At 46.4% G+C, this 119,649-nt stretch overlaps 1 long non-coding RNA gene and 2 pseudogenes across 1 annotated transcript; 1 reads left to right on the plus strand and 2 right to left on the minus strand.

Moving 5' to 3' along the window:
- Nucleotides 1-22,580: 22,580 nt before the first annotated feature.
- LOC144104777 (uncharacterized) lies at nt 22,581-107,762 on the minus strand. Its single transcript, XR_013308631.1, has 5 exons — nt 107,639-107,762; nt 105,431-105,495; nt 27,160-27,257; nt 24,685-24,824; nt 22,581-22,633 (listed from the first exon to the last, which is right to left on the minus strand). It is a non-coding gene; the product is annotated as an uncharacterized LOC144104777 (long non-coding RNA).
- Nucleotides 91,831-93,608, minus strand: LOC144116520 (uncharacterized; annotated as a pseudogene).
- Nucleotides 94,740-96,543, plus strand: LOC144116521 (uncharacterized; annotated as a pseudogene).
- Nucleotides 107,763-119,649: the final 11,887 nt, after the last annotated feature.

Here is a 119,649-nt window from a genome sequence, read left to right on the forward strand (position 1 = left end):
TGACCCTGTTATCAGGCTCTACAGTAATTCCATGGACTGTGACACGTCATGCGTTCCTATACTGCATAAAATGTAATATATTTTTGTCTTTATTATTTCTTTAATATCTCTGTCTCTCCTTCATACATATTTGTGAATGTTTCTATGTTTTGTTTTGGGCTTTCTTTATTCACTTCTTGTGTTCTGATGAGCTGACTGCCACCGCTGCTCTGTCAAGTGTACACCAGGATGCAGGACCGGTCAAGCCTCCAGGAGGCTTTTTGCCTGCCATCCTCGACATTATATCTGTATGGTGTAATGTTGGAATAAATATTTGAAAATGAAATGTTGATTGTGTTGATCTTAACTACAGGAGCCCAGCTCAATCCCCGCACATCTGTCAGAAGACTTGAGCTTCCAAGATGATGCTGGTGAAAGAACATCTGGTGTGGATAGGTCATGAATGGAAAAGAGTGATTTTATTAAACGAATCAATGTTCTTGCAATGCGGGAATGATGAGTTTGTTTAACAGGTCGCCCCAAATACAATTTGTGCGGGCCTCGTTGTCAGCTTCCAACGCTAAATCACAGAGGCGGTTATGTAATGGCACGAGGCTGTTTTTCCGCTCCCGGAGTTTGTCTCGTCGACTCAATTGAAGGTAACATGAGGGAATAGGTTCATCAGGGTATCATTGAAAAGGTTACGCTTCCGTAGGTGCGCATAAATCAGGGATTTGAATATTTGTTTCAACATAATTGCGATCCTAAGCGCCTCTTTACGCTTCTGACAGTTTGGGTGAAGAAGAAGGCTGTGGACTTTAAGAAAGGTCCAAGCTCGCCTACTGAGATTGTTTTAATTATATATATTTCGATAAGCGTCCCGCATCGCCCGAGTGCCGAAAAAAATTCAAGAAGTTCATGCAAGAGTGGGGACCCGGGGCTATGCCTTCACTGACATTTTTCTGGGCTCCATGTTTCGGTGGACTGAAGCAGTGATCGCCGAAGAGGGCTTTCGTGCGAAGCACTGACGGATTAGGTTATTGTGAAAAGGCATTCTTGAAATTGTTTCCCCATTTTGTGATAAAAAAACACATAATCGCTCATACCTTCAGGCTGCGAAGATATCATTTCTTCAATAAATTTGATGTAGGAATAAATTGTCGCTAAATATAATGAAAAAAGAATTGATTGAAAATATGTAAAGAGTCTGACACGGTCGTCTCGCCGGCCTCGCGAGCAAATTTTAGTGCGGTAAAAAGAAACATAAAAAAACATTGAAATATATATTTTTGATCACTAGCGTATACCAAACAGTATACAGAGATGATGGGTTAGCAGGGACTGAAAACAGAGAAGTACTGTACGCAGTCAACTAAATCTCTTAGTTGCACACTGCAACGCGAAATCATTTATCGTACCATACTCAGCACACACGCACACACTGATTCGCGATATTGATCGAATTACGCAAAACAAGTAAACAAGTTTGTTTCTCCTCACACCATATAACCGTACGAGATAAAAGAGAAAGCGGCAAACGGAGGCTCGAGACATCCTGGGCTAATCAGCATGCGTCGACGGCTATATCAAGAAGAAAACATGCCTCGTCAACCAGAATACTTGCAACGTGAAAACCTAAAGCCTGATTTCGAAGTGCGTAATGATATTGACTACCTTGGCGTAGCGCTGTCGGCATGAATCCTCGGCGGTGTGTTCTTAGAGCCCATGAAGGACATTTCGGCAACAAAGTGCAGATAGCTGCTTCGGAACCGTGCGCACACGTGTAACTTACATATGAGTACGGTTAGAACAGACGTGAGGCATGAGGCCATGTTACAACGGCATAGCAAAGAATCTTAACGTTCCGGGCGCTGCGCAGGCAAATGCGAAAAGTAAAACATGGCAAGAATCGTCCAAGAGCAGACCGCAGCTCCTTCACTGTTTGCTCTGCTACATGGTGCATGCTAGGAGCAGAGGTTGACTGCGTCGCACGCAAGTGGCCTTGGAGAAAAAAAATTCAGGGGGCACTTTGTTGACCTAAAGAGTGGAGAGGCGAGAGCCTTTAGCGCGGTGTTCCTGCTTGCGTCACTGATGTGTGGTTAAGATGTTACTTAAGTAGACAATTGTTTGTGAATCTTAAATTCTGGAGACACGGGAAGGTATCTGGGAGGCATCCATCTTATTCGACGCCTTTCTGCAAACACTCTGAAGCATCCTAGACAATGAGAACTACATATCCGTTGGCTCGAAGTAGCGTAGTCGTTAGCACGCGTAGTCGTTAGAAACGCGTGATAATACGCTATCAATCGCGCTTGCTTGCCTGGACGTCTCGTTGCACACGTGAAACACGGTGGTATGGCGACGTCCTGGCCATCGTCAGAGGGCCACAAATTCAGGCAGCGTGGACCAGGCGACGCGAAACGAAGTCGCAAGGCGGGGCTGGACAAAAGACATGAGCAGGCGTTCCTGTTTTTTCTGCGCATGCGCACGGGACGCATGACTCAAACCCAGAGCCTAACATTAGATGGCGCTGGCTTGCTCCACAGAGCACCGTCGGCGTGCTCTAGACAGGGCTGCTTACCACTGTAACATGTAACAACACTTGTTCTTCAAGTGCTTGACATGACCCGTTATATTCCTTTTTTTAACGTGCGGCAACATAGTTCTTGGTCCTTACTATTTTCCGCACTAATTATGCTCAGACAATATCCTACAAATTAACGATGCTCATTTATGCCCTCGAAGACAAAAATGTTATGCTCGAAAACAGCTGCGGAAAATCCCTAATTTCAGTACTTTATTTTCTTGAACGCCAAGGAGCCCGCGTGCTATCAATGCACGTTAAAGATCCCCAGTCGGCCGAAAATATTCCGGGGCCCTCAACTTCGGCGCCTCTTTCTGCCTTTATTCTTTCACTCCATCCTTTATCACTTCCCTTATGACGCGGTTCAGGTGTCTGCCGATATGTGAGACAGATACTGCGCCATATCCTTTCCTTAACAGCAATTATCAGTATCATTATTTTCTTGAGTCTAATCAACCGTGGTTTCAAGATATGCATTGCAAGCTTACTGCCCTCTACCAATACAATTTTTCGTGCGTGCCTTGGTCTTGTGCTTTCGAGCTGCGCTTACTGCCGGAACTGTGAGCACAATGGGCCTCCAAGCTGCATATCGCAGCTCTTTCCGTTGTGTCACCTCTCAAGGATGTATGCTGCGAGGGGAATGAAGGATATTAAACTTTCAAGTTGACGTTGTCGACGGTAAGCAATTGCGCTCACTCACTGCAGTCTACTGATAAGACGACGACTGAGAAGCGCGAGTTTGGGCGAGTTGATAATAGACAAAGGGATAGGCACGGACGTGGGTACGATCGCCGCCAGCGCGTAGGTGAGACGGCGTTCATGTAACCCGTGGGCGCGTATTGCAAGCCATGGTCTGCTCGTAAGATGCAACAGCGGCGCGCGTTGCCATGCAAGAAAAGATACTGCTGCGAGCAAAGAATGAATGGGAACCGAGTAAAGTGGTTGAAGTAAACGCCCGTCTTTATTGTGAAATCTTGCAGAACACCTGTAAGGCATTGTCAAAAAGTGCACGCTAGGAATGTGTAATGCATTCTACAGGCCCTATACTAGGTAGGCGCTAACAAAAGACGGCGGCGAAGTAGATCATCACAGCGTGGGCCTGAAAGCCAGGAAAGCCGCTATAGGACGCAACAATAGACGACCGTGGAAACTGCGCGGCAGCCTGTGAAGATGTGGTAGCGGGATTCATGGAGAACGCCGCATCGGGTGTGGAGCTGTAAGACCGATGCTCCACCCTTCAGTAGTTGTGCTAACCGGGTCTGTCGAAGAAGTAACCGAGACTGTAGCTGCATTCGCCGGCGGAATGGATTACAAAACAGGTGTCGAGGGCTGAGCGCTTGAAACCGCTGAGGTAGTGACGACGGTACCAGCCCTGATTAAGACTACTCCGGTGGGAGGCAGAGAAATAGATACCGGAAGGTCGGTACTTGCAGATGTAGGTGCAGACTGTGGAACAGATTGATTGAAGAATCCAGTCGTGGCGCTGGTGGTATCGAAATCAACAGCCTTGTTGGTACCGTCCGCCGTCGTGAAAAGGGTGGCAGACCTGATGGAGCCTGCTTCAGGGGGATGAGCAGTAGGCCTATCTACGTTAGCGGCAGACGTTGGTCTAGAGAATCTAGTGTGTAGCATGAAAACACCTGTGACGGGGCTTGCAATGGTTTCAACACTGGTGACGCTGGCGTCCGTCCTACCTTCAGGAAAAGCGGGATTGTGTGCAGAAGAGGCAGGCAAGGCAGTAGATGTTTCCAAGCGCGGGACCGCGGCACCGAGGGTAGCAGCCGGTGCGCCTACAGTACTAATCAACACCTGGACAGGCATTAAAACTGCAGTAGTTTGGCTGGAATGAGTAGCTGAAACAGTGGTTGGAGTTTGGTTTGCTTTGGTGACCGCACGACGTGGAGCCATGGTGGTGGTGACCGTGTTAGAGGTCGTGCGAGACCTGGGGTGCATTGGTTGGCGGTCGTGCTTCTGAAGAGTCTTGTGCACAATCTTTGCAAGGGAGATTTCGGGATGCTTATGGTGGTGCAAGTTTTGACCGTGCGTTGAGTGAAGAGGGTTGAGCCAGATGGAAGCGTTGTGCAGGAAGGCGACAACGGGGTTGACTACCTTGCCTACAACGGTCCCAAGTGACACAGTGATGTTTCCCAAGATGTGGGGCACGAAAGAGCCTGGCTGGGACGGACCTGGAGTGGGATCATGAGCAGCAGAAAAGTTGACGACGCTGAAAACCGTGACAGGCACCATGGTTACGTTGGCTGCAACGGGCACAACCGCCACAGAGGAAACCGACGGCTGGTGGTGGTTATGTTGATGTTCGTGGCCATGATTGGCTTGGTGTTGCTGGCCTGGTACGACATGTTCCTGGTGATGGCCATGTCTGTGAACTTCGTGATCATGGCCACGATGCGGGTTGTGGGATTGTAGAACGTGGCCGTGGTGCCCTTGGGTCTGGAAGTTGGTGCGGCTTGCATGGACTGCTCCATGGCTATCGTCATCATGGCTGTCCGCAAAGCCAAACGTTCGGGCAGTGAGGTTCTGCGTTTGTACCACAAATATGCAGATGCCCAGCAACAATAACGACAGGAGCTCCATGGTAAAAGGGCGCGTAATCCTGCAAAAGTAAGACGTAATGAAACAATATTACTTCGTTGCACAAACTTAACAAGAATAAGAAGGGTTAAACGGGAACGGAAAGCATAAGAACATACTACTTACCTTGCTGTTGGCGCTCGCCTTCAAAGAGTGGAGCTTTGCTGCTCTTGGACAGGTCGTTTTACAATGCGGCAAGGGCTGCTCGCTGATCCTCTATTGGTTGATCATAAAGACAATGTAAGAATAAATTGAAGCGCAACGGCGCATTTTCTAGTTAATATAAAAAGGGGCACTAAAATCAAAGGCATAGAAAGAGTATTATCAGCGACGCTTGAAATGCGAACACTTGAACACATGGGTTTTCCTACTATCAGCGCTACTCGGCGAAGCGTGCTCACTCGTCGATGAATGTTAGGATATCAGCGATACCAGCCGATATCCGAATTCCTCTCTTTTTACGCCGGTTGGAAAACCAGACGCCCGTTACTGCGCTGTCGCCGCTGGCTTGCTCGCTTCCGGTTTCGGCTGCTGCTCCGGCAGCCAGCAGCCAGCGAGCGTTCGTCTTCTCGTGAGTGTTGCCGCTGCACTCTAAAAAAAAGAGGTGTAAAAAGGAGTAAGAAAGGGGTAATTTCGAATTTTACTCCTTCTCGGCAGGCATGGAATAACTTTGCACCGTTGAAATACCTGCTGCGGGACGTTTAGTCTGTTTCGTAAAAGTTACACCTTTTTTATCCTTTTTTTGTCAGTCTTGAGAACTGGGTTTAGTTTTTATGGTAAATATGGCGGAAAAAATGCTTCCTGGGATTTCTCCTAGAGGGCACTTTGGGTTTATTGATTGAAATGTTGGAGTCGAAAGCAATACTGAGGCATTGTTTGCACTTGCGCAGTATCTCCATGCCAGCGGGTTCTTTTTACTGAAAAGCGCAGTTTTCTTTTTTCTTAAGAAGTAAACTTTGAAGCACGGCAGTTCTAGATGATCAAAAAGACATCTTTTATCTATGTTGAAGTTAGAGCAAGATGTCTTATAAGAAGAAAAAGCTTTGTATAGAAGCTTTGCTGTTTTTTATCCTCCGAGAGTTGCTGATCATAACTTACCACTCTAGGTGTAATTTTCCGTTTAGCCAACAAAACTGAAAACAATGGCAATGACGAATCTTTTTTTATGGTCCAATGCTCAAAGAGGCAGCCAGAAGATATACATATGTATGTGGTGAGGTGAGGATTGATTTCCGCACCTTCGTTTTTTAAACTTGCATGGATCAAGGTTTTTGCAATTCTTCATTTCTCAAATACGAGGTAGGCACATTGTTTTACTTATAGCTTTAAGATGGTGCCGTGACCAACGTTGTTTGTAAAGCACGTCGGATGAGGGCAGTTGCATGAACGCGTCCTTGAAACAAGCTGTTCTTAAGCGGTGAGCACCCTCAGCGATGTAAAGCTGGACTGTCGTGGTAGTACGCGCGACGCGTTTATACTCCGAAGTAACGCGCGCGCGCGGCACGGCGACGTCACGTTAGCCATAGCGAGACCTTCTACACTCCAACGGCGCTTGACCGCCGACGCGTTTGGCGGGTTCGGCGCACCTCGACCACACCAGCGGCAACTTGGAGTGTGTTTCGATTTCGCTCCGAGCGCGTCAGCCTCCGCCGGACCGACCAGACCGGTTCCGCCTCTCGTCGAGGCGGCATTTTCCCGTTTTCCAAAAATGTTGGGTACCGTCTGGAGTTCAGGTTTGCACAGATTAAGGTGAATACCCCTCTCCATTTCTGAAAAGATTACAATGGAGGGCGACTGACTCATCTCTCTTCAGTCTACCACGGTTCTGGGTAGAGCAGGAAGTGAAACCCAGTCTGTGAACGAGGGTGTTTGTCGGAAAGCAGCTTCTTTTAAGTCAGTTTTTCTGGAATTTTGAAAGTTGAAACCGAAAACTCTCCTTCATGTGAATAGAGCCTTTTAATTTGCTGTGAAAACACAGGGAAGGTGAGTCAATCGCCTTCCATTTTATTCTTTTTATAGAAGAAGAGAGAGTGACGCCCCTTAATCTCAGTGAACCTGAAGCCCCACAGGTTACCACCAACTATCGAGATCGAGTGTAAAGGGTGGTTCACATGCAAGTGATTCGACGAATAAAGCGAACAGCGGCGCGGCGCTGCGAAGCGTTTCGCGAGCTTTCGGTTCACATTCGTCGCTGCTGCGTGATTCCCACCGCTACAGCGGCTATAATTCGAGCCACTGCACAACCACTGCGAAAACCAATGTTGCTAGCAAAAGATATGCGCTTGCAACTGGTTGTGGTGGCCTGCAAACAAAACAAAAAATAGTATATCAGCACAATTTTGTCGTTTATTTTCATAGTTAATTTGCATAAATATAAATCTTCCGTTTTATGCATTCAACACCACTTTCATCCCCAGACATCTGGACCATGCGCCTCGAAAAACCGGTCGCGCCATCTCGCGACAGCCGGCGGCGCGGCGGCGCATAACTCAATGGCGACGAAAAATAAAAATTGACATTTCGTCGCGCATAACAGTTAGAAATTAGCTCTCTCCCCTAGATGTTAAATGCCTCTTAAAGTTTCATTTAGTCGAGTTTCATCGATGTAGCTTACATATTGCGTTTGCCATGAGTAATGATCTATGACAGCATGGAGCCTATGGCGAGGTCCTGAAAAATACCCCACTTGACTTCAATTTATCGCTCACACAGCGCTATTTTAAAATATATCGACAAGCTCTAGCAGGTTCACGTAGGGTAATGTCCTACCTTTAAGGAAGTATAAGGTATTTTACATTTCAATGGCGTAAAAGTCTTCCTGCGCTATTTCACTATTGATCATGCATCATCAGCTTTTTCATGAAACGTGTGGCGCCCTCTCTCGGTGCGTTGGAAAGGCACACGTCCCTGCTCGCGGCCGGGCTCGAGTAGCGGAGGCGGCCAAAGCCAAACGTTCGGGCAGTGAGGTTCTGCGTTTGTACCACAAATATGCAGATGCCCAGCAACAATAACGACAGAAGCTCCATGGTAAAAGGGCGCGTAATCCTGCAAAAGTAAGACGTAATGAAACAATATTACTTCGTTGCACAAACTTAACAAGAATAAGAAGGGAGAAACGGGAACGGAAAGCATAAGAACATACTACTTACCTTGCTGTTGGCGCTCGCCTTCCAAGAGTGGAGCTTTGCTGCTCTTGGACAGGTCGTTTTACAATGCGGCAAGGGCTGCTCGCTGATCCTCTATTGGTTGATCATAAAGACAATGTAAGAATAAATTGAAGCGCAACGGCGCATTTTCTAGTTAATATAAAAAGGGGCACTAAAATCAAAGGCATAGAAAGAGTATTATCAGCGACGCTTGAAATGCGAACACTTGAACACTTGGGTTTTCCTACTATCAGCGCTACTCGACGAAGCGTGCTCACTCGTCGATGAATGTTAGGATATCAGCGATACCAGCCGATATCCGAATTCCTCTCTTTTTACGCCGGTTGGAAAACCAGACGCCCGTTACTGCGCTGTCGCCGCTGGCTTGCTCGCTTCCGGTTTCGGCTGCTGCTCCGGCAGCCAGCAGCCAGCGAGCGTTCGTCTTCTCGTGAGTGTTGCCGCTGCACTCTAAAAAAAAGAGGTGTAAAAAGGAGTAAGAAAGGGGTAATTTCGAATTTTACTCCTTCTCGGCAGGCATGGAATAACTTTGCACCGTTGAAATACCTGCTGCGGGACGTTTAGTCTGTTTCGTGAAAGTTACACCTTTTTTATCCTTTTTTTGTCAGTCTTGAGAACTGTGTTTAGTTTTTATGGTAAATATGGCGGAAAAAATGCTTCCTGGGATTTCTCCTAGAGGGCACTTTGGGTTTATTGATTGAAATGTTGGAGTCGAAAGCAATACTGAGGCACTGTTTGCACTTGCGCAGTATCTCCATGCCAGCGGGTTCTTTTTACTGAAAAGCGCAGTTTTCTTTTTTCTTAAGAAGTAAACTTTGAAGCACGGCAGTTCTAGATGATCAAAAAGACATCTTTTATCTATGTTGAAGTTAGAGCAAGATGTCTTATAAGAAGAAAAAGCTTTGTATAGAAGCTTTGCTGTTTTTTATCCTCCGAGAGTTGCTGATCATAACTTATCACTCTAGGTGTAATTTTCCGTTTAGCCAACAAAACTGAAAACAATGGCAATGACGAATCTTTTTTTATGGTCCAATGCTCAAAGAGGCAGCCAGAAGATATACATATGTATGTGGTGAGGTGAGGATTGATTTCCGCACCTTCGTTTTTTAAACTTGCATGGATCAAGGTTTTTGCAATTCTTCATTTCTCAAATACGAGGTAGGCACATTGTTTTACTTATAGCTTTAAGATGGTGCCGTGACCAACGTTGTTTGTAAAGCACGTCGGATGAGGGCAGTTGCATGAACGCGTCCTTGAAACAAGCTGTTCTTAAGCGGTGAGCACCCTCAGCGATGTAAAGCTGGACTGTCGTGGTAGTACGCGCGACGCGTTTATACTCCGAAGTAACGCGCGCGCGCGGCACGGCGACGTCACGTTAGCCATAGCGAGACCCTCTACACTCCAACGGCGCTTGACCGCCGACGCGTTTGGCGGGTTCGGCGCACCTCGACCACACCAGCGGCAACTTGGAGTGTGTTTCGATTTCGCTCCGAGCGCGTCAGCCTCCGCCGGACCGACCAGACCGGTTCCGCCTCTCGTCGAGGCGGCATTTTCCCGTTTTCCAAAAATGATGGGTACCGTCTGGAGTTCAGGTTTGCACAGATTAAGGTGAATACCCCTCTCCATTTCTGAAAAGATTACAATGGAGGGCGACTGACTCATCTCTCTTCAGTCTACCACGGTTCTGGGTAGAGCAGGAAGTGAAACCCAGTCTGTGAACGAGGGTGTTTGTCGGAAAGCAGCTTCTTTTAGGTCAGTTTTTCTGGAATTTTGAAAGTTGAAACCGAAAACTCTCCTTCATGTGAATAGAGCCTTTTAATTTGCTGTGAAAACACAGGGAAGGTGAGTCAATCGCCTTCCATTTTATTCTTTTTATAGAAGAAGAGAGAGTGACGCCCCTTAATCTCAGTGAACCTGAAGCCCCACAGGTTACCACCAACTATCGAGATCGAGTGTAAAGGGTGGTTCACATGCAAGTGATTCGACGAATAAAGCGAACAGCGGCGCGGCGCTGCGAAGCGTTTCGCGAGCTTTCGGTTCACATTCGTCGCTGCTGCGTGATTCCCACCGCTACAGCGGCTATAATTCGAGCCACTGCACAACCACTGCGAAAACCAATGTTGCTAGCAAAAGATATGCGCTTGCAACTGGTTGTGGTGGCCTGCAAACAAAACAAAAAATAGTATATCAGCACAATTTTGTCGTTTATTTTCATAGTTAATTTGCATAAATATAAATCTTCCGTTTTATGCATTCAACACCACTTTCATCCCCAGACATCTGGACCATGCGCCTCGAAAAACCGGTCGCGCCATCTCGCGACAGCCGGCGGCGCGGCGGCGCATAACTCAATGGCGACGAAAAATAAAAATTGACATTTCGTCGCGCATAACAGTTAGAAATTAGCTCTCTCCCCTAGATGTTAAATGCCTCTTAAAGTTTCATTTAGTCGAGTTTCATCGATGTAGCTTACATATTGCGTTTGCCATGAGTAATGATCTATGACAGCATGGAGCCTATGGCGAGGTCCTGAAAAATACCCCACTTGACTTCAATTTATCGCTCACTACAGCGCTATTTTAAAATATATCGACAAGCTCTAGCAGGTTCACGTAGGGTAATGCCCTACCTTTAAGGAAGTATAAGGTATTTTACATTTCAATGGCGTAAAAGTCTTCCTGCGCTATTTCACTATTGATCATGCATCATCAGCTTTTTCATGAAACGTGTGGCGCCCTCTCTCGGTGCGTTGGAAAGGCACACGTCCCTGCTCGCGGCCGGGCTCGAGTAGCTGAGGCGGCTCGATTCCGGCCGTGCCCTGCTACAGTGTCCCTGCTTTGGTAGGTTGCTTTGGGAGGTTGAGCCTGCCGTACGAATGCGCAGTTTTATCAAATGTGCCCCCATCGGAGGGAGGCTATGGCCATGGGCTGCTACATAAAATGCTACAAGAAAGCGTGTGCCTTCTATGAGGTATATAGAGGAAATTATAAGAAGACTCTTTTGCTTGACAGGTACATTTTTCATTAAGCGCGTACAGTGACCACACCGGCATAGGTGATAGTGGAATTGCGTACGCAATAACAGTGCAAAACAATAAAGCTTCTAGGTACTTTCGTTCAAGCAGTGAAATTTGTAATTCCCGGACGCTCATACTTAGAGCTCACTCACCGTTACTTGTATATGGTTCTTGCACTGTGCATTCAAAATTGTAAAATCGTGTCCTAATGTCTACATTTCAACACTCATGTTATTAGCCTCAATAGCAGAAAGCTCTTCCAATCTTTTGCCGATGTGGTGCAAGTGCAGCAAGGATGCGTTGAAGTGAATGTTGCATGTGTTGCACATAAGAGGCGGCAAACCTGATGCTGCGTTTTATGCCAGTAGGTTATTTGTCCAATGTAACAATTAGTAGTGTGGTAGTTCACATTTTTGTCTAGGTTGGTAAAGTGCTTCTCACGATTCGATCGTTCGCCGTCGAGAAGGGGTTTACCATTGCTGTAATCGATGCTAGTTTCGGCAATTCTGTCAAAGATGTACGTGAAGGATGAACCGCTAACGAAGATTTCATAGAGTGGCATGCTGGGAACTATTCTTAAGAGTGTGCCATCAGTTCGGCAAGCCAGTAACTACGCCGTTACCCAGAGCAGCAATCAAGAGTCAAACTCTAGGTAAATGTTCTTGATTATAATTTAATTCTGCTAAGAAATGAACAGAAGTTATTGTCGGATAACACGACGTTTAAAAGATTACTGGTTTTCTCCAGTACGGTGACTCGGCGCTCCAACCAACCCGTTTGTGCAATGCGCCGTTAGCGCGATTCATTAGCGACAGGACGCTACATGCTCGCGGCCCTGAATATGGAGTGAATTTACCGTGTTGCGAATATGTGCAACAATACCCATAAGCACTTTCGCATGAGTGGCGCGAACATATTTTTTTTTTTGCATAAGTTCCAACCTACCCTCGTTTTTTTTTCTGCCGCTCTCCTATCTACTTTTCGCTGTCCTCTCTCTTTGCTTTTAATTCCACCGGTTGCAGTTCCAGTGCTTGAGGGATTAGATAGCAATCGCTGGGCCGGCAACATTTTTAGCTTCCTTTTTGTATTCTCGTCAGTTGTTGTTGCCTCTGAAGCTGTTGGCAAACTACTACTTCTTGGATGTGTGACTCCCGGGGAGTTAGCGCGGCTTTTTAAGCGCACAAACCGTGGGAGTCAGAAGAGGGAGCCGTTTCCACAGAACGATCCAGCGACTTTTAAATGTGCCATGCATCTCCATGTTCCTGGTGCTGGCTCCCTTCCCCTGTCGAGCGGACGGAGAGAATTTCAAGCCGTGGAGAGAAGGGGTTGGGGGGCGATGAAAGAACAACTTAAACCGCGAAGAAAAGTTCGGGGAACCTGAAATAGCTTCAAGCCATGAAGAAAAGAGCCACCGATAGCCCGGCGATCCTTCCATTGTTATAAACCGGACCCCCTTTCCAACGCGTACACGAGCGCCGGCGCGCTGATGCCGACATCTAGCACGGACGCCTCACATAGGCTTGCTGGCGTCTCCTGCAGTGCGCATTCGCAGACCGGTTTCGGCTTACGCTAAGAGCGCGGACGCTGAGCGCGTACGCCCAGGAAGGGCCATTCGAGTTGGCGCCTCTAGGCCTTTTTTGGGGTGGGATGACTGTCTTTGATGTGGCACAGGAGGCCTCCGATAATGATGTCCGGCTTGTGTGTAGTTTGCATCCCTTCCTTTCTGAGAACACTGGCCAAGGTTTCGCAGACACCCTTTACGTACTAACTGCATACGCGTTTTTGCCACCAGCGTGTCCTTAGCATAAGCATATCGAGTTGTTTTCGTTGCATCCTTTTCAGTTTTAGATGATGCATCGAGTGAAGAATCTTGGGTATCCATTGCCTAGAAATGTTTTCTTTTGCTGATGATGAGTTTTAATGGCGCACTGGCAACCTCGCACCAAGCGCAATGGGTTGAAGTGTTTTCTTCAACACAATGTTAGGTGGAAGACCATTTTCCGAGCACTTCAACTCAAAGAAACCAAGCGCCAGGCTTCGAGAAAACTTCTACCCATTGGAAATCAGTGGGTACACGGCGACACTGCGGAACGAATCACACACCGTCCTCGAGCCGCATGCTCAAAGCGATGTGTCATTGCTGTTGTCGCTGATTTTAAAACAAATATGCAAGAATTGGGAATCGTCTTAACCAAAACTTGCTTGAATTCTACCCTACCCTTTTAGGGCACAATTTTCAGCACTGTTCCTCCCAAAAAGGCTGCGGGAACAAGACGCACAACACGCAGCATCAAACGGATGAAGAACGTGGAGAGGCGGTAACGGAAAGGGCCAAGGATGATTTGAGCAGGTGCATAGGTACGGAGAAATTCTTTTTCAAGAGCTACACGGGCAGCCGGTAGCAGGGTGGTAAGAGGGAGGAAGAAAAGGACAGTGGGGAGGGGTCTCCTGCTGTGCCTTTGCCCGCCTTTCTTGTTTTTTCTGTTTTTACTTTTCCTCGAATCGTGGAGCGCAGTCCATGGTTGCTTTTTGGAGGCGCTATGTTTCTGTTCCCTATGGTGCGAAGCACGAGCTGCACGACATAGTCGGCGCCTCTGCGAAAACGGCCCGGAAAGGTCATGGACGCACTCTTGCCTCCAGGCTGTCACAAAAAAAAAACTTACAACCGCTAATGTGTCAGTCCTGGCAAAGGGTTTCTCCACACGCAGACAAAAATCTCCCAAAAAAGACATCGTGATTTCTGCAGAAGATTTTTTACTGCCTTCCGCCAAACTAAGGAATTCCACCAGCCTTGTTAAAAGCACAGCGCATGGCACAGGTAGACAGTGCCACCAAAATCAATTTCGGACGAGTTAGCGTGGTTACGCCAGTTGCAACTAGGAGTGCTAGCGCTTCGGTTTTCAGTGCTGTTTCAGTGTTCGGTTCCGTTGCGCATAGATGCAGCTGATGAAGACGACGATATCCAAAATACAGCGCAAGAGACTGGTATTTTATGACGCAGAATGTTCGGCTGCGGCGGTGTGGCAGTCGACGGCGGCAAAAAAGCGCTCCGCTGCCGCCGACGCCGGCGAATCGCCCGGAAAAACGCTCCATGCGGGCCACGCTTAACGCAGTAACCAGCAAAACGTATGCGTTCTCGCCGCCTCGGGTTCGAAACTCACTCGCGGCCGTAAAACATTTTCGATTATTTTATTTCAGGTCAAGTAAATTTCAGACATACAAAGAGGCCACGTCGAAATCCAAAATTGAAGCCTCAGTGCTGCAATGAAAAATGCGACCCCGTTAGCCCGCTGTTCTACCAGCTTGTGGAGGCAACGGTTGGTACCAATGCGGCCACTCGATGGAACCGCATCACCGAGTGGCCGTGGCTCTCATCTGCTCACTCACTGAAAAAGGCAGCGCGTTGGAAATGTTTTCCTTAAGCCCCAACTCGATGGGCACATCCTAGGCGTACGGCAGAGCGCCTGCGCGCCCAGCCCCGCGCCGCGACGAGCGTCGAAAAAAGGCATCTACCTCCATGCTCTTTAGTGCTGGCGCGTTCCCCCACGAGCCGACTGAAATAATTTCAAGCGTGAAGAAAGGGGATTTGGGGGGAGCTGAAAGGACCACTTAAACAGCGAAGGAAAGTTCTGGAAACCGAAGCTAACCCGCACAGGAGGCTTCTACTTGAGTCGTCCCTATTGAAAAATCTCGTATATATGTGTTAAATGTGTCTCATATATACGCAAATATTGGATATGTGTCCACATATATGGTCGTATGAATACGTGCTCGTATGGCATACGCGTTCTCTCCGCGTATGGCGAAACACATATATACGGGTGATACGTGCCTCATATATACGCTATTGGATACGTGTCACTCCGGTCCCTCGTATATACGAGGGCCACATAACCTTCGTACAGATACGAGGGCCTCGACATGGGGATACAATGGCCTTGCAACACGTACTCTGGCGTACAGTTAATAGCTCTGAATATGTAGGCTACCTGAATGAACTTGCAACCCTTCAGTGCAGCAAATGCTGCATCCCAGCACTAAATACCAGGCTGCAGTCAATGAAATAATTTTTCTTGCTGCCTTTATTTTATCATTTTTATCTGACTACAGCCATTGACTACAGGGGCAGGTGCAGGCGATGATTACTTGATGTCCCTCAGCATGTCCGCCAGGTAGCAATTCAACTGCTCTGCGCATTTTCTCATCCTCGGCAGCTTGTGCAGCTTTGATGTATGCATCAAATGCCTCTGAAAGAGTATAATCATGACAAAATTGAAGACATGCAGGTGCTGTAAAATAAAGGTATTTAAATCATGCACACTTAAATAAACAAATGCCTTTGTCAGTCAGGAAATGTACCTAAATAAAAGAGGCTTACTGCCCACAGCTGCTAGTTTTTCTGAGCTCATCCGAGGCTTCTGCATGCCACCAGCCTTAAGCGATTGCCGGCATACTGAGCCGGTGATGCTCCTTCCCTGAATGCTCTTTCCCCTAAGGCTCTTCGGGGAAGGAGCATCGCCAGGAAGGAGCGTCACTTTTGTGGGGAACCCCACAAAAGTTTTGTGGCGTCTTTGCAAAACAGGAAGTCTCGACCTTGGGAAAGAAGCCAGCGCCACCGCTCTGCACTGACAATTTCCGCGCCCGAGGTGGATCTGCAATAAAACAGCTGCACATATGCTTTGTATAAAGCCCTATAACAGATTGGGGAGAGAAGTATTTGCCACATTAAAACTGCTAAAATCCTATTCCTCAGGACTCCTATATGTAACATTAAGAAAATGGCAGTTTTCCTTGCAAACGCTACTAATGATAAAACATGACACATCGCTATCTTCTTCGGAGTGAGCAGCACGATGGGCCACCAGGTCACGTTTATGTGCAATCATATAAGCTGCCTTTGACAACATAGATGAGCCTTTTTATCTTTACTTCAGGCTCCACTGCACCCTGGCAACAGTAATGCTGCCAAATATTCGGAAACAGAACGAACAGATGAAAGATTATGAATATTTAAAACACAGCAATTAAATCTTAGCACAAGAGGCTATGCTAATTAGAACATGAAAGGTGAAAGGTTGTGGTCATGGCTTAGTGATCTAAGAGTTCATTAAGCAAAGCTGCCCTGAGCTGTCACAGGTTCAAATTGTGCCTGGGGCTCCTGCGCAGGCAATTTTTTTCCGCTCCACGCCATTTGGATGGAAAATTCCACGTGTCCGAGAGGTGTGCACTGATCCTCAGCCCTATACGTTTCCACAGTTTCTAGATTGTTTGCCTGCAGTTACCAAGAACGAGAGCTAAAAGGATTTCAAGCTTACAAACTAGTTCTAAATATGAGAAGCCATCGTACCTGGCCATTGACCTCAGCAAGAACACCTTGATTCCATGGTGCAGCAGGACCCATGCTAGTGGAAGCCTGGAAAGTGTGCAAAGTGTTCGCATTTGCAACAAGAGTAATGTACAGCGTCGGTGAAGTCTTAAGGCCAAAGGCTTTTCGCTTCAGCCGCATAACAGAGCCATTACAGCAATATTAAAGACCAAGTGACCTTGAAGTGCTAGCAGGTTTCTTCTTGCGATACAGAAGCTTCCTGCTTGACTACAGTTTTGAATGATCCGCTACATGAATTATTCTAGGAACATTGATTTCACTGCAGCTGAATGCTGTAGCCTTAACACTTTTGACCTAGACTGTACATGGTACATTAAAGGGACAGTGAGGAGAACTCAATCAAATTTCTTTTGTAAGCAAAATCTGATAGTTCAGCATTTCATGGCTTTGTTGCCGCTTGTCCGAGAGCGAAAGATGCATTTATTTCAAAGAAATTTGCATTCGAAGTTGAAAAAGTTTTTCCCGCCACTCCGATTCAAACTCGGGAACTCTAATGACATCACGGCGCACTCTTATGACGTTACAGGACGCAGTGACAAGAAACATGACGTAAACGCAGACTCCGTGAATTCTCGCGCCTAGCGGTGCGGTCTAGCAGCAGCCAAAATGAAAGCTACCGCCGCCACACGTTGAAGGCATCTATCGGGGGTCGCTACCATTGCTTCGTTTATGTTTGCACCAGCATCTTGCCAGCGTTACGATGGATCCCGTTCCCGAGCCCGATAACAAAGTTCTCGCAAAAACTCCGGCCTGCATTTCAGCGACCTCTGCCCCACAAAACGTGCGATGCCTTTGAGGGAGCACGGTTAGTTAGGCGCTGGCGGGTCGTTCCCCCTTCCGCCATGAGCAGCCGTTGCAAATTAAATATCATAACCCCAGTGCGGGGAGTCACGAGGGGCCAGGACAAGGTCAGTGCGTCGCTCCCATCGGAGGCTGGCCGGGGCTTTGGGGTCAACAGATTGTGATTCCTTGAACGGCGCGATTGCATGGTGCAGAAGACGGCGTCCAGGTCTCCCACGGTTGCAAGGGCGAGGTTATTTATTTATTTTTTTGCCACAAAAACGGATGGGTACTCAAGGGCGCTCGCATTTAAAGTAGGCGGCTTGAAAGTAAGGCCGACGCTTCAACGGCTTCTCCGCATTTCCGGAGGTACAGGGTCCACTGGATCGGGTTCTCTCGCCCACTTGCATGTACCTTCGGATGTGTACTGTGAATGGATTAAATTAGCCGAGTTCGAAAAGAACAGCACCGCTTAACGACCGAAGCTATTGAATGATGTCACAACGCGCACCTCGCCGCGGAACCGTATCAGTCCGGTCTGGCTGGCACAGCTGGCGCACTCGGCGCGAAATAGAGACATGCTCTAAGTCTCCGCCAATGTGGTCAGAGTGCGCCTAAGCTGCCGAACGCGTCACCGGTCAAGCGCAGTTGGAGTATAGAGGGTCTTGCTTTGGCCGACGTGACGTTGGTGTGCAGTGCGCGCGCATGCGTTACGCCAGGCTATAAACGCGCATTAAAGGGACACTGAGAAGAAATTGAGGTTGCCTTGTATCGATAGAATACAAGCTCCTGATCACAAAAACGCAACTCTTACAGAAAACAAAGCTCTTGTAAGGTAGAAAATAGCAAGGACCAAAACACAGGTATCGCCGCCACAGGGCAATCTCGCAAGTACAAGCGTGATGACGTCATAGGACAAGAGACGCCACCTTGGAGGAATGTTCCTTTTTACATGGAAGCTGCTAAATCTCTGAGGCTGACAAAAGAAGGTTGCGCGGTTCAATATTGAAGTAAGTTTTGTTTTAAAACCGATAGCGCACTTTTATCACACCAGGAACCCAGACAAAAGACAACCTGAATGTTGGAAACAAAGAAAACCATTGCTTGGGGGCGCCACAGGCAGCCACGAGAGTTTCGATTTGTTATGGCGCTTCGCGTCTATGAGCTTTGCGTGCCCCGAGGTTTTCTTTTTGACGCACCTCTATTTACAAGTGCCGAACAGCAGAGGAACTCCAAGTGCCGCTTCAATAATAATAATAATAATAATTGGTTTTTGGGGAAAGGAAATGGCGCAGTATCTGTCTCATATATCGTTGGACACCTGAACCGCGCCGTAAGGGAAGGGATAAGGGAGGGAGTGAAAGAAGAAAGGAAGAAAATAGGTGCCGTAGTGGATGGCTCCGGAATAATTTCGACCACCTGGGGATATTTAACGTGCACTGACATCGCACAGCAAACGGGCGCCTTAGCGTTTTTCCTCCACAAAAACGCAGCCGCCGCGGTCGGGTTCGAACCCGGGAACTCCGGATCAGTAGTCGAGCGCCCTAACCACTGAGCCACCGCGGCGGGTCAAAGCCTAGTTAACCTTTGAAGGAGCCTGTTAAGGCTGGTCAAATAATCGCCACGGTCGATGAAAAACTATCATGGCACAATGGTCGGTGATCGTACAAGGCAGTTCGCAGTATAAAGAGCACTTGTGTCTTCACATGCTCGCCCGGCGAAACATTCTTGACTGTGCCAGTCAACTTCAAACTACTTAACGGAAATCATTTATTAGGGACGGGAGACAAGGTACAAGGCAGTTAAATAAAAATTGATTTCCTAGCTGTGTTAGGCCAGGATATACGTAGCGAAAGCGCGGAGACTTCTGCATCGGAAGAGTGCAATCACTAGATGCGCCTTTATTCATGGTTAATTCTTGAGCCGTCGTGGCGGAGTGGTTGAGTCTCCGCCTAAAACTACAAAGGCCCTTGTTCGATTCTGAGCTTCGCACAGGTTTTTTTTTTTTTCAGTGAGTGGGCGGGGGTTTCAGTGGCTACCATAGGTGCCACCACTGAATACGTTGGTTAGCTGTTAAGCGCAGGCTCTGTTAAGGTGTGTTTACACTCCGGAGTAATGCGCGCGCGCGCTGCATGGCGACGTCACATCGGCCAAACCGAGACCCTCTATGCTCCAACTGTGCTTGACAGCCAACGCGTTCGGCAGTTTCGGCGCACTCTGACCGCACTGGCGGAGACTTTAAGCATGTCTCTATTTTGCGGAGGGTGCGCCAGCCACCACCGGCCCGGCCAGACTGATTCAGCTCTGCGGCGAGGTACGTGTTGTGACGTCATTCAATAGCTTCGGCAGTTGGACGCAGCTGTTGTTTTCGAGCTCTCGGCTAATTTAATCCATTCACAGTACACATCTGAAGGTACATGCAAGTGGGCGAGAGAGCCCGATCCAGTAGACCCCGTACCGCCGGAAACGCGCGGAAGCCGATGAAGCGTGGGCTTTACTTTCAAGCCGCCAACTTTAAACGCAAGCGCCCTTGAGTATCCATCCGTTTTTTTGGCAAAAAATAAAATAAATAACCTGGCCCTTGCAACCGTGGGATACCTTGATGCCGCCTGCTGCACCGTGCAACCGCGCCGTTCAAGGAATCGCAATCCGTTCGCCCCTAAGCCTCGGCCAGCCTCCAATGGGCGCGACTCACCGACCTTGTCCTGGCCCCTTGTTACTCCCCGCACTGGGGTTATGATATGATTTGCAACGGCTGCTCATGGCGGAAGGGGGAAACAATCTGCCGGCACCTAACCTAACCGTGCTCCCACAAAAGCATCGCACGCTCTGTGGGGCTGAGGTCGCTGAAATGCAGGCCGGAGTTTTTGCGAGAACTTCGTCGTCAGGTTCGGGAACGGGATCGATCATAACGCAGACAAGACGCCGGTGCAAACGTAAACGAAGCGACAGTACCGACCCCCGATAGATGCCTTCAACGTGCGGCGCAGTAGCTTTCATTTCGGCTGCTAGACCACACTGCTAGCCGCGAGAAATCACGTCTGCGCGTACGTCACGTTTCACGTCACTGCGTCCTGTAGCGTCATAAGAGTGCGCCGTGATGTCATAAAGTTCCCGAGTTTGAATCGGAGTGGCGAGAAAAACTTTTTCAACTTTGAATCCAAATTTCTTTGAAATAAATGCATCTTTCACTCCCGGACAGGCGGCAACAATGCCTTGAAATGCCGAACTATCAGATTTTGCTAACAAAAATAATTTGATAGAGTTCTCCTAATTGCCCGTTTAACAGAGCCTGCGCTTATTCGGTATTCGGTAGCGGCATCTATGCGCGCCACTGAAACCCCCCACCCACTCACTGAATAAAAAAAAACCTGTGCCGAGGCTCGGAATCGAACCAGGGCCATTGTAGTTTGAGGCGGACTCTACCACTCCGCCACGACGGTTCAAGATTTAACCATGAATAAAGGCGCATCTAGTGAGTGCAATCTTCCGCTGCAGAAGTCTCCGCGCTTTCGCTACGTATATCCTGGCCTAACACAGCTAGGCCATCAATTTTTTTAACTGCCTTGTACCTTGTCTCCCGTCCCTAATAAATGATTTCCATTAAGTAGTCTGAAGTTGACTGGCACAGCCGGGAATGTTTCGCCAAGCTAGCGTACGACGACACAAGTGCTCTTTGTACTGCTAACTGCCTTGTATGATCACCGACCATCGTGCCATCATGGTTTTTCATCGACCGCGGCAATCATCTGACCAGCCTTAACAGGCTCCTTCAAAGGTTAACTAGCACTTGAAGCGGCACGGAGTTCCTCTGCTGTTCGGCACTTGTAAATCGAGACGCGTTAAAAACAAAACCATGAGGCACACAAAGCTCATAGACGCGAAGCGCCATAACAAGTCGAAACTTTCCTGGGCGCCTGTGGAGCCGCCAAGCATCGGCTTTTTTTGCTTCCATCATTCAGGTTGTCTTTTGTCTGTCTTCCTTGTGTGATAAAAGTGCACTATCGGTTTTAAGACAAAACTTACTTCAATATTGAACCGCGCAACCTTCTTTTGTCAGCCTCAGATTCGCAGCTTCATGTGGGAAGGAAAATTCCTACAACGTGGCGTCTCTTGTCCAATGACGTTATCACGCTTGTACTTGCGAGATTGCCCTGTGGCGGCGATACCTGTATTTTGGTTCTTGCTATTTTCTACTTTACAAGAGCTTTGTTTTTCAGTAAGAGTTGCGTTTTTGTGATCAGGAGCTTATATTCTATCGATACAAGCCAACTTCAATTTCTCCTCAGTGTTCCTTTAATTGGCATCTCCAGGAGATTTTAAAGCACTTTGAGTTTACTATCACATTACACTTCTTGAACCTTGTCTCAGTTGCAAGGAATAATTCTGCAAAATAATGAAATGTCAACAACTAGAACACAAACAAAAACTGCATTTCGACCACAAAGCCATCGCTAAGCAATATTGCTCCGAGCTGCCACAGGTTAAAATTGTGCCTAGGGCTGCTCTGCAGGCCATTTTTTTTCGGCTTCATATTATTCGGACAGAAAATTTCCCATTTCCGAGAGGTGTGCAGTGATGCTCATCCCCATGTTTCCGGTTTCTAGATTGTTTGCCTGCATTTATCAAGGATGAGAGCTAAAAGCATTTCAAGCTTACAAAATCATTCTTGTAAGATCGACAATTGGGCTTTGATGCCCCAGCGCCCCGTGCTGAAGAAGGAGCAAAACACAGGCGGAAGACGAGGCTGACAAAGTTCAGTTTGGCACACAGAAAACGCTTGGCTACCGAGGTGCGCTGTACTAGCAAAGATTGTGGCCGTCGACACTTCTTGTTAGCACTGCGCACCCAGCCCCTCTACAAGTGTAAAGACGCAAATCAAACAAGAAGTGTGGACGGCCACAATCTTTGTTAGCACGGCGCACCCCGGTAGCCAAGCGTTCCTGAGCACCAAACTGAACTATGTCAGCCTCGTCTTCCGTCTGTGTTTTGCTCCTTTATCAGCACTGGCCGATGGGGCATCAAAGCCCACTTGTCTTACATTCTAAATATGCGACACCTTCATACCTGGGTGCTGACCTCGGCAAGATATCCGGGTTCTGTGGTGCAGCAGGATCCATGCTAGTGGAAGACTGCAAAGTATGAAAAGTGTTCATATTTGCTACAAAAGACTAATGTACATATTCTGTTTACTATCACAATACACTTCTTGAGTCTGGTCAGAGTCCCGAGAAATAATTTTTCCAAATAAGGAGCAAAGAAATAATGAAATACCATTAACTAGGACACAAAAAAACTTGATTTCAATCAACAGATCAAAATATGATGTTAAAGGGTTTTACTGGTAATACTGGTGACTCACATTCTGTAATGCACCAACTAGCTTTAAAGGAGTATAAACACCCATCTTTTGGGTGTGTGTTTTTGCTTTCTAATGAGGCATCAGGCATTATTATACATGGATTACCTTGTGGTATTCTCCTATTCTCAAGTCTAGCAAGAGAACAGCAGTTCACAATTGGTATCGAGGTAAGGGAAAATGTAAAGGAATACATTTATTTAAGGCAGGTATGAATAGTGACAACTGATCCGGATCATGAGGGAATAACTAGGAGGATAAGATTGCGATGGAACGCATATGGCAGGGTCTCTCAGGTCATGAATGGCAGTTTACCAATATCCCTCAAGAGAAATGTGTACAACAGCTGCATCTTACCAGTACCCACCTATGGGGCAGAAACGTGGAGGCTAACAAAAAGGGTTCAGCTTAAGCTGAGGACAACGCAGTGAGCCACGGAAAGAAAAATGATAGGCGTAACGTTAAAGCAGTATAACACCTACCGTTTGGGTGCGTGCTTTCTTGCTTGTAATGATGCATAAGGCATTATTATACATGGAGTAGCAGCTAGTAATCTCTTACGACCGCTTAATAATAGCATTTATTTTTCGTCCAGTTTCGGCTTCAACACTTAAACAAGGACAGTGACGTCAATGTGTGCTTACACGTCACGAGACATGAAAAAAACAGCAATATAATCACTGCTTGCACATTTGTTGTCATTCCAGCAATTGAGGAAGGCTGATTTCAACACTGCAGTAAATTATAACAATGAAGCAGCGATTCTATGGACATTTTTCCATGGCTCACGTGAAGGAAAAGCCCTCTTTGACGTCAGAGCCATTGTTCGGCTGTTCCAAAACTGAAACAGCATGCCAGAAAAAAACAATTATAAATTATTTAGTGGTCGTAGGCAAACATCACATGGTGATTCATGCCTAGTAGTGTCTTCTGCATCATTGAAGAAAAGAAAACATGCCACGAAAATTAGGTGTCTATACTCCTTTAAGAGATCGGAAGCAGGAAGAGTGGTTGAGGGAACACACGCGGGTTAATGACATCCTAGCCAAAATCAAGAGGAAGAAATTGGCTTGAGCGGGGAATGTAATGCGAAGGTGAGATAGCTGTTGGTCCCTAAGGGATTCCAAGAGAAAGAAAACATAGCAGGGGGCGGCAGAAGGTTAGGTGGGCGTATGAAATTGAGAAGTTTGCAGGCATAAGGTGGGCGCAGCTGGCAAGACATGGGTAATTGGAGAGACATGGGAGAGGCCTTCACCCTGCATTGGGTGTAATCAGGCTGATGATGAAGATTCTCCCATGACTACTAAATAATTTATAATCGAATTTCTTTCTCGCGCTGTTTCAGTTTCAAGAGCTGAATGGGGACTATGACGTCAAAGTGAACTTATAGGTCATGCGAGGCATGAAAAACTGCAATATAATCGGTGCTGCTACATTTGTCATTCCGACTATTGAGGAAGGCTGGCTTCAACACTGTAGTGAATTAAAACGATCAAGCAGCAATTATATCGCATTTTTTCCATGCTTCACGTTACATATAACCTCTCTGATGTCACAGTCTTCACTCGGCTGTTGAAACCGAGACAGCATGGCAGAAAAAGTCGATTATAAATTATTTATAGGTCCCAGGCAAACACCACATGATGATCCATTCATAGCAGTGTCTTCTGAATCATTATAGGGAAGAAAACATGCCACCAAAATAAGGTGTCTATACATCTTTAAATCTTTAAATTATCATTGGGCTTTTTCAAATTGCCGTGCTCGGAGAGCCTGTTCGCTGCCAGAAAATTCACTCCTGACAGGAAGGTGCATCATGCTCACATGAACTAGTCGCCGCCAGAACCAGCCTGCTGGCAATCATGGCGCCAAGGCCGTCCATGGATCACGGAAGGCGAGTGCCCTCTGCTGCTTTGCTTGCTGTTGCGTCTCATTGCTCGCATGCGTACGGTAGAAATCTGATCCTTGGGAGCGAAAGAAAGGACGTTAGTTATTCAGGGCAGCCGCGGACTCTTGCACTCAGATGCATACATCGGCGGCAACAACGCAAGTATATGTCTTTCAGTGCGTTGTGTGCAGTCGTGAAGTCTGCATGTAAGCTTCGAGATATCCTCAAAAGCATATGTGACGGGCAGTCGCACTCTAAAGACTTGCATTTGACACCACATAGGAGGGCTAATTGGACAGTGTTAATTGGAAAGACATGAGTGATGCTTTTGCCCAGTAGGTGTAGTGAGGCTGATGATGAGGAGGAGGGAAAAACTGCGGATGCACTGCTCAAACAACATGCTGTAGTCTCAGATTATTGCATATTTGTTAACCACACACTAATTACTTGGGCGCCAATGATCGACCCTGCCTATACTGACTCTGCTGTGGTAGTTGCAATTTGTGAACTAATTCCTGTGGGCTGTAAGCAGAAAACAATCAGGATATGTTCCACTCAACTGTAGTCTGCCGCCCTCCAGCTGTTAATATTGCTGCCAGCAAGTAATGCACGCATTATTTTGACAAGCGTGCATATCAGCTGGTTGAACATTTTTCTGAAGTGCGTGCACTGTACAAATTTAGCTGCACGTCGTGTCTGTATGCTATCGCTTTTACTGCAGAGCTAGCACTAGAATGAAAGGCATTACAATCTGGCCTTGCATGTCGGCCCCCCACTGTGTGTGCAGGCATGATGATCCACACTGGGAAATTTTTCTTTTTGATGAGTCAAATGCAAGGTGAAGTATGCATACGGTATTTCTCAGGTATTTTAAGCACTTGTGGCAGAAGACCCGAGCACCAAGCTTTATGGCAACAACCGAATCGGCACACGCAAGGTTATGCTTCATCTTCAGCTGTGAAATGAAAATGACCTCCGTAGAGAATAAAAATTTTGAACAACAAATTTGGCAGAGCACACATGCACGCCAGCCGGCAGCCACTACTTAAAGTGCCCCGACCACCCTCTGGCTGAAAATGTCCTCTACCAAGGTTGTTGTGAGGCACCGTCCCCGGAACACACAACCGCAAACAATCTTTAACAAAAGACATTATATTAGAGTTACATATATGGCAAACTAGCTACTTTTCCATGCTCCTCTCCTTCCATTCCCTCTCAGAGGTTTTTTTCCCTTCCGCTTGGACCACTAGCTTTAGTCCTCCATCCCTGCTTGTTCTGTGTGGCTGCCCTTCCGTTTACAAGAGTAGACAGCACCCCTTTTGTTTGAAAGTCAAATGGGGAGCTTTTGGTGGCGTCCGCGTTGGGCCTATTATGAACGAAATGCACACCAGCCGAAGAGGATTAAGGTGCAGATCCCATCGACAGGGATGACCATGGTGGCGCAGGAACAGCAGCGGCAATTTCGACAGCGTCATCAGGTGGCCGACGACTGCACAAAATGAAAGGATGACTAGCTGGGAAGGAGCCTGTTCTTCCCACGCTCGGCTCGATTCAAATGACCTTCCCCCTTTGACTGGTTCCCTGCAAGAAGCGACCGACGATGAACAGATGACGGGAAGAGGGGAACGGTGCCTTCCAGTAATTAATCGTGTCTCGACAAGAGCCGCCCCGACCGGAGAGAGCCCACCGCAGTTGTAGCCCACAGCGCAGCACCGGTGTTTTCGATAGACACGTGAATAATAATTATCACCCCTCGTGAATAATAATTATCAGAGGCCCTATCCGTGTCTCACGTGGCCCGATTCGCTTTGGTGTGCCGCATAACCGAATAATAGCAGGGCTTATAAATTTCCAGCAATACATAATTTTAACCAGTATCATGGCACTGAGAAAACAGGCCACCGAGTTGCAAGCCGAAGCTAAGACAACGTGCTGCAATGAGAGAAGTGCGCTGTCCCGCAACGCCGTATCGGTGGGCTCGATACAAAGCTCTCTGTTGTTGAAGGCAGCCTGGCTGCTCCCCCAAACAATAAATATTTTAGACAACAATTCGAAGAGGCAATACGAAAAATGAAACTTTGACCTGACATGAAGCACACAATATATGAGAGAACAAAAAACAGAACGATGCCTCCATTCCACATGCGGTTCTCTAGTGTCCTACGCAATCTTTTACAATGGTAGCATTTAAGCAATATCTCTATACTACAATTCAAAGATCTGCTACAAAGCTCTCTGTTGCTGACGGGAGCCTGGCTGCTTCCCGCAACCATAAATATTTTAGACACACACAAACAGAGACGCCTGCCTGGCTCTGAAGTATGCTGCTATGTAATGTACATATTGCGACTCGTAAGCGTGCGAGTGGCAGTAGCAGAGGCATCCGCAGTAAAACTTCGCCCAGTACATACATATATCTGTGCAACTGTTGTTGCTGGCTCAGACTTTTCAAGGTCCATTGCAGTGATTTTTCTCTTGGACACCCTCTGGATAAGCTCCGCTTTTGTTACTGGAACACAAGAAATGAGAGATAAAATAATGAAAGCGACAGCAAACACAGGGCAAGCTACGGAAACGGATCAGTTAGTGTGTCGCGTTCCTTGCTTTCCAAAAATCATATGATGCGAAAAATTAGCAGATCTGAACACAGCCGATTTCCCGCTGCCTCATGCAATTACTTGAATTCATGAAAAAAATCACGATATATTATTTCGCTCAGAGGGACGCTTACGTCGAGACCTGCTACAACGCGACCACGCAGTTTTTCCCTTCTTTGGGAAGGATGCGCTGGGCTGCTGTGTGCTCGGATCGCAAGCACAGAGGCAGTGGTATCGTAAGCGTTCTGCAAGTGCTCGCAACAGTAAAAAAGCATGTGCATCGACTTTATGTAAAACGCCACGAAGCTTTGCTAAAAGCGTTAGGCTTGACTGTACACGCATCACACGTTTGGCACTTCTGAAATCTGACCAAGTAGCGAAGTAACTGCAAAACTCACCTCCAATCTCCATTACTTGGGCGGAATAGAATGCCTTCTCATCTTTTCCGCCACGCCAGTAGACGTCCTTTTTTTTGCCAGGTCGCTAACGCCAGTCGGTGAGGCATCATGGATAGGTGTAGCGCAAAGGAAACAAGGACGACATAGAGACGTGTACGATAGCTTTTGCGCCGTCGGTCGAAGTATTTCACGTACGCATAGCTCGCCGCAGCTGACGAACCCATAGTGGAAGTGTCACATGTGGCTGCAAAACACACAATCTAATAACTGTAACAACCACACACACCGACACGAGTGACGACGCAAACGTTGGACGCAAACGACCGCAGACTTGGATTGGCTTGGCGACGCGCACCGCACAGGGCACTGCATACGATGATGATGATGACCTCTTCTTTACAAACCAGAATAATAAATACGTTTTATTCGTTCAATTTCGTATGTTTGTTTCCTGCGGCAGAACTTGCGTCTCCGACCGTGATCTCTATACCGCTCCATGTCGCAGCCTCCTCGTGCAGCGCATCCGGCCATCCAGTTGACTGCTGATTGACCGCATGTAGTAGCAGACGACGCGGCGCTCTACACACCATGAAATACTTATAGTTGAAAAGTTACAAATACTACTTTGAAGGGGAAATAGTTATGAGTTCCGTGTCAAGCTGTGCCACAGAGCGTTGGTCCAACATAAGCAGAACCAACTGCAGAACGAACTAGCCCCTCAAATCGGTCTTGCACCTGTGACTGCCCATGGAGTGTGAATAGGGTAGCTTAGTGTAACTCTGTGGGCTCTATCATGTATGAGCTTTATGGTACCGCTGTAACCTAAATGTTTGAAGTGTTCTGCGATTTTTGATCGCCACTGCATTAAACAAAGTAGTCGCTATGTGACAAATCGCTTTCGGTTTCGGTTTCAAAGCTGGAAGCTATAGTGGCGCGCGGTGCCTGATTGTGCTTTGCGCTTTTTACTTAGTGCTTTAAGCAGAAAGTTTTGTGTGGCTTACAACAAACAGGAAGCACCTATAAAGTCTGGGCCTAGCCGTCAGACGACGCTAGAACATTTTCAGTTTCGGTTTCGAAATATAAAATCTCCTGTTGCGCGGCTCTTGATCATAAATAACGCTGGGCCCTTCCCTGTTCTCTGCGCTGTAAACAGCAACTTCTGTGTTATCTACGATAAAATAAACACTTCTTTTAGAACTCCCCCAAATGCAGCAAGTGCTTGAAAAGTCTGTAATTGCTGCAAAAAAGTATTTTCTGACACGGTGCGTGGTTGATATCATAAGTACTATATTGCCACTGACCTGAAATCAGCGACTTAGGACCAGCAGAGGGGGAATATAGATTGCTGAATAGGTAAATTGATGCACTGAAAGAATTTATGTTAAGAAATCAGACGTGTGCAAGGTACGAGGAGGAAGAGGCTCTCAAAAATAAACTGCTAGTGTGCGCTAGAACACGGAACTGGGTAGCACAACCGCGCCCTCGATCGAGGTGCTTCGATCGAGGTGATCGAGGAACTCTATAATTATAGTTTCGCAGTGTTCTCTGGCACACCGCTGTCGCGTCCGGGTCGTGATGGCAGCGGGTGAAGGTTTGGGCTATGCTCGAGACAATTAATAATAGCCAGGGACTCCGGAACTCTTTTTTTTTTAGTGGGAGGGCAGGACTTCGAGCTTATTTTGTTATTTATTTATTTAATGCTCATTTACATAATAAATTGTATATATATATATATATATATATATATATATATATATATATATATATATATATATATATATATATTTCAATGTTCAAAGCTTGATGCAAAGTATCACGTTGCGGTGACGACACTCCAGCTGTCAGGAAGACAACAAAAAGGCTTCCAAAATTAACTGTTTAAGGGGCTGACTCACGCCCGCTAAGAACTGAATTACTCGGCGGCTGCAATAGGCTTAATTATGCGTGCTCGGCGGTCATCAACCTGAATGCCATGCAGTTCTTGGTCGTGCTGAATTTAAAGCTGGCAAGGAACCTTCGAGATAAAGAACCAAAAGCAGCAAGAATCTGGAAAAATGTGGAATCATTTGCACGTGGCCATGATCAACGGCATAAGTCTGGTCGCACCTCGCATTCCAAAACAAAATGATAAAGCCGCGTGCCGGAGGTTGTGAGCGCGAACGAACAAACGGTGCAAAGATTTATGGCAATATAAAATTAATTGAAATGAGGAGCTTATAGGTGGGAAGCTGTACGCACGAGGAGTGATCAATTCCATTAAAAAAGCCTGTGTATAGTTTGTTTAAATTCTGCTAATCATGATCATGTACACGATCAGGTCGATATATAGTCGACCGAATTCTGTAGGGACATGACCGGTTAAGGTTACTCATATACCAAATGCTTTACAACTGGCTACTAAGCCAAGGAGCTCATGCAGCCCCACTGTGCTTTGAATTTAGAGTCCTAGAACTAATATGTGTTTCAATTTTCAGAAATCTGATCCAAGTAGGAGCAAATGGAGATTGGGGGGCACATCCCCCCTGAAAAATGTGGGGGGGGAGGCGACCTTCCCCATTTCCACCCCCCTGTTCCGTGCTTCTTGAGTATAGCCCCACCTGAACTCGGGTAGGCAGCCCTATAGGTACGTGATCGGCCCACTGGAGTGGGTATATCTCGCATATTTTATATCTGATATTGGTCGCAAAGCCGATGTCTATTGGGAAACAAGTTTGAAACGTCCGAGGTGTCCTGAGAGATGTTCGATCCGACGAAGCATTCGGTCAGGCAAGATCTTTGAAGGCAGTTCGCAGCGTATACCGGATTGTTTTTTTCCGAATATATAGCTTTCGTCGAACTATAGCAACTTTTTGGAATTCTTTTATTGACATATCTCAAATAAACCTTCCATTTCTGCAAGAAAAAAAAACACATGGGTAAGCAGCCCTATAGATACGTGATCGGCCCGCTGGAGTGGGTATATCTCACATATTGTATAACTGATATTGGTCGCACAGCCGATGTCTATTGGTAAACAAGTTTGAAACGTCCGAGGTGTCCTGAGAGATGTTCGATCCGACGAAGCATTCGGTCAGGCAAGATCTTTGAAGGCAGTTCGCAGTGTATACCGAATTGTTTTTTTTCGAATATATAGCTTTCGTCGAACTATAGGAACTTTTTGGAATTCTTTTATTCACATATCTCAAATAAAACCTTCATTTCTGCAAGAAAAAAAAACACACACGGGTAGGCGGCCCTAGTAAATAGAATGGTTAACAGAATAACAGAATGGTTAGAAAGGGCCAATGCAACATATTTTTACTAAGAACAGAAATTATGTGGACATGTCCTTAGTGTTCCTTTGAGAAGCAGTATTTTCATTTGTGTGTTGTGTAAACTATAGTTGAATACAACTCAAGAATGAAGTGGCAAATGCTTCTCTATAATTCCCTTCGTAAGTTGTTTGCATGGAAGGTACGACAACCTGAGCCAATCAGGATGGTGCACACTATATAATTCGGTTGCTGCATGCCTACCACACCCGTTGCCTTGTGACAGGTAGCTCCATTTCTGTGAATGAAGGTGTACTAGTGTTTCGGCTGTTTATTTCTTCAGCAGGTGACACTTCATGTCTTTTTATTTTTATGTTTGTTTTCAGATGGGCGACATGTTCACACAGTGAAGAGGGCATATATGGCCCACTTTTCTTTTTGTCATTACCTGTCCATATTCAGTTCTTTAGTTGTCACGTCACAGTTGTTTGGATGGACATTTATTCACTCCATTGTGGTCTATGCCCAAGGAAGTTGAGTCAAATCCAGGCGAGAGCAGCCACATGTTGATATAGGTGAAGTGGAAAACACGCCTCTTTGCTGTGCTTTGTCAACGCATATGCAGTTGAAGTTAATCTGGAGCCCTCTACCATGGCGTCTACAATAGCTCATTAGAGACACTGTCATTCTCATTATTGCTAATCTCATTGTGGCAGTGCTCGATGTGCTCGGCTTGTATACGCAGACGTTTAATGGATCACATTGGCCTGTTAACGGGCTTACATCTCATCGTCATCATCAAAAATCTCATGCACTGCTGGTTGTGTCCTCCTCCTCCATGCTCATTACAATGCCTGGTCCTTTGAGAGGCATCTGCCACTTCATTCTTAAGTTGTATTTGAGTATAGTAAATATGGAGAAATGTAACTAATATTGTATGTCACTTGCTGCTGTGTTGTTCGTGTGGTCTGTGTACAAAACTCTTACTCTTGTTCCATGATATAGTATATATGCAGTGTTTTTGTGTATTATGTAGGTTTGTTTCATTAAACAGATGGTATTGGTGGATTCTGTTTATACGAGGGGAGATCAGTATATTTTTACCTCCTGATCTGTAACACATTTATCACCTCGTGAAAGGGAAAGACGTTACAATGTTCCCACTTTTCATATTTTCATTTTGCACATGGCACCACTGATATTGAAGTAGTCACAAGGAAAATGTTAGTATACATCAGTGTACGGTTATAACAGTTTTTTGAAACCAAATTTTGGATGGCAGAAGGTGTTCTTCCTATCATTATCCACCATCGAATGAGTCCAATTTATGGTAATGGGTATGTTATGCTTCCAGTCAGAAGGTGGGTACAAACTGTAGGTACATGCAAGATCCAGCTGTGTTGAGTGTGAAAGACGAGGAGTGCAGTGGATGCCCACTGTCTGCATCTCGCATCTGAGCTCGTGGCACATGTGCATGAATTTATTTGTGATGATTGTCACATTAAGCAGACGGTTATTGTGGGCATTCTTGAACTTGAGGGTGCTGAAGGACCGTGCACTTTTTCTTAAAGTTTGTCCTAAAAAAATCCATCATTTATTGTGACAATGCTTGGCATGACAAGTTAGGTGGCAATACCGCCGTGTTGAATAAGCTGCAGTTTCGGGATGTTCTGCATCATTCACCAATAGTTCTGACCTGGTGCCTTGTAGCTACTGGCTATACCGTAGCTGAAGAAACATTTGAAGATCTTTAGTGTCCAGTTGGGGCCATCAGCCTCATTCTTCTCTGAGAGCATGTAAACAAGAATAATGCATCGATTATGCAAGGGCATCAGTGTAAGTGGAGGACGATATCAAACAATGAATTACACCTGTGAAAAAAGACATCTGAAGCTTCGTTTATAATAATATCTTTCACTTTCAGTAATTAGCATGTTATAGACAAGGAGGCAAATTATTCAACACACCTCTCAAGCTTGGGATATATGTATGGGAAATTTTTGCATCTGTATAGTCACTTTCTTAATATTGGAAGCTACTTGAGTCATTAATCCCATGGACCAATGTTTTGTGGCCTCATTATCTATTATGTTTTAGATGGTGTCCTTGGCTTAATTTTACTTTTCCTGAGGGTGTTATAAACTTTTTTTTGAATGTGTGCACTTCAGCTGAGATGTAGCTTTGAAACAGGACAGTATTGGAATGCCATATGCTTGTCAATTCATGTGCTAAGCTGATACAGCGTAAAATGGTACTATACTTGGGATTTAACATCCCACCACGTTAGAGGGATCTAATTTGATCACCTGTGTTCTTTAATTATGAGCTCAAGTGCACCGCGTGAAAGACAAGATGAAATGTTATCCATTTAATTTCATACGTCGAGCCTTATAAAAGACATATATTGTTACGTGACGGCAAGCATGGTGAAGAGTACTACATAACAGATGGCGATGGAATGATTTATTGGCAGTGGGCCTAGCGCGAGAGCTCCGTGCCGCGCCACTGCCCACTTTGTCGTCTTCGAGTCCGTGACACTACCCGGGGCTGCCGAGCGATCGTCCCGATCGCGCGAACTGAAAGACCGGCAGTGAAGACGATACGCAGTGGACGATTAGCATGGCAGGACGGATGAACACAGAAGAGAAGAAGATGCAGGGTTTGCCGTCACGATGAAAGAGATGAACAGATGATGATCAGATGAGCGCTGGTCCAAGAAGCTTCCGGGCCGTAGCTAGCTAGGTCACCTTGAGCCGACGGCCGAGGCCCATGAACACACCGAACGGCATGGGCAGGGGCTGTGTTCAAATATGTTGGCGACTTCTAGGGTCGGTGGGGTCATAGGTTCGAGTAGCGGCGGCGTCGTCAAGTTGTCGTGTCTTCTGGCCGGGGCAGGGGGCGGGGCTGGGGTGAACGACATGGTCGGTTCTGGTCTGGCGGGCTGGGGCACAACCGGGCGGTGCGGGCAGGAACACACGACCGACGACCACGGCACACGCAGGACACCGAAGCTCCAGGACTAGGATGGGGATGAACTCCGCACCTCACTCCAAATGTTACGCGACGGCAAGCAGGTGAAGACAGTACTACATAACAGATGGCGATGGAATGATTTAATGGCGGTGGGCCTAGCGCGAGCGCTCCGTGCACGCCACTGCCAACTTTGTCGTCTTCGGGTTCGTGACAATATCAGCTCACTGAGACACGCAGTTCACCCATATGAGTGATACGAGAGCTGCATTTGCCTCAAATGAGTGATACGAAAGACACATCGGCCCTTTCGGGTGATACGAAATCCATATTTCGGCTCAAACAACTGATACGATAGACACGTATCAGCCCATAGAGGCATACGAGGGACACATATGCCCATACGAGGGATACGAAGGACACATATGCCCATACGAGGCATACGAAGGACACATATCAGCCCATACGAGGGATACGAAGGACAGATATAAACCCATACGAGGGATAATAGGGACACATATCAGCCCATCCGAAACACATATTGGACACATATCAACTCGTATGACCACATACTAGACACATATCATCTCGTATGACTACAAACTAGACACATATAAATTCATACGAGACACATATGCATCCATATAAGATTTTTCGATAGGGGTGGCACATCCAACAGACAGGGAAGAATGTTAATCGCTCTCTGGGGACACTTCCCGCTTCTTACATCCATGGTTTGCAGCCACTAACCCGGATGTCTTCAACACGAGGGCTTAAAAAGCCGAGGTTCGAACCATCCGAGGGTTTGTCGACAGCCCGGCGCCGACATGCGGCGATTTCCCTGTTAATCCCCGTCAGCAGGAAGCGTGCATGGCGAGGCAAGCGGTCGTAGACCGGCGAACGCAAAGACCGAGCCAGAGGAAAGGAGCCAAGACGTTTTCCCGAAACCGCCCGCCCCCCTTCGCCCGTCTAAGGAAACCACCGCAGTGATAGCGTAGCATAGCGCATGGTCAGCGCGGACCCGGCAAGCAGACGCCGCGTCTAAGCCGCGACGGCGTCGAAGTCAGAGGATGGGGCATACCAACGGGTCCCGAGAAGCGGGCCTGCTTAACGAAACGCTGAAGCGTGTTCAGAGGCAGCAACGACAGGCTGGCGCCTCTTTCCAGATTTTGCGGGGACGCCTGTCAACAGTCGTCCCGAAGACGAGTAGTCTACTACTCGCAGCGGTAGCGATCGGTTGAATATCGCTAATTGGCGTAAAGCTGGGAGCCGCATGGAAATGTTTTGATGTATTTTCATATGTTTCTCTTTTTACTTTTTAAGGGAGAGAGTTTGAGTAATACTGTGGAAGAATGGGGCGTGGCACGTAAACCTGTTGGCCCAAGCATTTCGAGGGTTCATTCCCGGAATTACATTTTCTTATAGCAATTTAGATGTGCTGTGTATTTCAGGGAGAGGGTTTTAACCTTGCCGAAATTGGAGGGCGTGCCATGAAGTTTGTAAACCAATGATGGGTTAGTCTGCTGTTGATTGGGCGATGCAAGAGGTGGGCCGGGTTCCTAGGTCTTTAAAACCAGGGTCCGGAGCCATGGGAGATCGTTCTGAGCTAGATTTAGATCCCTTGCATCTTCGGCGGTGCCAATGAAGGAAGATTTTCCCTTATCCAGTTCCATGTAACCGCCATTGCCCCCCATACACCTTTCCCTCGTCTCCCGCATCCTTTCAGCTCCTCAGGACCTGGCTGTCTCGCTACTGTCTGTCATCAGCTGCATCTGGTTAGCCAGTTCCCTGCGTCCATTGACTTTCTTCTGCTGAAGTTTTGATGTACCACCTGGTCGAGAGAGTCATTGCCAAAACGGTAAGTAACAACCTTCCCAAGCCATTTCTTTAAGCACCTCGGTCCATGTTACGTTTTGTGTTTGTTTGCATGTCCTGATTACACAATTCAGGGCGGTCTGTAGAGCTTGTTGGTAACTTTTTTTAAATTCCGACAGCATGACAAGCGTAGAGCTTACATGCGTGTGCAATCACTGTGGATTTGGTTTGTGTGGAAGGATTGTCACGGAAATTCAGTGTGGGGTCATCGTTTCGATTAAAGAAGATAAGAGGCTTAGGCAGAATTCGACACAACCACTAGGTTGCGAACCAAACGCGCTCGAGGCCACAAGCACGCTTTGGTGTTTTGGGGAAAGGAAATGGCGCAGTATCTGTCTCGCATATCGGCGGACACCTGAACCGCGCCGTAAGGGAAGAGATAAAGGGGGGAGTGAAAGAAGAAAGGAAGAAAGAGGTGCCGTAGTGGAGGGCTCCGGAATAATTTCGACCACCTGGGGATCTTTAACGTGCGCTGACATCGCACAGCACACAGGCGCCTTAGCGTTTTTCCTCCATAAATACGCAGCCACCGCGGTCGGGTTCGAACCCGGGAACTCCGGCTCAGTAGTCGAGCGCCCTAACCACTGAGCCACCGCGGCGGGTAATGATCTGGAAACAAGAACAAACAAAGGACGCGTCTTCGTTTGGAGCTATCCACGAGGGCCACGATTAAACATTAATTCTTTCGCATTCCATGATTTCACAAGCAGTCTTCAGTGTCCTCAAAATTTCTTCGTTTTTTTTCTGACATATAACTGCGAATTTGTAAAGGTAATACTTGTACATAGTTCCTGACCACTCTCCCTCCTATAGTTTTTCGGCTATAGTTATTTCATTTCTCTAATCTGCCTGATATCCCTTTATTTGCGCTGCCCCAGCTCAGGTGCTCGCAGCAGGAAAAATCTTTCCCTTCTTTTCTTTTTATTATTTGGATAAAATCACCGCTACTACTACTACATAGAATTGCCGCCCATCACAGTTAGCATTCAACATTGCACATGCGACACGTGACACGCCGCCGCGGTGGCTGAGTGGTTATGGCGCTCGGCTGCTGGCCCGAAAGATGCGGGTTCGATTCCGGCCTCGGCGGTCGAATATTGATGCAGGTGAAATTCGAGAGCCCCGTGTACTATGCGTTGTCGATGCATGTTAAAGAACCCCAGGTGGTCGAAATTTCCCAAGCCCTTCACTACGGCGTCTCTCATAGCCTGAGTCGGTTTGGGGCGTTAAACCCTCATAAAACAACGACCATAAAAAATGTACACAACGACCGGTCGTTCATGTTTATAGCATGCAAACAGCTTAAGGTCCTTGCTTACATGGTGCTAATTGCGGTTTACGTAGTGCTCTCATATTTTATTAGGTAAAATTACAACATTTGGCCAGAAAAAAGCAGTACAGGGAGACGTCGGAGCAAATGTATTATTATTCCAAAGGATATGCAAGGCACTGCAGATAATTCAGCGAAGCTTAAAGAGATAACATGCAAAGGTCCGAATAATTCAGAAATACAGCAGGCGCCTTCTGCTGGACATAATATTTCTGAAGTACGTAATTAACAAGTAGCGCTATCTCTCTTGTTATTCATAACTTTAGCTCAACATTTTCAACATAAATGTAGACCAAGTGAGGACTTTATTTACTAATGTACGCATGCCAGTGTTACCGGATACGTTGTCATTCACAAGTAGACATGATGCAAAGCATGCAAGGCGAGCGAATTAAAGAGGAATCGCTCGTGGGCGATGTAAAACGGTATAGCATACCAACTGACAGAGGAGTGAAGCGGCAAGATTTGACACATAAAAAAAAACCTGCTGCTGGTTCGCTTTCCCATCTCGAGGAATAAAAATAAGCGCACAACAATATGTTTGGATAGAACAGATGACAACCTAAACCTTGCAAGTGCAGAATATTTGCAGCGCGCGCATTTGTTTCTTCAAGCTTTCCTTAGCATTAGCTGAGCGACTCTGAATACCAGGTGTTACCTGGAAGACGTTTCAAAAATATGCGTTTTGGCTTTAAAATATGGCTTTTACGGCACAGTATTACCAGTGTGAATTGTTTCCGGTGAATCGTTTTAACCATTCAGCTGGTTAACTAGATTTTAATAATTAACTTTTAACAATTGCAGTTAGGCGCTTAGTCGTAATTTTAGATTTGTAGCCGGTAGTTAGTAATAGCCATATAAGTTTTTAGAATTTCCAAAACATGGTTACCTTTGGCCATATGGATCGACAAAATTTGGCTGTTTCGACTAGTTACGCGCACTGGAAAGGTTTCTTTGCTTGCATGCTTTCGAAAGCGCATGTATTTTGGCGCTAACTGGTTCTTGAAAATTGGCTTTTGAGGAGAGGAAATGACACAGTAACTGTCCCGCCTATCTCGGCGGGCACCCGAATTGCACCGTAAGGAAAGAGATGAAGGAGGGAGTTAAAGAAGAAAGGAACAAATAGGTGCCGTTGTGGAGGGCTCCAGAATAATTTCGACCAACTAGGGATCTTCAAAGTGCAGTGATATTGCACAGCGCATGGGTGCCTTTAGCGTTTCGCCTCCATAGAAGCGCAGCCGCTGCGGTTGAGTGCCAACCCGGGTACTCCGGCTCAGCAGATGAGCACCTTAACCACTGAGCCATCGCATGATGTAGCCAAATTTTGTCGAGCCACTGCGATGAGGGTAATCGCGTTTTCGAAATTCTAAAAACTGATACGGATATTAGTAACCTACCTCTAACTGCAACTAGGCACCTAACTAATAGTTAGAAGTTAATATCAGAATTAGTAAACCAGCTTCCTCCCGGTTTACTGCCTGTTAACTACTGGGTAACTACCGGTTAGCTGCAGTTTGCGGGCACTGGTATACTATGCCGCAAAATCCATATTTTAAAAGCGAAAGCTTTTCCTGCTTTCGTCGGAGCGATTTCGCCGTCACCTCACGTTTGATCTTGAACGTCCTTGCTTAGCCGCTGCCATAGCAACCCAGCAAGTGACTTCGCCGCGCCGCCAAGCCTAGTCTTCGCCGTCTCTGCGCAGGGGCTCCACAGCCGTGCAGCGGCTGCTGCCTGACCACGTTATCTAGCCGAGTACCAGCTGGATAAAAAAATATTAGCTGTTGCTCAACTACTGCTGAACCTTGTTAGAGAGCGAGAGCTGTGATGTATCGTGCAAGCAGACGCGGCTTAGCGTCTGTAGCGTTGAGTGCGTTCCGCACACTGGATGAGCAGTGCGCCCAACCTGCCACCCTGGCAGGTGGCATTTGAAATAATGGCTGATCGCGTGAGGTTGGTCAGGCTGCGGCCTATTGCTGCAGTGCCGCGTGTCTGCCACAACGTTGTCAGCGCTAATGCATGCAGCCCACATCTTTCTCTCACCACCATAACGTACCTCAAAGCGCTATTGAGGCGCCCACTTACACAAGTGGCCAGTTATATGCGCCCTTCCTTTCCACAAAATCACCAAGAAAGTTGTCAACGCCAACACCAATGAACACAATGAACGCCGATGACTTTCGCTTTGTTAGCTGAGCTAATCCGAGAAAGGTTAATTTTGATGATGACTTAGTCTTCTCTGTAACACCTGGTATGTGTTACTGCTGTTATCTGTACAAGAGAGCCCAGAAAAATTCAAACCTTTTTCTTTTGCATTTGTTTATTGATGTTGGAAAAAATGTTGTTTGCTTGCATATAAATAAGCTGCGAGGAATATAAACCTAAGAGGTGTCTTGATGACGTTTTCTTTAGGTTTTTAGGTTTTCATTGACTAAAATGTGTTAGAGAAATTGTTAAAATTGCACAGTAGGATGCCCCAAAGCGCGGCAGTCAGGGAGACTTCCTATAACAAAATGTCTCCGCAATTGGAATACCGCCAGTTTTCACTCGGACTCACAAAAGGGACGACGAAAGGCGCGAGTGGACTACCTGCGCCGCACACACCGACAGGCACGAAATGCTGTATACATCGACGCAGCCATGTACCCCAATTCCACGAACGCGGTGGCGGTAGTTTTGGACACCAAATTCAAGGAAATCGCCAGCGCCTCTCTACGCAACTGCTCTCCCACAGTAGCAGAAACGGCCGCAATCGGTCTCGCCATCCAGCACGGCGATACCACGCGAAACGGACTAAAAATTGTTACAGACTCCCAGTCGGCGTGTCGGCTCTTCCTCACTGGCAGACTTCCACACTCCCTCGCTCCCATTCTGACTACCCCACATGTTAAAAATTCCACATGCAAGCACCAAATCACTTGGGCTCCTGGGCACGAGGGGCTCGAGGGAAACGAGGCCGCGGACAGTCTAGCTCGAGATACACCAACCGAGCGACTAACCTCCCCGACGTCACCCCTCTTCCCTCTATGTACGGCGAACGCCTCCTCCTTCTCCGAACGCAAAGGCAAGTCTATCCCCCACCACACTCGAAGCTAACGGCGGCAGAGGCGAGGGGCTGGCGACAACTACAGACGAACACCTTCCCAAACCTACACAAATACCATATCATGTTTCCCGATAGATACGACGGAATCTGCCCCTGGTGTGGCGGAATTCCAACAACATACCATGTAACATGGGGCTGCTCATGTAGCAAGCCCCCCGAACTAGACAAACATCAATCCGAGGAACAGTGGGAGTCTGCCCTGCTCAGCTCCGATTTGGTGACCCAGCGTAGCCTGATATCCCAAGCAAGAGCAACTGCGGTGGACATTGGGGTCCTGAAATAAGGACTCCACCCAAAATCTGTTTTTTCCCGCCTCTTTATCCTACCTTTCTATGAATAAATGTTTTCTACTACTACTACTACTACCGCCAGTTTTGAACACTCGACTTCCAAACTTAGTGATGATGCCAGAGACAAAGCATTTTTCATAAATATATTTTTTCGCGCTAAGCGGGCAGCCTGAGTCCAGTAAGGTAGATAACGCGGTCAAGATATTGAGCAAACCCTTCAATCCCCAGTAACTTAAGTCCTCTAAGGCACTCATTTCGTCACAAATGGATATGTTAACATTTGCATAAATTACCATTCAAGTTCATTGGCTCTTCATTTCGTAGTGACATATCTTTCCTTTGTCTTTTCTTTGGTTCCCTTGTGCTTCGTTTTGTCGTTCCTCGGCGTGTGTGAGTTTTCTTGCGCTAAATGTTTCACCATGCCATCTTTTTTTTAAAGAGCAAGGGATACCTTATAAAATGGAAAGGATATTCCAAGTGGCATTGCTCCGTTGAACCAAGAAAAAATCTGAACGGCGCCTGTCTCCGGGAATTTAAGCACCCAAGCAAGGCATCGCCACAACGACTGGAAGCTGCTGCTGAGGAATTAATTTACGCTGTGCAAAAGAAACTTTCCAACAGCCGTCGATCCAGCGGGCTTGTCAAGGTGAACATAGACCTGGACATCTTTAGATGGGTTTTCAGTAGGAAAGGAAGGCCGCTCGAAAGGGGTTGGATTGTTTGCAATGAGTCAGACTTTTCAAAGCTGAATCTTCCCTTTGGGTGGCATACTCGAGAAACGAAACTTGGCAGTGTAGTGGCAATTGAGTTCCCAGTGCGTGTGAAGGCTGCTGTGACACGACAGAAAGCTTGCAAGCTCTTTCCAAACGGCTATCCTGTGGAAAGTCTGCAAATGTTTCTTGTGTCGAAGGTTGTTGCATGCAGAACCTAACCCACAGAAACAGTGAGCCTTCCGCCTTTCACATATATGTTGCTAGCAAACGTTTTGGAACTTTGTTTTTTTTTTCGATATAGTATTGATTCTTGCATTTCAATTTGTGTTGTTTAGAATTTCTTAAAAATGAGTTCGGGAGCTTTGCGCTTAGAGATTTCTGAATGTGCAATTTCATTTACATTGACAAATAAGACAGTTCTGGAAATCTTTAGCAACAAAACGGTTTTGGAGAAATCTTATTTTGAGACAATAACATTTTATTCCACTTGGCATGTCCATCCCAGAGAGTTTAAAGGTTGCAGTAGAGACAAGATTTAGAAGCCTCTGCTCCTCGGTAGATAATCAGTACAGAAAAATTAATGGCCGAGCAAAAGAGGGGTTCCTTAAAAAAGAGCGCCATGTAAAAATTCCCTTCGATAAGGAAAGTTCTGTTCAAAATTCAAATAACAGTATCAAGGACATCATTATTCAAGCTTTACAAGAAGAAGTGAAGTGAATGGAGGGTGTATCAGAACGGTCTCTTTCTGAACTGCGTAAGTCCATTCAGGATTTTGAGGCAAAATGCCTTCAGCTGCAAAAAGAAAACAAAAGCCTGTCATCACAGGCAAAAAACTGCCGCTTGCTCAACAACTGCGGAAAAAGGGTCGGGGAAGGTTCGAAAAGCACCGATAGAAGAAAGCTGCATTCTGTAGGCAGCGTGATAGTTCAAGGGCTAGAAGAAATTTTGGAAAGCTATGGCTTGGACTTATGCCAGTTGGTTGTAGAAGACCTTCGAGGGCTACTGCACAAAATTACTTTTTCTGACATTGACGGAATCTCCGTGGAGCGAGGAATCAAAAAAGAATACCGCAGTAATGGTAAAACTGACTATCAGGATCTTTCTTCCCCCGAGAAGAAAAGCGTCCGTGCAATCACCGCGCTCTTAGACAACCACTTTGTAAGCAATGTTTTTTGGGAAAAAATGTCTTCAGCTGTCACTTATTTACCCTCGCTCCGTGTCATCAATTCATACAGGCAAAAACTAGACGAAAGCACTGCTGTGTTTAAAACCCTAGGAGAAGCAGCTGGCGCTCAGGTGTCTTTCGTGCACGAACTTGAAACTGCCGTTGTGGAGTACGCAGTGAATAGAGGTATGACAGGAGAACAGCTCAGGTCGCAGCCAATTTTGGTCAAAATAGAAGGAGATGGCAGTGTAGTCAGCACACGAACAAGCTGGACAACTCTATCTTTTCTCCTGATTGACAGCAGCCGGAGGCTGCAGAGCCATACCTTACGTCGCCTGCTCGCAGTCGTCGAAGTCTCTGAAAACTATTTTCAGATTAGAGAAAGTTTGAAGGATTTGATAGACGAAGTTAACAGTGTTGTGAGAAGGGGCAGTGTCAGCTTGGAAGGACAGGAAGTTCCCGTCATAGTCTGTCTGGGCTCAGATCTAAAATTCTTGCTCATGGTTCAAGGATTGCAGTCAGCGTCTTCTAGGCACCCATGTCCTATCTGTCGTATTAATTTAAAGGAACGAAACAGAGCTGGGGCAAACACAGAGGAGTGTAATAAGCCGCCTCTTCTGCGCACTCTAAAAAACATGAGGGAGGACGGCATTGTTGAAGAATTCGGAATGAAAGTCGTTCCCCTATTCAACATTTAACCTGCATTTGTGGTTCCAGACATTTTACACATGCGCATTAGAGTCGTTAATCGCCTGTTTGATGGATTGATTGTCGAAGCAATGGACAAAGACAACCGCGATAAAGTTACGAACTTAAACACCAAGAGCACTCACGTGGAAGCAATTGTGCAGGCAATTAATAGCTGTAGTGTAAAATTTGAACTGTGGCAGGACGAAAGAAAAGGAAAAAAATTTCACCTGTATTCAAGGAGACTCCTGCGAGCGCCTGCTCGAAATGCTGCCAGAGAGGCTCACTGGAAAACTCAGCCCGGAAACAGAAAAAAAAAATCATCTCACTTTGGAAAATGCTTAGTCGCATTTTTGATCATTTTGAACGTAACACGACCGGCGAAAGCATCGAACAAGAAATAGCCAAATTCCATAAAACGTACTTAGAACTTGGAGAACGAGGGCATAAGGGGTTACGGGGCTGAAAGAATGACGCCATATATGCATATTCTTGTCTGTCATGCCTCAAATAAGCATAAAGAATTCAAGTGTTTGGGGTGGTTTTCGAGCGAAGGCATTAAGAAAAAGAGTGATATTCTGAAGCATTTGCATCATGCAAGATCCAATAAATGGAATGCGGCAGCCGATGCGCTGAAGCTGGCAAAACGAATTGAGAATAGCGCGCACGTAACAACAAGTCGAGCGTACAAAAAACACGATCGTTCATACTGGGTTGAGGGTATGATTGAAGAGAGTCGCACAAATAGGGCTCGAAGCGCTCCTGAAATGGAGCGCGAGGATACACCTCCCGCTTGCATCGAGGATATGGACGCGGTTGAACTGCGGACCGAATTGGAAGCTGCTGGCATTTCAACGAAAGTAAAATCAGTTCCCAAACTGCGTGAAATGCTTCGCAAAGAAAGAGAAAAACGTTGTTTTCAGCAGTCGACTTGACTTCTATTAGCAAAAATTGCCTGCAATTAGCAATTGCCTGCTCGGGATGTTCCACAAGTCTGTATGCCTCAGTTTTTAATCATTTCTTACTTTTTTTAATGAAATATACATCAAAAATTTTTGTAGTGCAGTATGTGCACACTTGCAGCTTGAACGGTTTACTATGTCTCTTCACTCAATGTTAAAACTCGCATTATCGCTGGTACGACTAAACGAGAGTGAAATGCTTTGTTTGTGCTTGTGGCGACTTATATGTGCAGTAAATGTTCTTCGTTCTTCGCCATATTTGTGGTAATCTTCCTTGATGTGCAATATTTACACGCTGTATCTGTATTCATGTATGATATGTTTATATTTTTTGTATCGCGCCACGCTGTGTTGTTTTGTGTTTTTTGGGTTTCATCAAGATTAGGCCAATTGTGCAGTGCACGCTTAAAATGCCTTCGCAGTGCACGCTTAAAATGCCTTCGCAGTGCACCTCTGGCTGCCTATGTTCCCTGCGAAACGGCGCGGGTCATGTGGCTGACCTCATTGTAGCGCGAATGTTGCACCTCTCCTTTCCTCACAACCAGCCTAGTGATGTGTGGCGGTTGCAAGTGGTACACGTCTATGTAGAAAGTGTAAAGTTTTGCCATACTTAATATTTACTACCGACACTTTCTCAAGCTGGTTCTGTGCATAAGTGCATTGTGTATTTCTAGCAAACTGTCGAAGTGTATTGTTTAGACTTTTTCTGCGCCATGATGTGATGCGATAATAAATGTATTCTGTCATGTCAAGTAAACTGCCGCTTTGATTTTTTGTACGAGTTTTTGTAGCGATTATTACGGCAGCATTTCGAGCCTTCAACGTGGCGGCGCCGTGGTGGTGGCGGCACCGCCACCCTGTGGCTGCGTTGACACCCTGTAGATGCGCCGCCACCCTGTCACGTGGTTGGTCACGTGGTGCGGCTGATCACGTTGTTGGTCACGTGTTTAGTCACGTGACCAAGTTCCACTCGGGCAGCTGTAGCTATCGCGTCACTCCAGGTTTAACCAAAGCTAAACCACCGTTAATTTTTTTTTTGCAACTTGCACAAAAGGACAGGAACAAAGAATTGAGCAAAACACTCAAAAGGTTAGGAAATTCGGTAGGCTGAAGAAGGTAAAGTGAATGTACGCGTTGCTACATTTAATTTTCGCTATTTTCAACTTCACTCCTGAACCTAATATGGCCTCCTTTTGGAGATTCTCATTTGCGATGGCATGTTCTATCTGCGGCCGCCTCAGCATTCACAGTTGACGGCGAGGGGACCGAATTCCCGGGGGTATTCAGCGTCGGTCGTAATCGAGTCACGTCACCATGCTGGTGAGTAACGTCATGTAGATCCGGGCGTCCGGGTACGTTAGTAAATTTCAGCTTTAACATAAGTGATGTGTCTCCACTTGGATCCCAATTTAGATCAGTTACGAAAAACAACAGAAGGAACGAAGAGGACCGGGTGGGACGCATTGCTGCCGTTATATGATCTCTAATCGTCTTTGAAACATTTGTCAGGCAGTGCTTTCAAATACATGAAAAGGTATGTTTGGCGCATCACAGCTCCAGCTGCCGCTGAGCGAGTTCTTACAACGTGAAAAAGCAATGCTTGCTTTCCGATCCCTCATAGTTATGTCACACCCAAAAATAATTGTGGAATCTCCTTCATCACGCTTTTCCATAAGCCGTATAATATTTCCATGCGTTTTGGTTTATGGTTTATCGTCCCAAAGCGACTCAGGCTATGAGGAACGCCGTAGTGAAAGACTCCGGAAATTTCGACCAGCTGAGGTTCTTTAACATGCACTGAAATCGAACAGTACACGGACCACTAGCATTTCGCCTACATCAAAATCCAAGCGCTCGATCACGATCGCAAAGTACAACATTGATGACTTGACTACAAAACTCCTCATTGCGGCAGCACTATGAGCAGTACTTTTGAACAAAGAAAAGAAATCGCGCTGAAATTAAGAAATTTGGGGAACAGTTAGCTCCGCCTTGTTGGTATGATGCTATAGCCTTAACAGGTCTTTTCTGCGGCTTGGTGTCCTCTGCATATTTTGTATTCGAAATTTCAGGCTATTTCGCATGGTCTCATGACGTAACATTTAGCCCGGCGAGCAATGAGCACTCGACCGTATAACCAGCCAACAGCCACCCGCTAGTGCACCTCCCATCTCGGACATGTGACGGCGCTTGGTCATGTCACCAGGTATCGTAATCTAGTATCTTAACCCCGCTCAGCCACAGCGTTTAATGCCGGGATGCATGAGGCGTTTTTACGGCGTAAGGCCGGCGATTTTCACCCGATGGTGAGCGCCGCCACCAATGTGGACCTACCAGATAATTTTCGCACGTCGTCCGACGACGGTTGATGAGGCGGCGGCTGAAGCGAGCGAATAGGTGCGCAGAAACCCCGCTCTTTTCCGATATGACTGCTTGCGCACGTCGCCGTCGACGAGGCCGCCATGGCCGACGAGCACGTGGCGACTTGGGGGGCGGGCATGGAAACGTGACTGTCTTGAAGATAAACGATTCATCAAGCATAGCATGTCTTTTTTTTATGGGGACATGAATTACTGTCGTATGAAAATGGGCGCGCGCGTTTCCTCAAGGCCGGTGGAAGAAAACCACGCGCGCAAAAAGGCTGTGTTGTCTCGAGCGTGTGGTTCTCGATATCTGGACATGTTCATGCGGAGTAATGTGATGAAAAAAAAAATCCGAGGGATCTGGTTGCATGTTACATTCTCGAATTTCCTGTTTACATTATCCCTACGTCATAAGACAGGCCGGTGATCAGCCATGGAACTTAAAAGCTTCACATCCTGAGCCGGCCCTCGCCCTCCTAACCAAGCCAAACTTGCGACAAGCCAAGTGGGAGCTCCGCGTTTTTGCGCCACTGCATGCAATGGACTCTACCGTGGCGCGCGCTCGCACACCCACACACTCAGCCCAACACACACACACACACATGCAGAAAAAGGCAGTGAACTAGGGCGCCAGAAAGTCACGTGCATGCAGGTACAATTCCTATACAAGCGCATCCCGAAAATGGTTACACGTTTAAATGGTATTATTCAAAAATTTCTACGCTGAGCAACCTGTCACCATACTTGTGTATAAATGCAGGAAACACGTGTTGTGTGCAAGCAGCCTAGGTAAAATGATCAGCGCCGTTCGTAAGTAGAAGGCAGCATATTTTCATTTTTGCGAAAGCATAGCAGCTCATAAGGAGGAAAATCAGGCGTTGTCCTCCCCAGAGGTTTGGAAAAACCACGTGACCTAATCAGAAAAAGAAAAATTAAGTTTCGTAAATAAAATACTTTCCGAAGTGGGTTCCGCACCCACGAAGGGAATCCGCCGCATTGGCTCAGTGGATAGGGCGCGATGTCAGTGCACGCTAAACATCCCCAGGTGGTCTAAATTATTCCAGAACCCTCCACTACGGCACCTTTTTCTTCTTTTTTTTTCACTCCCTCCATTTTCCCTTTACGGCGCGGTTCAGGTGTCAGCCGATATGAAAGACAGATACTGCGCCATTTCCTTTCTCAAAAAACCAATTTTCAATTTTTACTTTCAAGGTTAATTTCTAAAATTGGTTTTGAGGAAAGTAAATGGCGCAGTAACTGTCTCACATATATCGGTGGACGCTCGAACCACGCCGTGAGAGGACTGACCTCTGGCCCACTTGAAGGTCAAAACCGTAAGCACCGCGAAATCGTTACGAGGTAGCATAGTGAAGCTTTCGCATCAAAAGTGAAGGAAAATAGTGTTGCCGGCCGTGGCAATTGCTATCTAATATCTTAACCACCCGAGCTGCAGCCTGCGGAGGAGAAAGGGAAATGATATCGAGGAGAAATATAAAGGGGAGCGATAGCAAGGAAGCACAGGATCGAGTATTCGGGTGTGGCTCAATCCCCGGTCCGGTTTCGAAGGGGGATGCCATTCACATACCTGGCTTAATATCTCATATGGGCCTTTGAGGCTTGGGTGTTACATATATTTTTGAAAGTATGGCGGAGTGCTTGGCGTAACGCACTCTGGCACAGGTCAGCCCGGTATTGCACTGCCTCCGGGATTGGCCCGTGGCCTACGGGCTATTGCGCGCGCTTTTCTTCCGTCTCTTTACTCCCATCTTTCACCTCCTACTATCAGCACGCAGGCAGCTGGGCGTGGCTCCGGATTGAGCCAGTAAACAAGCCCATGCTTTTCCTTTCGTCCTTCTGTCGACAACTCAACTCAACTCGAAAAAAGGAAGCACAGGGGCTCGAGCTGGGTTTGGGTATCGTCGCCTTCATCAACTTCCATTCTGGCGGCGTGAACTGATCAGCATGGCTGGCCATTGCATTAGAGCAGCACGCCATCGCCGCAGCCGAACACCACGCTGCAAGCTTTTCAGTAGACTTAATTGTTGTCCGTAATTTTTCTCCCCGTTGCGAAAAAACTTGACAATTATGGTGAGTCAGGTTATAACTGCAACCTCTTTCGAAAAAATAAAAACACTGACGTGTAAACAAATGCGCAACACAAGGTTCTTACTGATGCTTATACGGCCGCTAGTTCTGTTCTGTCACCAGTCATCAGATTTTCTGCACAGCAAAACACCATTTACCATGAAGACACAGACCGTCCCACGGGGAGAAGTTGGGTGCAGCGCTAAAAAAATTCTATTCCACGCATTATGCTCTGGACTCACTGAGTGATAACTGAGCCTTGGCACAATTCTGGAACGTTTAGTCATATCTTGTGTGATGTGCATATATACCGCCAGCAGTTTTTGACAAATGGCCCCTCAAAGTCGGACAAAGACGGGGCGTGTACACCGCTTCAACCCCAACCCGATATCTTTCTTTTCTTGCACCGCAGTAAAGGAACAGACTAGGGGAGCCGCACAGTCAGCCCGTTTCGAACACGCTGGGTGGAAAAAAAAAACAGAAACGCGAAGGGTGCCCCCCTCCCGAGGAGCTTGGCTTGAGGGGAGGACACACAAAGCGGACAATGGGCGAAGCTTACTAGCGTCTCTCTCTCAAACCGGGAGGAAGAATGTAAGAGAAGGAGGAGGAGCTCAACTTCATGCGGCCCGTGGTGGCGGCGTTGTGAACTAGGAGCGGATGAACCAGAATCCTGGCCATGATATAATTTCTTTTTTGAACAAAATTTTGTACGTGCGGCGTACAAACAAAACTCTGGTTTATGCGCATGCTTTCTTGCACGATGCCTCTACTGGTCACGTGGCAACGCCGAGCCGTCATTGGTTGAGATGCAGTGCTGCCGCGTCACCGCCGCGAAAATTTCCAACTTTCCCGAACCTCGCCGCTCCAGCCGCTGGAGATTCCATCGCCGCTTGAGAGCGGGTGTATGCGCCGCGGCGGCGGGATTCGCGAGCTGTTCGCTTACTTGTGAAAAGGGCAGTTGGCGAACGGTACTCTGTTGCACCGTTGTACCTGTTTCGACCTGCTCCTCGCGTTCGCAGCCATGCTTTGCATACAAAAGAAGAGAGGGGGAGTATTTATTGTGGATAAGCTAGAGACCAGTGCTGGTACAGGAGGCGAACTTGTCGCCCTATAGTCAGTGGAAATTTTGGATTAACTTTAAGTTTTGGCTACTCATTCTGTCCTTTCAACAACTCCCCTCTCATACAGACAAAAAGCATCTTCCCTCTTCCTTTTCGAACACGAAGGCGGAAATGGGAACCCCGGATTTCGTTTGAAAAATATGTGCCATATTGCAGAATTGCAGAGGGTGCTACTATATATTCTGCAAGTTGTCAATGAACCGCTTGCGGATACCAGTAAGTCGTCTTTTCCGGAAAGCTTGTTATCCAACTAAAAGGTGTCGAACCGAAACGACACGCTAACATTCTTCTTGAGAAGGAAAACTCCGGATTGTCGCGCGCTGTCTGCAGAAGAGGCTAGGCAGGGAGAGGAAAATGCCTTCGTTGCCGTTCGGTGTTGTGTGGGTTGTTCATTGTTCGGGCTACAGGTGCAGAGGAGTGAATGGAAGAAGTCAGAACGCCGGAAGTTAAAGCGCAGGCGCGATGAATTGTAGCGCCAGTTACAAAAAGCAGCCCAGCCAGCAATATGGCGGTACGGGAAAACGTGTATAGCAAGAAGGAAAAGAGAAAGAAGGGGTTTAGGAGGAGAGAAAACTCATGAGTGAGGAGTGCACATTTCCTTGCCTCTGAAAAACACCGCAACTATTGCTGACATGCTGACTTGGAATCCCCTTGGAATGCAGCCCTTTTGAAATGTGCTGCTTTTATGGAAGCTCCTCTCCTGATCTTTTCACATCGTACTTCTCTCTGGGGGGTAACAGACGAGTTGGTACCTGCTTAGTGGCTTTGTCCTGTGTCTCGCTGCATGTTTCATTAGCTTCCAGTTCCTACATTCGTTGTATTCTTCACAATACAGTTTTCACCAACGTCCTAGGAGCCGCCACCTCTGGGGCTAGATACGGCGGTGAAAGGCAATATTTTTCCGTAATCCGCTTATCGCCAACGTTTTTCCGCGTACGCAGCGGAAGGTAGCCTGTGCGACCAAAAATGACTCCCGTGACGTCATGGCTTCTTAGAAAAACAAAATGAGGCACTTTTTTCGCATGTAATTGACTGCTTTCCGTCTTGGTAACATCTGTAGTCTTGTAACGTATATTTCTACTAATATTGAAGCATATTTTCTTAATTTTCATAATCTCGTCCAAGCTGATGTCAGTGGAAACCAATTTACAAGGAACTACATCTCGAGAGCGTCCCCAAAACATTGAGTAGCTGTTCAAGCGTATCAAAACGTAGTTCAACAGATCTGGCCCTCGTTGCAGAAACTGCTTTATCTTAATAAAAGTGGTGAATACGAATTAAAAGTAGATCGACGCGACGCAATTCTTTTCGTTGCTGTCCATCGCGTTTGGGAGATGCCATCAGAGCGATGGACTCAGATAAGAGCAGGAGTTCAATCGTGGCATTGAGTAGCCTCCGGTTTGCTGAGGACATAACTCAGGGCCTAGGGAAGAATGGATCATGATGTAACGCCAGTATAAGCACTGAGCACAGAAGGTTCGGCGCAAAACTAGATGAGATTAAAGTTACTATAAACTGGCCGGGAACTGTAGAATAGTTGTCACGGAATACACGGCCGCAGGTCCGGACCACAGGCGTGAAATCGCTAGGAGAACATTAATGAAGGAGCTGGAGTGCACTGACAGGCAATCTAAGGTTATGTCGAGACCTGCAAACAAATCTTCCCACACATCGATCAAAAACTTCGAAGTTAACAAAAAGGCTACAAATTAAAATGTGGAAAACAAAGATGTTCGTTTGAGTGTTTTAAATGACGCGGCAATCTGGACACCTTTACCACACATACAGTATCCGCTATGCATACTTTCAGGTTGTGCACAATGGCGTGCAGCTGGTTAGAACAGCCACGCATTTTTTTTAGCACTGCTGCGTCAAACCTTCACTCTGAGAACGCTTTGTGATTCGCACGCGTAATATTGGCGCACTCTTTTGAAGCAAGGCAGCCGGAATCGAGACTGGCTCCCTAGGCACTATTATATCACGTTCAAACACGGACGGACCGTTTCCAGTAATGGCAGTGTTTTTACGTGCAAGTCCGCGGGTGCGTTTTTTAACTGCGTAAGATTTCGGGCGGATGTCTTTGTATTTAAAACAGCTATTTAAACACCAGTTTTAGAATCCCCACATGCATTCTTCCAGCTGAAGCACAAGTCATCAAATAGCATTGAATAAATTTTAACGCAGCAGCACCTCTCCCAACTTCGGCACCCGCAACCAGCTTCCAGGCGCCCTCTGCAATATTCTGGGTGATAACTAGTTTCACATAAAAATAATTCGGAAACCTTTTTTAGCAACGATGAGCCAGATCGCCACGTAGTACTATTTTAAAATATATATTTCAGGGTACTTAAAATGATGAAGTCTTTTCTGCACGTATTTTTATTAAGCAGGTACATAGCATAATGTCCGAAAATGGCAGTATTTAGGCCATTTCCCTGACGCTGCTATTTTTATTGACCGGAGCACAATTTGAACATCGTAGGTAATGGTGCAAAGTTGAAGCTGTTAATAGCGCAGATTGGGTGTTTTCTCGTGGTGGAGCGTTAAAAGCCTGTTCCGATCGTGGCTTGCGGCACCAGTATATTCCGGAAGTATACCTTGGTCATCGTTTCATCGAATCCAATATATATCATAGAATTCGAATATCGAACCGAACTTCATTTATTGAAATGATCGCAACTACACCAAATAAATCTATTTTCTACTTTTGTTACAAAACACAGAACGGTGGCAGATAGCCTAGGTCATGTTAGATTCTTCAAGCTTATCGCAGGGTAATATGCGAAATAAACTGAAAAACTAACTTAAGTTAGATTCGAGCTAGTTAGAAAGGATAGAATCTAGCTAGCTTCCACGCAGTTTCACTCGCCCACGTGATCAGTGCATATAAGCGTTGCGTTATTTGCTTTAGAACCTCGGGCCCCCTATGGTACCGCAATTGTACTGCAGTTGTTGTAATTGTGTTTTACCTGTGTTTCTCGTTTTCTGGTCCATGTTCCTTTTGTGGATGTACAGTCGGGGGCAAAAGTCTGGAGACCACATGTTCCTCAAACGAAGCCAATAGCTCTGCTATTAGCCGGCGGATGGAGACCACACTTGTGGAGGTGAATGTCAAAATGTTTTTCTTTCATCTCCACAAAATAAGTGCGGTCTCCAGCCGCTGGTTAATCATAGAACTATCGGCTTCGTTTCAGGAACACGTGGTCTCCAGACTTTTGTCCCCGACTGTATGTTCTGTACATATGTGTTTCGAGGGCGTGCGGGGGGGGGGGGGGTGTATGCATGCGTTTTGCAATAAGAATGAAATTGTCGCTGAAATTTTCTTTCACTCTGATTCCTAATATGACATCAAGCCGGCGCCTTCCTAGAAGTAGGACCGAGCCCCAGCGTCGCTCAATTGTTCAAAGACAACGTAAGTAGCGCACCGTTGCACAGAGCCAAAGTTGAAGGAAAGAAAGGTAGGAGTCGGAGGAAGAGTGATTAATTAATTGAGGAGGTAAGCCCATCGCAGCGGGGAAACACTAGGACCGACATGGTCCGCTTTAAGCAGCGAAATGAAGAGAATGACGGAGACTGCGATTTTCAGAAGAAAACGGAAATACAAAATGAGGGCTAGAAGCTCTAGGAACCAGTTATGGGAGCCCTCCTGTTCGTGATTATTTTGTTGAGCTCATTAAAAAAAATATTTTGGGCTATTTTCGTGATAAATGTCATTTTCACATTTGGCTGCATTTCGGCTACTTTTTCTCTCTCTTTGGCGTTTAGTGTCGGGCCCATTTGACAGGTCTGCTTGAGGCGCGTCCACATGCTTAGCCGCGTGCGCCTCGGGCTGAAAATTCTCTCGGGACTACGCCATCGCCTGTGTCGCAAAACAAACGCGGTCTCCCTATTCTTGCCCTGTTGGTGTTTGCGCAGCGGAAGTGCATCCTTTTCTTTCGGAGCAACCTCGGTGCCAGTATGTGGGTTTGAAGGGGGCATGCAAGCAAGTGTTTCTTTTTTACTTTTTCAGGCACACACACAGCACACACACACTGACCCTTAACCCCCCCCCCAAAAAAAAAAACAAAACAAGACCGGAGCTGTTGAGCCCCTTCCAAACACGTAAGCGTGGTTTAGCCAGCCACGTGGTTTGAGTAAAGCTGCGTTTACCTGAAAAATACTATTCAGCCTAAACATGTGAAGAAAACAAGTCGTGCCTCGTAAATACGACCCCCGTTAATATGGACGACTCGAATTACGGACAATTTAAAGAAGCTAGCCGTCACGGCAAAAAAAAAAAAATGTCATGACATCTGACGCGAAGGCAGCCACGGGCCTGTGCTCAGTTGCTGGCGGAATTTCCTAAATCACACACACAAAAAAGGAGGCATATTTGGCGCCATTCCTTTCTGCCCCTGTACAGACTGCGGGGAGGGAGCGCCGACGGGCCGATGCGGCCTTGAAAACAACCCGGCAAGCCGACCCGGAAAGCGTTTCCTTCTTCTCTATTTTTCTTTGGCCGCGTGGCCGCGGACAGCTGCGGGTACTGCTAGAAAAAAATGGAAGAAAATAAAAATTTTCCTCATCACGTGACCGAAGAAGCTGGATTTTGGCGACATTGGAAGCCGAAGCCGAAGACAATCTTTGCCGGCGGCATGGCCGTCATGGCCGCGGTACGTTAGGATGTTGGGAGCAATTTTCCTTCATGTCAGGCACAATTCGGCGTTTGCATGGACGTTTGTATGCTGCCTGTAGCTACTTCGAGTCCTATCGTGTCTTTTTCCACTGTTCCTTCTGTGGCGAACGTGTTCAGTTCAAGATTCTTGCTACGAACACGGATTTGGGTTGCAACGACTTGGCGTGTGCGACTTCGTGAGGCCACCAGCGAGGGCGGATCGAGCACGTGAGAAGAGTGGAGAGTTGCTTCCACCTTGACTTTGCGTCGCTACATGTAAGTCATCAAGCAGTGCATGCACAAGCGTAGAAATTTGGGCTTGTTGACGTGAGTATGCTTCAAAAAAACAGCGCTTGAGATGGACAACACGAGCGCCTCCGTCTTTCTCGTCTCGTTCAGGAAGGCGAAAATTTGGGCGAGTTGGTAAGTATTCACCATTTTTGCTCACAGCTCAACAAGAACCGGACAAGAGGCTAAAGATAAACACAAACAAGCGCTGACGATCAACTGTTTGTTTTTTTATTGAACGAAATGCGTATAAAGCCGCCGTGGTGGCTGAGTGGTTATGGCGTTCGGCTGCTGGCCCGAAAGACGCGGGTTCGATCTCGGCCGCGCCGGTCGAATTATGGTGGAGGCGAAATTCTAGAGGCCCGTGTACTGTGCGATGTCAGTGCACGTTAAAGAAACCCAGGTTGTCGAAATTTCCGGAGGCCTTCACTACGGCGTCTCTCATAGCCTGAGTCGCTTGGGGACGTTAAACCCCATAAACCAAGCCATGTAATGCGTATTTATACAGACAATGAAAGACTTATCAAGACAACAAAAGTTATCTGGAACGCACGTGGGAGGTCCGATAACTCAATTCCCTCTCGAATAAAGTATATATATATATATATATATATATATATATATATATATATATATATATATATATATATTTAGGAGAAGTGGGCACTTCTACAAAGACACTTTTATTTATCAACGTTTCGACCGCGGTGCGTTCTTCTTCAGGACTGATATATATATATATATATATATATATATATATATATATATATATATATATATATATATATATATATATATATATATATATACGTCTTTTGTTCAATAAAAACCAGTGAATACTGGGTGCTTGTTTGTGTTTGTCTTTCGTCTCGTGCCCCGTTCTTCTTGCGCTGTGAGCAAGAATGGTGAATATTTCTCGTCCCGCCTTTACCGCAGTTATCAAGACGAAACTGGGTGATTTCACGCGAGATCAAACTTCTTAAATATTTGATATTTTAAGTTTTCTTGATTCAGTAGGCCAACAGTGAATTTCGTTTTGTGAAAGTGCTAATATTTCAGAAGGAAAAATTCTAAACGACGCCGTGGCAGAGGCAGCGTTTTCAAGCACAGGTCATTTTCGCAAAGTTGCCATGACGTAAGAATCTAGATGTGAAAGCCATGATGGATATATTTCTCGTGCTAAATGTACAGGTGAGAAGGAGTATGTCAGGCTTATTTCCGAAATTTTGAGGAAGTTGTTTGCTGGAAAAAAATTCGAAAACGAGACGTCTCAAAACGATACTATTTTTAAGATTGTTTTTCTCCGCAAATATTAAGCACGCTTCCTTCAAATTTGCACAATAGATAAGCATTGAGGTGCTAAAAGGGTGTACCGACTATCATTTTTATATTATATAGGGAAGTGCAAGAAATATTGCCCTAAATTTGGCATTTCTGAAAATAGCAGTGTTTTTCAAAAATGTCTTCAACAAAAACCACATCTCCAATTTTTCGTAAAACTCTGGAAACAAGTCTCGAGGAGGAGGTGCAAAAAATTTATTAAAGAACATGTTGCATTATTTTGTTTCCAACAATGTTATCCAAGCTCAAACATGTAGTTTTTTTAGCGTCAAAAGGAACGCCTAAATAAGGGGAAGGAAGGTGCAAACATGCCCTCCGCTGCTCTAAATTTTTTCCAGATCCCAACACCGAAACCTTTTTCATCAAGAGAGAGCATACCTAATAATTTTTGGGGACAGACACCGATCTGTGATGTAAGAAGGATTGGGTAGTGCCGTTATGGCCGGGTGCAGGTAACAACTTGGAGTGCGGCCCATAGGAATGCATCTAAAGAAAACTTTTTTATGTAATTATTTTGCTACACACTGCACTTATGAAGCTGTGTGTGTCCCCCGGGCCCTCGCTGTGTCGTTTGACTGCAGGCATACTGTAGCTAATTTTTTTTTCTAATTCGCGTTTGATTTAAAAAATATTTTGGTTTCTTTTTAGCCGCTGTTAATTTATTTGGACTGGTTATGCTGGTATATCCTAGATTTGTGATAGCTATGCTGCAGTAGGCATTCTTTCAACTTATGTAGAACTTTCTGTAAGGTTTTGCTTTTTACAGAGCCTCAAAATGCCTATGGTAAAACCTATAGTACAGAATGTGGATTTGTAGATAACCTCTGACAATCACATATTGGGATGTTTTTTTAAAAAACATTGACTTTGATATGATGCTGTTAACTTCCACGTTCATTTCTACTATGTAGTTGGCTTTTTTTAATCAAAGGTAGCCTTATAGGTGCACTGTGCAGTCAGAAAATTACATTGAGAACTTTTGTTTACCTGCACTCAGCGATAGCGGTGCTACTGAATTTTGTTTATGTTACTGATGGGTGTTAATCCACAAAAAGTATTAGGTACGCTCTCTCTGCGTGGAAGAGGTCTGTCTTGGGATATGGGGAAAATTTAGAGCTGCGAAGAGCGTTTGCTGCTTCTGCCCCCTCATTTAGGCGCTCTGGGTGATGCTCAAAAAACTTTTTTAGAGCCTCAATGGTTATTAATTGTGCAAATTTGAAGGATATGTGTTATATATTTGTGGAGAAAAAATGAAAATAGCGTCGTTTCAGACTTGTGTAGTTTTCGAAATTTTTTTCAGTTAGCGACAACTTCCTCAAAATGGCAGAAATAAGCCGACATATTCCTTCTCACCTGTACATTTAGCACGAATATTATACACATCATGCTTTCATACCTAGATACCAACGTCATGGCAAATTAGCGAAATTGAGCTCTGGTTGAAAATTCTGTCTCTGCCTTGATATCGTTTATAATTTTTTTCTCCTAAATATTAGCATCTTCACAAAACAAAATTCACTGTTGGCCTACTGAATAATATGTGCATAATAAGTAAAATAACTGATAAAATTGAAAACGAAATATTTAGGCTGTTTGATCTCTCATGAAATCACCCAGCTGTCAGAAGCGATAAGATATGCGTCTAAAGATATAAATATGTGACCCTTACAGCGCAGTGATTAAGCATCGACCATACTCGCTGCCATAACCTGGAACCGAGAAAGCGTGAGTACTGCCTCTCATGCTTATTTGGCATCATGTACACTTGTAATCAGCCAGGTTTTTTGTGAAGTTAAAAGTTTGTTCTTTGTTTTGTATGTTTAGTTTTTCTTGTGGGAACATTTTTCTTTTTTTATAACCTTATGGTTTATGCTTCATGATGCTTGACGTTCCAAAGTGACTCAGGCTATGTCGGACGCCGTAGTGAAGGGCTCCGGAAATTTCGACCACCTGGTGTTCTTTAACGTGCACTGACATCACGCAGCACTCAGTGCAGATATATTTTTAGAAGTCTATAAAATTAAATTCTGAACATTCTGCATCATAAAATTTATGCCTGATGATGCAGGCAGTCTGGCTTTCTTAATGTGGGGCATCAGGTCATTACATCACCTTTTCTGCTAAAGCAGTGCTAGCATCCCTCTTCCCCGCACGGCAATTATTTGTTTTGTGTGATGCCTCAGCATGTAACAAAAACATTGATTAGAGTAAAAGCATCTAAATAATCATTTAGGGGTAAATCCAACTGCTTTTGCATAATTGTGGAATCAGATGTCTGATTGTACCATAATTTTTCACGTGCAGTTCAATTTAAATGCAGTGCTCTACACATGGTACGCCCAAGAAATCAAGGAAATAAAGAAATGCCCTGAAATCTGGTTTATTAAAAGTGCACTAAGCAGTGTTTAACACTGGCAAAATTTAAGCTGTGCACTTTCAGGACTTTCGGTGCTAGCATGGCTTACGCTCTTCGTAAAAAAATGCAAGTGTGCTGTGGAATAAAATGCTGCAACCCCAGCTGCAACTTGCTCACAGTGTTCCTGTTATCCAGGCTCTATCTTCTACTCTCTTTTATTGTGGCCTAGGATATTGCCTATCCGTGCTCTGTGATGCCTAGTGGGCGGAGCCGCCTTGCTGCAGTATGCAAGCAGTAAAGCTTCTGGTGGCTTTCCAGAGCTTAACGGGCTGCCGGAAAGACAGGCACGCCCTCCCGGTCGAGCCACTGTAATATATTCTAGTTCACTATAATGATGTCATTGTAGCAGTTAGAATGCTGCCTGTGAAATAAAATGCTGTGGCTTCCTAGACGGTACTTCTGCGCAGTAAATTTATATGAGCAGGCCTGTGTACATTAAATTGTGTTACATATTTGCGGGGATAACAAGATGGTATGCATATGCAGGTCCTGTCCCACGCCCTTTTTTCGTGGTCGTCCGTGGATATACCTTCACTGGATAAAGCATCCAAGCATGCGCCTGTCAAGTTCAACCTCAGCTCGACTGCTGCTGACGATGCCTCGATGACAAGCTGCTGCGTACTACCTGCGCATCTGCCCCTCAGTTTGGCTTCAACCACACTGTTGATCTGGCAACACGGACGCACTAGCAGCACTATCTCCGAGGGGCGGCGATTTATTCGCCAGTTTCAAGTCGGCCAGTTGGGTCGCGGCATCTCATCGGCCATGCACTTACCACTGTTTTTCGTTCAGGTTAGTTACCGGTTTCTCGCTGCATGCTTTTGTAGTTCCAATCGATGTATTATTGCGGTGTCGTGCCCCGACGATTTGCTTTGTGTCATGAAAAAGTGTGCTGCTAAGTTGAAGTATGGTCATGGTCTGTTATGTCAAATTTTACTGTTAATATGCGGTGATGTTGAGAGCAACCCGTGCCCGGTATTTATACACGCAAGATGAATTCGGATAATGAAGCCATTTATTGCATTTACGCTGGAATAGAACGACTAGGACTTTGTCAGTCGCTGTTCCTTCAGGAACTGCAAATGCCTAAACAGCAGCAAGACGCTACAAGTGCGTCCTTAAAATGTTTACTGGGCAGGATCGCTACACTAGACAACGACATGCATTCCTCACAGATGGCCGCAAAGGCTGGTGATTCAAACGCATCATCATGTGTGGACACGTTGACCAGGGACGTTGTCCATCTGAAGATGGACAACGTCCCTGTTTTGAAGATGTGTCCAATAGGTACCACAGAAATAATTAGCTTATTCTAGGTCGAAATGATTCCGCAACTGAGAGTTGGTCTGAATCTGAAAAAAGTGTGCGCGAATTCTTCTCGTGTCATCTTAAACAAAATGTTCCACCTGAAAGCATAGACAATGCTCATCGAATAGGTCGCTTTGCTGATGGGAAGCACTGAACGATTGTAGTTGAATTTTGTAGTTTTAAAGTCAAAGACAATATCTTATCATGCGGCCCTAAGCTAAAGAACACTAAGTTTTCCATACGCGAAGACTTCACGCCCGCAATCAGAAAGGCACCCTTCAGGCTTTCACAATACGCACGTGACCTGGCTTTTCCTTCCAAGTTGCCATTTGTTGACCCCCTTAGCAACAAAAAATGTTTTGTCTATTATTTTGAACGTGACCGAGTCGTTGAGCTTCGAGAATGACAAAAAGGGAGGCTCGTGCCCACCTTTCAGTCCGTGCCCTTGGTGTCATCAAATTTTGAATTGATAACTCTCGTCGTGAATTGAATAAAACTGATGAATTTGCTACTCTTGTTTCCTTTGTAAAACCTCATGTTATAATTGGCACTGAATCATGGCTGGATAATTCTGTTCTCAGCTATGAAGTATTTCCCACCGGTTATGACGCGTACCGTAGCGATCGACACTTGCATGGTGGAGGGGTCTTTTTACTTGTTGACCAGTGTTTTAGCTCACCATTTATAACAGCGCCCCTAGTTGGTTGCGAGTCAGTATGGTGCAACCTTCGCGTAAACAATGGAAAGAATTTGGCTATCGGCTCAGTCTACCGTCCTCCTTCCGCTAGCAACCCTGTCGCTTTCATATCGCTGTCTGAATTTCTACTAAGCTTAAAAAATGACTTTCTTTTTGGGATGGACTTTAACATACCTGATTTGAAATGGGTAGACTACAAACCTTTTCTTACGAACTATTCTTCATTGTCTTGATCCTTTTTTGAATTAATTACTACTAATGACCCATATCAGTACGTCACTGAGCCAACACGGAAAACTGAGCACTTACTTATCTTAGTGTTAGATTTACTCTTCTGCTACTGGCCTTCAGTAGTGCGTGACAATGTGATCATACCAGGAATAAGCGACCACAGTTGTGTTGTCGCTAATGTTCGGCATTTTCCTTATTTAATTCCAAGAGTTCGATCTCGAAAGGTTTTCTTTTTAATAAGGGCGACTATACATCAATGGTGAACAAACTTGCCTTTTTCCTTCGTGAATTTATTAATCTTAGCCAGAATTTATATTTTAGTTCTCTTTGGGAAGTTTTCAAGAATAAGCTGGAATGCCTAATTGATCAGTATATCTCATCCAAAAGTCTTTCTGGGAACCGCCGCCGCGACAAACCGTGGATCACACGGCAGACCAGACGGCTTATCAGGAAGAAACATCGCCTTCTAGAATCATACAAAAAAGCGGTGCCCTGTAGTATTGCAGTCGATTCGTGCTCTTGGCAGTACACTAAAAACTGAAGTAAAAGCTCTAAGGATAGCTTTTTAAATGACTTGGGATCAAAACTGCGCAATAGTCGCATAGAATTGTGGACAATTTTGAAGCACAACGGACGTGAACCAGTTGGAATCCCTAATTTAGACCTCGATGGTGAAGTTATTACTAATGATGGTGATAAGGCATGCTGATTTAATGCTTTTTCTCAATCTACTTTTGTGCCAAGGTACATCGGAGGACTTCCGTTAATTCTGAATCTGTCAATGAAATTATGTCTGAATTGGTTTTTACTCACCAAGGCGTGTTAAAATTGCTTTGTGATATCAATTCATCTTCTACTGGTGGTATTGATGGTGTTCCTAACTTTTTTTATAGTCATGCGCGAAAAAAATTTCTCGTTACTTAGTGATCTTGTTGCAAGCATCTCTTAATTCGGCGTCTCTGCCAAATGACAGGGAAAAATGCTAATGTGGTACCAGTGCATAAAAGTGGTTCAAAAAGCTCTGTTGTTAATTCTCGACCGATTTCTTTAACCAGTTTTTGCTGTAAAACGTTGGAGCACATAATATATAGTGCAGTCATAAAACACCTTGACTCTCATGAGTATTCTACAAAAATTCAGCATTGATTTAGGTCAGGTTTTTCCTGTAATACTCAGTTGCTTGAGTTTCGTAGTCATCTGTTTTCTTCCTATGACCTTGGCTCTCAAATAGATTGCGTATTTCTAGATTTTAAGAAAGCGTTTGACTCTGTACATCATTTATTATTATTTCATAAGTTAAGTTGTCTTGGTCTCCACCCCACTGTCATCGATTGGCTTCATTCGTATCTTCAGGGCCGCATGCAATGTGTTTTGATTAATGGGTCGCACTAAGATTATGTAAATGTTTCCTCAGGTCTACCACAGGGGTCTGTTCTTTTACTCCTTCTTTTTCTGATTTATATCAATGATATTGTCTTGGATCTTACCTGCAACGCTCGGATGTATACTGACGACTGTGTCATTTACCATGTTGTGGAAAGATCCTCTGATGCGTTAAAACTTCAGCAAAACTTAGATTCCATTTAGAGCTGGTGCTCAAAATGGCAAATGTCTTTGAATGCTAAAAATGCCAATTAATTTCCCTCACTCGAAAGTGTTCCCCTTTACAAACAAGTTACTCATTACATAATGTTCGCTTGCAAAAAGTTCTTGAATATAAGTATCTCGGTGTTTATTTTACATCTAACCTAACGCGGACAAGGCATGTTGAGTATATCATATCAAAGGCCTGCAGAATGCTAAATTTCGTAAAACGAAATTTCAGTAAAGCACCGTCTAATGACAAAGAACTCCTGTATTTCACGTACACACGACGAATTCTTGAATATGCTTGCCCTGCATGGGACCCCCAGATTTCTTATGTGACATGCTTGAGCGCATCCAGAATAATGCTGTGAGATTTAATTCCAATAATTACAGCTTTACAACTAGTGTCACGTCTCTTAATAAACACCTTGGTTGGTGACCTTTAGCTAACCGTAGGAAACGTTTGAGGTTGCAAATCATGCATGGCATCTATTTTGGAAGGTGGATCATTGACAAAGACTGGTACCTGCTTCAACCTCACTTTTCTTTCTAGACAACTTGATCATTAGTGGAAGTTTTGAGAGATTAAATGTAAGACAGATATTTACAAAGCCTCGTACTTTCCACAGACGATCAATGAGTCGAACAGGCTGCCGGCCGGCGTCACTGAGTGCTGCACGGAAGGTCAATTCCGCGCATTCTTATCTAATGTGTGACGTGGCGCGCAGTTCTTTTGCGCGTTTTTCATTTCATTCGCGTTTTTTGAGCGCGGTTGTTCTCCTTCAGTGCATGCTTTTCCTCATATAATATTACTTGCATTTTTTCTATTTGTATTTTTGTAGTTGTATTTGTATTGTATTTTTGTTATCCTCTGTACTTTCGGCCGAACAAGCAGAAGTCATTGTGTCCCCCCCTGCAATAATGCATCCGGGAGCTGCAGGTATCTGTAATAAATAAATAAAGTAATAAATTTTTCAGAGGATGGCCTATATTATTATGCTCATATTTAATGCAGGTTGTCAGCAGCTGGTTTTGCTACTTCCCCTACAAGCAGTGCCACTGCCACGACTTGTCCAGGCCCTGTCACTTTTTGCACTTGGAAAAATTGAGAAAGCTGGGATTTCTTCAGTGACTGCATCATTTGGAACTTTCTTACAGATTTATGAACTTATAAGATGTCATTAACACATTCAACACTGCTTTCAAAACGAGCAATGTTCAGATGTTTGTATGTGAAGACTTGTGCTTGCCGATTTATTGTAGAAGATGCCTTTGTGAAATGCTCATTGGACTACACAACCAAGCAGTCCTGCTTCCCTTTGGTCAGAGTGACTGAAAAACTATTGTAACTGTTGTCGCTGTGTCAGAAGAATAAGCATTAGAGCATGGTCTTGCGTTACCAGCATGTAACAGCTGATGGAAAGTTTGCAGTAGCAGTACCAGGTACTTATTTCCTGTATTTTTTTCGGTATTGTAATGTACTCCCATAATATTGTGGTCTGATGAAGGATATGAACTGATAGCAGTGTGAGCTAATATTCTACACGTACATAGAGACTAAAAATTGTTTGCGTTCTGTCATTCACTGTTTATGAATATTGGATTCTGCTGCTTTTTATGCCTTTGTGATTGTAAATATGTTCACTTAAGCATTATAGAGACACTTACAATGGACTGAGTCCCTCATAGCCTGAGCCGCTTTTGAATGTTAAACCCCTCATAAACCTTACAATGGATTAGAATTTACCTGTATCACTATGTAATTCTAAGGACAATGAGTCCAACCTCAAGAAAAGTGATGCTTTCGTAAGCTAGCGATGACAAATCAACAAAATACAAGTGTTATCATGGCCCACCGGTTTAGCAACTGCGCGTGTCTACAGTTAATTTTTGGCGGGAATAGAAGAGGCTTTGCAACACCGCCATTCACTTGAGAACGGTGGCAACCATTCTTTGGGTGTGTATGTCAGGAGTTTGAATCGAGTATTTGGATCACGAGTTTGAATCGAGCATTAGGAACTATTAAAATAACAATTACCTCAGTCCTAAATTAGTTCTGGCTGCTGTACAAACGTTAATGTGCCAAGAAAAAGCCAAAGTGTACCAGGAACACTAATTAGATTATAATTAGCATCACTGGGTAGAAGTGAGATTTATGAATCCGTCACTCCACTCCAAATGCCCCACCTATTGCGCTCGTCTATCTCCATTTTGTTGAACAAAGTTCTTTAAAACTGGCCCCAGCGTGCGTTATATAAGCTAAAATATTTTTGCCAGAAAAAAACTTTGTGAGGTGATCTCAGTTTGAACATTTTGGAAAGGCGTGAAACCAGGCAGTGCTCAAGAATGATCAAAAATCTAAATTTTTAGAAAACACTGCACAAATTTTTTAAGGACATCTGCACATATTCTGGCTTCCGATATGATTCAGATCATGAATTTTTGGACGATAGAAGTACTTTTAAGTTTAAATACAATTAAAGTTTACTATTTTTACATTTAAAAATAATATCAACGTCTCAGAATGGCCTTCTTGCCTACCTAGATTTCTATTACCAATAAAAATGTTACAGCTGATGAAACTTAATACGTCAAAGTGAATTAAAATACTGAAGTTGCAGAAAAGCGTGTTTTGGAACATAAGTAAACACTTTTTTATTTCACCCTGAGGTGGTCCAAGTGATACTACAGACGATGACGGGTTTAGTAGAACAATTTATTGGCTTTCATTTCTGAAGATTTAACTGAAGTGATTTTTGTTCAAAGTGAGAGAGATTTTTAAACTCGAGCTCTCGTGCTGCAAGTTGCGTCGTCTCTTAACGCTTCATCGAGTAACACAGCACCTGTCATGGCACATTTATGGCCACCTAACCACTACAGTTTACCCTCACTCATTGTAGTGCATGTTAGGGCTGTAGCGAAGGCAGGTATCGCATGACATTCGACGGGTGGTATGCAATAAACGAGTTCGTTTTTGCTTTTGAAGTTCAAACGAACTCGCGATGACATAAGGCAGCCAAGAGCAGCAAAACTATGGCTTTCGGTGTGCGGTCTCGCTTGAGCCACAAGGAAGGAACGACAACCCAGCACAGCTATCGTAACACCAGTCCTTTCAATGTCCGAATAAGATCACGGAAAGCATGTGCTTCGGAGCGCACGTGACTGTACGAACTCCTCACCACAGCTTCTGGTACCGCGAAACACGCTGGCGCGGCCCGATCGAGTATAGTTGCCTTGCTCTCGAGTGACCAAACATACTGCGACCGCGGCACCGGCACGCAGTCTGCTCCTCCTTGAATCCTCTATACTTTTTTTCTTGCATAGCAGGCAACGCTGCTAAAGTAGCACGCCTTTTTGCAAAGGTCAAGTCCGTGCCCAAAATGTCGTTCACCATTGAAGCACAGTGACCACATGCATATTTCGTGCTGAAAATCTCAATTACCGTGAGCAACAGCCTCCTGCCCTTCGTTTAACCTCTTGCCAAACTTTTTGTCCCGCGGCTCATCGAGGCTTCGAGCAGTAAAAATGATATGTGGTGATACGATATGCATCTCATAGGGTGAATCTCATATACACCATCCGCGTCTAAAAAGTAGTCCTCACTCATTAAAAATTATAGCCAGAGGTCCTGAAAACAAAGCGCCTCACAGCTTTGAGCATGGTTTTCAGTGATACCAGTTGATTTTATACCTCTTTGTTTTCGTTCAATCGCTAACCGATTCTTTGAGAAGAAGAGATGATATGTGGTGGAGTAAATGGTTTTGCGGACACACTACATCCACAGCATTGCTTGTTATGCAAGAAATGGAGTGTATGTGTCTGTCATGTCTCTCACAACAATGACTTAGTATGGCATGAACACACTGAATAACAATGTCACTGGTGCACGTGCCACTCCGGCAGCACAAAGAAAATCTTTTCCCATGATTATCTGTTCGTCTACGAAATGTTCTGATGCCTGCCCACAGTATAAACTTCAATTATAATTGAGAGCTGTGCTGTGCCTCTGTGATGGAGAGGCGCAAAGAGACGACGCAGCTTGCGGTGGATCAGCGTAATTTCAAAAAATTTATTCTCGCTTTAAACAAAAATCGCCTTGATTAAAACTTCAGAAATGAAAGGCAATTAACTGTTCTAGTTCACCTGCCATCGCTGGCTTTTTTATTCGGACCACCTCAGAGTGAAATGAACAAGTTTTCATGGTCCCAAACGCACTTTTCTGCAACTTCACTACTTTATTTCACTTCGACTCATTCAGTTGCATGAGCTGTAACATTTTTTATGGGTAATAGACATCTAGGGAAGCAAGATGGCTATTTTTTAATTTCCAAATAGAAGATATTTTTTAAATGTCATAGTAGAATTTTTACATTTTATTTAAATTAAAAAATAATTATACTCTTTAAAACTACAAGATCTGAATCATATCAAAAGCCAGAATCTTTGTAATGTCATTAAAAGATTTGTCGAGTATCTTCTAAAAATCTGGATTTTTGGTCGATCATTAAGCGGTGCCGGTTTCAAACGTTTTCGCATTGTTCAAACTGCGCTCGCCTCATGATTAAAGTTTTTTCTGTATCTGGTTTAGATTTCACACATTGCAAAAATTTTACATGAAGTTTTTTGAACAAATCGGATATGATTGAGATTAACTCTAGGATGCTTGGCTTGGAATGAGCCATCATTGACCGTAAAGGGATTATGTTTTGGGTGAACTGCGACTTCTTTCACACTTAGCTTTCCTGATTGTGATCAATGTTCCCACAGTGCTGCTTTCTCTTGACGTAGTTATTTGAATTTGAATTTTATTTCGGCTCAGTCTTAATACCAGTCATAAATTTTTTTTCCGCAAAAACCCTGCATTTCTGGTTAACCAAAGCTTTGGCACTGTTACTCTAAAGTCATCACTGTAAACAGACACATAGTACCATAGGTGTGACAGTGACCAGTATGACTGACTGCAGGTGCCATAGAGAATAACTATATAGCATTCAAAATATAAAGTGAGAGCAATAGCTTTGTATAGCCTGCCCGCATTGAGTGCTCCCACCGTATAACATTTTCTAAAGCTCCCCCCAGCTGCATACAGCTCAGACCCATGTGCTTTGCACTAACATCATTGGACAGTAGGTAAGTGCAGGCATTATTAACTGAAGGCCTCAACCCTCGCAGAGGTGGAGTTCTAAGTGTGGGCTCACCGAGCAAGAAAGTGCACTACAGACAATTCACCATAATGCTGATTTTTTGTGTGGTGTACAAAACTGAAGTAACACAGCACTGCAACATCAAAGTAAACTAGCCACGTGGTGGCACTAAGGCGGCGTAAAAGCCCTTGTGCAGTCATTTCACTGCTGATGATGGCCCAGGCATACGCAGATCTCCTGTGTAGCAAGTGCACCAAAAGAAAGCTACTGATTGCCATTTGATGGTGATTTTATCATGGAACCTTGCTCGTCAATACCTCCTTTTTTGCAGCCTGTAGTTGGATATAACCCGAGAATGAGGCACCAAATGCCCATTAAATGATGCCTTCCAACCAATGGTGTCGATCGACTCTCACCATGTTTTGGTTAATCGCCTTAGACCTGCTAGTGTGACATCGTCATAAGGCGGCAGATGAAGGGGGATAAACCAGGACTTAATCAGACTAACCGTGACATCAGAAGAAGCGGCCAGTGCCATTGTTTGAAGGGCATTTTTTGAGCGGCTGCTTTGTCTTTTAGTTGTTTCTGACTGTAGCATGCTCTGATGGCACTCGTCATTTTTTTGCGTCTTCATGGCACAGATGCTCACGGACCATACTAATTGCAATGCAGGAAGCCCTCATATAGGTGTCATCTGAAATAATTAAATTAAAATCTGTGTAGCCATTGCAAGAAGGTTACGGTATATAAAGGCATCTGAAAACGCTCTTCTCGAGGCAGTGCCATTGTTAAATTATATAGCCCTAGTTAAGTTATTGGTGGACACATTTAGTAGCCTCGGAGCATTAAATTCTTATAGCGGTTCATGCCGTTTTGTGATGGACCCTAAATTGGCAGAATGTTGTGGCACATGGACACCTCTGCATTAGTTTTTCCGAAAACGAGGAATTGTGGGAACTAAATTTTTTTGTACCAGTTTATTCTTCCTTGCTTTCATGTAAAAACTTGAGCACAGGTTGTTTCATTAGTTTTGTAACTGAAAAACTTCATTTCTTTTACGTTACTGTTTTACAAAATTTCTCGTCATTCATTCCTCTTTGTGTGTTGTGTTAGTGTATTAAGTGCATGTGTATTTTTGCCTGCTGCCCAGGTCTGTCCTGCTGTCTGGTCCTCCAGGGTAAAAAATCAATGGACTTGTGAGCAGTTTGGCTGCAACCTTATTTATAATAAAGGAATTTTTGTGGTATGTTGTCTTTTCAGTCGTGAAAAATCTTGTTCTGTTACTGCACTGCGCCCAAACCAAGACATGCAAATACTACACATTATACATGACTGCTTCTTGTGTACACATTGCACCACTACTCTGCACAATTAGAAGGCCAGCCATTGCATTCTGGAGTGAAACATTAATCCATATTTTAAGAATTAAGTTTAAGCCAGACCTGATCATACATTCCATTTTGCAGCTGGCTTAAGCTTTCACTTGTAAGGTGCGAAAGTGGTCTTCATAAATTAGTATTGGTTTATGCCTTAGATGGAGTACATTGTCCATATTAATGGAGAGCATGGTTCCACTAAGGCAATGTAGTGCATAGCTTGTTATTTGTGGGATAGCAATAAGCTTTGAAAGGATATCTTTATGCTTACAATTGTACCATAACGTTACCTGTTAGGAGGTCAAATTTGCACTGTTTGGCCAAGTATAACATTGTGGCCTTTAAAAAATATCAAATAGAGCATAGCTTCTTGCGGTTGTGGAATTAAGTTACGCTATCTAAAATGACACTCATAAAATGTATCAATACTCCTAGACAGCCTAACGTTGCACTGGTATTGATGGCATGAATTTATGATGCTGTGGGAGTAAGAGTTAACCTCTTTGAAGTAAAATGTCTTCCTGAAAGGTGTAACTATAGCCTTGGGCAGCATAAACTTACACTGCCTTTCAAGGTGTAACCTTACGCTAGAGAGAGTGCAACGTTTAGACTGTCGTGGACTAAAAATAGTCTTCCTGAAAACGTGTAACTATAGTCTTGGGCAGCATAAACTTACACTGCCTTTCCAAGTGTAACTTTATACTAGTGAGAGAGTAACGTTTACACTGTTTGTGGTTTAACTAAAACATAGTCTTTGGCAGCGTAAACTTGCACTGCCTTTCAAGGTGTAACTTTACACTAGAGAGAGTGTAACGTGTATACTGTTTGTCGGGGACTAAAACTTTAGTCTGGAGCAAATAGCATATTATCCTCTTAAAGGTGTTAGCTCAGCTACAATGGTTTACCCCCAAAAAAGACTAAAGTAACATTCTTTCTTTAGTGCAGGGTGTGTGCTCGTGGGCAAGAACATTCGACCGGACCCTTCACTTACTGCAGCCGCTGGACGATACGGTGCAGGTGTTCAAGAAAGTATAAAAAAGTAACGCAGGCATAAAAGAGAAAGCTGATGTTCGGGCTCCCAGGTGCCACGCGTCGTGCGCACGGGCTCTGAAAGGCAAAGAGTGAAGGGAAAGCAAAAAGAGTAGCTTTGGAGTAAGTGACTGCGGAGCATCATAACAAAATAAAAGCACACGAACCCGATCATCAGTAGCTGGAGACAGCCATGGACTTCAAAAAGTGAGAAATTGGCGAGCCGCCGTTCTCAGTACCTTTTCTGTTTGTATGAGATATGATGTGGCTGCTGAATGAACTTTCGAGAGGTCAGTGCCAACCCTCCCTCTCAAGGCTCGATAACCATTTTGTTCTCTTCACCAGGTATACAACACCAGCTATCCGCCGCGGCATAGTCTCAGAAAGCCTGGGGACAAGTTCGGTAGCGCGGAGCCTCTGCCACTTTTCCTCCATTAGTTGCTACGTCTTGTCTCGTCGCCTTCAGCTGCAGCGGGCGTGTATCCCGGAAGCAGCAGCAATGCGAAGCTCTGCTGTGGATGAGACCAAATCACGGATGAAAGCGCTGTAATTGCGACGCATTGGGGCGCACTGTGCACGCTGTCACCTGATATTTTCAAATTTCGGGGGCTTTATTTGTGCCGAATAAAAAGGGCTATGTTAAGGCTACCTTATCAGAAGCTCTTAGGTCGACCCATTTTCATAGCGCTTGGCAACCTTTCTATTAACGTCCGTGCTTTTAAAGCCATATATAAAATGATCATTAAATAAAATATTGAAATTATTAACGCAGGCGGAACGAAAAAATACTAGACGCCACGGTACATAACTCATGACAACATTCACCTGATTTCAAATCCTAAAAGGTCTTGGGTTTTTTTCAAATCTTGATTTCAGGTATAGGATAACATGTGCATTAATATTCAGGGTGTTCAAAGTTAGATCTTTAGGATTCTTGAAAAAAATACAAAGTGCAACACACAAAAGTTGGTTTGGTACCTGAAATATGCGGCCAGGTGGACGCAAACTGTGAGGACAGTTGTCATCCTAATATCAGTAATAAACTAAATACAATAATCAACTTTTATTCACTGTAGTTAGCACGCATGTTTATATTGAAAACTTAGATATAATGGAGTTTTGTGACTATTCTATTTTTTACATTTTTAGTAACGCACCTGTCTTGAGACATGCGTGCCTAAAATTTCAGCCCAATCCGTTTAATTACGATATGCGTCGCCACGGTACCTGGCATGAAGCTTTTTTTCCGCCAATGTGAGTGAACGCTCTTTCTGTATAGGTATTTAAATATCTTAGCTGGCCACCTGTTATCGTCCAATTCCTTCAGGCGTTCCTTCTATAGAATTTTACTTCCAGCTTCCCGTTCTTCGAGCGGTGCCCAGCCCATATCCCCCTGTAGTGCCTCGTTCGTGGTCTTCCCGTGATCACCTAGTGGTAATCTTCTAACAGCTCTCTGATTTACTTCTAATCTCGACTTAACTTCGGCCCTTAAGCACAGAACCGCATTCTCGACAGTTAGCCCCGGCACCATTATTCCTTTCTAAATACCTCTCAATACTTCATACCTGTTGTACCTCCACAATGCCTTATGTTTCATTATCGCTGCATCTGCTCGCCATTTTGCTATGAGACTGTTCGTGCTTCTCCGTGTACATCTGCCCTTCGTTTACCCATACCCGGAGATATTTGTACTACGGCACTCAAAGAATTTCATAGCCTTGTATTCTAAGCGTCTGATCAGTTCTGCCGTTGAAAATCCTCAACCTTACGTAACTGCGCTAAAACTGAAACGTAGAGTGTCTCCTTCACCGCCACAGCAATAAACCAGAGTTTGCACATCTTCCTGGCTATCTGCTAACTGTACAATATCGTTCGCATACATAAAACCCGGTAATCGTTGCTCAACAACCTTTCCGCCAAATCTGTACGGCAGATTATAACCAAGATTGCTTTCTTGTAGCCTTCTTTCCATACTTATAACATAAAGCATGAACAGAAGCTGTGATAGAGGACCTTGCCTTAATCCTTTGCGCACCTCGACACTTGCCGTACTCCTAGTCCCTTCCCATGTTATTTCAACTTTATTTTCTCGATATATTTCCTGTACAAGATCAATTACACCGTGATCGATACCTTCACCTTTTGATATGTTCCAGAGTAGTTCCCTGCTAACGTTGTCGTATGCACCGCTTATGTCTAGGAAGGCTAAATATACAGGTCTGTTTTCCGCCTTAGCTATTTCTATGCATTGCGTAAGCACGAGCAGGATATCATCTAAGCGCCTACCCTTTCGCGACCTGTTCTGAAGTTCTCCGAGTATTCTACCACTTTCTACCCATGTCTGCATTTTTAATTTCACCTCCTGCTTCGCCAGCCTGTATATAACTGATGCTATCCTAATCGGTCGCAGGGATTTTATGTTCGTCTTATCGCCTCTCTCTTTTTAAATCGAATTCATTTTTATGTGTTTCTAGCTAGGCAGGTTTCTCGCTTATTGGTGGTGACTGCCGCCAATGCTTTTATCAGCGTGTTTTTGCCTCCCGGGCAAAGTTATTTAATGTGCTTGATTAGAACTTCATCTATCCCTGTGGATGTGCATTTTCGAATATTTGCTTCCGCCTTTTTCAAGTTAAGACTGCTCTGTTTTAGGCTGTTTTATATCGTGCTGTCCTGTGTTGCTCCCTCATTTGGGGAAATTACCCTATCGTTGCTCCTAAATGAGTCAGGTATAGCTAATGCAATATATTTCACAGCATCGCCTCCCTCTAAACATTTTCCCGCATCATCTTGAATCCGCTCCTGCTTTCTTTGTTTCGTTTTACCAATCCAGCTTATATGCATGGTTCCAGGATTTTCTTGGTCCCCCTTTATTTGCATCGCCAACTTCAGCCAGCGAGCGATCAGAGGTTTGCTTTATTTTAGCCTGGAGGCGAACCTGCACATGTTGTTTCTTTTGTCGATAAGATTCCTACTTTTGGCCTATTTCCTCTTTAGATAACTGCGCCCTCTTTGCGTCTCTGTGTTTCCTTGAAGCCTATCGCCTTTGTTCGATGGTGTCCCTGATTTCCTTATTCCACCAACTTTATTGCTTCATCTTTCCTACTAATACAGATGACCGATGTGCGCAAAACATTAGACGAACAACGTACACGAGAGAAACCCAAGGACAGGCGCAACACTAACAACTACTTTTGTAACCGGACCGACCGACAGGAGTTGAAGCAGCGCAGAGAAGTAGTAGATGAAGTCCAGCTGGTATTTTGGAGTGACGCTAGTGGCGCACGCCCCCTTGCGCCAGCGACCATACCGCGTCTCGCCGAGTGAGCATCGCGTCATCCTTGACAATGTTGACGACATGCTTCAGCGCGGTACTATACAGCCCTTGGACATTTCCTGTTGTCCTGGTGACAAAAAAAGATGGCTAAATCAGGTTCTGTGGGGACTACCGCCGTCTCAACAAGATCAGCCGGAAGGTTGTTTATCCTCAACCCCGAATTGACGACGCACTGGATTGCTTGCAGGTAGCGGACTATTTTTCATCTCTCGACTTACGCTCCGGCTACTGGCATGTCCCGATGGCCGCGGCTGACCGGCCGACAACAACTTTCTTCACCCCAGACGGCTTGTATGAATTAAATGTGATGACATTCGGACTCTGAAATGCTCCGGCCACATTTGAGAGAATGATATATAATATTCTCAGCGGCGTCAATCGGGAAACTTGTCTAGGTAACCTGGATAACATTGTTATTTTTTACCAATATTTTTCTTGCCATCTGCAGCTCATTCAGTGCGTACTCACGTGCCTTACTGACGCCGGGCTACAACTCAACTTGAAAAATGTTACTTCGGTGTTACGCAGCTGACATTATCAGTCCATGCAATCTCCAAGGACGGCGTTCTTCCTGACCCTGCCAAACTTCGCGCCGTCGCTGACTTCCCGAAACCGACCACCTTAAAAGAACTTCGCAGTTTTATAGCCTTATGCTCATATTTTCGCCGCTTCATCCGCAATTTCGCCTGTATCATCGCCCCTTTAAAGCACCTTCTTGCCGGCAGCCCGAACCTCTCATCTTGGTCACCAGCCTGCGATACCGCGTTAAGCACATTACCTCACCTGCTGGTCTCCCCCCAGTCCTTCGCCATTTTGATCCCGCCTGTCGGATAGAAATTCACACTGACGCGAGCGGTGTGGGCTTGGGCGCAGCTCTAGCCCACTGAACTTCCGGGTATCAGGAATATGTTGTCACTTATTCCAGCCGTGCCCTCACCAAGGTGGAATCGAACGGTTCTGTCACAGAAAACAATCTCTCGCATCATTTGGTCGATTGCCAAAATCCGACGTTACATTTACGGCCAGCCCTTCTATGTCGTCAGAGACCATCACGCCTTCTGCTGGATATCCTCCCTCAAAGATCCTTCTGTCGGACTCGCCCGCTGGGCTTTACGTCTGCACGAGTTTAATATTCACGTCATTATCGCTCTGGCCGGAATTACTCGGACACCGACGGCCTTTCTCGTTCACCGCTCCCATGCGATTCAACCTCTGCCCTCGTCTGTGCCTACGATTTCTCGTCGTTCGGCGTTCCTGATATGCTCTCCAAATAACTGAAGGATCCTTGGATCACCTCGCTGCTCAACTTCCTGAACAATAGCTCACCGCATTCTTCGTCCCTGACCCTTCCGCCAAGCCCACCACTTCGCCGTTCGTGATGTCCTCTTATACCGTGTAACTACCTCTCGGACGGGCGGAACTGGCTGCTGGTGATCCCTCGACACCTCCATGCTGCCATCTATGCCTCTTTTCACGCCGCTCTACTGTGTGGTCACACCAGTGTACTGAAAACATATGCTCGCCTTCGTCTGCGATCTTACTGGCGAGGTATGTACCGCTACATGCGTCAGTACGTTCGGTCATGCACCGCCGCCAACGTCGCAAGAAATCTCCCCGCCCCGCCGCCGCTCCTTTGCAGCCGTTACCGTGCCCTTTTCGACCCTTTGACCACGTCGGCATTGATCTTTATGGCCCGTTTCCAACTCCTTCGGCTAACAATCGTTGGGTCATCGTTGCCGTTGACCATCTCACACGTTACGTCGAAACGTCGGCTCTCAAATCTGTTACGCAAACGATGTCGCCGCTTCACTCTACACACTCTTGTTCTTCGTCACGGCACCCCGAAAGAACTGCTAAGTGACCGCGGCCGTGTTTGTCCCTCGGACGCCTTCGAGGCCCTGCTAAATCAATGCCGCATCGTTCATCGCTGCACCAGCGCCTATCACCCCCAGACCAACTGTATCACTGAGCGGTTCAAGCGCACACTCAGTGGCATGCTCGCCATGTACGTTGACACCGCCGAATCCAACTGGGACCAAGTGCTCCCTTTCGTCTTGTACGCGTATAATACAGCTACTCAGACAACGACGGGGTTTTCTCCTTTCTTTCTCTTATATGGCCGGGAGCCTACACCCACCATGGACACCATCCCTCTCTATCGCCCTGAGCCTTACGAGACCACATCACTTTCCGAAGCTCACCTGCACGCCGAATAATGCCGGCAACTTGGCCGCTCTTTCACTACGCAGCTCCATTGGCGTCAGAAGTACCGTCGGGGTTCCTCGGACCCTCCCGCGTCATACCCATATAGCGTCCTCGTTGGTCTCTGGATGCCTTATTCCATTCCTGGACTCGCCACGAAACTGCTTTCTCGCTATCACTGACATTACCGCGTTATGCGACAAGGCAGGAAGGTTTGCTGTGATAAAAAACGGTAGGTTCATTGAAAAAGCGCTAAAGGCTGTCCCAAAAAACTTTTTGCCAGTTATAAAGAGCGAGGTCTAAGTAAAAACCAAGTTTATCGAATTCTGCAAAAAAGTGGAACTTACATCACTGCCAAAGCAGATAGACAACAGCAGAGGTGGAATTGTATCGGTATATTTTACAGAGAAAACGCATAAGCAAGACTTTCCTTTTATAACCATCGTCAGCAAGCCTGGTTGTTGGCAGCACTGCGAAAGCCAATGCCCGCAGAAAAAGTTGAATTTTTTAGCGGAAAATGACCCGTTTCGAACCAAAACATCCGATGATGTTGTGCAGTTTTTGCTGGGCAATGAAAATATTGGTATTGTTTTTTCAGTAGAAGATTTATTCTATTCCGTGCCACAGCGTGAACTTTTGAGTGCGGTAAAATCATGCATTGAATAAACCGATGTAGTTGCGTTCCAGAATACTGCAGCAATTTCCATGGGCAATTTTTAAATTCTGCTGGAATACTACGTTAAGGTCACTTTTATTTTCTTTAATGACCACTCATTTCTACTGCGGGATGGCCTTTGTATTGGTTCGTGTGTTGCTCCGGTGCTCTGCGATATATTTTTAGCTTGTACTGACCGTTGTTTAGACCATGTTTTTAAGGCAAGGAAGAGTTTAAAGGTTTTTAAATACGTTGGCGACTTTTAGTGGTTTTAAAGGCTGTCTCTTCCTACCAGGACACGAATAATGAAGTTTCATGTGATTTTAAGCACCACGGACAAGGTCTTGTTTTTACCCACGAACTACCCAACAGGAGCGTTTTGCAGTTTTTAGACACCCAGCTTGAGGTCTGTGAACGCCATACATGCTGATAATAGCACCCAGGAGCAAAGATGGAACTCTTGCCTTTTATGTATGCTCACTTAAAGATCGTGAAAAGGGGCATAGCATATTAATTTACGGAATCGGCCCTCAGAAAATCGTGCCCGCATGACTTATAAGCAAGTTTTGATAATCAGTTGCGCCGGATTTTCGCAGCAGGTTGCACTGTGTCGCTTTTGACAGCTGTGGCTGGGGCCCTGATCCGGAAGCAAAAAGCCAGAGCGCCAAAAAAGTGGGCGGCCGAATATGAAACTTACAGGCCAGTGGTGATGCCTTAACTACATAAGATCTCCCACCAACTCAAGAGAGTGGCTAGCAGGAATGGAGCCCCTCTGGCGTTTTCTGCGCTGAACAAGCTTTCCAAGCTGTGCTCCCGCATGTGCGGCGATGGAAGGGACAGCTACCAAATTAGGTATGGGACAACCTTCGTCCTTTGCACCACCGGAGTCGTGTATGCTTTCCTACTCTCGTGTGGAAAGACGTACATCGGGCAAACAGGGCGCAGCATAAATGAGCGACTCAGGGAGCATGCGCTAAATGTAAGGAATAAAAGTGAGAAAGGTGCACATCTTGTGTCGCACATTATTAACTGCAGCAATTGTGCACCGCGATTCTAAGAGACGGCGATTCTCGGCAGGAGCAGAAATGAACACGCGCGGCTGGCTCTCGAAGCTTTCCATATTAAGAAAAAGAACTGAAGGATGCGTCAGCGATACTTCCATGTCACTTTACTGAGCCGAAGTGAAGTTCTTGTGCTCGCGTCGTTGCCAGTAATCTCACATGACTGGAATTTTTTTTTTGCTTGCGCAGGTGTGGCAAAATTATATATAAGCGTTGGTTTGAGAAGAACAAAGTAGTTGTTAGTGTTGCGCCAGTCCTTGTGTTTCTCTCGTGTACGTGACTCTTCTAATGGTTTAGTTTACGGGAGTTTAACGTCCCAAAGCGACTCAGGCTATGAGGGACGCCGTAGTGAAGGGCTCGGGAAATTTCGACCACCTGGGGTTCTTTTGCGTGCACTGACATCGCACAGCACACGGGCCTCTAGAATTTCGCCTCCATCGAAATTCGACCGCCGCGGCCAGGATTGAACCCGCGTTTTTAGGACCGGCAGCCGAGCGCCATAACCACTCAGTCACCGTTTTGCGCACATAGATCATCGGTATTGTTATCATGCACTAACGAGGCCCAGCAGAAGTGTTATCGAGTTTCCTCTTTCCTCTCCAGCGGTTCACTCCTTTCACTTGCTTTATTTTTCCACTAACGAGCAGTTCTAACTGATTATAATCCTACTTTTCCATGTGGCGTTTCTCTATTGCTTCCTCTATGGCGGGTGCTCTTAGCGGTATTTGTTCATCATTTAATTTTGCGTTCTCTTTTTGACTTCTCTGCATTTCTCTTTTGAGCAGGGCTCCAAACTGTAGAATAATGCGCTTATGATCACTTCCCAGGCTGTGCTTCCCCTCTTCGTGTATTTCCAGTATTGCGAGCTTGGTATAGATCCTCTTCGACATTAGGCAGTAGTCAATGGTCGTCTGCGTGTTACAGGATCCCGACGTGTTTTGTCCCTCACACTGAGTTTCTCTATTTACAATAACTATACTGTGTGGCTCACAGAAGTCTAGCATTAACTTGCCCTTACAATCTGCGTATCCATCCAGATCCTTGATGTGGCCCTTCGTGTAATGTCGGCACCGTCTCCAAACTGATTTATACTGTCATCGGGACTGTTAACTAGATCCTTGTTTTCTTGCCTGCATTTCTTTCCTGCCCCTAAATAAACTACTCCTAGTCATGCCCTTTTACCAGCAATTGTATCTGATACCCAGAGATGTTCTTTGTTATTTGAGTTTATTTTTGCCAATTTGTTCCTTGAACTATCAGCATACCTACCCCTCCTCCCTTCCTCTCCGTTGTTGTTCTGTAGCTCCCTTCCCAGACGTAGCCATCAATAAAGGGTCAATCTTCTAGATCCTTGGATGTGTCTCGCATAGGGTGTGTACACCTACTTCTTCGTCCTTTAACTGGTGTTCTATTTCTAACCATTTCGCTCTCTTTCTACCGCCTTGCATTTTTATGTACCTGATCCTGATGTTAAATTTCTTTTTGTAGTTTTTTCCTGGACATACTAGTGGCCATTTTGTTCAGGTCAGCCGTCATTGTTACACTTTTTACTTTGCTTCTACCTACCCTAGGCCCTGAGCCGCAGTAGACCCCGTAAAAAGCTATTGATGGATGGAGGAATAGATAGATAAGGCTGAATCCTTTAAATCGGGCGGTGGGTCAAGACAATTAACCATGACTGATGAAATTTTACTCTTGATATTGGCCACCAATCAGATAACCTTCGCTTGGTTACTTCTACCCGCTTAAAATCAATTTTCCTTCACGGTCCTTAAATGCCAATGCTTTGAATAAACCAGCTCCGTTGCTTACCACTGTAGGCTGAAGCCCTTTACAGAAAAGTATGTGTTCAGCCGTTTACTCCCCCTCTCCACCCGCAACACACAACGTGTCTATCTCGTGGTACTTGACTCTATCTGTCTTAGTCCGCAAAACACCCGTCCTGGCCTCAAACAACTGAGAGCTTCCCTACAATTATCATAGATATTTTCTATTATCCCCAGGATTATGGCCCATGCGCCTCGAAAAAGCGGTCGCGCCATCTCGTGACAGCCGGTGGCGCATTGCTCAAAGGCGATGAGAAATAAAAATTAATACCTCATCGCGAATAAAAGTTAGAGAATAGCTATCTCGCCAAGATGTTAAATGCTGCTTAAAGTTTCTTTAGTAGAGTTTCATCAATATCGCTTACATGCTGCGTTTACTATGCGCCATAAGCTGCGATAGCATGGAGCCTATGGCGAAGTCCTGAAAAATACCCCACTTGACTTCACCTTATCGCTCATCACAGTTCTAATTTACAACATATCGACAAGCGCTCGGTGCTTTAGGTAGCGTAATGTCTTACCTTTAAAGAAATATACGGGCATGTTCAGATAAAAACGGTAATAGAGGTCCCATGACCTCTTTTATTCTCAATTAAAATTAGATATGTGATGGGTAAATGTGTCCACACAAAGGAATGAACCTTAGTTTTGCAAGGAACTTCGTAGTTTTCTCGGAAAAAATCGTACATCACAAGAGGAGGAGAATGTCGTTTTTGCCATTTCGCAAAGTTGCAAGTTTGGAGCATCACTGCATGCACAATAATTTTTTTTATCGTGCATCAGTATTTTTCAGTACCTCATTACAACTTGTCATATACGAACGAATAAACCGTTTTCTTGCTGTATCAATCTTCTGAGTAAAAAATCAGAAACTTCGCTTCCGGAGCTATTCGGAGCCTAAAAAGCACTTTTCAGAGAAGCCATAGGGCAATGTGCGTAAAGATCTCCAGACGGAATCTTTTTCTCTGTATTTTTCAGCTACTTTTTATCACTTGAGGCAAATTTTGCAGCTGTACACTTGACCTATGTTCTTCAATATGGCCTAAAAATTCGCAGCAGTTCAAAAACTTCAAAAAGGTGACAGCTTTGACTTGAATTTAAAAAATACAACATCATCGAAATTTGTTAGTTTTCCTGAATAACCCTCAATACATGATAATTTTTGGGCACCAAAAAATATTGCATTATATTGTTTTAAAGTATGAAAATAAATACAAAACACACTTAATAATTTCAATCCCTACGACTGCTCATTATTTCCTCTCAGGATGCGCAGTCGTCAGAAGCTGGATTTAGTATTGGTTTTTTGCGGGCAAATTTTAAACGCTACAGTTGCCGAGTTCATAAGTGTAATTTGTAAGCGGCTTTTTTCTGTTACAATCAAAGGTCTAAAGCTCCTATTCGCTTTCGTACTGTGCTAATAGTGGGACCTAAATTACTGTAAGCATATTTTAACACGTTATTTTGGAGTGCCGGGTGTGTAGGGGTAGTTTATGTAAACAATTATTGCACCCGTCGCACTCTCGAGATGCCTTTAACTGCTACCGCCGCTCCAGGGATGAACCGCACTTGGCAGCCGCTCCTACAGCTATATAACGCCCGGCGCGACCCTGAATTTCATAGCACCATGTGTGTCGCCGCCGCACCGAGGCTTTAGCCGCCGCTATCATCTTTCCATCGCAACGCACCAAACGCAAGGCAGTTATGCCTCAGCCTTCGACCGAGATAGCCCTTATGAGCGGATGTTCAGATGTCGAGCTTTGTGTGTCGTTTTCCAGGCCTGGTAGACCCTGACTGACTGAAAAACTTTATTTTCAAAGTATATACAGGGAGCTAGTGGAGCGGTCATTAAGGGTCCGTTCCTTATAAATTCTAAGTGGGCTGCTCATTTCAGCAGCCCATTGGCGGTAGCTGTTGCTCGGGCGCACCCGACCAAGGCCTTTTGACTCGCCAGGTCAGATCAGCCGAGCAGGGCCGCCTCCCAGTCCTTCCGGGTATGGGTTGGGATAGAGGGAAGATGCGGAGTTTATTGGCATGCCCACACCATGTGGTAAATGTCCGAAGACTTTTCCCTGCAGTGCGGGCACTCCCCTGTGCACGCAGGGTGGAAATGTTTGATTACTGCCGGGCGCAGAAGTGTTTTAGTATAAATGCGAAGGATTAAGTGTTCCTCCGCCTTCGTCAGGCCCTTGCAGAGCTTAGGAAAGATTGCGTGGCCAAATTGGTAATACTGGATGATTTCCTTGAAGGCAAAAGCCGGATTAGGGTCGGAGTCCGCATCGGGGGGAGGCGAGGGTGATGCCCGGAGAGTGAGCGCACGGGCAGCGGCGTCGGCCGCTTCGTTGCCACGAGACCCGTGTGCGCGGGAGTCCATACTATTCTGCTGATGCGGGAGCTTCGAGATAATTACTATGTTGAAAAATTCGCTATGCCAAATAGGGAATAAAGCCCCTTTCGATGTTCCTGCAGGCCCCCCGCGAGTCGGTAATGATGACCCGCGGGTCCTGATCGGCGACGGCGAGCACGATTGCCACCTCTTCCGCATGAGTAATGTCTTGAGCTTTGAACGTAAGGCTGTTCAATGCAGTGTTTTGGTGGACGACTGCGGCATTGTACCAACGCCCATGATGTGGGCTGGTGGCGTCCACGTAAAATACTTCGTGTTTGTTTCCATAGTAGCGTGCCAAGGCTTCCGCCCGCGCGAGGCGCCGGCAACTATGGTCGTCTCGTGTTATGTTGGCTGGAAGAGGGCGTACGTTCAGGGCGTATCTCCAGATTTCGGGGATGCGCACACACTCTTCGTTAGTGTTGGATGGTGGATGTGAAATCGGGCAAGCAGGCGGCGACCCGACGGCATCTTTGATAGTCTTGTGTAGTGGTTTGTCAAGTGTGCTTCTCGGAGCTCCACGAAGGTGCTGACCATTCGCAGGCACAGGAGGCGCTGGTTTGACGTGGTGACCGGGAGGTCGAGAGCACGCTTGTAAGTCTTACGGAGAACCACCTAAAGGGCTTTCTCGTCACATTGGCGAAGGTGGAAGTAAGGAGTCGAGTACAAGACTCGACTGGTTACGAATGCGTGCGCCAGCCGCAAGGCATCTTTGCACCGTTACCCCCCGCGGTTATTGGAAACCCGGCGGATCATGCGGCCCACCTGGTCCCCCACCATGAGAAATTTGGCCAGTGTTGTGTCGACACGGTGGTGTTTATTGATAAAGAGACGCATTACTCTGATCTCAGCGTGTTCTGGGATAGGTCCGCTCGCTAGGGACAGTTCGTTTTTGCTAGTACACTTCGGCGAGGGTCGAATGTGCACAAATTCTGATTTGGTCGGGGCGGGGAGCATTCAAGGCCGCAGCGGCGGGCGTAAGCGTCCGCAATCTCCGCCGCTTGCTGCAGGTTGACTTCATTTTCTCATACCGATCCGTGCTTAGCCCAGATGGTGGTGTCATCGGCATATAGCGCGTGCTGTAAGCCCTCGACACTATCCAACTACGCCGGAAGTTTCATCATTGCCAAATTGAATAGTAGTGGTGAGAGGACCGCGCCCTGCGGGGTACCTCTCGTACCTAATTGGTAGGGGCCGTGTTCTTCATCTTGTATCCGGATATACGATTGCCGGTCGGAGAGAAATTGCCTAATGTACTGAAACGTGTTTTGTCCACAGTTGGTTTGGGAGAGGTGCTTCAGAATTATGTCGTGTGTTACATTGTCGAAAGCCCCCATCAATTCGAGGGCGAGTACTACCTTGTCATTAAGCGCGTATTCGACGGGATTCAGAATTTCGCGATCTAGTTGAAGCAGGACGTCCTGCACAAACCGGTGCGAGCGGAACCCGAACATGGTGTTTGTGAATATATTTTGTTTTCCAAAAACTCGGACAGCCTGTCTCGCGCCATAGTCTCCATCAGCTTTCCCGCACAAGACTTGAGGGAGATGGGGCGAAGGTTGTCCGTGTTTGTGGTTTTGCCGGCTTTAGATTGAAGGTGACCTAGGCGGTCTTCAATTCGATTGGGAGGGGTGCCTCACCATGCCAGATTGAGTTTATATATGCGAGGAGCGTCTCGCAGGCCGGGTCGGGAAGGTTGGCAAGTAATTTCAGTTATTTTGTCTCTTCCCGGCACCATTCCTTGTTTAGTTTTACTCAAGGCCGCCTTCAGGTCGTGGAGCCGAAACGGTTGATCCAGTTCCGCGTTCTCAGAACCTGCATACAAATACGCTGGCCCTCGGGGGTCCTTTTGGATGCAGTGGTATTGATCGCGTAGTTTCCATGCTAATTTAGAGGTATCTCCGTCGAAGCTATGGATAGCCCGTTGGAGATGTTTTTGTGTCTCGGCTCTGGTTTTAGTCGGATCGATCAAGGCACGGGAGAGACGCTGTAAGGCCGCGCTTCATCAACGCGCATATCTTTTTTATTCCTTTAGCTTGTGGTCACTGCGGGCCTCCGGTCTACGCCCCCCCCCCCCCCCCTACCCCCGCAAGCAGTGGCAAAGGCGCAGGAAGCACTGGCTGCTTGACAGCACCACTGTGACGGCCGAGGACACCTGGCACCAGGAAAGCATGCGAGGCGCGAACAACGAACACGTGGGGCCGCTTGGTCTCAGGCAGCATTCCCACGGCGGCAGAATTCTAACCACCTCGCATTCCGCGATGGGCCTTTTTTTTCTTCTTTTTTCTGGCATTCTCGATGGCACCGAACCGTCGCGATTCTCCGCTGTCTGACATTCCTGCGGCGAGCCAGTAGGGCAGTGGTCCCGCCAATTAGCTAAAAAAACGCTTCATCCTTTGAGAGGCGACGCGTGGGTGCGGCAGGGAAAGGGAAAGCATCAAGCGCTAATGGCGCGCTCACAATAGCGGGAAAACGCGCAACGCTGGACGTTTCCCGCGTGCCGCTTCCCGCGCAAGCCGGTTTTTCTCCCGCGGACAGCCTGCTCTGCCGTCCCGCGGACAGCCTGCTCTGCCGTCCCGCGGAGCGATGGGTTCGGTACCTATTTTTCCCGTGCCGGTGACCAGAACAGCCAATGGGCGCCGACCGTGAACCGTGACGTCGGTCCCAGTTCAGTGACCCCGTCGGCGGAGGCGGAGGCTGCGCGCGTCCGGCCGGCCGGCCGGCCGGGCACTCGGCGGCTGCTTTGCCAGGGCGACGGGAGGGGAGCTAGCAGGGTGCGCTTTCCAGTCTTCTCTAGTGTCACGTGACTATCCCCTTCTCTTTCTGCTCGTTCGGGTCCTCCCTCAGCGCCTCCTCTCTCCACATTCCAAGACAACCGCAGCGAGAAAACGCGCGCAGTGTGAGCGTCATTCTGAGGAGCTGCGAGGCAGCATCGACGTTGACGCTGTGCCGGCGCGGGAAGCTTCCCGCTAGTGTGAGCGCGCCTTAAGGCCGAGAACTCCACTCGGGGAGAGGGTTTTCAACATGTTTTCTGTATATGTTTCTTTTTCTTTATAGCCAAGCCCCGGGCTCGAAGTTGGGTCCAACCTTCAGGGGCTGTGGCTACCTCCGTTGGTTATCGAAGCTTAGGGCGGGCCTCGATATATGACCGCCCTAATTTCTTTGTTTGCAAAAGCTTAACAACTGCATGTAAAATCATTGGAGGGCAGTCTTGTCTAGTTGAGCTAGAGGCTCCGTGCAGTGACACGTAATTCTACAACCCTAGACTCTAACCTCGCGTCGATGAGTAAGGGCTTGTAGAGAGTGTTTCTCTGTGTGAGAATTGTCTTCGTCAGTTACAGCTTGACCGTCTGTGTGACTCAACTTGTAACGCGGTTTGCCCTTGTACATACTGTAAATATATTCTCTCTTTGACCTTCATCTGCACATCTCCCTTCATCACCGCCGAACAACAACGTTTGGAAGGGTCTGCGCCCTTCCGAAGAACCCAACGGATCAAAAAAATTTACTGGAGCAGCCGACAGGATTCGGCGACCATCAGCCCCAAGCTGACACCACCCGCAGGCCCAGCAGTGTCCAGGCACTCGGCAACGCCCAGCACGTGGTAGCCACCCAGGAGGACCAGAAGGAATCGATCTCCGGCACCAGCCAAGTTGAAAAGGTACCCCGGCTCACCGACCCCAAGACGGCGTTCACCCTTCGGCTGCGGACGAGTTAGAAGAAACGGCACCTACTACCGACAGCAGCACGGGTGAGCGGGATTCCTTACGTGTCTTTGAGGTGGTTATGGCTCAAGCGTAAACGGGTGTATGGTGCAGACGCGGGGCATGATGGCGAAGCTCAGCTGACAGATGGGCAGAGGAAAGTGCATCGGACCAGAATGTATTTGAGGAGGATGACCTGTCAAGTGATATTACGCAGGAAGACGCGATGTCGGCAGGGGCAGCATTAGATGGGGCGACGAAAGAGACGGTAGCGGTAACGTGACGGAAAATAACTCCAGGGACAATGTCTGATGCCGCAGAGATCCGCCGCATAGGCTTAAGATCGAATCTCGCGAACGCATCGAGTTGGGGAAACTTGGCATAGGAACGATAGGTGGCAGACAGACTCCCTTAATGCTGGTACCTGGCGAGCAACGGTGAACAGGCCTCGACCCAGTATCCCATTGTGCCAAGGTCCTAAAGGGGCTCAAGTTGCCGTGTGACGCGGATGTACCGCTGTGGTTTGACGAGGTAGAAAGATTATTCACAACGTACGATGTTCCAGAAAACAGCCGAGTACATTTGATAATGCCAGCACTGACCGAGCGTGTGCGGTACTTGCTTCGCGGACTCAAGGACGATGAGTGCGGTGACTACGACTTAGTGAAGACAGCCGTTTTAAACCAGGTAAAACTCACCCCCGCTGAGTACCTAGACCGGTTCGAGCGCGCCGCAAAGCGCAAGGAGGAAACATGGGCGCAATTTGCCTCTTGCGTAAAAACTTACTTCCAGTACTACCTGCGCTCGAGGGATGCAGACAGCAAGGAAGACGTGGTGGCTCACGTCGTGGCTGATAGGATGAAAGCGAGCCTAATCACCGAGGGCTTAGAATACGTGCGCCTCCGCGAGGGAGAGAAATGGGTGAAACCGGACGAGATGTCACGGATGCTGCAGACATTCGAGCAGGCTAAGGGAAAGGCGCGCGTGGTGCGACAAACGGTCACACACTCTGAGAAAGAAAAGACTCCTACGCAACCTGCGACCAGCGACAAGAGACGACAGGTGCAGTGTTTCGTGTGCCGCGCAGTAGGCCATCGCGCAAAGGACTGCCCACGAGCCGCTCACAATGCGCAGAAAACCGATAAGCTCGCCCGAACACAGAGAGTGGCAGTATCCAGCACAGAGAAAACCGAAATCCTAGCATCAGCCCACCCGCACAGGACTTTGGTGGCAGAAATGAATGTCCCAGGGTCGTCCGACCAAGCACGGCAATCAAAGCTACAGCAGGTTCAGATCGAATGCGCCGGTGTGCCGGCAACTGAAATCATAGACACCGGCAGCGAGATTACTGTAGTCAGAGAAAACCTCGTGCCCAGCGTATCCTAGGAGCCTTCGGGCAAGATTAATCTTGTTTCAGCCTTTAGCGAAACAGTAGAGGCAAAACTAGTTACCCTCACGGTCAGTGTGAAGCGGTGCCCCACACTTGTAGCGCGACCGGAGACCGTATATATAGTCTGTGCGCTCACAGGCAAGCTCGCGGAGGGTATAGACTGCTTACTATCGCGGGAGGACTGGGAGCTGCTAGCGCAGATCGACAGCCGCGGCGCGGCGCTTGCCCAGAGCAAGAGCCACGTTGCGGCTGACACAGCTAGCGTGTCCTTCTCCGTGGCCAAGAAGAGCTACGAGCCGACCCCAACGACGGGCGAGGTCCACGCGAACCAATCCCAGGCGGACGAACAGGAAAACGATGAGTCGAGCGAGGCATCGGGCGAGCAGCATAAAGCGGGCCGCGACGAGTACCCGATTGAAGACCAGTGCTCAATGCGTGACGACGAGGACGCGTCCTCAAAGCAGCGAGAGAAGTTCCGTTCGGCCCAGCTGTCCGATGAAAGCCTTAGGAAATCTTGGGAGGACGCAAAATCCGGAAAAGGGGGCATGTTCCTCTCGGACGGTCTTTTATACCACCGGGACTCCATCGCAGGCGCAAAAGTCAAGCAGCTTGTGCTGCCCTGAGCAGACGGGAAGAAGTGCTTTCACTGGCCCACGAATCTCTCTGGGGAGGACATTTGGGCCCAAGAAAGATGAGGGCGAGAATTAAGTACAGGTTTTTTTGGCCCTGTTTAGAGGCAGATGTGGCACAACGATGCAAGACGTGTCACGCTTGTCAGATCAGGTCAGGTAGGCGGCTTAAAGACAGGGTCCCTATCACGCCACTCACCACACCTGACCACCCTTTCCAAGTAGTAAACGTCGACATCATCGGGCTGACTGAAATGCCCTCAGGCCGGGCTCATAGGTACGCTCTTTGCCTGGTTGATTTGTGCACGCGGTGGCCCGAAGTGGTTTGTCTGCGTTCACTAACCGCGAGAGCAACATGCGACGTCCTACTCGCAATCTTTAGCCGCACCGGTATCCCGGAAGTTATATCCTCAGACCAAGGAACTAACTTCAATGCACAGCTGACAAGGGAGATGTTAGCAAGATTGGGATGCGCGCCCCGTTTTTCGACTCCAGAACATACCGAGAGCAACGGGACAGTAGAACGGTGGAACAGCGTCCTCAAAAAAATGCTTTTTCATGTAATAGAGAAAGACCCGAGAAACTGGAACAGGCTCATCCCATTTGTGCTATGGGCGTACAGGGAGGTACCCCATGACACCACAGGGGTTGCCCTATTCTGACTCCTTTACGGCAGGAATCCTACGGGGCCGCTGGCCATTTGGCAGAGAACTTGGACGGGTGAGCAGCCACTCCCAAACACACTAAGGGAAGAGCCCGCAAAATATTTGAGACAGCTGCGCGAACAGCTAGAGATAGCCGCGGCAGTAGCGGGGCTAACGGCAAGCGCACGACAGGGGTGCTACACGCAGGCCTACAATAGGCAGGCTAGGAGGAACAAAGTTTTCAGCGTCGGAGATCAAGTTCTCGCGCTTGATACCGACCGCGACAACAAACTAGCTCCTAAATGGCTCGGCCCATATGCCATAACCGCGCAGGAAAGGCAAAACTCCTACAGGATCGATACCGGAGCGCGAGCCGCGCGACTTGTGCATGCAAATAGGCTTCGGCCTTACTACGCGCGGGTTAGCCACGTTAGTGTCGTATTCGACGAAGACATGGATTTCGGAGAAATTGAGTGCACACCTCGCCCTGCGCCCACACAGTCGGGCCCCTTTTCTATCGAACAGGAGAAACTGGCACATTTGGACTCTCAGCAGCGCGCTGAAATGGCGAAACTGTTCGCCGGTTACGCAGACCTGTTCGATGAAACACCGGGAGCGGCCGAAGTGGGAGTGCACAAAATCGAGTTACAAGACGGGTACCAGCCAAAACGCGCTTTCCCATATCGAGTGCCCGAGCTTCTTAGGGTTGAGGTTAGCCGCCAGGTTGACGAGTTGTTAGACCTGGGTCTCATATACCCCGTAGAGAGCGACTACACTCACCCCGTGGTCTGTGTGGGGAAGAAGGACGGCTCAGTGCGCATGTGCATCGATTACCGCGCGCTGAACGCAGCCACACGCACTGATGCATTCCCGATGACACCCCCACAGGAGTTGATTATGAGGGTAGGCCGCGCGAAGTTCATTACACTAGTAGACCTGCGACGAGGTTATTGGCAGGTACCAGTGGCCCCCGAAAGCCAACATTTGACCGCGTTCGTGACCCACGAAGGACAGTACGCTTGACGCGTCATGCCATTTGGGCTAAAAAATGCGGCTGCCACTTTCCAGCGAATGATGAATACGCTGCTCTCCAGGCATCAGGCCTACGCTGCGGCGTATCTCGATGACATTGCCATTTTCTCAGCGTCGTGACAGGAACATCTGAAGCAGCTGACCATTGTGTTGGGCTTACTCCGCGAAGCAAAACTTAAGGTGAGCCTGGAGAAGGGCCAAGTCGCACAGGCACAGATTAGGTACTTAGGTCACGTAGTGGGAGGTGCTACCCACGGGCCGGACCCCGAGAAGCTAGCCGCTATTCAGGACCTCGCACCGCACACCACAAAAAAGCAGCTGCGAAGCCTGCTGGGGCTATGTGGCTACTACCGCGAGTATGTCCAGAACAACGCTAAGGTCGCCGCGCCGCTCACGTCCTAATGAAGCGAGGGGTACCAAACGCGATTCCTTGGACTCTGGAAGCGTAGCAGGCTTTTGATATGCTAAAGGAGTCGCTTTGCGAAGCGGCAGCGCTAAACACCCCCGATATCCGCAAGCCGTATTGGCTGTTCACGGATGCATCCGAAGTCGCGGCCGGAGCTTGCTTGGCACAGATGGAAGAGGCGGGGCGAGAGGAACCGATCGCCTTCGCCAGCCACAGGTTCACGCCAGGTCAGACCGGCCGGTCAACAATCGAGCGCGAGGCGTTCGCCATAACTTGGTCGCTTAAGAAATTTGACCACTGGGTGTTTGGTGCACAGAATAATGTGGTCTCCGATCACAATCCTCTTGCTTATCTGACGTCGAGCACGCCTCACGGCGCTACTATGTGGTTGTAACGCACAGGCGAGGCGCCTGCAACGGCAACGCCGACGCGCTATCTCGCGTCCCCAACATCAGCTGGGGAAAAGATCAAAGCAATAATTGAGCCATGACCCCTCAGGCAGGCGTGAATGTTCCCGTTCACTCGCTGCACTTTGTGATGTGAACAGTGGTCTGTGACCGGAACCCTGTGCAAGGACTCTGGCACGCTGACGCTCGTACTGTGATCAACTTCATTTATGAAGAGTTTGTAACTAAGTGTGTTGTTCTTTTGTCAGTGCCGCGACTTTTTTTGTTTGTTTGTAGAACTCATTATTTCTGGCTGCTTGAGGTTGCAATTTGAGTTTCACGTTGCCGCGGCCTTTATTTGGTTTTGCGTAAATGAGCCGACTCCAAGCTCATTTAGCACCTTAGGGGAGACGTGTAAAGCCGCGCTTCATCAACGCGCATATCTTTTTTATTCCTTTAGCTTGTGGTCACTGCAGGCCTCCGGTCTACGCCCCCCCCCTCTACCCCCGCAAGCAGTGGCAAAGGCGCAGGAAGCACTGGCTGCTTGACAGCACCACTGTGACGGCCGAGGACATCTGGCGCCAAGAAAGCATGCGAGGCGCCAACAACGAGCACGTGGGGCCGCTTGGTGTCAGGCAGCATTCCCACGGCGGCAGAATTCAAACCACCTCGCATTCCGCGATGGGGCTTTTTTCTTCTTCTTTTTTCTGGCATTCTCGATGGCACCGACGCGTCGCGGTTCTCCGCTGTCTGACATTCCTGCGGCGAACCAGTGGGTCAGTGGTCCCGCCATTTAGCTAAAAAAAAACACTTCATCCTTTGAGAGGCGACGCGCGGGTGCGGCAGGGAAAGGGAAAGCATCAAGCGCTAAGGCCGAGAACTCCCCTCGGGGAGAGGGTTTTCAAAATTTTTCTGTATATGTTTCTTTTTCTTTATAGCCAAGCCCCGGGCTCGAAGTTGGGTCCAACCTTCAGGGGCTGTGGCTACCTCCATTGGTTATCGAAGCTTAGGGCGGGCCTCGATATATGACCGCCCTAATTTCTTTGTTTGCAAAAGGTTTAAAACTACATGTAAAATCATTGGAGGGCAGTCTTGTCTAGTTGAGCTAGAGGCTCCGTGCAGTGGCACGTAATTCTACAACCCTAGACTCTAACCTCACTTCGATGAGTAAGGGCTTGTAGAGAGTGTTTCTCTGTGTGAGAATTGTCTTCTTCAGTTACAGCTTGACCGTCTGTGTGACTCAACTTGTCACGCAGTTTGCCCTTGTACATACTGTATATATGTTCTCTCTTTGACCTTCATCTGCACATCTCTCTTCAGCACCGCCGAAAAACAACGTTTGGAAGGGTCTGCACCCTTCCGAAGAACCCAACCGACCATCAAAAAATTACTGACGCCAAGTGCTCCGGCTAGACATATGTCTAGCGGCTGTGTTGCACCAGTCCACCAAATTCGAGTCGGCGAGCTGTGCCGCGTAATCAGCCGCTCGCTGGGTGAGCTCGGCGATGCGAATTTTGAGCTTCCGATTATGTATTTGGCGGCGCCATATGCGGACGAGGCTGTGCCGCGCCTAGCAGATGTGCCGGAGGTGGTTGTCCACCTCCGGCGTGGCCTCCGATAGTTGAACATGAGTTTCTACCGAACGAAGGTGTGTAGCCAATTATTGTGAAAATACGTGGTAGCCTTGTTCGTGAATAGAGGCCGAATTAGTGTAGATTTGCCGGAACTTTGTCCAGTCGGGTAGCCGTGCTTGAGCGTGGGATCTTGCCAGTGGTTTGGTTCAGACGCTGGTGTTGAGTATGCAGTGGTCACTGCCGAGAGTTTCCTCGGTGTTGGCCCATTCTGCGTGTCTTATGTTTTTGGTGAAGGTAAGGTCCGGACACGTGTCCCGAGACACGGAGTTACCGACCCCCGTTGGATGTGCAGGGTCGGTGTGAAAAGTCAGGCCCAGCGTGGACGCAAGTTCCGCTAGATTGCCTCTTCACGCACGTACCCCCATAGTGTGCTTTGAGCGTTGAAGTCGCCCAGAATCACCAGGGGGTCACTGCCCACAGCCTTCAGGGCGCGACTGAAGAGGGCTGCGAAAGTTGCATTTTTTATCTTGGGGGAACAATAGATGTTAAATATATGTAAGGGTGCGTTTTTTTTCTTAAGCGGAAGAAGATTAACCGTCACATAAGAATATGCAGCATTGAGGTCCAAATCAGCCAAGTTGGCAGTATAATTTTTGTGCACGCAGATACAGGAAGGGGGGTCCTGCTGGAACATAACATAATTTGTAAGGGTTGCGCCGCTACCTGGCTCCTGGATGGCAACCACCGGAGGAAGTGAATCGAATGTTGACAGGAAAAGCCGGAGGTTCGCCCGCTTGGCACGGGAACGGAATCCGCGGCAGTTCTACTGGGTGATTAGCAAGGGAGTGGCCGAATTAGTATGAGGAGAGCGCCTAATTTGAGGCCTGTCCGCCATGGTCAGTTAGGTGAGATGTCGATTGTAGGGACGCTGCTCCGGAGTCAGCACTCGCGGTGAGGGGGCCATCCTCTATTCCGGAGAGCGAGCAGCAGTCGTCGTCTTCTGCTGGCGCGACGCATTTTGGGATAGCGGCCAGACACGCCTTTGATTAGACGGCCGACCCATCGGACACCACGCGAAGATTGTGCGATGTGCTGTGCGACTATTGTGGGTACAATTTCGGTCATTTTGGCGGTCGCGGAGGTGACTGCCGCGGAAATTTGACCTTCTAGGGCATTGAAACGGGCGTCCATGCGGGCCTCTAGACAGGCCTCAAGGGCAGCATCCGCGTTCAGTGCTGCGTTCGATGCCGCGGGATCACTCTCCATTGCCTCGGTAGCGGGGCGAGAGGGGGGAGTGATAGGCTATTTTGATTGCGATTCTAGGAGCGCAATTTTCTCGAGCAGCATCTAGATTTTGCCCTCAAGAGCTGCTATTTTGGTTTTCTCGGCACTGCGTGCCGCAGAGGGGCAGGAGGGAGGGGAGGAGGAGGCAGCCCTGTCCGTACCGCTCACCTGAGTTCCATGTTTCACGACGTTGACCCAGGCCCTGGTCTTGTGTGGTGGCGTTGTCGACTGCTTTCCAATGTCTCCGTATGGCGGCTGCGTCGACGGGCGCTTGCCGGCTCCTCCGGTGGGTGTCCCCGGCTTCTCGGTGTTGTTGTCCTGGCTTGGTAACTCACCGGGGCGGCCAAGATGGCGGCTCTTCTTCTTGGCAGCAATTTTCTTTGTGGTGGTCATCTTGTGCTTGCGGAATTTCGCCGCACACTCCCACGAGTTAGTGGCGTGTGCACCTGCACAAACCGAGCACCGCGGTACACACTCATGAGGGGCTCGCACCCCTCCTGAAGCGGGGCCTGTTGCCCACACAGACCGCACGTGTTCGGCTGCGTGTTGGGACAAGCATCCACTCGGTGGCCAACGGCCCCACACAGGCCGCAGGCCGGGATCTTACGGTAGTAGTTTTGCACAGGGAAAAGCATGTTCTCGTAGTGCACAAAACGCGTTTTTCCCTCCCGGCGAAGGTGATGCGAGCTTTGTTAGAGGAGCCGAATTTTCTAACCTCGGCGATGGTGCCTGCCCTCCACTGCACCTGCTTCCGAAGCGATTCAGTAGTGTCCGAGTTGCTCACGGTGATGACGCCGTGGCAGACATCGCCTCCGTCTTGTCGAAGGTACCTGTGGAGTGGAATATTCCCATGCTCGGTGTTAATGAAGATGTCCCCGAGGAGCCGATCAGCCGCAGTCGGGTTTGGGGTGTAAATCACAATGAGGTTTTGTTCACGGTATGGTAGAACCGTAACTGACCTTGTAACCTCGGGCCCGAGGTAGGCCGTAATTGCGGCGCCGTAGCGATTTTCTGAAAAGGCTTGGTGCAGCGACATATGTTTGTATGGCTTGAGCACAACCACGAAGTCGTCTGGTCCCGGTCTTGGGAGTCGGCGAGGCTTCCAGTTAGGACGGGCCTTGCCTTTGCTTCCTGCAGCGCGCGAGGCAGGAGGCTACGTCTTGCCAGCCGGTGTGCTGGAGGCCGGGGCAGCGATGGACGCCGCAGGCTTGGCTTGAACGATCGAGCGGCGCGCGACCGCTTCGTTGAGAGATTGGTGCCGAAATTTCTGAACAGAAGCGGAGTTGTCCCCTTCCGATGCTGAAACTGTCGTCCAGATCATGCCGTCGGGATCGTAACCCCTCGAGAATGATGCAGGGTCCGCCATTTTACCTAAGGAGGTCGGTTCCACGCCGTTAGGCCAAACTGCGTCGTCCGGGTGTAATTCAGCCGTAAAATTAGCAAACTTGGGCCCACCTGGCAAAATTTGGTGTCCACTTAATCCAGATTGCTTGCTGCATTGAAAGGCGTTGGTCTTGTAGGGGTGAAGAAGACTTAGCCGTGGATCCAGCCGAAAAACGACGGAGCCGACACCGTGCGTTTGTAGCCAGTTCTATAGTTTCCCTGGTAGACCCGGTGGGGTCGTTTTCTGTAGTCACAAAATTTCTCTGCGCTGGAGCGCTACCTCGACAAGCATACTTGGTATCTCAATCTCAGTTCGTACGCCAGACCGAAACAGCATCAGTGTCGACGGTGGGCAGCCTGTGTTAAAAATCCATTCATCTGTCCATCTCCTTTTTATGGAAAAGCAGCCCTAGGCCCTGCATCCGTCACTTGCTCTTCGGTCCCGCGATAATCTCCGGAAGCGGTAAGCTTTTGCATTCACGAAGAGATTTCCGCGGCGAACGTTTTGTACCGACTGCTCAAAAAGGCACAAACAGAGCATTGAAAAAGGACGTAGTTTTCGCAGTGTAAAGACACTCAATGTCGCTGCTCTCAAAAAAGTTTTACTTCCCGAAGAAGCTCTCCGAGTGCGAGTAAGTGAGTTCATCTGTCAGAATTGTTACCGTCGGTTCAAGGAAGATATAGATAATATGCAGGCAGAGGCAACCGAAACATTCCAAGAATTCCGCCCCGGGGAAGGAATCGTAGAAAATTTAAACTCCAGTGTCAACCTTACCTCCAAAATCTCGCCCCTAAAGCCACCGAGCGCTCTAAAAAACGCCTCAGACTTTCCTATGCAAAGCGAAAGTAGAAAGAGGTGGCAATAACTATGGTGACGAAAATGCGATCGGGTGTACAGGCATCATATAATATCCCAGAGACTTCGCGTGCGTCAGAAGAAAAGTGTGCGCAATGCAGAAGCTGGGAAGACAACCTGCATGCAGCCTACAATAGGTGTACGTCTCTTCAAGAGCGTTGCAAGCTGCTGACACTGCTACCACGCAACCTAACCGTGAAATATGTGCACGAAGTTATTCCAGAGGCAACGAGGTACGTTATCGAAAAATCGAAGAATATGGTGGATGAAGAAGGCATGTGGTCAACACAGGAGAGATATGCAAGATGTAAACAACAGGAAGACATTACCACCGTTATAGAATATTACACCATGGATGAACTCGATTGCTCTAGACAGACCCCGAACAAAAAGGATGTTGTGAGAATTGAAAAGGAGGGAGAGAAAGAATGGACGCCTAAACGCTTCATGACGCGGTCCTTGCGAGAAGCATTCAGCCTCTACAAGCAAGCTCACTCTGGCTCCCAGGTTGGCCTCACAAAATTCATATCCTTGCGTCCTAAGTGGGTGAAATGCTCGCCACAGTGGCAAGTGTGTGTTTGCGTGTGCTGTGCAAACTTTCAGCTGTGCCCCGTGGGACTGCAAAATGCAACCGGAAGGTCGCTTTCTCCCGAAGATATGCAGAGACTCTGCATACCTACTGCGTCGTGTTTCCTCAGGAATTGTGAGCACTGTCCACAAGATGGCATTTTCACTTGAGGAAATTTTGAAATGAGCAGCGAGGACGAGGTGTTGATTGCTTCATCGGAATACGGTGAGCTCGTTAAAAAAATTCTGACCGCTTTATCATTTATGAGAGAATTTCTAAGAATGACCATGAAATGGATTCCTCACAACTATATTAGATATGTGCAAGCAAGAGAAATACACTAAGAAAAACACACCTGCAAGACAGGTGCAATTGTTTTGCTTTTAGATTTTGCCGAAAACTGGATAGTTGTGCTTCCAGACACAGTACAAGCGTACCATTGGCAGAAAAAGCAGGTCACCGCGTTTACCTGAGTTGTCACCTCAAGAAAATCGACTCGGAACTATGCTGTTATTTCCGGCGATATGTCTCATGATTCAGCTCATGCATGCTCTGCTCTGTCGAAAATCAAAGCACACCTCGACGACAACGCGCCAATATACACCAAGATAACATATGTGAGCGACGGTGCTCCCGCTCACTTCAAGAATAAATATCAGTTTCATGAGCGACAACGCAGTGAATGTCAAGAAAAGAAATTGATGTTTTCGGCCACTGGACACGGCAAAAATGCTTGCGACGGCGTTGGTGGGCTTGTGAAACATCAAGCATCGCACCACAACATGCGGAAGCCTGTGGGACCTAAATTACTGTAAGCATACTTTATCACGTTATCTTGGAGTGACGTGTGCGTAGGGGTAGTTTATGCTAACAATTAATGCACCCGTCGCACTCTCAAGGGGACTTTAACTGCTACCGCCGCTCCAGAGAGGAACCGCGTTTAAATTGGCAGCCGCTCCTGTAGGTATATAACGCCCGCCGCGACACTGAATTTCATAGCACCATGTGTGCCACCGCCGCACCGAGGCTTTAGCCGCCGCTATCATCTTTCCATCGCAACGCACCGAACGCCTGGCAGTTATGCCTCAGCCTTCGACCTGCGACCGAGATAGCCCTTGTGAGCGGATGTTGTTCGGATCACGAGTTTTGTGTGTCGACAACGCGCTAATGTACACCAAGATAACATATGTGAGCGACGGGGCTCCCGCTCACTTCAAGAATAAATATCAGTTTCATGAGCGACAACGCAGTGAATGTCAAGAAAAGAAATTGATGTTTTCGGCCACTGGACACGGCAAAAATGCTTGCGACGGCGTTGGTGGGCTTGTGAAACATCAAGCATCGCACCACAACATGCGGAAGCCTGCAAGTGAGGCCATATAAACAGCCAGCGGCTTCGTAGACGAAATTCAAGGAACGCTAAAGAACATGACCGTTCTGGAGCGCCCACAGAGGGAGCTTGCAGAATTTCGCGAAACGAAGAAGGAAGAATGAATAACGGAAAAGAAAGTGCCTGGAGTTCAGACGCTCCATATGTGGAAGTACGTTCACACAAATGAGGGCAGTGCATCCTACGTGGCCTCCATCGCTGCTTCGGAATGGAAGAGAGTGTGATCTGGTTTGCCCTTCGTGCTGGACAATATACCGTGCGCATACCGACATCAACTTTTGCCGTTTATTTCTTGTTACGATTTTCTGAATTGCCATCTGCACACAAACCGGCATCCCATTTGTAAATTGCGTTCCTACTAAAACTCCTTCTGATTAAAAACCTTGCAGATAAATTTGTTCCTCTCAGAAGACGACGTTCTTTCTCCTGACAGTGCCCTGTAGAACCTTTGAGCAGAGTTAAAACAGATGCTGGTACGGAAACGTCGGCTTCAGAAACCCTTTATAATTATTTTTATATATAAAAATTTTTCTAAGAACCGAGAAATGATCTTATATTTTTAAAGAATCGATTACATACCAATGTATCTTGCAATGATAAATTAGACAATACAAAAAACAACGTTTGACTGATAGCAGCCAGTTCATGAGACATCAGGTGAATAGCGAATTTATTCCCATTTTGACGCATTAAGAACGCCGCTAACAAGCGAGTAGAAGCTGTACAAACATTCAGGATGGTTCGCATATTGTGGTAAATGAAACGTAACCACGTTCAGTGGGTGCTTAATAAAATTTCTGACAGTTACTATTTCTAAGAGGCAGTAATAAGCAATTCTATGTAACAAAACCATGAACACAGTTTTGTATTTATTTTCATACTTTAAAACAAAATAATGCAACACTTTTTTGGTGCCTTAACATTATGAAGTATTTAGTATTATTAAGGCAAATTTTAATAAAATTCTGATTTCTTTTTAATCCAAGTCAAAGTTGTCACTTTATTGACGTTTATTAACTTCGGCCAAATTTGAGGCCATATTGAAAAATATGGGTAAAGTGTAGAGCTACAAAACTTGCCTGAATTGATTAAAAGTAGCTGAAAAATACGGGAAAAAGATTCAGTCGGGAGATCTTTACGCATCTTGCACTAAGGCTTCCCTAAAAAGTGCCTTTTTGGCACGGCATAGCTCCGGAAGCGAAGTTTGCGATTTTTTACTTAGAAGATTGACACAGCCAGAAAATGTTTTTTTACTTTTTCGTATAGTACAAGTTGTAATGAGGTACTCGAAGAATACTAATGTACGGAAAAAAATTATTGTGCATGCAGTGATGCTCCAAACTTTCAACTTTGCGAAGTGGCAAAAACGACATTCTCCAGCTCTTGTGACATACAATTTTTTCCGAGAACTACGAAGTTCCTTGCAAAACTAAGGTTCATTCCTTTGTGTGGACACATTTACCCTTCTCATATAAATATTTAATTGAAAACAAAAAATGGTCATGACACCTCGATTACCGTTCTTATCTGAACATGCCCATAAAGTATTTTACATTTGAATGAAGCAGAAGATTTCCTGCGCTGTTTTTCTATTGCTCATCCATCCTCAGCATCGGCAAGAAACGCGTGGCACCCTCTCTTGGTGTGTTGGCTAGGCGCACATCCCTGCTGCAGTATCCCTGCTTTGGTAGTTTGCTTTGGGAGGTAGAGCCGTGCCGTACGAATGCGCACTTTTATCAAAAGTGCCCCCATCGGAGTGAGGCTATGACCATCCCTATTGAAAAATCTCGTATATATGTGTTAAATGTGTCTCATATATGCGCAATTATTGGATATGTGTACACATATATGCTCGTATGTATACGTGCTCGTATGGCATACGCATTTTCTCCACGTACGGCAAAACACGTATATACGGGTGATACGTGCCTCATATATACGCTATTGGATAGGTGTCACTCCCGTCCCTCGTATATACGAGGGCCACGTAACCTTCGTACAGATACGAGGGCCTCGACATGGGGATACAATGGTCTTGCAACACGTACTCTGGTGTACAGTTAATAGCTCTGAATATGTAGGCTACCTGAATGAACTTGCAACCCTTCAGTGCAGCAAATGCTGCATCCCAGCACCAAATACCCGGCTGCAGTCAATGAAATAATTTTTCTTGCTGCCTTTATTTTATCGTTTTTATCTGACTACAGTCATTGACTACAGGGGCAGGTGCAGGCGATGATTACTTGATGTCCCTCAGCATGTCCGCCAGGTAGCAATTCAACTGCTCTGCGCATTTTCTCATCCTCGGCAGCTTGTGCAGCTTTGATGTATGCATCAAATGCATCTGAAAGAGTATTAATCATGACAAAATTGAAGACGTGCAGGTGCTGCAAAATAAAGGTATTTAAGTCATGCACACTTAAATAAACAAAAGTCTTTGTCAGTCAGGAATTGTACCTAAATAAAAGAGGCTTACTGCCCACAGCTGCTAGTTTTTCTGAGTTCATCCGAGGCTTCTGCATGGCACCAGCCTTAAGGAATTGCAGGCATACTGAGCCGGTGATACTCCTTCCCTGAACGCTCTTTCCCCTAAGGCTCTTCGGGGAAGGAGCATCACCGGGAAGGAACGTCACTTTTGTGGGGAACCCCACAAAAGTTTTGTGGCGTCCTTGCAAAACAAGAAGTCTCGACCTCGGGAAAGAAGCCAGCACCACCGCTCTGCACTGACAATTTCCGCTCCCGAGGTGGACCTGCAATAAAACAGCTGCACATATGCTTTGTATAAAGCCCTATAACAGATTGGGGAGAGAGTTATTATTTGCCGCATTAAAACTGCTAAAATCCTATTCCTCAGGACTTCTATATGTAAAATTCAGAAAATGGCAGTTTTCCTTGCAAACGTTACTAATGATAAAACCTGACACATCGCTCTCTTCTTCGGAGTGAGCAGCGTGATGGGCCACCAGGTCACGTTTATGTGCAATCATACAAGCTGCCTTTGACAACATAGATGAGCCTTTTTATCTCTACTTCAGGCTCCACTGCACCCTGGCAACAGTAATGCTGCCAAATATTCGGAAGCACAGAACTAACAGATGAAAGATTATCAATATTGAAAACAAAGCAATTTAATCTTAAAACAAGAGGCTGTGCTAATTAGAACATGAAAGGTTGTGGTCATGGTCTAGTTATCTAAGAGTTCATTAAGCAAAGCCGTCCTGAGCTGTCACAGGTTGAAATTGTGCCTGGGGCTCCTGTGCAGGCAATTTTTTTCCGCTCCATGCCATTTGGACGGCAAATTTCACGTTTCCGAGAGGTGTGCACTGATCCTCAGCCCTATACGTTTCTACAGTTTCTAGATTGTTTGCCTGCAGTTACCAAGAACGAGAGCTAAAAGCATTTCAAGCTTACAAACTAGTTCTAAATATGAGAAGCCATCGTACCTGGCCATTGACCTCAGCAAGAACACCTGGATTCCATGGTGCAGCAGGACCCATTCTAGTGGAAGCCTGGAAAGTGTGCAAAGTGTTCGCATTTGCAACAAGAAAAATGTACAGTGTCGGCGAAGTCTTAAGGCCAAAGGCTTTTCGCTTCAGCTGCATAACAGAGCCATTATTGCAATATTAAAGACCAAGTGACCTTGAAATGCTAGCAGGTTTCTGCTTGCAATACAGAAGCTTCCTGCTTGACTACAGTTTTGAATAATCCGCTACATGAATTATTCTAGGAACATTGATTTCACTGCAGCTGAATGCTGTAGACTTAACACTTTTGAACTAGAGTGTACATGGTACATTAAAGGGACAGTGAGGAGAACTCAAATTTCTTTTGTAAGCAAAATCTGATAGTTCAGCATTTCATGGCTTTGTTGCCGCTTGTCCGAGAGCGAAAGATGCATTTATTTCAAAGAAATTTGGATTCGAAGTTGAAAAAGTTTTTCCCGCCACTCCGATTCAAACTCGGGAACTCTTATGACATCACGGCGCACTCTTTTGACGTTACAGGACGCAGTGACGTGAAACATGACGTAAACGCAGACTCCGCGATTTCTCGTGGCTAGCGGTGCGGTCCAACAGCAGCCAAAATGAAAGCTACCGCCGCCACACGTTGAAAGCATCTATTGGGGGTCGCTACCACTGCTTCGTTTACGTTTGCACCAGCGTCTTGCCGGCGTTACAATGGATCCCGTTCCCGAGCCCGATGACAAAGTTCTCGCAAAAACTCCGGCCTGCATTTCAGCGACCTCTGCCCCACAGAGCGTGCGATGCCTTTGAGGGAGTACGGTTAGTTAGGTGCCGGCGGGTCGTTTGCCCCTTCCGCCATGAGCAGCCGCTGCAAATTAAATATCATAACCCCAGTGCGGAGAATCGCGAGGGGCCAGGACAAGGTCGGTGCGTCGCGCCCATCGGAGGCTGGCCGGGGCTTTGGGGTCAACAGATTGTGATTCCTTGAACGGCGCAGTTGCACGGTGCAGAAGACGGCGTCCAGGTTTCCCACGGTTGCAAGGGCAGGGTTATTTATTTATTTTTTTGCCACAAAAACGAATGGGTACTCAAGAACTCTCGCATTTAAAGTAGGCGGCTTGAAAGTAAAGCCGACGCTTAACAACTTCTGCGCGTTTCCGGAGGTACAGGGTCCACTGGATCGGGCTCTCTCGCCCACTTGCATGTACCTTCAGAAGTGTACTGTGAATGGATTAAATTAGCCGAGAGCTCGAAAAGAACAGCACCGCCCAACGACCGAAGCTATTGAAAGACGTCACAGCGCGCACCTCGCCGCAGAACCGTATCAGTCTGGTCTGGCTGGCACAGCTGGCGCACTCGGCGCGAAATAGAGACATGCTCCAAGTCTCCGCCAGTGTGGTCAGAGTGCGCCTAAGCTGCCGAACGCCTCACCGGTCAAGCGCAGTTGGAGTATAGAGGGTCTCCCTTTGGCCGACGTGACGTTGGTGTGCAGTGTGGGTGCATGCGTTACGCCAGTCTATAAACGCGCATTAAAGGAACACTGAGGAGAAATTGAGGTTGCCTTGTATCGATAGAATACAAGCTCCTGATCACAAAAACGCCACTCTTACTGAAAACAAAGCTCTTGTAAGGTAGAAAATAGCAAGGACCAAAACACAGATATTGCCTCCACAGGGCAATCTCGCAAGTACAAGCGTGATGACGTCATAGCAGAAGAGACGCCACCTTGGAGGAATGTTCCTTTTTACATGGAAGCTGCGAATCTCTGAGGCTGAGAAAAGAAGGTTGCGCGGTTCAATATTGAAGTAAGCTTTGTTTTAAAACCGATAGCGCACTTTTATCACACCAAGAACACAGACAAAAGACAACCTGAATGTTGGAAGCAAAGAAAACCAATGCTTGGGGGCACCACAGGCAGCCAGGAGAGTTTCGATTTGTTATGGCGCTTCGCGTCTATGAGCTTTGCGTGCCCCGTGGTTTTGCTTTTGACGCACCTCGATTTACAAGTGCCGAACAGCAGAGGAACTCCAAGTGCCGCTTCAAGTGCTAGTTAACCTTTGAAAGGGCCTGTTAAGGCTGGCCAAATGATCACCACGGTCGATGAAAAACTATCATGGCACGATGGTCGGTGACCGTACAAGGCAGTTCGCAGTATAAAGAGCACTTGTGTCTTCACACGCTCGCCCGGCGAAACATTCTTGGCTGTGCCAGTCAACTTCAAACTACTTAACGGAAATCGTTTATTAGGGACAGGAGACAATAGTACAAGGCAGTTAAAAAAATTGATGGCCTAGCTGTGTTAGGCCAGGATATACGTAGCGAAAACGCGGAAACTTCTGCATCGGAAGAGTGCATTCACTAGATGCGCATTTATTCATGATTAAATCTTGAGCCGTCGTGGCGGAGTGGTAGTCTCCGCCTCAAACTACAAAGGCCCTGGTTCGATTCCGAGCCTCGGCACAGGTTTTTTTTTTTTCAGTGAGTGGGCGGGAGGTTTCAGTGGCTAACATAGGTGCCGCCACTGAATACGTTGGTTAGTGGTTAAGGGCAGGCTCTGTTAAAGTGCGTTTACACTCCGGAGTAATGCGGCGCGCACTGCATGGCGACGTCACGTCGGTCAAACCGAGACCCTCTATGCTCCCACTGTGCTTGACCGCCGACGCGTTCGGCGGTTTCGCCGCACTCTGACAGCACTGGCGGATACTTTAAGCATGTCTCTATTTTGCGAAGGGTGCGCCAGACCGATTCAGCTCTGCGGCGAGGTACGTGTTGTGACGTCATTCAATAGCTTCGGCAGTTGTACGCAGCTGTTCTTTTCAAGCTCTCGGCTAATTTAATCCATTCACAGTACACATCTGAAGGTACATGCAAGTGGGCGAGAGAGCCCGATCCAGTAGACCCCGTACCGCCGGAAACGCGCGGAAGCCGTTGAAATGTGGGCTTTACTTTCAAGCCTCCAACTTTAAACGCAAGCGCCCTTGAGTACCCATCCATTTTTTTGGCAAAAAATAAAATAACTAACCTGGCCCTTGCAACAGTGGGAGACCTCGATGCCGCCTGCTGCACCGTGCAACCGCGCCATTCAAGGAATCGCAATCTGTTCGCCCCTAAGCCCCAACCAGCCTCCAATGGGCGCGACTCACCGACCTTGTCCTGGCCCCTTGTGACTCCCCGCACTGGGGTTATGATATTTAATTTGCAACGGCTGCTCATGGCGGAAGGGGGAAACAACCCGCCGGCACCTAACCTAACCGTGCTCCCTCAAAAGCATCGCACGCTCTGTGGGGCTGAGGTCGCTGAACTGCAGGCCGGAGTTTTTGCGAGAACTTCGTCGTCAGGTTCGGGAACGGGATCGATCATAACGCAGACAAGACGCCGGTGCAAACGTAAACGAAGCGACGGTAGCGACCCCCGATAGATGCCTTCAACGTGCGGCGACAGTAGCTTTCATTTCGGCTGCTAGACCACACTGCTAGCCGCGAGAAATCACGTCTGCGCTTACGTCACGTTTCACGTCACTGCGTCCTGTAACGTCATGAGAGTGCGCCGTGATGTCACAAAGTTCCCGAGTTTGAATCGGAGTGGCAAGAAAAACTTTTTCAACATTGAATCCAAATTACTTTGAAATAAATGCATCTTTCACTCCCGGACAGGCGGCAACAAAGCCTTGAAATGCCGAACTATCAAATTTTGCTAACAAAAATAATTTGATAGAGTTCTCCTAACTGCCCCTTTAACAAAGCCTGCGCTTATCCGCTAACCAACGTATTCAGTGGCGGCACCTATGGTAGCCACTGAAACCCCCCGCCCACTCACTGAATAAAAAAAAAAACCCGTGCCGAGGCTCGGAATCGAACCAGGGCCATGGTAGTTTGAGGCAGACTCCGCCACTACGGCTCAAGATTTAACCACGAATAAAGGCGCATCTAGTGAGTGCACTCTTCCGATGCAGAAGTCTCCGCGCTTTCGCTACGTATATGCTGCCCGAACAGAGCTAGGCCATCAGCATATTTTTCTTAACTGCCTTGTACCCTGTCTCCCGTCTCTAACAAAAAATTTTCGTTAAGTAGTTTGAAGTTGACTGGCACAGCCAGGAATGTTTCGCTGGGCGAGCGTGCGAGGACAAAAGTGCTCTTTGTACTGCGCTCTGCATTGTACGATCACCGACCATCGTGTCATCATGGTTTTTCATCGACCGCGGCAATCATCTGACCAGCCTTAACAGGCTCCTCCAAAGGTTAACTAGCACTTGAAGCGGCACGGAGTTCCTCTGCTGTTCGGCACTTGTAAATCGAGACACGTTAAAAAAAAAACCATGAGGCAGACAAAGCTCATAGACGCGAAGCGCCATAAAAAGACGAAACTCTCCTGGCCACCTGTGGCGCAGCCAAGCATCGGCTTTCTTTGCTTCCAACATTCAGGTTGTCTTTTGTCTGTCGTCCTTGTGTGATGAAGGTGCACTATCGGTTTTAAAACAAAACTTACTTCAATATTGAACCGCGCAACCTTCCTTTGTCAGCCTCAGAGATTCGCAGCTTCATGTAGGAAGGAAAATTCCTCCAACGTGGCGTCTCTTGTCCAATGAAGTCATCACGCTTGTACTTGCGAGATTGCCCTGTGGCGGCGATACCTGTATTTTGGTTCTTGCTATTTTCTACTTTACAAGAGCTTTGTTTTTCAGTAAGAGTTGCGTTTTTGTGATCAGGAGCTTATATTCTATAGATACAAGCCAACTTCAATTTCTCCTCAGTGTTCCTTTAATTGGCATCCCCAGAGGATTTTAAAGCACTTTGAGTTTACTATCACATTACACTTCTTGAACCTTGTCTCAGTTGCAAGAAATAATTCTGCAAAATAATGAAACGTCAACAACTAGAACACAAACAAAAACTGCATTTCGACCACAAAGCCATCGCTAAGCAAAGCTGCTCTGAGCTGCCACAGGTTAAAATTGTGCCTAGGGCTGCTCTGCAGGCAATTTTTTTTCAGCTTCATATCATTTGGACAGAAAATTTCCCTTTTCCGAGAGGTGTGCAGTCATGCTCATCCCCATGTTTCCAGTTTCTAGATTGTTTGCCTGCATTTATCAATGATGAGAGCTAAAAGCATTTCAAGCTTACAAAATCATTCTTGTCAGATCGACAATTGGGCTTTGATGCCCCAGCGCCCCGTGCTGAAGAAGGAGCAAAACACAGGCGGAAGACGAGGCTGAAAAAGTTCAGTTTGGCGCACAGGAACGCTTGGCTACCGAGGTGCGCTGTACTAGCAAAGATTGTGGCCGTCGACATTTCTTGTTAGCACGGCGCACCGATCCCCTCCACAAGTGTAAAGACGCAAATCAAACAAGAAGTGTGGACGGCCACAATCTTTGTTAGCACGGCGCACCCCGGTAGCCAAGCGTTTCTGAGCACCAAACTGAACTTTGTCAGCCTCGTCTTCCGCCTGTGTTTTGCTCCTTTATCAGCACTGGCCGATGGGGCATCAAAGCCCCCTTGTCTTACATTCTAAATATGTGACACCTTCATACCTGGCTGCTGACCTCAGCAAGATATCCGGGTTCGGTGGTGCAGCAGGATCCATGCTAGTGGAAGACTGCAAAGTACGAAAAGTGTTCACATTTGCTACAAAAGACTAATGTACAAGGTAAATTAAAGGGTAACTTCAGAGGATTTTCAAACATATTCAGTTTACTATCACATTACACTTCTTGAGCCTGGTCAGTGTCCCAAGAAATAATTTTTCCAAATAAGGAGCAAAGAAATAATGAAATACCATTAACTGGCGCTCTTTGGCCTCAGTTGCCCTTGCGCCATTAAAAACCTAGCAAATGCCATTAACTAGAACACAAAAAAACTTGATTTCAATCAACAGATCAAAGTATGATGTTAAAGGGTTTGACTGGTAACACTGGTGACTCACATTCTGTAATGCACCAACAAGCTTTGAATTAGTATAAACACCCAACTTTCGGGTGTGTGTTTTTGCTTTCTAATGAGGCATCAGGCATTATTATACATGGATTACCTTGTGGTATTCTATTCTCAAATCTAGCAAGAGAACAGCACTTCACAATTGGTAGCGAGGTAAGGGAAAAGGTAAAGGAATACGTCTATTTAAGGCAGGTATCAATAGTGACAACTGATCCGGATCATGAGGGAATAACTAGAAGGATAAGATTTTGATGGAGCGCATATGGCAGGGTCTCTCAGGTCATGAAGGGCAGTTTACCAATACCCCTCAAGAGAAATGTGTACAACAGCTGTATCTTACCAGTACCCACCTATGGGGCAGAAACGTGGAGGCTAACAAAAAGGGTTCAGCTTAAGCTGAGGACAACACAGTGAGCCACGGAAAGAAAAATGATAGGCGTAACGTTAAAGCAGTATAACACCTACCTTTTGGGTGCGTGTTTTCTTGTTTGTAATGATGCATAAGGCATTATTATACATGGAGTAGCAGCTAGTAATCTCTTACGACCGCTTAATAATTTATAATAGCATTTATTTTTCGTCCAGTTTCGGCTTCAACACTTGAACTAGGACAGTGACGTTAATGTGTGCTTACACGTCACGAGACAAGAAAAAACAGGAATATAATCGCTGCTTGCACATTTATTGTCATTCCTGCAATTGAGGAAGGCTGATTTCAACACTACAGTAAATTAGAACAATGAAGCAGCGATTCTATGGACATTTTTCCATGGCTCACGTGAAGGAAAAGCCCTCTTTGACGTCAGAGCCATCATTCGGCTGTTCCAAAACTGAAACAGCATGACAGGAAAAAACAATTATAAATTGTTTAGCGATCATAGGCAAGCATCACATGGTGATTCATGCATAGTAGCGTCTTCTGCATCATTGAAGAAAAGAAAACATGCCACCAAAAATAGGTGTCTATACTCCTTTAAGAGACCGGAAGCAGGAAGAGTGGTTGACGGGACACACGCGGGTTAATGACATCCTAGCCAAAATCAAGAGGAAGAAATTGGCCTGAGCGGGGAATGTAATGCGAAGGTAAGATAGCTGTTGGTCCTTAAGGGATTCCAAGAGAAAGAAAGCATAGCAGGGGCGGCAGAAGGTTAGGTGGGCGTATGAAATTAAGAAGTTTGCAGGCATAAGGTGGGCGCAGCTGGCAAGACATGGTTAATTGGAGAGACATGGGAGAGGCCTTCACCCTGCAGTGGGTGTAATCAGGCTGATGATGATGAAGATTCTCCCATGACTACTAAATAATTTATAATCGAATTTCTTTCTCGCGCTGTTTCAGTTTTAAGAGCTGAATGGGGACTATGACGTCAAAGTGAGCTTATAGGTTATACGAGGCATGAAAAACTGCAATATAATCGGTGCTGCTACATTTGTCATTCCGACTATTGTGGAAGGCTGGCTTCAACACTGTAGTCAATTAAAACGATCAAGCAGCAATTATATCGCATTTTTAATGCTTCACGTTACATATAACCTCTCTAATGTCACAGTCTTCACTCGGCTGTTGAAACCGAGACAGCATGACAAAAAAATTCGATTATAAAATATTTATAGGCCCCAGGCAAATACCACATGATGATTCATTCATAGTAGTGCCTTCTGAATCATTGTAGAGAAGAAAACATGCCACCAAAATTAGGTGTCTATACATCTTTAAATTATCATTTGGCTTTTTCAAATTGCCATGCTCGAAGAGCCTGTTCGCTGCCAGAAAATTCACTCCTGACAGGAAGGTGCCTCATGCTCACATGAACTGGTCGCCGCCAGAACCAGCCTGCTGGCAATCATGGCGCCAAGGCCGTCCATGGATCACGGAAGGCGAGTGCCCTCTGCTGCTTTGCGTGCTGTTGCGTCTCATTCCTCGCATGCGTACGGTATAAATCTGATCCTTGGGAGCGAAAGAAAGGACGTTAGTTATTCAGGGCAGCCGCGGACTCTTGCACTCAGATGCATACATCGGCGGCAACCACGCAAGTATATGTCCTTCAGTGCGTTGTGTGCTGTCGTGAAGTCTGCATGTAAGCTTCGAGATATCCTCAAAAGCTTATGTGACGGGCAGTCGCACTCTAAAGACTTGCATTTGACACCACATAGGAGGGTTAATTGGACAGCGTTAATTGGAAAGACATGGGAGAGGCTTTTGCCTTGTGGGTGTAGTGAGGCTGATGATGATGAGGAGGAGGAAAAAACTGCGCATGCACTGCTAAAACAACATGCTGTAGTCTCAGATTATTCCATATTTGTTAACTACACACTAATTACTTGGGCGCCAATGATCGACCCTGCCTATACTGACTCTCCTGTGGTAGTTGCAATTTCTGTGGGCTGTAAGCAGAAAACAATCAGGATATGTTCTCCTCAACTGTAGTCTGCTGCCCTGCAGCTGTTAATATTGCTGCCAGCAAGTAATGCACGCATAATTTTGACAAGCGTGCATATCAGCTGGTTGTACATATTTCTGAAGTGCGTGTACTGTACAAATTTAGCTGCACGTCGTGTCAGTATGCTATCGCTTTTACTGCAGAGCTAGAACTCGAATGAAAGGCATTACAATCTGGCCTTGCTTGTTGGCCCCGCAGTGTGTGTACAGGCATGATGATCCACACTGGGAAATTTTTCTTTTTGATGAGTCAAATGCAAGGTGAAGTATGCATACGGTATTTCTCAGGTATTTTAAGCACTTGTGGCAGAAGACCCGAGCACCAAGCTTTATGGCAACGACCGAATCGGCACACGCAAGGTTATGCTTCATCTTCAGCTGTCAAATGAAAATGACCTCCGTAGAGAATAAAAATTTTGAACAAAATTGGCAGAGCAAACATGCACGCCAGCCGGCAGCTACTACTTAAATGGCCCCGACCACCCTCTGGCTGAAAATGTCCTCTACCAAGGTTGTTGTAAGGCACCGTTCCCGGAACACACAACCGCAAACAATTCTTTAATAAAAGACAATATATTGGAGTTACATATATGGCAAACAAGCTACTTTTCCATGCTCCTCTCCTTCCATTCCCTCTCAAGAGGTTTTTCTTCCTTCCGCTTGGTCCACTAGCTTTAGTCCTCCATCCCTGCTTGTTCTGTGTGGCTGCCCTTCCGTTTACAAGAGTAGACAGCACCCCTTTTGTTTGAAAGTCAAATGGGGAGCTTTCGGTGGCGTCCGCTTTGGGCCTGCTATGAACGGAATGCACAGCAGCCTAAGAGAATTAAGGTGCAGATCCCATCGACAGGGATGACCACGGTGGCGCAGCAACAGCAGCGGCAATTTCGGCAGCGTCATCAGGTGGACGACGACTGCACAAAAAGAAAGGATGACTAGCTGGGAAGGAGCCTGTTCTTCCCACGCTCGGCTCGATGCAAATGACCTTCCCCTTTTGACTGGTTCCCTGCAAGAAGCGACAGACGATGGACAGATGACGGGAAGAGGGGAGCGGTGCCTTCCAGTAATTAATCGTGTCTTGACAAGAGCCGCCCCGACCGGAGAGAGCCCACCGCAGTTGTAGCCCACAGCGCGGCACCGGTGTTTTCGATAGACACGTGAATAATAATTACCGCCCCTCGTGAATAATAATTATCAGAGGCCCTATCCGTGTCTCATGTGGCCCCATTCGCTTTGGTAAGCCGCATAACCGAAGAATAGCAGGGCTTATAAAGTTCCAGCAATACATATATTTAACCAGTATCATGGCACTGAGAAAACAGGCCACCGAGTTGCAAGCCGAAGCTAAGACAACGTGCTGCAATGAGAGAAGTGCGCTGTCCCGCAACGCCATATCGGTGGGCTCGATACAAAGCTCTCTGTTGCTGAAGGCAGCCTGGCTGCTCCCCCAAAAAATAAATATTTTAGGCAACAATTCGAAGAGGCAATACGAAAAATGAAACTTTGACCTGACATGAAGCACACAATATATGAGAGAACAAAAAACAGAACGATGCTTCCATTCCACATGCGGTTCTCTAGTGTCCTACGCAATCTTCTACAATGGTAGCATTTAAGCAATATCTCTATACTACAATTCAAAGATCAGCTACAAAGCTCTCTGTTGTTGAAGGGAGCCAAAGCTTCCCGCAACCATAAAAATTTTAGACAGACACAAACAGAGACGCCTGTCTGGTATGCTGCTATGTAATGTACATATTGCGACTGGTAAGCGTGCGAGCGGCAGAAGCAGAGGCATCCGCAGTAAAACATCGCTCAGTACATACATGTATCTGTGCAACTGTTGTTGCTGGCTCAGACGTTTCAAGGTCCATTGCAGTGATTTTTCTCTTCGACATCCTCTGGATAAGCTCCGCTTTTGTTACTGGAACTCAGGAAATGAGAGATAAAATAATGAAAGCGACAGCAAACACAGGGCAAGCTACGGAAACGGATCAGTTAGTGTGTCGCGTTCATTGCTTTCCAAAAATCATATGATGCGAAAAATTAGCAGATCTAAACACAGCCGATTTCTCTCTGCCTCATGCAATTACTTGAATTCATGAAAAAAATCACGATATATTATTTCGCTGAGAGTGACGCTTACGTCGAGACCTGTTACAACGCGACCACGCAGTTTTTCCCTTCTGGGGGAAGCGTGCGCTGGGCTGCTGTGTGCTCGGATCGCAAGCACAGAGGAAGTGGTATCGTAAGCGTTCCGAAAGTGCTCGCAACAGTAAAAAAGCATGTGCATCGACTTTACGTAAAACGCCACCAAGCTTTGCTAAAAGCGCTAGGCTTGACTGTACACGCATCACACGTTTGGCACTTCTGAAATCTGACCACGTAGCGAAGTAACTGCAAAACTCACCTCCAAGCTCCATTACTTGCGCGGAATAGAATGCATTCTCATCTTTTCCGCCGCGCCAGTAGACGTCCTTTTTTTTGCCAGGTCGCTAACGCCAGTCGGTGAGGCATCATGGATAGGTGCAGCGCAAAGGAAACAAGGACGACATAGAGACGTGTACGATAGCTTTTGCGCCGTCGGTCGAAGTATTTCACGTACGCATAGCTTGCCGCAGCTGACGAACCCATAGTGGAAGTGTCACATGTGGCTGCAAAGCACACAATCTAATAACTGTAACAACCACACACACCGACACGAGTGATAACGCAAACGTTGGACGCAAACGACCGCAGACTTGGATTGGCTTGGCGACGCGCACCGCACAGGGCGCTGCATACGATGATGATGATGACCTCTTCATTACAAACCAGAATAATAAATACGTTTTATTCGTTCAATTTCGTATGTTTGTTTCCTGCGGCAGGACTTGCGTCTGCGACCGTGATCTCTATACGACTCCATGTCGCAGCCTCCTCGTTCAGCGCATCCGGCCATCCAGTTGACTGCTGATTGACCGCAAGTAGCAGCAGACGACGCGGGGCTCTACACACCATGAAATACTTATAGTTGAAAAGTTACAAATACTACTTTGAAGGGGAAATAGTTATGAGTTCCATGTCAAGCTGTGCCACAGAGCGTTGGTCCAACATAAGCAGAACCAACTGCAGAAACAACTAGCCCGTCAAATCGGTCTTGCACCTGTGACTGCCCATGGAGTGTGAATAGGGTGGCTTAGTGTAACTCTATGGGCTCTATCATGTATTAGCTTTATGGTACCGCTGTATCCTAAATGTCTGAAGTGTTCTGCGATTTTTGATCGCCACTGCATTAAACAAAGTAGTCGCTATGTCACAAATCGCCTTCGATTTCGGTTTCAAAGCTGGAAGCTATAGTGGCGCGCGGTGCCTGATTGTGCTTTGCGCTCTTTACTTAGTGCTTTAAGCAGAAAGTTTTGTGTGGCTTGCGACCAACGGGAAGCACCTATAAAGTCTGGGCCTAGCCGTCAGACGACGCTAGAACATTTTCAGTTTCGGTTTCGAAATATAAAAGCTCCTGTTGCGCGGCTCTTGGTCATAAATAACGCTGGGCCCTTCCCTGTTCTCTGCGCTGTAACAGCAACTTCTGTGTTATCTACGATAAAATAAACACTTCTTTTAGATCTCCCCTAAATGCAGCAAGTGCTTGAAAAGTCTGTAATTGCTGCAAAAAAGTATTTTCTGGCACGGTGCGTGGTATATATCATTATGTACTATATTGCCACTGACCTGAAATCAGCGACTTAGGACCAGCAGAGGGGGAAATATAGATTGCTGAATAGGTAAATTGATGTACTGAAAGAACTTATGTTAAGAAATCAGAAATGTGCAAGGTACGAGGAGAAAGAGGCTCTCAAAAATAAACTGCTAGTGTGCCCTAGGACACGGAACTGGGTAGCACAACCGCGCCCTCGATCGAGGTGCTTCGATCGAGGTGATCGAGGACCTCTATAATTAGAGTTTCGCAGTGTTCTCTGACACACCGTGGTCGCGTCGTCAGGACTTCGAGCTTATTTTGCTATTTTTTTATTGCTCATTTACATAATATATATATATATATATATATATATATATATATATATATATATTTATATATATATATATATATATATATCAATGTTCAAAGCTTGATGCAAAGTATCACGATGCGGTGACGAAACTCCAGCTGTCAGAAAGACAACGAAAAGGCTTCCAAAATTAACTGTTTCAGGGGTTGACTCACGCCCACTAAGAACTGAATTACTCGGCGGCTGCAATAGGCATAATTATGCGTGCTCGGCAGTCATCGACCTGAATGCCATGCAGTTCTTGGTCGTGCTGAATATAAAGCTGGCAAGGAACCTTCGAGATAAAGAACCAAAAGCAGCAAGAATCTGGAAAAATGTGGAATCATTTGCATGTGGCCATGATCAACGGCATAAGTCTGGTCGCACCTCGCATTCCAAAACAAAATGATAAAGCCGCGTCCCGGAGGTTGTGAGTGCGAACGAACAAACGGTGCAAAGATTTATGGCAATATAAAATTAATTTAAATGAGGAGCTTATAGGCGGGAAGCTGTACGCACGAGGAGTGATCAATTGCATTAAAAAGCCTGTGCATAGTTTGTTTAAATTCTGCTAATCGTGATCATGTACATGGTCAGGTCGATATATAGTCGATCGAATTCTGTAGGGACATGACCAGTTTAGGTTAATCATATACCAAACCCTTTACAACTGGCTATTAAGCCAAGCAGCTCATGCAGCCCCACCGTGCTTTGAATTAAAAGAGTCCTTGAACTAATATGTGTTTCAATTTTCAGAACTCTGATCGAAGTAGAAGCAAATAGAGATTGGGGGGCACATCCCCCCTGAAAAATGTGGGGGGGAGGCGACCTTTCCCATTGCCACCCCCCTGTTCCGTGGTTATTGAGTATAGCCCACCTGAACTGGGGTAGGCTGCCCTATAGATACGTGATTGGCCCACTGGAGTGGGTATATCTCGCATATTGTATATCTGATATTGGTTGCAAAGCTGATGTCTAGTGGTAAACAAGTTTAAAACATCCGAGGTGTTCTGAGAGATGTTCGATCCAATGAAGCATTCAGTCAGGAAAGACCTTTGAAGGCAGTTCGTAGTGTATACCGCATATTTTTTTTCCGCATATATAGCTTTCGTCGAACTATAGGAACTTTTTGGAATTCATTTATTGACATATCTCAAATAAACCCTTCATTTCTGCAAGAAAAAAAACACACAGGGGTAAGCGGCCCTATAGATACGTGATCGGCCCGCTGGAGAGGGTATATCTCGCATATTGTATATTGATATTGGTCGCAAAGCCGATGTCTATTGGTAAACAAGTTTATAACGTCCGAGGTGTCCTGAGAGATGTTCGATCCGACGAAGCATTTAGTCAGGCAAGATCTTTGAAGGCAGTTCGCAGTGTATACCGGATTGTTTTTTTCCGAATATATAACTTTCGTCGAACTATAGGAACTTTTTGGAATTCTTTTATTGACTTATCTCATATAAAACCTTCATTTCTGCAAGAAAAAAAACGCACACGGGTAGGCGGCCCTATAGATGAGTGATCGGCCCGCTGGAGTGGGTATATCTTGCATATTGTATATCTGATATTGGTCGCAAAGCCGATGTCTATTGGTAAACAAGTTTAAAACGTCCGAGGTGTCCTGAGAGATGTTCGATCCGACGAAGCATTCGGTCAGGCAAGATCTTTGAGGGCAGATCGCAGTGTATACCGGATTGTTTTTTTTCCGAATATATAGCTTTCGTCTAACTACAGGAACTTTTTGGAATTCTTTTATTGACATATCTCAAATAACCCCTTTATTTCTGCAAGAAAAAAAACACACACACCGGTAGGCGGCCCTTGTAATAGAATGGTTAACAGAATAACAGAATGGTTAGAAATGGCCAATGCAACATATTTTTACAAAGAACAGAAATTATGTGGACATGTCCTTAGTGTTCCTTTGAGAAGCAGTATTTTCTTTTGTGTGTTGTGTAAACTATAGTGGAATACAACTCAAGAATGAAGTGGCAAATTCTTCACTATAATTCACTTCGCAAGTTATTTGCATGGAAGGTACGACAACCTGAGCCAATCAGGATTTCGCGCACTATATAATTGGGTTGCTGCATGCCTACCACACCCATTGCCTTGTGACAGGTAGCTCCATTTCTGTGAATGAAGGTGTACTAGTGTTTCGGCTGTTTATTTCTTCAGCAGGTGACACTTGATGTCTTTTTATTTTATGTTTGTTTTAAGATGGGTGGACATGTTTGCACAGTGAAGAGGGCATAGATGGCCCACTTTTCTTTTTGTCATTACCTGTCCATATTCAGTTCTTAAGTTGTCACGTCACAGTTGTTTGGATGGACATTTATTCACTCCATTGTGGTCTATGCCCAAGGAAGCTGAGTCAAATCCAGGCGAGAGCAGCCATATGTTGATATAGGTGAAGTAGAAAACACGCCTCTTTGCTGTGCTTTGTCAGCGCATATGCAGTTGAAGTTAATCTGGAGCCCTCTACCATGGCGTCTACAATAGCTCGTTAGAGACATTGTCATTCTCATTTTTGCTAATCTCATTGTGGCAGTGCTCGATGTGCTCGGCTTGTATACGCAGACGTTTAATGGATCACATTGGCCTGTTAACGGGCTCACATCTCATCGTCATCATCAAAACTCGCATGCACTGCTGGTTGTGTCCTCCTCCTCCATGCTCATTACAATGCCTGGTCCTTTGAGAGGCATCTGCAACTTCATTCTTAAGTTGTATTTGAGTATAGTAAATATGGAGAAATGTAACTAATATTGTATGTCTCTTGCTGCTGTGTTGTTCGTGTGGTCTGTGTACAAAGCTCTTACTCTTGTTCCATGATATAGTATATATGTAGTGTTTTTGTGTAGTATGTAGGGTTGTTTCATTAAACAGATGGTATTGGTGGATTCTGTTTACACGAGGGATGATCAATATATTTTTTACCTCCTGGTCTGTAACACATTTACCACCTCATGAAAGAGAAAGATGTTACAATGAAAAGAAAGTTTGATGTTCCCACTTTTCATGATATTTTCATTTTGCACATGGCACCACTGATATTGAAGTAGTGACAAGGGAAATGTTAGTATACATCAGTGTACGGTTATAACAGTTTTTCGAAACCAAATTTTGGATGGCAGAAGGTGTTCTCCCTATCATTATCCACCATTGAATGAGTCCAATTTATGGTAATGGGTATGTTATGTTTCCAGTCAGAAGGTGGGTACAAACTGTACGTACGTGCAAGATCCAGCTGTGTTGAGTGTGAAAGACGAGGAGTGCAGTGGGTGCCCACTGTCTGCATCTCGCATCTGAGCTCGTGGCACATGTGGATGAATTTATTTTTGATGATTGTCACATTAAGCAGACGGTTATTGCGGGCATTCTTGAACTTGAGGATGCTGAAGGACCGTGCACTTTTTCTTAAAGTTTGTCCTAAAAAAATCCATCATTTATTGTGACAACGCTTGGCATGACAACAAGTTAGGTGGCAATACCGCCATGTTGAATAAGCTGCAGTTTCGGGATGTTCTGCGTGACCCACCAATAGTTCTGACCTAGTGCCTTGTAGCTACTGGCTATTCCGTAGCTGAAGAAACATTTGAAGACCTTTAGTGTCCAGTTGGGGCCATCAGCCTCATTCTTCTCTGAGGGCATGTAAACAACAATAATGCATCGATGACGCAAGGGCATCAGTGTAAGTGGGGGATGATATCAAAAAATGAATTAAACCTCTGAAAAAAGACATCTGGAGCTTCGTTTATAATATCTTTCACTTTCAGTAATTAGCATGTTATAGACAAGGAGGCAAATTATTCAACACACCTCTCAAGCTTGGGATATATGTATGGGAAATTTTTTCATCTATATAGTCACTTCCTTATTATTGGAAGCTACTTGAGTAATTTATCCCATGGACCAATGTTTTGTGGCCTCATTATCTATTATGTTTTAGATGGTGTCCTTGGCTGAATTTTACTTTTCCTGAGGGTGTTCTAACCTTTTTTTCGAATTTGTGCGCTTCAGCTGAGATGTAGCTTTGAAACAGGACAGTATTGGAATGCCATATGTTTGTCCATTCATGTGCTAAGCTGATACAGCGTAAAATGGTACTATACTTGGGTTTTAACATCCCACCACGTTAGAGGGATCTAATTTGATCACCTGTGTTCTTTAATTATGAGCTCCAGTGCACCGCGTGAAAGACAAGATGAAATGTTATCCATTTTATTTCATACGAGCCTTATAAAATACACACATATTGTTACGTGACGGTGAGCATGGTGAAGAGTACTACATAACAGATGGCGATGGAAGGATTTAATGGCGGTGAGCCTAGCGCGAGCGCTCCGTGCATGCGCGACTGCCCACTTTGTCGTCTTCGAGTCCGTGACACTACCCGGGGCTGCCGAGCGATCGTCCCGATAGCGCGAACTGAAAGACAGGCAGTGAAGACGAAACGCAGGGCGTGACGATGAGCGTGACAGGACGGATGAACACAGAAGAGAAGATGCAGGGTTTGCTGTCACGATGAAAGAGATGAACAGAAGATGATCAGATGAGCGCTGGTCCAGGAAGCTTCCGGGCCGTAGCTAGCTAGGTCACCTTGAGCCGACGGCCGAGGCCCATGAACACACCGAACGGCATGGGCAGGGGCTGTGTTCGAATATGTTGGCGACTTCTAGGGTCGTTGGGGTCTTAGGTTCGAGTAGCGGCTGCGTCGTCAAGTTGTCGTGTCTTCTGGTCGGGGCAGGGGGCGGGGCTGGGGTGATCGACATGGTCGGTTCTGGTCAGGCGGGCAGGGGCACAACCGGGCGGTGCGGGCAGGAACACACGACCGACGACCACGGCACAGGCAGGACACCGAAGCTCCAGGACCAGGATGGGGATGAACTCCGCACCTCAGACAAATGTTACGCGACGGCAAGCAGGTGAAGAGTACTACATAACAGATGGCGATGGAATGATTTAATGGCGGTGGGCCTAGCGCGAGCGCTCCGTGCCGCGCCACTGCCAACTTTGTCGTCTTCGGGTCCGTGACAATATCAGCTGACTGAGACACGCAGTTGACCCATATGAGTGATACGAGAGCTGCATATTGGCTCAAAGGAGTGATACGAAAGACACATCGGCCCATTCGGGTGATACGAAATCCATATTTCGGCTCAAACAACTGATACGATAGACACGTATCAGCACTAAGAGGCATACGAGGGACACATATGCCCATACGACGGATACGAAGGACACATATCAGCCCATACGAGGGATACGAAGGACACATATAAGCCCATACGAGGGATACTAGGGACAGATATCAGCCCATACGAAACGCATATTGGACACATATCAACTCGTATGACCACATACTAAACACATATCATCTCGTATGACCACATACTATACACATATAAATTCATACGAGACACAATTGCATCCATATGAGATTTTTCAATAGTGGTGGGCTGCTACATAAAATGCTACAAGAAAGCGCGTGCCTTCTATGAGGTATATAGAGGAAACTATAAGGAGACTCTTTTGCTCGACAGGTACATTTTTTATTAAGCGCGTACAGTGAACACATGGGCATTGGTGATAGTGGAATTGCATACGCGTTAATTAACAGTGCAAAGTATTGAAACTTCCAGGTATTTTGTTCAAGCAGTGAAATACGTATTTCCAGGATGCTAATACTTATATCTCACTCACCGATACTTGTATATTTTTCTTGCACTGTGCATTGAAAATATTCAAATAGTGTAATAATGACTACATTTTAACAACTATATTATTAGGCCCAATAGCAGACAGCTCTTCGAAAGTTTTGTCGATGTGGTGAAAGTGCAGCACGGATGCGTTGAAGTGAATGTTGTAAGTGCCAGGCGGCAAACCTGATGCTGCGTTTTATGGCAGTAGGTGATTTGTGCAATGTAACAATTAGTATCATGGTAGTTCAGAAACTTTTTTTCTAGGTTGGAAAAGTGCATCCCATGATTTGATCGTTCGCCGCCGGTAAGGGCTTTACCATTGCTGTAATCGATGCTAGTTTCGGCCATTTTGTCACCGCTGTACGTAAACTATGAACCGCTAACGAAGACTTCATAGAATGGCATGCTGGAAACTATTCATAAGAGTGTGCCATCTGTTCGGCATGCAAGTAAATACGCCGTTACCCAGAGCAGCAGTCAAGAGTCAAACCTTAATTAAATGATCTTGATTATGATTTCAATTTGTTGAGAAATGAACGCAAGTTATTGTCGTATAACATGAGGTTTCAAAGCTTACTGGGTTTCTCCAGCGCGGAGACTGGGTGGTCCACCCAGCCCGCTTGTGCAATGTGGTGGTCACATGATTAATTAGCGATAGGACGCTAGGTGCGCGCGGCCCTGAATATGCAGTGAATTTACCGTGTTGCAAATATGTGCGACAGCACCTATAGGCACTCTCGGACGAGTGGCGCGAAAATAATAATTTTTTTTTGCATATGGGGTGCAAACCTGCCCCCGTCTTTTTATTTTTTTGCTGTCGCTCTCCTAGTACTTCTCGGTATCCTCTTTCTTTTGCTTTAATTTAGCTGTTTGTTGTTCTGGTACTTTAGAGATTAGATAGCAATCGCCGGGCCGGCAATATTTTTAGCTTCCTTTTTTATTTTCGTCAGTTGTTGTTGCCTCTGAAGCGATTGGCAAATTACTACTTCTTCGATGTGTGGCTCCGGGGGAGTTGCACAGACCGCGGGTGTAAGAAGAGGGAGCCGTTTCCAGGGAACGATTAACATCCTCCCGCGACTTCACATTTGCCTTGATTGGTTTCCACAGCCTACGACACCAAGCACTCAAGCAGGGTATTTTCCATACCACGCCTCAAGCCTTTTCTGTAGGATGACTGTCTTTGAAGGGGCAGAGGAGGAGTCCGATAACGGTGGCCGGCTTGTGTATAGTTTGCATCCCCTCCTTTCTGAGAATGATGAATATTGTAGTTGCACACCCTGAATGTACAACCACCACGGATTGATAGGCCGAGTCACTTCGGGACTTTAATCACCAGAAGCAATAAGCCAAGCCACGACGAATTCAGCGTGGCTAAGGATTTCCAGCAGCCAGCATTGCCAGGAGCTCGGTAATAACTCGCAGCTGCGCCACTGGTCGTGCAGTCTGTTGCGCAAGTAGAGAAAAAGTTGTTTCTTGCAGTAACTCATCGTGCAGTTAAGCGGCTGAGCACTTCCACAGGATTTAGGTTCTAGGTGAAGACCGCACACTTCAAAAGCAGCGGAGTCTTGATGTCACACCCAATACGCGTCTCAATATTATTTAAAGCTTAAAGAATGACAGTCTAGGTATAGAAGCAGTTGAAA

Source organism: Amblyomma americanum, chromosome 1, assembly GCF_052857255.1.
Source record: "Amblyomma americanum isolate KBUSLIRL-KWMA chromosome 1, ASM5285725v1, whole genome shotgun sequence".
NCBI lineage: Eukaryota > Metazoa > Arthropoda > Arachnida > Ixodida > Ixodidae > Amblyomma > Amblyomma americanum.